This window comes from Perissodus microlepis, chromosome 10 (genome assembly GCF_051167445.1).
Source record: "Perissodus microlepis isolate ML-2025 ecotype Zambia chromosome 10, ASM5116744v1, whole genome shotgun sequence".
Taxonomy (NCBI): Eukaryota; Metazoa; Chordata; class Actinopteri; order Cichliformes; family Cichlidae; genus Perissodus; species Perissodus microlepis.
In genome coordinates, this window is record NC_140470.1 from 21,923,594 (window position 1) to 22,067,772 (window position 144,179).

General features: G+C 37.3%; 2 protein-coding genes across 2 annotated transcripts; one reads left to right on the forward strand and one right to left on the reverse strand.

Moving 5' to 3' along the window:
* Positions 1-6,003: 6,003 nt before the first annotated feature.
* gabra6b (gamma-aminobutyric acid type A receptor subunit alpha6b) lies at positions 6,004-37,410 on the reverse strand. Its single transcript, XM_084940677.1, has 10 exons — positions 36,896-37,410; positions 36,620-36,744; positions 36,165-36,232; positions 34,977-35,197; positions 33,487-33,569; positions 33,146-33,289; positions 32,708-32,860; positions 28,037-28,314; positions 20,470-20,726; positions 6,004-11,577 (listed from the first exon to the last, which is right to left on the reverse strand). Exons 1-10 carry the CDS (start codon positions 36,979-36,981, stop codon positions 11,565-11,567), a joined length of 1,428 nt encoding a protein of 475 aa, XP_084796803.1. The 5' UTR covers positions 36,982-37,410; the 3' UTR covers positions 6,004-11,564.
* A 12,041-nt stretch (positions 37,411-49,451) lies between these two features.
* Positions 49,452-119,646, forward strand: gabrb2b (gamma-aminobutyric acid type A receptor subunit beta2b). Its single transcript, XM_084940682.1, has 10 exons — positions 49,452-49,984; positions 50,122-50,213; positions 50,755-50,822; positions 88,730-88,950; positions 101,344-101,426; positions 106,927-107,064; positions 110,040-110,192; positions 113,636-113,880; positions 115,027-115,164; positions 115,292-119,646. Exons 1-10 carry the CDS (start codon positions 49,902-49,904, stop codon positions 115,637-115,639), a joined length of 1,569 nt encoding a protein of 522 aa, XP_084796808.1. The 5' UTR covers positions 49,452-49,901; the 3' UTR covers positions 115,640-119,646.
* The last annotated feature ends 24,533 nt before the right edge of the window (positions 119,647-144,179 follow it).

Consider the following 144,179-nt stretch of genomic DNA (forward strand, 5'->3'; position numbering starts at 1 on the left):
TTATCCCAATTCTCTGAGCATCCATGTTATCATTCTACTATGTACTTATCATTAAAAGAAAAAAAACCCAAAAACAATTCCCAGTTGTTTTGACTTGGTTTTAGATTAGAAAACAATGAATGTTTTTAGTGTTTACTGCTTGTACAGTAAAACACTAAAAACATGATGGTTTTGCTGATGCTGATTCAAAATCAATTCATAAACTGCAGGAAGTGGCCTTTAGATTACATTAATTTATTTCACTGTGTGATCAAACCCTATTTATGTACTCTTTTCCTTTATTGCATGAATGCTTGATGAGTTAAAATTGGTGATATCTACTCTTAGAATACAATGCATGAATGTCAAAACTACAGGCAGCAGATAAACTAAGGCTACCATCATCTTCTTCTGTACAAAAAGTGTTATGCTAACAATTCAAGAACCAAAATAACAGATGAGATGAGAATACTAAAAAAGCCTACAGTAGGCCCCTTGAGTGTCTTTGACATGGGATTGGAGTAACACCAAATACAATACAAATGTATACTCGTGAGTAATCTGGTGGAGGAGAGTTCAAACCTGATGCAGAAGTTGAGATGTAACCTCTCACCTGTCAGCGTGGGAGACCCAGCCATTGGTAACCTGCTGTTTTCTCTAAAGGCTCCCACTGACCTCCTGCATTAGGAAAAGCTCAGTTGCTATGGTATTGAGAAGAATTTTAATGATATACTTAAAGAATTTGGTATGAAGAGACTTCATAGGAACCAGCTTTAGAACGCAGATGAGGGCACTACATCTCCATGCCAATAAGGCAACAGAAGCAATAGTTAGTTGTACTGTCAAAGGTGGTTAGAACAATGTATTGTTTTAAGTGGGGCCCAGGTGGTAGTGCCCTGTTGTGTTCCATTTTATGACTATTGCACTGCATACTGTTTAGCCATCAGTGTATGCTGATAAATTTTAGTGTGCTTAGGAGAAAATATACAGCAAAACAAATGTTATTGCTTTTTCACTGACATATTTACACATGTGGAAAAGATGTAACCAGTGTCCTAATTTTTGCCAAAAACTCGATCATATAAGAGCTGGCACCTGCACACATTAACACACTGTTAGAATTAGTGTCTTTTTGGTAGAACAATGATGCTTGAAATTCATTGTAGATACACATTAAGAAACTATAGAAGATGATGTTAAGATAAAGATGTTTGTCCTGACTTTAGATGTTCTGTGAAAACTGGTTCTAGGGTTCAAGCTGAAATGCTTGAACACCATTGTTGCGTGTCTTCCCCTCTCTCTCTCCGCCTTCTTGTCTATCTTCAGTATTGCTAGCCAATAAAGACAAAATGCCACAAAAGTTTATATAACATAGCTATAATGTCTATTTTTTAAATAAATGTAATAAAAGAGATTCAAACTACGTAAATTTTCAATGACACCTGTTCACCAGAAGTAAATGTGCATGGGACAGAATCTACTGTCATGTGGGATTTGAAGATCTTCTTACGCCAATACATTTATGTGCTATTGAGTTCAAAGAGAACCGTAAATGAACTACAAACTCTTCGAAGCTCCTCATCTGCCTAATGGGATGTTTCAGTTTCAAATGTGCGGGGGGCACTGGAGTGTATTGAAGGAGGTCATTTGTCACCGATTCTGTGGTTATTTTTAACCGTTCCCCACGTGCAGGTCTAATCAGAACAGGATGTTCATCAGATTAACCAGGAAGTATATTTTCATGAAATGAGACTGTGTCTATGTATGCCTTACATTGATTTAGCAGACCCACATCAGTTGAGCAGGAAATTTAATGTTGTTTAGTGCAGATTCCGGTTGAGTTTTTTAATTCCTCCACAAAAAATATTTGTTTTTTGTGTTTGTCTGTGCATGTGTGTGTGTGTGAGCGAGAGAGAGAGAAAGAGAGAGCAGTTGGTTTTGGGGAGGAAGCTAAACCAAAAGCAAAGTCATATTTTACATAATAATCATCTCTGTAGTTTCCAATCTTGCTTCTGTGTCAGTAAAGTATTTCAGGATGGTGTAGAAACTACAGCTAAAAGTACTTTCGACTGCTCCCTTATTTCCCAAGGAACACTGCAGTGGATGAATCTGCATATTTGATTTGGTACAGATTTCCACACCGGATGCCCTTCTTGACACAACCCTCCCATTTATCCAGGCTTGGGCCCAGCAGTAGGAGTAGACATGCTTGTGAATATGCAATCAATCAGATAAATCAGCAATAATCTGTCACACAGATGAACAGAGCTGCCATCATATCATGAAGCATAAAAGAACTGAAAACAAAAAAATAATTGTTTTACAGCCACCTGCATAATCAAATTTAAAATACATTCTTCCTGCTGTTGTATTGTTTATGTAGTGTTTTCATTGTAGAGTATTCCAAGTTCGGTTAAAATTTCCATATGTAAGAAATGAGCAGGTAATAAAAGCTGTAATTTAGGTGTATATCATTATCACCATACAGCACACTCTCTCCCTGTTCAAAATTATTTTGAAACAAGTGACAGTTAAAAAGTCACTCCAGCTGTAATGTGCCACTTTAGATCTCATTTACATTTTACACAGTGACACATTGCATAATATCATGAAACACTGAGGATTTTCTCTTTAGGTTGATGAAAAGGTACGCTGGAAAGAGCCACAAAGCATTGTTAAATAAGTGCTCTTAAATACTTCACGTCTATATATTTCCATATATTCAACAGCTGAACTGTGATACGTCTGGTTTTAGCTTCATTCAAAATACTCCACATCAAGTGAAGCCTCCAAACCTTCATGTGCTGTGTTGCTACTGAGCAGCAAATGGAATTGGAGATCTGTGTGCATCAAACTATATTAATGCTTCAGAAGAAAACAACATGGAACAAAATGAAATGAGATTCAGGAAGCACCTCCACACAAAATGCTACAGTTAGTGTGTCAGTGGCTCTGTCACAGAAGGAGAGACAAGAAGAGAGAGCCTGAGACTGTTTCCCATCTGTGTGACACTCAGAGTTCCCGGGTTAGTGGCTGGTTTGTGCCGCTACGTTTCTTATTGAGCACCAACTTGCCTCGTCAGGCACGAGAGGGCTTGAGTTCTGCTTGTGTGCTGCTTCTATTTATTCATCTTTTATCTGAATCCACTCTCCCCCTCCCTATTCCTGCTTATTTTCTTTCACTCCTCCTGGTTTGTCATATTATCCACTTCCACTATCCAGTTTTCTCTCACCTCTGCATGTTTGGATCTTTTCCCTCACCTTTCTGTTTCTGCTTCCCCTCGCTCACTCCCTCCTTCTGTTTCTCTGTCTTCATTTTCTCCTGTGTTGACAGTGTGGAAAGATGATGAATCAGACTGCATGTGACAGTCTGGCATTTGAGTGAATCTGATGTGGTTAATATGGTGCCTGCTGACAGTGCTGTGGAAATTGCCATGAGCACTCATAGACAGCTACATTTTGGCCCAACTTTGCACACTCTATTTGCGGCTAGCATGTCTGCATGGAGGGTGCACTTGTTTACTTGCATGTGTGCACTTGTGGGTGTAAATAAACATTTTTTTTCACAGTGGTCAAAGGTCGGCAGAATAAGCTGCCTTCAATTTACTCTACCTACACGAGTCATCCTTGTTCTTGCAGCTCTACCTTCAAGAGTTCAAACTCCAGTGACCGTGGAAGCCAAACAGGCTTACTGGATGAATTAAAATGATACTCTATGTGTACACTTTTACATAAAGGAAACGAAGCATGTGCAAACAAAACCTATTTTACACAATAGTTTGGCTATGATAACTTCCTGCCAATAAATAAATAAATAAAATACTGACATAATTTATTCTGAAATAATCATGAAATCTCAGAAAAAAGTCACCCCAAATTACATACATATAAAGTCACACTATTAAGCATTAGCAAGGTATTAGGAAGTGCTTAATTAATCATTTATGTATCATTGTCCTCCTTACTTAGGTGTGTTACTGTTACACAATGTACAGCTATCACTGCTACTACATTACTGCTATTAAAAATCATAATCACAGTCATAATTATATTTATGTATTTATAAATGACATACTAAGGAGGAGTATTGCCATTAAATGAAATAACCACTTGCTAATAGCTTACTAATACCTTAATATAGCTTAATAGTGTGATGTAGTAGTGTTTAATATTATTCATTTTTTATTTTTATGATATTTTATTTAATTTTTTTTAACTTTCTGTAGAAATTATTGCTGATTTGTATTTATTAGTATTAATAAATGTATGAATCTGTGTGTCCTAGCAACTGTGTGGGTAAAAAAACCCGGAACGTTTCCACGTGTCAGTCTTTGTGTGTGCGGGGTTACAGTGTGTGCTCAAACTGTGTTTCCTTTTGCGTGTGTAAAAACATATGGTGAGTCAGTGTGTCGGAGCCGTGTGCCTGTGTGTCTGTGGGGGGAGGAAAGTGGATAGGTGGGGATGGAGAAAATTGAGAATTCAGGTTATACGCCAATAGATGGCACTCTACCCTTTTTTGATTGGCTGCTGTGACCAAGTCTAAGACAGGCCTCACAAGCACCATCCAAACGGAAGAGGAAGTTGGGTGATAAAATGTACTTTTTCCCTCTGTGGTCTGGGTTATTTCTGCCTGCCAGCTGCTCTTAATGCAGAGAAGCTGAAATGCAGAGGGAGTAGAGAGTGTGATAGAGGTTTAAAGCAATATTTCACCTACACCTGGCCATGTGTTGCCTGTTCATGCTTGTATATTAGCTGTCTAAACATGATTGCTTGTGTACCTGTTTGCAGTGCACTCTGTGTTTGCAGTGTGATCAGCTGTAGTTTATTGTAGCATACCCCCACTCATGGAGCAGATAATACTCAGAGCTAATTACATAAATGCTTGAATGAGTCACCATAAATCATTCCTCTACCTTTTTTGTCATGACATGCTCCAATTAGTGGAAACTTGATTAGGTACACCTTATACACCTTATAGTCCTAAGTTGAACCCTGTTTTGCCTCCCAAACTGCCATAATTCTTTATGGCTTGAATTCAACAAGGTAGTGGAAACATTCCTCAGAGATCCGGTTCATACTGACACAATAGCATCGCACACTTGCTGCATATCTATTGACTGAACATCCATGATGCTAATCTTCTGATCTATCAAATTGCTTTGACACTCTGTTGGACTGAGATCTTGTGACTGTTTCATGTTCAAGAAACCAGTTCAAGATGATTTGTACCTAATAATATGGCTTGTTTCTGATGGATTGAAGCAGATCAGAAGATGGGTACACTACAGTCATAAACAGATGGGCATGGTCAGCAACAAAATGATGCTAGTATGCACTTAAAGGGCCCAAAATGTGCCAAAAAATATCCCCCCCAGTTTTACACCAATACCACCAGATGTCTTGTGCTTTCACAGATGCTCTTGTGATTTACTTGGTTGTTACAAGTGGCTATTTGAGTTACTGTTGCATACCTTTGCTCAAAGCAGTCTCACCATTCTCCTTTGACCTCTGAAAAGGGATTTTCATTCAGACAACTGGTACTCAATGGATATTTTCACCTTTTCGGACCATTCTCTGTAACCTCTAGAGATGATTCTGTGGAAAAATCCAATTAGATTAGCAGTTTTTTAAATCCTCAGACATCCAGTCTACCAGCAACAATCATGCTGTATTTAAAGTAACTTAAGTCACCTTTCTTCCCCATTCTAATGCTCAGTTTGAATGTGCCTAAACCCACTGAGTTACAGGCATGTGATTTTCTGATTTGATATTTGTGTTAATTACAGTTACTGTGCAGCACCTTAACTGCAAGATATGGTCTTCATATAATGTAGTTAAAGGAAACAAATTAAGCTATATTAAACCGTATTGAGTTTCTATTTTGTCAATAATAAGGAAATGTGTCCTATTGAGAAGAACTACATAAATTGCATATTGAAAGTTTTACAAACAACAGATTGTGTCTTACAAATCTCACAAGAGCTTCAAAGATTTTCTGACTAAACTAATAACACACAAACAAAGGTAATTTTGCCGTGTCTTTATTAAACACACAGAGTAATCATTCACGGTGCAGGCTAAAACAAAAAAGTAGATGAACCTATTTTAATGACTTCTTCAGAGGCTACTTGAAGTCAGGTGTTCCAATTAAGTTAATGCCATCTTATATGAGGTTTGTAAAGATTTCTCTCCTTATAAATAAAAACATGCTAAGTTTGGGAGCTGGTCTAAACCATCCCTGAATTGAAACAACTTTCATAGGACCATAAGTGATGTATTACATAGATGTATGAACCTGATATAAAGCTAGAAAGGCATTTATACAGAGAAGTGTTCACCAGTCCAAAACTGTCTACAAACAGGAAATTCAGGCGCTTCCCTCAAAAGAGCACACTGGGAGTATAACATGCATCATAAAAGACGTGAAAAATAGAAGAAATCTAGATAACTTGCACAGCATTTTGTTAGAGGGAATAGGCACCGCACGCCAATACCAAAATAGAGCATCGCAGTTTGAGACTCTTTTCCTATTTTTAAGCCCGGGTTATTCCGTAATCACTGACGGAACAGTGAATTTGAAACTCTTAAAAGAAATGTTACAGGAAAAAAATCAGAGCAATAGTGTATGATCTAAAGGTTGGGTGTTGCAATATTAAAATTACCTGATGCAAATTAAAGCAGAATGTTTGGAAAACAAGAAAAAAGGCTTGAAATGAGTCCTCAACCCAACTGAGATGCTGTAGCGTGAGCTCAGAGTTTGATAAGGTTTTATAAGGAGAAATAGTGCAAATATGTACTCTCATCTCATTGTTGTTCTGATTTCTTTTTTCAGTCTGCACTTTGAGTGATGACTCAATGTATATATAAATGCATATATATATATATATATATATATATATATATATATATATATATATATGTGGGAAAATGAGCAGGGGTCATTTATTGACAAAACATGGACATATGCACATATTATCTTTTGAAAATAAATTAATAAATAAACACAAACAAAAAACAAGCCTTACTTGGTAACAGTGTATAAAGGAGCAAAAAGGGATCAACTAAATTCATAAAATGTAAAAAGCTGTAGTCATTCAAACAGGTACAAATGGCTAATATTGTGAAGATGTGGAGATGATCATCAAGCAGAGCCATACAATAGGAGTACATACATAAATATCTCATTATATTCACAAAATATACACATAATATAACAGTATATGGCATTCACTGTCTTCTAAGGTGTGGTAAAAACTTCTAGGCAAATAAGAAAAACAGAACAAATATTATTCGATAAAGAATCAATAAGCCATGTCTGTGGAATGACCAAAAAAATAAAAATAAAAATAAAAACTGCAAAGGCCAATTTGTGGCCAAAGTCACCAGAACAATAGAATTCTATTTTATATAGAGTCCGTTATCTTCTACATTCAACAACCCTAACATACACATAAAGGGTCAGAGTTCATGCATATGTGATTCTTGCAACTAGGCTTTGGGTAAATGCATACAAGTTCAGTCGTATAGAAAAAAAGTTTCTCAGCACTGTTTAAACTGATTATTTGACTGAATATTGTTCTGCAGAGAAAATGCCCAGTCACTGCTGGAGGTGGAACAAAGTCAGTGCTCTGAGGCTCCATTGGGGTTGCACCAATAGTTCTCTGGCAGTCTGATTTCACTGGCAGTTCCACAACACAGCCTGACATACAGGGCATTAAGGGTTGAAACGTCCCATCTCTTCAGCCTCTGCCTCATAGACAGAGGGGAAGAGGGTGATGAATAAAGTAGGGAAAGAAGGAAGATACAAGGACAGTTTATAGAGACTGCCATTATTGTTACTTTAGTCTTCTAATTTACATGTGAAAAAAATGCACAACAGGTTTTAAAATGAGCAAATCTTTGAAAATCAGTTTACAAAGATCATAGATCACAATACACTTTATTTCAGTGTCAACTGAACAAGGATCTCAAACACAATTTACCTAGAACATCAGATTTTTCATGTAGGATACAAGACATTCTATCTTTCACAGATCTACAAACTTATTAAAACAGAACAAGCTGAACACGTCTTTGCTTAACCCTAATAAAGTGGCTAACCTAATGGCAACTGTGATCATACCATGCAGTGATGGCATTCAAAACAGCTATGTATAATCCTTGGCAATATTCAAAGACCCTTCTATTAATGTATTATTATTATTATTATGATTATTATTATTATTATTAACAGATTTGAAATGCTAATTTAGAAAAAAAGAAAACATTTGCATCCTACCAACATTTTCTATGAAATTGATCTGAACCTTAGAGTTCAAACTGATTTATTATTGCATTTTTTGTTGCATTGCATATTGTCTTCATTTGACCTTTGCATTACTGATTATATCTGCGTTCTCACAAATGTTCATATAAGATACAATAATTACATAAAATGATTGAATACTACTAAACATGATGTTATTTCTTGTTTCGAACTGAATATTCAAAACTGAACAAGAAGATGGGGAAAAACTTCTCCACCATAAAGTTTGTTTATGTTTCATCAATATCAAACAGCCACTCAACAGACACAGACTTCAGACTTCATACAATCTTTTGGTGCTGTAGTCAGGTGTTTTTTTAATTTAATATGAATAATAATTATTAATACTATCAAATATTAAATAATATTATTTTTTGTGTCTTTGTCAATAAAAGCGCTTTAAATCAAAACACCCTTCGTGCATGATGCATGCAATGAGGCAGTAAACACACTGGTTTAGATGTAGACACCACATATCTTGAACATGTTACCCTTTTTACTTAATTGGAAACACTGCATAATCTTATGCTAATCCACATAAGTGGATTATTAATGAATATGTCTTGGCAATTTGTATAATTGGTGATGATAGGTTTAATTTTCTATTTCTGCTGCTTTTTAATGAAAAACTAGAGCAATGGCTGTCATCTTGACAAATTATTGGGAACCAATGCAGGAATCATTTAACTTCAATTAAAATTATGAAAAAAAGGAGAAAAAATAAGTATTGAATAATAAAATGCTTACATTAGCATATAAAGGTTTAAATATTTTCTGTGAAAAGGGGGTTATTGCCATGCCTCGCTGTATTAAATGGTTGCAAGTAATGTCAATATTTTAGTCCAAAAATGTGGCTCAAACAAAGTGTAATTTTCTCATTTTATATATATATATATATATATATATATATATATATATATATATATATATATATATATATATACTTCTAGGATATATAATTTGACCCCAAATTGTAACAAACATAAAGTGTAAATAAGTGGTATGCGTGGATGTTTTTAACGCTCTAGTAACTGTATGCACACGTTTTTTCCATCTGCATCTGCATGTGACACTAAATATTCAGTGCAGCCAATGAATCTGTGTAACACACCATCTAAACCCTTTGAAGATTTTTCTTCACATCCTCTATACTCCAGCAGAGGGAAATTAAGCCAATGAACCAAAAAATAGAGTGTTGGAAGGGAAAAAAATGAATAGTGGAAAGTAGAGCTGGCAGTGAGAGAGTTCCTGCAATTCAGTCACTCAGTCACAATGGATGCAGTATCAGGACAAGTACACTTATTCCCTTACGTGTGTTCTAAATATTGAAGCAGGAAATGCGTCATTTCAACCACAGACGCAATATCATTCTGATGTCTGGAACTGCATGTGAAATGCATGCACACAGAAAATCAATACATACAACAAAGTGGATCTGTGTGGATGCTTTAGCTCTCGCTCTCCCAAAGTTGGTCCTACCCCAGCTATTACTAATGGGTAATTTTTTTTATATCTCAGAGATTTGAAATGAATGAAAAAGAGTGGCAGAGAGATGTAGTTTCTGTTTTAAATTATACCAGAGCATGGGGCTCTGGAGCTCATATGGCTTTGAGTTGCCTGGTCAAGTTGGCAAAAGGATCAGGTACATCTGCTCTCAAAGCACTTGCTTTCCATGCAACAAGATAAAATGAAATACAATGCACTGAGGTGGCAAAAAGAGAGCTTGGCAAGTATTTTTTTTTCTTTGTGTGAAAATCCAGTTTATTAAGTGATCATATTGCTCTATGTGGTGAATCTCCCCATAAATGTTCTATCTTCTCCAGCACTAGAATCCGGCAACCTGCTTTTTTTGTTTGTTTGTTTTTTTAAAATATATTTTTGCTTTTGTCGTGTAACTTATAGACGAAGTTTAGTGGCAAACTTATTCTATATTATATTTTTAGATTGTATCTGCTTTCCTGTTAGGAAGGGTTCAGTGGGTTAATGTTAGGGATTGTGATTTGTAACATAAAGAATAAATTCTACAGGTAGCCTTGAAGCCTTTATCTGGAGTCTTTCTATACTATGTTTACTTGTATTTGCAGCCATATAAAAGTCAGTGAGCTGATATTAAATCAGAAAATATTTTATCTGAATAAATAGATAAGCATAATATTTTTGGCAGTTCAAAAATAACTTTTATAACTTATAGATGTGTGGCTGCCCTAGTTCTGCAGCCAGGTAAACATATCCTACAATTAATATCTGAATCTCCTGTGGTATTCTTTCTGGATTAAGGAACTAGATCTCTTCAAAATGTAAATAACAATGATTAGAGATGGGTCAGATAGAGCCACGTGACTGAGCAGCAGTCAGTAGTAGAAGGGAAGATAATGTCCAAATAGGTGGTACATCAGGTCAGGAGCATGACCAGAGTCATGGTTATCTTTTGTTTCATGTACTGTGTAACTCCAGGTTCAGACTTTTCGCTTACATCCTGAAGTGTTTAAGGGGAAGCATTTGGCACAAATAATCTAGCTTGTGTTGCAATGTGTACATAGCAGTTTTTAGTCATAACAATCCAACTGTCACTTACCACCATTATTACTTACCTACATGAGTTGGCTACTTGATATGATAAATGGAGTAGGAGCATTGTAAGTAGTGCAAGACATCAAAAGAACTTAATAACTTACTTAACTGGGTTTTGCTTTTTTATGGAGAAGTGGAACTTTTTGTTTGTGCCTAAAAAATATATATCAGATTAGCCATAACAATAAATCTAATTGCCTAGCACTGGGTTCCACTTGATCTGCAAAAGCAACTCTAACCTGTCCAGATATGGACATGGGGTGTCTGAGGCTGGGTGTCCTCTGGTGTCTGGCTTCTGTAGAGTGTATCTCCTGTGAATTTGTGGCTCATTCTGGAGAATTCCACTGATTCATCATCAGATAAGTATCTGGGAACTTTTGTCTTTGTTGTGTTCTTCACCCATTCCTGAGGAGTTTTTATATCACGGGGGTAAATTATACTGCTTGGGAAGGTTGCAGTTGTTGGGGAATGTTGTTGCAATGGTGTGGTGTGCTTAGTCGGGAACAAAGGTTAGGTAAGCAGTTCAAGTCAAAGTAATATCCATATGAATGTCAGAGCCCAAGGTTTCCCAGAAGAGTGCTGCATTTAAATGAACTGATCAATGTTGTTCACTTCAACGGTCGCTGGTTTTAAGGTTGTGGCTGATACATATAAATGTAAATGTATGCATGTAAGTGTGTGTGTGCCATCCAGAAGAACAAACACTAGGCCTAGATGGTATCCCTGTAAGACAAAAAGCAGAGAAGAAAATGTTGAATTAGTAAAAATTATTTAAAATAAAATAGAAAGAATTGATCATGAAGAATGGATTTTAACACATTCAACTAAACTAATATATGCTTACAGAAACCTACACATGCATACCTATTCAAAACTGCATCTGTCCATATCTGCCTGAATACCATTCCAGACTGAATTTAAAGGTAAAATAAATCTGAAATTATTCAGTGTCTCACTGCCACTGTTCTCCTGAAAGACTTCGTGAAACCCATGTGGGAAACTCAGCTAGGTAGTTTACATCTTTACCATCTCTGCCTTATGTGTTGAAGCAGGTGACACTTTTGACAGCACTGGGAGCCATTTTTAGCCAGAGAACTTTACATGCCTGCTGGCAAAAGTTGGAGGTTTTCTGTGTGTTTTTAGTTAGAGTTCACTGCAATACAAAAATGAAAACAAAATCTTTAATAGTGTCAGTATGCAAATGTATTTTTTGTGTCTTTTGACTTCATCCTTTATATCATCAAGTTTTAACTGTGATATGCTGTGACAGATTAAAAATAAGCATTTAGCATTTGTAAATCCAGTAGACATAAGCGTTTAACCATAGTGTCATGACATTCCAGTCAAAAGTAAAACACAGTGGAGTATGACAACAAATGTACCATTGTATACTGATTTGTTATAATTTATTGTCACTGCCTTGTATTATTGGTACACTCTGGGCTGGAATGATCCAGAATAGCATTACAGAATCTTCGATCAATGACTAAATAAATCTGATAGGTAGTATTTGGTATGAAACTGCCTAACTTACTAACTCCATCTTTCCAGCTGATGCTACAGTTAATTCACCACTTGACCCTACCCTACCTACTGCAACCCCCCTTCTCCACCATTGATTCATTCCTGTTATGCATTCAATTGAATTCAACAGTCGCCTCAAGGCGTTTTATATTGTAAGGTAGACCCTACAATAATACAAACAGAGAGGAACCCAACAATGAAATGACCCGCTATGGGCAAGCACTTTGGCGACAGTGAGAAGGAAAAACTCCCTTTTAACAGGAAGAAACCTCCAACAGAACCAGGCTCAGGGAGGGGCGGCCATCTGCCACGACCGGTTGGGGTAAGAGAAGGAAGACAGTATAAAAGACATGCTGGTGAAGACAGCCAGAGATTAATAACAAGTATGCAGATATCAATAATGTTGCACCAGCAGTACTTCAGCATCTAGCTAGCACTACATTAACAAAATAGCTTTTTTATGGGTAATCTCAAATGAAACCTTTCTAGCAGTTCAACAAACATCACCACTGACAAACAGGTTCTCTGTGCAGTTTGGCACAGAATCTGTGTGCTAGCTAGATGTGCACAGTTCACGTATTTTCCAGGAAGAACAAAGATGTTTGAAAACGTCCCACTTTAGGTGGAGAAAAATGCAACAAAGAGAGGACACTGAGAGATTAATTTCAAATGTAAGTGCTGCTCAGCATGTGACATTTGGTAAGCTGGAAATTTAAGGCTTAGGACTAATTCATATTAGCTTTCAGTGGATCTCTATATGATTTATGGCTAAAGTTGGCAATTAATATGATGAAATCTCTTTGACAACAAATTAAATGATTATTGAAATTCATCTTATTTAAAGTCATGGAGGACAGCTGGTGCTGGCCAAACTGGGCAGTGTGCAATAGACTTATTGGGCACGTTGTACAGTAGGCAGACTGTGGTCTTTGCTACACAACTGTTGGGTTGAGGTAGCAGCAGTAGCATCATAAGAAAGATAGACATGAAACTCAAACAATTTCTAAAAATGAAATTCATGGGAGATTTTATAACAGCAAATATGCTGGAAAAAGTGAAAAAAAAAGTCTTATTTATGGGCAAAGTCAACAAATGTTTAAGTATATTTGATTGGATTTGGATATTTTGTACATGCAGTTTTTATGGTCCCCTGACCATTGAAATGAAGAGTAATTTTGATAATGTTTCAAAATAATTACTAAAATAACTGCTCAAATGATTAATTATCGTTGCTAAGTAACAGGACTTGTTTCAAGATGAAGTCGAGTTGAATTTGAATTTCTTTAGCAACTCTTCTCAATTTCCATGTTTATAAAGGCTAGGTTTTGGAAAGCAGCCATAATACAATATCTCACGTAACTCCTGCATATACTATGTAGCATGTACGACAAAGAGCAAAGGAAAACCTAAAGAAGGAGCAACGTTTATATGAATACACCCTACAAAATTATTGTAAGACTTAGTTGTAAATGAGTCTTTTTCCCCTTTTGCCCCCTTACCTACACTACCTCCACTTGGCAAAACCCACTTGGCGACCCCTGGGAACACTGCATAGATTAAACAAAACAATTTGCAATATGCATGTGTCCAGGTGACAGAAATTATATATGTGACATTTGCTACGACATTTGTCATTCCATTCTCACAATATTTTACTGTCAAAACAATTCATATGTCTTTAAGAAAAAGATTCTAAGAGCCTGACTTAAAATGAATCATCAGTCTTGTTCTAGGGTGCACTGACAGGTCAAAGAACTGCAGACAGGCTCTTAAAGGAAGTGAACTTGTGACCTTTTGGTAACAGCACCATTTATCTTAAAACAGGGCTGCCTTTCCTTATTAACTGCATTTGTTCAGCTAACCAAATGACAAATTTGCATCTGTACAGTTGCTAAAGAGGACTGATCAGCAAAGCACTGGGAGAGTCCCACAGAGACAAGTCTCTTCTTTGCAGTTGAAAGCCTTGGTGATTAATGCTGAGAAAATGAGGTAGAGGGACAGCACTCTGCTTAGCCTGTCAGGCTGTCCCGTTTTATCAAGGAAGATTCAGACTGCAGACTGTGCACCGTGGCAGAGTGGAAGATGTGGTAATATAGTGGAGAGATGGTGACTGAGAAAGGAAGCGTTTAAAAGAGTGACACTAGATAGAGTAAGAAATAGAAAAAGCAAATGGGAGCAAGGGGTGATAGACGATGCGAAAAAAAAGAAAAAAGAGAACAGATTTCTTGTTTGATAACAAATTATCCTATTAAGATTTGTAAATGCCTGTGTTTTTTTTCTGCGTGAGTGTGCACACAGGCTTCCATGCAAACAAAGGTAGATGTGTGATAAACGCCTGACAGACAAAGGCAGATGTAAACAGTTCTCACGAGACCCAGGAGAGAAAAATGATAGATAGGGGATCATTGTTTATATCGGTCTTCTCTACTCCCTGTATGAGTGGCCTGTAATTGAATGATCATTATACCAAAGCTATGGCTATGGCCCTGCAGTCGAAAATAGGAATTGAGTTTGAAAGAGCATTTAGTGGTTTTGATTTATGAGCAACAATAGGGAAGTTGTTTTTTCAAGCCTGGAACTCTGATGGCCAATAAAGAGGAGCAAGGCTTATCGCCTGCTGTACCCACTCTGACACACATACACCATTTAGCCTGCTAGGCAGCCAGCAACCAGTCAACCAACCAGCTGGGGCCCTTCACGGAAGGAAGTGTTTTCAGCAAATTTGTTTCCTTCATGTCTCGCCCTGAATGGTGCTATTCATTAAAATAGCCTGCAGTCGGTAGGCACTGCTGCCATGGCACATTTATACACTTGTATGCCTGTATCCTCACTGAAGTAGACACACACTCGCACACAAATCCACCTGCATATACACTCACACCAGACGAAAATCTTTTCTTTTGGTTCAGCTCATCTTTGCAGGAGGCCCTTCAATAATAAAAGCAAAGACACAAAGAGAGAAAAAGGGTCTGTTGCTTGCACAGCTATCTTCTTTCAGTTAGGGCTGCTGGAGTTGTATATTTTTTTCTCTGAAATGAAAAGAGCTGCTCACTTTCATTTAATGGATACGATATTTGGATTCATGTGGGTCTTACTGAGAATCAAGAGGTCACTAGTGTAGGTGGTGCTGCACACAAGAGCAAAGAAATGTAAAGTGTTAACTGTGAAAGTATTGTGCAGTGGACCGTGTTTCAGTCATAATCTATAGCGCTCCCGCTATTTTAACTGTAATTTAACTTATAATCATAGGCAGTGTTTGCACCACTTTAGCCACAACTCAAAATATCAGCCAAATATATCTCAATTATCCCACGCAACAAGCAAATTAGGTAAAAATGCAATTCACCATTCAGGTACTCACCCACGTTGATATGTTTCCCTTCATCCATGCTGATAATCAGCATGTTTAATTGAGAAAAGGGTGAACTTTACAATACAAAACAGTTTATTTATGGAGAAAAGTCAACTGTTGGCAGCTTTATAACCTCTTTATTCATGTTTACCTCCATGTGGCATAAAGATTGCCAGCAAATTTCAGTGTGATTTTACTTGTAAAGGTTATCATTTGGGTGAGTCTGTTGGCAAGACGCCAAAAGTGAATTATCAAGCAACTATATATATTTCATAATAACAAAATGCATGCCAAGAAATGTTTTATGACTGTTTTTAGTGTTTTAGAAATCGTCATTATGTCAACAAAAGCGTTGTGAGTTTTTCTCTGCACTTGTCTATTTTCATGGAATGGATTGAGGTGCAGTACTGTTACTTTTTAAAGTCATCTCAGCAGATAACTGCCCAGCTCCTGACATGATGAGCACACCAAAAACCTCTGATCATCCTGCCAGGAACTCTATTCCCTTGCCAAGCCCGATAGTAACTTATTGCTGCCTCTGAGACCCACTATGATTTGAAAAGAAGTAATTTTGTTCCAAAGATGTAATATCTACTGCTGAAAAAATGGATAACATTTTAACAGGTGCATCTCTTCGCAGCATATCACTGTCAATAAGATTATTTTCCCCAAACAGGGTTGCGGTTGTTGTCGTCTGCTGACTTGCCAAGTTCGCAAGTAGGATTTCAGACATGAGATGTTCTGTATTGGAGAAGACCTTCTAATCTTTCTTAGGATGAATATAAGAACCATCTCTACAACACCACCTGCAGCAAGCGTGTTCAGTGGCAGTTTTTGTCGATGTTAGACGATTCAACTCTTACAGCCATGTAGCCGTTATTGATCAGAATGACAACCTGTGGTTATACTTGTTCCTTGCACTAGCTGCTTCTAAGACCACTGGGGGTTTCAGTTATTAGCCCTGGGGCTCTTTGTATTGTATCACCTCCTTCTTTCCTTTCATCAATCCTCCCCACTCACTGCACTTTCTCAGTCACACTTAAATGCACTGTATGTGAAGAAATTCCTCTGTGACATATGCACATGAATTCCAAAAGAAACACATGCATACTTTATTATATGCCATTTTCTTATTTTTAATTGCTCCTGATTCCCAGAGCTGAAATGCTGTCACTCTGCAATTTTTCTACAGGACGTTTGTCAGGATCTCCTTTAGAGCTTGCAGTTCCTATCAATTAACAGAAACAGTTAGGAGAGTGTCACTAAGCGGGTTTGTCACACACAGCTATCCCGATGCCTTCCAACACTGTCATGTCATCTGACTTGTCTCAGCTCATGCCAGGGGGCTTTTCTCTTTTTAGAGAAAGAGCAAGAAAGGAGAATAAAAGGAGCTGAACCCACACAGTTGAAAAGCCCCAGAGTCAGAAGTGTTGATGCACATTGATAGTGTGCATATCGCTAGTGTGAACATAAACGCACAACCAGGCAGACACATTTGTTTAGAGCATATGGCCGGGACAAATCAAGCACACTAAGTTGCACACATACACAATAAAGTGAGCCTTTTTATCTCTAACTAGTATAAATCTCAACATCCTGTCAAAGTGTCATACGGGAGCTATAGATGTAATATAGGAGAGCACAATGCATCTCTTGATGTCATCAAAAGAACCGTAGCGCTATTTGTGCTTTAGCAATAACAAAGCCAAGAAGCAGCACGACTGCTGTGTATATCAGCAATAACTGTAAGTTATGTGCAGTATAGAATTTAAAAGACAGCACCTGAAAAAACAGAAAAATAGATTCAGATTTAGTTTACTATGTTGTACTATAAGTATTCATAATATAGTCTGTTTTGAGTATTAGCCTCTCAAGTTGCTTTTTCAAGTCACATCCTATATAGGATTTGATGCTGTTTACTAAACTGATTTAGTGTAAGCTTAAGGTGTATTGTTTGAAAGCTGTCTCCTTCGCTGAATTCAATATGTAGAAATCCTGATGTTTGGCAAAAAGCTAAAGGATTTCTTTGAGATCATATTTTGTATGAAAATTTGAACGAAAATTTAGAAAAACTAAATATTAGTGGGAGCTTAGTTAGCAAACAGCAAAGAAAAGATCATCATACAGAGTGTGTGTCTGATCAATGACTATTTAACCTCCTAGGACCTGGTGTCCACATATGTGGACATCACATTTTGGGTTATTTAGACCAAAATACTGAATTTTGCTCTACAAGGTCCTGATATCTACTTACGAGGACATTATACTGCTACTGTTCTATCAAAATTTTAAACGAATATGCTCATATGTGGCTTTCATTTTTCTTAAAAACAAAAATAAGGCAAAAAACAAAAATCTGGTAAATCTTTGTTTTTACATTCATCGGGCCCCAATATGTCCAAATATCAAAGAGAAATTAAAAATCCATGCAGTGGAAGAGTTCGGGTCTTAGGAGGTTAAAAAGTGGATTGATTAAAAAAGTTAGGATGATGTGTTATTCAATAACAAACTTTAAATTTTCATTAGACTATAAATTAAAGTTTTAATAAGACATTAAATTAGCAGTTGAGATAATAAACCTATCAGGAAAGTTACTGAGGTCACAGATCAAGTGAGTAGAAGGGTTGTTTTCTGGTAGATTAATGAAGTTGCCAATTATAAAGAGAGCAAGCGGTCCCTTTTTACCATATATTTCACTTAATGTGACTGCAGATTCAACATAAAGTTAATTTTGCATGCAATATGACTTGAAATTCCCAAATGAGACCATTAAGTCATTAGTGAAATGTTGACTGAGACAATAAATTATACGTGAATTAGGCTAATTTTATCCTAGTCTTCTCTACACTTTGACTTGTTTTAAGATAGGAGAGCCAACCCCTGCTGGCCATAACAGATATTGCACAATTTTGTACCACATTAGCCCAAATATAAGAGAATTATGACTTTATAAAGAGGTCAAGCAATTATACATTAATTATTTTTTCTTTATTTTCTCTGGCTTGGACAGGCATGGCTCATTAAAGCTTTGCACACAGCTATTATGCCTGTTTACAAGTGCAATCTATGCATGGCAAATGATGGCTAGGAGATATATTTTTAGTAATGTTGCTAAGAGAAACAGAAGATAATTGCATGTTCATCCTATTTGGGCAAGAGTTCATTATGTATTGAAAGTACATACTCATAAAACCTGTAAATAATGCAGTCCATTCAGTATCAACCCCGTGACCAGTCTCTAACACGTTTGGAAAAAGTCATATTGGAAAAATTCTCTGTAAGTTGAAAGATCTTTGTGTATTTGATGAATAATACATGCCCTTCCAGAATAGCAAATGCACAATGAAGAAAGAAAAAAATGTAAAACAATATATATAATGAATACTTCACATTCCCATATTCTGTTTTCTCTCTCTGTCTCTAACTTCCTTTATCTCTTACACACAGAGACCCATTGATATACAAACACACAAGTACACACACACACAGCAGACAAACTTTAGAACACAGATGGGTATATTTTCAGTTATATTTTGCTCAATAGCCTAAGGTCCCTAAGCGCAACAAAATCCACCAATAAGGAAGACAATATAAGCTATTTCTCACACACTTGGAGACTTAGCAAAATGTAAACTTCCAGAACCACCTGCCCACATAATCAGCATACTGCCTTTCTTTTCATCCAAAACTCTCACATTTTTCTTGATTGTGAGAAATGTGTATGCATGTATGTGTATTGTATTATTGTTGTGGGGACATAAACCAGATTGCACAGTCATATTGTGGAACCTTATGAGCCTTTTTTGAGCAAAAAGCATGTTTTGCGTCTTTTAAAATTTACCACATATTGTTTATTATGAAGATCTGGAATCAAAGTAGGTAATTGTAACTGATGAAAAGAGCAATACCAACTGTGTGTGAGAACCTCAGCATGCAAACTTGACAGAGAAAAGAAAAGACTTTCTATTACAGTTTGGTAATAATGTGGTAGTGTGGTATTAATATGAAAGTAGCAAAATAACTAAACCTGCAGTTTCCCATCCAATGTCCTCACTGCTCCTTCAGACTCCACCTTCTCACCCAATATTATTATTACTCAGCTATTACTATTACTCTATTACTCAGCTAAAGCCACTGATTATGCATGATATTACTTAGTTATTACTTTGATATTAATTTGTATTTAAGTCATAGTAAACTCCTATTTCCATATTATTACCTTGTCATTTCCACCTTATTACTCTATTATTACCACACTGTTACCAAGCAGTAATGTAAAGTGCAAATAATTTTCTTGTTCATATGTCAATAATTTGATGAACATTCCATATATCATTATATCTTATATAAGTACAGAAGCTGTACATATGTTTCGCAGTAGTCAGGTTAATGCTTGACCGCTGACCTTGACCTTGAGGCTGAGATCTGTGAGATTCAAACTTGTGTGAGATTTTAGAAGATGTACCAATGGTGCTAATTTGATACTGCTATGTCGCGTTGTTCTCAAGTTATTGCATTCACAAATTTGGGTGTCGACGCCGCCTGCCCGCCCACCCAGCCACCCACCCAGCAGGTTGCCAACAATATCCCATCGGGCTTTCATGGCCGAGTGGGGGGAAAAAAACCCATTCAGTTATATTCAGTAAGGCAGTAGTCATCCTAAAATCTGTCTGTTGTCTCTCTACAAACACATAAAAACAAATGCTGGAATCATTTGTAACAACATGCCATCTGTTCACCTGGACATCTCCATTGTGTCCTTGGTAAGATAGACAATCCAGTAGACCAGGTTGAAGGCGCCAAACGAAAGGGGGAAAAGGATGCGTGAGTATTTGTCGATGATGCTGGTGCCAGTCAGAACATTGTTGGCCGGTACAGCCGAACCTTGCTGGAGGAATGCTTGGGCATTGACCGGTGGGTTGGGAAATGTCTTGGCAGGACGCTCAAACATCGGGGTGGAGTTCATCCTCTTCTTAAGCACACTACTGGCATCCACCTTGGAGAGGAAAATAAGAACGATACAAAGTAAAGACCAGGGAAAAACAAAATGTTATAATGTCAGTATCTTATAACATCAATGCTAGTTAGTGTTAAGGGAGGAAATAAGGAAAAAAGGAAAAATCCATTCTGATGATAGTGGTGTGTTTAAACTACTGTAAGTAGATAAGTCCATATGTGTTTTTTTTTTCCAGATCTATATCTAAAATGAGTATGAGTATCACAGTAATTACACCCAGCAAAGAAAATCAATGATGTTTTGATTTTGATTGAAACTTCAGCCCATTCTGTCAAGGCTGGTGTAGTTGTGGGAGGCAAACAAACCATATTAAACAAAAGAAGCTCAATATATTGACGCATGGGTTTCTCACGCCTCATCAACTTTCAGTAAACTAGCGTGATCGCAACACATGCTCCCTGCTCCAATAGTTGTAAATCATATACAGTATGTGTACAGAAAGTAAGGGGAGTGTACATCTGGAAAATGGGCCAAGTAACAATGTATTGCCTCCAGGTAGCGTAAGAGAGAAAGAACACGACTGAAGAGCACGTTCCCTTTTAAAGGAACACATTTCAGCATAAAAAAACATACAGTCATTCCACGATGGCCTTTTATTGATCAGCAGCTTCACTGAGTAAGCACTGAACTTTATAATAATATAATTTTATATTTATTATATATATGCTGTTTTGTGCCATATTTATGCTTTATAGGACACTTTTTGTTTACATGGAAATTTCAAATATATTCCTTGTTAAGTTTGCAAGTTTCTAGAACAATATTTATTGCAGAGCAGAGTTTGAACAGTTCTTTACATTTTATTTTTGGGGAAAAACTCCTAGTAGTTTACTAAAGCATTCAGTGTTTCTGACTTCAGTGTGGATATTTTTTGGCAGTCTTGGAACAAAAACTGAACTTGTGAGATTTAGGCAGGATTTGTGAGGCTACGGGATTACATGCTCCTCTACAGGTTAAGAAACTATTAAACTGTTAAAATCCTGAGGCTTAGGGGAAACATTCCAAAAAAGAAAAACCCATCTAAAAAAACCAAGTCTAAAAATACATTAGCATGTTATTAACAACATTAATACTGAATCAAATTAAATATAAAATATTTGTCAGTCATTCCATGGCATCTATGCTGAGTAGTGCAATCATGCTGTAAAATCCTAATATATTATACATCTGGGGGTTTAAATGTGTTTATCATTTGAGGCAGTTCACAGGAGTGCAAGTCACAAACATTTGATATGGAGGTGTTGGACAAAGATAAAAAAGCTAATGTTTGAGCAGCATTTTAAACCTTTCTATTCTCTTTAAGCTGTATTATTATGGGCTTGATGAATATATCAAGCTCTGTAAAATTCTATAGCAACACTGGGGAAGGGCTGTGAGAGAGAGAGCAGGTCCAGATGATCTAACCACCATTACCACCAGTCATTTTCGAGGTTAAGTTCACTCTTCAGTGAATAATAGTGTATCCTCTTATCTGTGAGTGGTGTACTGTATGCTTCACAACACCAGGCTGTAGCTTCAAATGTCAGCTACCTGTTTCTGTTTCCCTTTTAGGTAAGACCATGCAGTGAGTACACACACCGCATGCATTACTTCTGCATGGTGTACTGCACATGTCTGCAGTTGAGCCAAATGACAAGCTATTGCTCATGATGGCAACAGGATCTCTTGGCTTCCTCTTAAATCTCATGGGAGATCAAGTCCTTGTCCCTTATTCACTGCTCTAGTTTTCAACAGACTCACAGAAAGGTTGGGTGCTGACTAACGGATATATGGATCATGTTTGGATGTGGGTCTCCATGAGTAGAGCAGGTTAAGAGCTACACATGAGTGTGTTTATGTTTCATAGTGTGCGAAGGGGTTAATAGACAGCAAGATTTCACTTTCTGTCCACTAAGGAGCCTCATCTCTGTGGGTGTTTGGATGTAAGTGGGTGAATATATGTAAATAATTATTACAAATTAAAAGCCATGGATATTACACACACAGTCACACACAACAGTTATGATCCAATAAGATAAATGAATGAAAAGACAAAAACTTCCTGATCATTGTCATTTTTCACATTTAGACCATATTAATCCCACAAAGGGTTCATGAAAATGTTTTGTTTTTGTTTGTTTTTTTTACTTTTATGTACAGTACCAAGAGATTACTGGCAGAGAAATAAGGATAAGAAACAAATTGTTCACACATATATCAAAGCCTTCAAAAACACTGGTGACAACATAACTCTTTTAACCTCGCAAATTCAGTAACACAGTTGCCCTAGGCGAAGTGAATTCAGATGACTTCTTTGAATCATAGCATGGTTGCTCAAGGTGATTGCACAGTTTAAGGCACAGTTGCACATTTTAGATGACTAAATTAACTTACATGACTAAATTACATTGCAAAACTGCCACTAGTATGACTTCTGAAAATTTCAATAAAGAGTTGTTGGGAAACAGTGGGAGGCATGCAGTTCTACATACAGTGTGGGAAAGTTACTTAACTTTCCTACACTACTGCCATTATGGGAAGTGAAAGTAGGCTAATGACATACATTAGCTGGCTTAATGGTTGTAGCTTGTTTCTAAAAAGTTCTTAAAAATACAAAATTTCCCAATGATTAAGCCTGGCAGGCAGTCATTTTAGGCTTCGAAACTTTAACTGTGCTGACTAAAAAATGAATAGGCTAGAGATGTAAGCTTCATGTAGCGCTGGTCCCTGATGCTTTGATTATTTCCTTTCTCATGTTGTCTGAAAGATAACAGTTGTTCAGTGTTTTTCACAGCAGAATTTTCTCCAAAAACTGGATGTCCATCGAATTACCATGACTAAATTATCATTTAATAAAACCGTTGATAAAGGTGGATATTTATGGTCATGTTTCACATACTGAATTATTATAGAGTTAGCTATAAACAGTAAAAATAGGGGGTGGGGGGTGGAAGACTGCTAGATGATGTAGAAATAGAAGTTTCTAAATAAATACCTGTAATCAGTGCATTCAACAGGTGTTACTTCATTACAATATACTTACTAAACAAATTTTTTTATTAGTCCTTTATTTATTCAGGTAAAAAAAAATCTCATTGAGATTAAAAATCTCATTTCCAAGAGAGACCTGACATCTTGGCAACAAAAGTCAAAATGTTATGCACCATCCATGACGCTACTTTTTAGTTTAGATTTTCAGGTTGATCCCTGAACCTGAAAATCCTCTCTTTCAGTCTAGTTATTAAGCCGACAGGACAGCAAAAGAATTTCCTTAAAAATGTCCTGATTTAATCAGTGTCTCATCGCAATCTTTTCAAATTCTGTGATTGCAAGTACCCGTGGCTCAACCTCTGCATAAAGATCACATCTTTCTATCTCTCACCTTATTTTTTTCTCTTAATATGAAAAAAATATTTTCTTTATTTCCAGCACTAAATACTGCACCACCTACTCACCACTGGAAATGCATTAAGCACCCGTTACTCACACTGACAAACACTCCGATCCCCATTATGTTTACAGTTGTATATTTGATTCATTAACTGAACAAATTTGCTTTTGTAAGGTTTCCATGCCTGCTGTGTTTTACATGACAGTCATAACAGGTCATGGTCTTTTAAATCGTGACTGGTAGATGGCTATTTCTATTCCCAGTGATACACCATTGTTGTGTTTTTTTTTCTATGTAATAAAGAGTCTTTCCTCCTACATATTTGGTGAAAGCAGTCATTTTCCATGATGCATCCCTCCCACTCCATTTCTCCTCTCAGTGTAACTTTAATGCATACACACACACACACACACACACACACGAATGCACACTCACACAAAACACAAAAAACAAACCACACTGGCCCATCATCCATCTCTTCATCTTGTTCCATATAAAAAAAAATATTTATTTATTTATTTTTTTAAATGGACTGTGCTTGCTTTCTCAGCCCCCTCTCTGCTTTATTGTGGTGGTGGTTGCCCTCCTTCTTGTGAGCGTGCAGTGATATGCTGGATATTCCCTTAATCTATGGCTCTTACATAATCGGCAGCAACATCATTCACTGAGCCACTGGCTGTCTCCCCGTGTCACTCACTGTGGTTATCACACAGTTACAGGGATGAATAAAGGACTGGGAGAAAGGGCTGGATGGATGATATACTGTAGCTAGATGGATAGATAAGGCATTGTTGAAAGCGATGAGTGAACTATATGGATGCAGGGGACATAGTTTGTTGCAGATGATGTATATACACGGGTTGGTTAGGTGTGTGTTGCAGATTATATCTGCATGTGAGTTATGTGAGTGCAAAACTGGAAAAAGTGAAGGTTGTTATGTTTCACTGTTTATGTGTGGACAGCACATTCAAGCAAAAGTAGCAGGAGAGACGCAGAAGGGAGATCTGTGTGTGTGCGTGTGTGTGTGTGTGTGTGTGTGTGTGTGTGTGTGTGTGTGTGTGAAGTAGAGAATAGAGGCCTTACAATAGTAGCATAGAACAGAGAGAGGAAGCAGGGAAAAGCAATATTGTAACATTTAAATGATCAAAAGGGCGAGACAGAAGCATTGGATAAATTGCAAAGAACAGCATGATTTTCTGATTTTTCATGTATTGTGTTCTGTTTACATTATAGATGTGGCAAATGTCGTATTTGTTCTGTCAGCAACAAATAAGACAGAAAGAATTTAGGGGAAAAGGTTAAGAGTAGAATCAAATCTATTCTTGTCAAGCAGGACCAACATGCTAAAGCAGGGGTAAGGTCTCCCATTGCTCACAGAACAACCTTTAATTTTCTTTGCAGAATTTCACAATATATCACAAACACTGCATTGATATGATTGCTTCATGTATGCAGCAGGGACTTGGCATGGTCTACACTTGTTAAAGCCTGCCTTTCTCATTTACATACAAACAAAAATTAAAGATGTTTTTCAGGTAATTTGGTATTTCTCTTATGTTTCTGTTTATTATATTTGTTACATGTCTTTCCTGAAAGGCTTTGCTGTTAAACATTTTTCAAAATATTGTTATTGTTCTTTTTATTAGATATTCGACTGAAGACAACACTCATGTATCGAAACAAAGTTCTTTAAATTAAAAGGCTGTTTAAAATAAAGGGGACAAAAACACGAACATCTGCCGTAACACTAAAATGGGAACATTTCTAATATTAATAAATTGGAATGCAAACTTAATCTTCACTAAACAGAGGATAAACAACAAATATGAAAATGAAAGTGGTTGGTGAATGGACTACCATTATGGACTATATACCGCTTTTCTTAAAGTGCTTTATACACCTTGCCTAATTCACCCCCATTCATTCAAGTACATTTTCCTATGATTTCTTTCTTTTTGGTAAGTGTTTTTATCTAAAATTCATAAAAGTTCTTACTCTTATGGATGCATTGGAGAGCAACTCAGGGTCAGTATCTTGACCAAGGATATTTGGCATGCAGACTGGAGCAACCAGAGCTCATACAACCAATTTTACCTGCTCTTTCTCCTTCAAAGCAGCCTTTAAGATTTAATAAAGCAGTTTTCGGACACAAGCACAATTGTGTGATCCATCACATTGCTCTGTAGAAAGTCTGATGCTTTCAAATTGCTGTAATTGTATCCCTCCAAGAAATACTGGCCCATGTAGGAGTCTTCTGCTATATGATGGATACAGACTCAAAACTCCAGCTAACTCTTTTTGCATTTGTGTGTCCATGGAGCATTCTCTAAAAAATGGCACAAATAACAGGAGTTGTAGAAGTAGTCAAAAAAGACATCAAAGTGTGTGGCTCCGGTAGTGACATGGCTTTTGATGCACACTGTGTTGACACAATAAGTACAGACTAAGCTTTAAACATTGATCAATGAACAATCATTTGTCATGGAGATATCGGTCACAGTGATTAAATATTCTTGTCATCGCTGGCATGAAGGTGAAACAACTATACGATCATAAAACTGAAGTAATGAATTGAATATGTGTTTTCTCCCCACGTGGGTTTTCATAGGGAGTACTACCTATATTTTTCCTACAGTATGGCTTTATTTAAAGTGTAGAGTGCTCTAAGATAACTCCTATTGTAAATATCAGAAATGAATTGAACTAAATTTGAATAATTACATTTCAAGTTGTGTGATTCATTGCTGTTTTTCAAGTTAGATGTAGGAATAAATCAATTGCTCAAAGTTCCTTGGAATAAAATGACAGCTCTGCTCTTTATATCACTGCCATCATGAATCATTGTATCAGAGCTCAGTTAACAATGGCTTTTTTTATTATACATACAACTTCGTCAGACACTTGTCTATAGTCAGAGTTAGCTAAAAAAAAATTCAGGTGTTCAGGTAATTCAGGTCTTTTTCAGCAAACTCTTTTCTAACTCAGGATTAGACAATTCAGAATTCAAGAATTAGACTCAACGTAGGTTAAACAAAAGGTTGCATATTGTAGTACTCGCCTTTTTTTAACACAATTACTATTTTTTTATCTACTGCTCTCTGTTTGCCACACAGATGTGCTTATGTCATGCTGACAGAGCCAACATAAACTGTGAAAACAATGAAACGCTGAAATTGTTATATAACAGCACAGAGCAAAGAATGGATTTCGTCAGCTAAAGAGAGACAAACACAAGCTAGACAGGATGAATAAAAATACAGAAGCTTAGCAAGATACTGAAAGTCAAGTCAAACCTCAGATCTAAATAAACACAATGATTAGGGAGAAGAACCTGATATACAATATATAGAGATGATGTCATAATGCGCATGTTATATACCTCAACCTTAGAACCACAAGCACTTTTGGCCACCTCATTTTTGCGTTTTTAGCCCTTCCCAAACAAATGACTCATACTTCACAAAAAAACTGCTTCCCACCTTCCTTGAGTTATAATTCAGAAAAACCAAAACTAATAAGTAAATTTCTAGAATTTGTGTAATTCAAATAGGGGCATATATCAATATGTGCAAGCCATTTCACAGAGCAATTAGTGCAAAAAAAATACATAAATTCACTTTGCTTAGTATTAGCCAGATGTGACTGAGCCACATTTTTTAAATGCCATGCTTCATTCATTTGCTGGGATTAACCAATTTCTAATGTTTAAAGCTGGAGCTAATACTATACCATCACTTTCTGCATGTCCTGCCTACGTAAAGAAAAGCAAAAAAGTAAAGGTGGTATTTCTCTACTTTTTTGATATTAAGATGTTTTATCTGAAAGCAACAACAGCAGGCTGGTCATCTTCAACTTGCTAATTATCAGAATATTTGTTGATACATGTAAACAGAAGTTTGAAAAGGTGAGCTAGACTTACTGAGGACACCTCTACGTCATTCCCTGCGGCCACAGCGGGAGCTGCGGCCGCAGCGGCTGCCTCCTGAGCTGCTGCCTTCATGGCCGCTGCTTTCCGGTGCTCCCTGTTGGCCTGTAAGGTGGAGAAGTAGTTGACGGCTGCAAACTCAATCAGGGCGGAGAAGACAAAGGCAAAGCAAACAGCAATGAACCAATCCATGGCTGTGGCATAGGAGACTTTAGGGAGTGAGTGGCGGGCACTGATGCTGAGTGTTGTCATCGTCAAGACAGTGGTGATACCTGCATATGGGAAGGAGACAGCAGTAGATATATTGTTAAATAAGGATGCTGAGCCTGCCTGTTTAAATTGAGCCTTTTTTTTCCCTCAAAATCTGTAGATCAAATCTTAGAAATCATTTATCATTTTACCCAAATCTTCACACCACTTATCACAATGGTGTTTAACACCAAAAAAGAGAAAAAAAATATTTTACGCATGTCAGGATTTTAAAGAGAAAGCACTGCTGTTCAAACAGATCATCACTGTAAACCTGCAGTTTGCTCAAGATTACCAGCCAAAGGATTGTCTGAACACATTTTATTGGATGTATATGAGTCAAAAATCGAGCCTTCTGGTTGAAATGAGAAGTTTATGTTTGGAGAAAGGAGAACACTGCATTCCAGCAAAGGAGCCTTATCCCATCTGTGAAACATGGTGGTGGGAGTATTGTAGTTTGGGCATGTTTTGGTGCATCTGGTCCAGGGCAGCTTGCCATTAGTGATGAAACAATAAATTCTTAATTTTACCAGAGAAAACGTGAAAGAAAAAGACAACCAGTAAACAAACACTGATCGGTCGTTCTACCAAAAAGTTTTTGTAGTAAAAGAAAGATTATTTTTTGGAATCATCAAGGTTCTGATATACACCCAGCAGAAATGATGTGGAAGGATCTGGACAAGCAGTTCACGAGGAAACCCACTAACAATGCAAAGTTGAAGCTCTTCTGTAAAGACGGATTTGAGAAAACTGGTTGTTTAGGTGTTCATTGCTTCTCAAAAAGTAAAAAAATAAAAGACACTGACAGTAACAATCCACACACAAATATGCAATACTGGGACATTTGTTCCTAAAGAACAAAAAAGTTAACAATTTAGGTTAACAATGATTGTTAACCTAAATATTGAGAAAAATCTTACAGTTTCTTCATGCAGTTGCTAAATTTGAGATTTCAAATTTATACTTTCATCAAAATATCAATAGTATCAGCAATATCCATGATGAAACTGCAAACAAACCATCATGATGGACTCGTACTTGTTACTGATAAATATCATAATAAGCTAACTTGACATTAACATTTATACATCGTCTTCTTCAGCTGCTTCCTTTAGGGGTTGCTAATGGATCATCTGCTTCAATTTCACCTCATCACTTATATCCAATTCTATCATCCCTACTCTCTGCATATCCTCGTTTGCTACATATATATGAACCATCTCTGCGGTCTTCCTTTTTTCCTTTTGCTTTGCAGCTCCATCTTTAAGATCTTTTCTCCAATATACCCCGTGTCCCTCCTCTTCACATATTCATACCATCTCATCCTTTTCTCTTACTTTCCCTCCAAATTACTGAACCTGAGCTGTTCATTTCAGCTGTTCATTTCTAATCCTGCACCTCCAGGTCCCAATCGAAATCGTAGCATCGTGTCATTAATATTTATAGAGAAAGATGTACTTTTTAAAAAAGGCACAGTGCACATCATACAACAAAAGATACTGTGTAACACTAGTTAAGATGTTGATGTCATAAATCTTTGATAAAAATATATGTGTATATGATGTAACAAGAAAATAACAGAGCCAAGCAGAGCATATTTTTCCCATGGAATATTTTTAACATGTGGAAGCAGTCCTGTTTTAGGGCATATAACTAGAATGTGGCATTTCAAATCAGAAAGTGTTGCCAAAAAGTCACTTGAGGGAATGCTAATCTGTCCATAAGCAGACTAACCCCTGCCCCCACATTGGCACGTCGGTAAAAAGAGACCGAATATCTATAAACATTCTGGAGAAAGACATCCAGGCTGTATGGTATTTGCTAATATTTGTTTGCTTGTCTAATATGAGGTCCAGACAAGATGATGGAGAGAGATGATCAGAAGAAAGAATGAACATGTCGGAATTTGAAGCTTAGACTAAGACTAACCGATTTCCTTTGAGTAGGAAATCAATATACATATATATATATATATATAATTATTATTATTATTTATTTTATTTTTTCTAAGTAATTTTCATTTGGGAGAAGAGTAGTTTATCACACAAAAGGTCCATTACATGTGCATTTTAGATATAACATTTAAGACATAGCCCCTAATACTACTTAATTCATAAATAGAAATGATCCGTAGTTGTTAATCATTAGATAAGAATTTCCCTTTTCCCCACCCAGATTCCTTCCTTATTAAGTCAGATAAAGATGCTGACAATGAACATCTCTTTTAATAGCCCATTACCAAAGTACATATCTAATTCACTTTCATCAAGCTAAAGCAAGCAGGGATAAAGGGCCATTGAACACTGTTCCCATGGTTTACCAAATGTGCACTGTAGCTGTGCACTTTTCATTAGCATTGTAGGAACTTATGGGGGTTTTAATGCACCTAATAATGTCTCAAAAACATTTTCTACACAGCACTTTGATGGTAAAACCTAACAACCCTCAGATGCAACCTCCTCCAACAGTCAACCAGTCTGACTGTTTCAATCTGAAGCACCAGTTAAATGACTGGAAAAGGGAGGAGGAACATGGAAAGAAAGCCTGTCAGGGTAGGAGGGAGAGGCAAAAGAAAAAGAAAGAAAGAGTGTGGGAGGGAGAGGGATGAAGTATAAAGACAGGATAGAAATGAAATGCTTGGGGCATTTATGGGCTTTTATAGGAAAAAAAGCAAGGTACAAATTAGGCCACACTCAATTAAGTCTGTAAGACTTGTGCTCAAGGGACTTTCAGCTCTTAGGTTGTTGACAATTCAGCACGCAACATGGTATGGTTTAATGCACTGTCAGTGTCAGGCCTGTCTCCAGAACAAAACAACCTAGGATGCGTCTGAAGAAAATGAGAGTGCACTAGCTCTGGTTACCTTCCAAATAATGATTATTGGATTAATACACACAACTATTCACTGTTTTCTGTTGTTGTAGCAAATGTATGTCTTGTGAAGTCAAAGAAGTGTTTAAAATTCACAAATGAATTATGACTTCATAGACACAATAATTGTTTGTTTTGAACTCCCTTAATACATGTTTTGTATGTTTAATATTCTTACACCTATAGGTCACCTATAACTTATCTGTTCTTCTCAAACTTAACTAAACTGTCTATCTTTTAGTCACAACCCAAAACTTGTGTGTTAATTCAATTTATTCAAGCAGTGGCTTTTTGGCCATCACTTGCAATGCAACTTGTTTTGTACGTAATCTCTTGTGTCCTCTGTCCTCGATTGAGAATGAGCAGGCTTTTGGGTTTGTTTCGTTTTTTTTGCTTGTCTGTATCTTTTCATTCCAGCCAGTACTGAGTGAATTGAGAACAGCAGGATGAGTGAGGCTAATGAGTTGCCACAGATGTGCTTTCTACATGAGGCTTCAACTTCCATGCAAACATTAATGACGGGGATCTATTCTCTGAAGGAGAATGCAGACTTGTTGGAGCGCTGGCTCGTTTCCAAAGACAAGGGCTAGCACTGCTTCTGTGCACAGCTGCATCTTGAGTTTTACAAATAATGGAAATTCAGTTAAAAATGATAACAAAATCTGTGCACTTTTGCACATTATCCTCACTTTTTGCATCTGTGCTTTTTCTGTCTTTCTGTTGCTGTCATTCCTCTTAGTCTATCTCTGTTTTTGTTCAGTGTATCTCACCCTTGCTGCTCCTGAGGCTAGAGCTTGGTAGCAACTGTAGCGTAATGTAATGTGAGCAAGCGGAACCTGTGAGTGCTCGGAAAAGGGCCAAGTAAACATCCTCCCCCTCTCAGCCCTTGCATGACCAATTTCAAAAAGGACATCTATTCCCAATTAATTCAGCTCCACCATAGTGGAGGAGGAATAGAGATAATGAAGGTAAAACCTGACTGTGATGACTGTGGTGGTCTTTGTTCTATTGCAGGAGGTTTCATTTTAAAGACAGCTCATTGCAGTTTAATTTAGGGTGCAACAGACAGAGAAAATATACTTGCTTAAAGTTTGTAAAGTGAGAGTCAGGAGTTGTGGGGTCAACCAGTGGGCGGCAAGTCAATAAATCCAGACAGTTTATTATTTGGCTTTTTGATACTTTGATACTTTACTAAAAAGAAGTAAGCCACAACAAAATAACGGATAATGTATCCTTGGCTATTTTGTTCAGCTAATTAATGGGCACTCAAGTTGTGTCATAATCTGAAGCTAACTGCAATGGTGCAAAATTAGAACTGAGAAAACCTGAATATTTACAAAAATTTGCCAGAGTTATTTTTGGAAGACAAACTGAAAATGTTCTTCAGCGTTCCAAATATTTCAATCCAAGTAGTCAATGGCTGTGTGAAATGTGTTAGCTCTGGAGTCTACATCAAAATCCCTTTTTCTGATATTTTTTTCAAATCTTGAAACTGACATTGAAATTTATACACTAAATGAGTATGAGAATTTAAGGAGCTCTTACCGAACACAGTCCGAGCTGGAACTGATTCCTTATTAATCCAGAATGAGACTTGGGCCAGGATGACAGTCATGATACAGGGAATGTAAGTCTGAATCAAGAAGAAGCCCATTTTCCTTTGCAGGTGAAAATGAACGGTCATAATGACATATTCACCTGGAAGAGTAAATACCAAAAAGATTTGTCAATGCTGAGAATTTATTTGACACGGTTGCCATCTGATGAATACACCAGTCTTTTAATACTGACTGGTGAAAAGTATTGTTCTATTTATGATGAAATTTTTTAAAAAGAATGCAAGTTCATGCATGACATAACATTCCACAAACATGTAATGGTAAAGAGTTCACTGATTCACTGAAGTGTCCTTAGCAGGTTTTAGTTTTAACACAGTGACCACTGGACACTCTTTATGACAGGTGATGTTAAACATCTGCTCACCTGTATTGGATTTTAGTCTCTCACTGGAAACTGTCTGACCAATAAGGTCATACTGCAGCAAACTGGATGATTCTTGTGGCACTTCAACAGATGACAGAGGACCTTTCTTCCATGTGTACACAATTTCACTGATGGGGTAAGCATCTAGACAGCATGGATAAAAAGGGAGATTAAAAATGAAAACTTTCAAAAATTCACACACACATACACACATATGTATGGCATTTCAAATTAAGATCTTTGACGATATCTTGTCAGTCATCTGCTCAGTGACAGAGTAATCAGTGATTGAAAGTGACACCATCTGTCGGGTGAGTAAGGCTGAAAAAAAACTAACTCACAACTCCCAAACTTAAGTGGGCAGGCATGGCCGTCCATGGGGAAGTTCATCAGACGCATGGGGCACTCTGCATTTATAGTTAATCTGTAGGAATAGAGAACAGTTTAATTAAGTGTATGATTTATATTTCATACTAGCTTTCTAAACACTGCTCTTTCAAGCTGGGTCTGGTGTGGTGCCATTCAGCATTATAGCAAAAAAACAAGTACAGAATATAGGATTATACAATATTTTTGGTAACATAGATGACCTAAAACCTGCAAGACCATTTCACTGCGGTGAACACACAACTTGGCGAAGGACAACCGTGGATAACACATTTCACAAAGGATGTTTTTATTTATTTATTTATTTTTAATGGCAGAGGAAGAATCCCATGTTTGTTGTCTGCTCATAAGTAAAACATATACTTACATATTTTCATAACTTTGTTATTTTTAATAACAACTTAATGTTATTTTCTGTTTGTATTTATTTTATTTTATTTATTTGTTTATTTACTTGTAAAACACATTTGAGTCTTTGGAATTATTCAAGTTATAAAATTCATAGAACACAGCATCTTAATAATATCCTTAGTTGTTAAAACATTTCCAGTGATATTATGTTGGTTTTATTGTTAATGTAATAAATGACTTAGGTTATTCAGTTCTACAATGTTGTTATAATATTCTTGTTTACCAGAGTGACAGTTTATACAAGAACTCACAGCTAATAAGCAGCTCAGAGCTTTGAGGAAATTTCTCAGGCTCACAGACGAAGGGGGGAAACTGATCCCAAATGAAATGATTCAAGTTAAACTACTTTTTAAAAAAAAACTTTAAGATGAAGTAATTCAGAAAAAGTTTAGATCTTTTATCCAAAGCTAACACAAGGACAAAATTCAAGCTGAGACTGTAGAAACTGCATCATTAGCTTATCTGTTATTTAAACATCTATTGCCTTCGAATGTATCTTCTTTTCAGCCAGTGAACCAATAAATGTAGCACTACTTCATATATGTAAAAAAAAAAAAACAATAAAAAAACAAAGAAGTTGGTTTGTGTCTGCCATCTTGTCTATAGCCCCCCACCCCACCCTCATAAAATCTGTAATGTAGATATAAAGGTGGCATCCCTTTATTGTAATATAGTTTACAAATTTTCTTAGATAAAGCCTTTTTTATTTACTTTTAAATGTTTTAGAGTTCATCCACTTAGATAATCTAATTAAAAACAAAAAAATCTGTTTTTGTGCCATTATTGACTCTAGGGGCTTTTTTTTTCATTCCGTATATCTCCTTTTGGAACAAAGCTGGAGTCATGTTTGTTTGAATCACTTTCCAGGGCTGTTTTCAGTATCAGATGGCACATATCTTGTTTTTGGAATGGCACGCTGTTTCTTTTCATGTCTGTGCATATTCTTGGATGCCTGTTCATCTAATTTGTTTTCCAGGTCTGTGCTCTATTCCGGTCTTGGCTAGGTTTGAATCTCACTGTCCAGCACTGTTACCTCATGGTGTAGAGGATAGTTCCGTTCTGCATGATGCGGAACAGCTTGTTGGGGGTAGTCATGTTGTGAGAGATCGACCTCTTGCCATTGCGGAAAAATGTGTCCGGTGTCCAGATCTTGCTGACCATCAAGTTGTTGAGCCGCAGGATCTCAATGGGGCCCTCAAATTTTAGTCGTTCGTCAATCCACGTCTGACGAAAGAACACATCCATGGTGTATTCCTGGATGGAGGTGAGAGCGTGGGTTACGAATGTATTTACTACTACTATGACCACTCCTACTGCTGGTGCTGCATCTACTCTCTCCTGCCATTATTATCTGCTTCCCCCGGAGATAATGGCAGATGGGTTTGTGAGCCATGGTTTCGAAGGAACCTGCTGGATAGAGTATTAGAGTATTGGCAATGTGATGAATTGTTTTCGCTTTCTCAGTCTCTTTTTCTTTCTGGAGGATTATGTTATTAATGCCAATACTGCCAAAACTAAAACCTTGTTTATGATGAAAACCCTCAAGACATAGCATATTGTACACTTTGGTCACCTTTACACACACACACACACACACACACATATATATATATATATATATATGAAAGTTAAGTGAATTGATTGAGTAATTCATTATTAATACACAGTTAAAATAGACACAGTTTATTTCATCTGTAGAGTCAGCAGTAAGTCAGTATTATGAGTCTATCCAGCTTTTAGATCACATGGATGGCCTTGCTTCCCTTAAAAGCTTTACATACCCCTCTATAGAACTGCCCCTAGCATATCGCATGGCAGTTCTAGTAGGCTTTAGAGGCTGTGAAGCAGTATCTAAAGCTTAAGACCAAAGATAGTAGAGTACAACAGACATACATCACTCAGCCTATCCCGTGGCAGAAGTAGCCCGCCTATTCCATCCTAACACAGCCACATCGCTATGGCGGAGGGTGGGGGGGTAGGGGGGATTGTCAACCAGATTAAAATCCTAAGCTGCACTAATGACATCCTGCCCAAATGTTGGAATAATGAATGCTGGGAGTAACATGAGTTGAGGTTGAAAGACCATATACATTGCAGTGAAATCTTGTTTTCACATGTTCTTTGTTTACAATCAACCAAACACATGTATGTGAATAACATCCACACATTTTTCCTTGTGTATCCTGTATCAGTACTTCAGTGGTCGGCATAGTTGACATACCATCTCAACATCTGAAACAGGTCCAAAGCTGGTGACAAAGATGTCTGTTTTGACCTCTGTAACTGGACCTACAGCAGAAAGATAAGTGGTTGCTTTGATGCAGACAAAAATTTTGGACTAGCTTATTTGTTAATTTCTTAAAATATAAAGAGGTTAAGGAATAAAGTTATATGTATAAAAGGTGCCATTTACAGACTTAAAATAACCACATCAGATGAAACGAACACACAACAAAACAGTATGCTTTAGATATGATAATTTTATGAACAGTTTCTAATAGTAAACTTGTGATTTTATTATAATGTAAGAGGGGAAAAACGGCTAAGAGATAACGTAAACTAGATGAGATACACACAACTAGTTGAGTAAAACTTTATCCTTTAAGGAAGGATAAGGATCTAATCATCATGAAGCAATATTATACAAAATACAATATAATACGTCCATTAGCATACCTCCAAATCCAGGTCGCAGTCTGTTGTCATAGCCATCCAGTAATCTATCCAATATACGCGTGATGTTATCCAAATATATACTGGTCTCACTGTGCTGATTTCCCCAAACACTGCTAGCACTGTAACTAAAGTACATATGCACTGCTCAAAGCTCATTTCAACAGATAGAAAATCAGTTGAATATACTGAGTTTCTCAAAGGCACAAGCATCCACAGTCTGTGATTAAGATGCGTAAAAGTCCGAGAACATGCAGAGAAAAGAGTTGCCATACTCACCAAGACAAAAATAAGCAAGTTACAAGGAAAGCCATGCCTCGACACCTGACAACTAGAAATCCCAGGTCAACTTTTAAAATCAGCATATTCCATCATTTTCAAAGCTTGATAAAATGCGAGTCCGCTCTTGCTTTACTTGTAAACCGTGAGAGGATACCGCGCCAGTCCAGCACGACTTGACTTTCCCTCTAGTGCGGTTGCGCCCGCCTCAGCCTGAATCGCTCAGCTGGAAAAACCTGAAGAGTTTTTAAGAGAGTGAAGAGGAAGAACGACGCGAGCTTTAACGTTAACGGGACAAAGCAGTTTGCAGGGAATACATCGGTCTCGACGGCAACTTTGCTATTTAGATCGTTTTGAAGGTTAAATAACGAAGAATGTCGTCCTTTATTTATTTATTTATTTGTGTTTTTAAAGACGATGGAAAAGAAAAGCGCGGAGAGAGATACAGAAGGGGAGGAGGGAGAAGTAGAGAAAGAGAGCTTGCACAAATACAATACTGTTATATCAATGGACAGTATAGCAAGGGACCTTTTTGAGTACAGATTGATTTCAAATTCATTTTTCTGTCTGTATGTGTGTGTGTGTGTGTGTGTGTGTGTGTGTGTGTGTGTGTAATCGCGGGACTTTGTTCATGCAAAACCCGAAAACTGCAAGTAGAGCGAAAGCATGATTCATATAGTAGTTAGGTGGTTGAGTGGAGTGGGCGGTAGGTACATTTAGTGCACCTTCAAACTCCACAGACCCAGAACAAGGGGGGAAAACACCATACTGTAAAAGTCAGAACTGAGTTCACATGAATTTATTCCTGTTGCAAAAGCGCAGTTCAAGAAATTGCACCCTGCTGAGTGAGTTTCCAGTAGCACATTTTGTGCAAGGTGTATGGAAGAAAGAAAAATATCGGAAAAGTAAACCCTGCAAATGAAGTGCAAAAGCGAAATTTATCACTTTATTTATTTATTTATTTATTTATTATTCATCTAGGTTGGTGCAAAAAAAGTCAAAGACAGTATTGTGTGGGAGGAATAGTTACTGTACCACCACTATGTGGAAAAACGCTAATTATAACTCATGCAATAATCATAAACTGATTTTTTCTCTTGAAAACAGAACAACTTTAAGAGAAAAAAAAGTGAAAGCCAATATTCACTGATGAATGCCAGCAAGCCTCTGTAAGGTTATATGCTCAATGATCAATGAACTACAATACTTTCTTCCAGTGCACCATTACTTTTTCATTAGAGGTATCACATCATAAGTGATATCATAGTGATTCCATCAATAATTCATATGAGGGATACAAATATAGGAAATTCTTCTAAAGGCATTAAATTGTGAAGACTGATTATGCAACTGTGGTCTCTTTGTACTCAAAGCTGAAGTTATATAATGATCTCAAAATATTGTTTAAATCATATGGAAACAATCACTTTCAGTTCAAGCATATTCAGATTTAATTCTTTTAAAAGAAAACTGGATATTGCTGTAATTTGTCTGATAAATTGATGTTATTCTCTTGGTTTTCTCTTTAAACCCCAATCTTGTATTGTTAGACATATCATCAAAGTAAAAATCGAAAGTTTAAGAAAGAGTTTGGTGAACATTTATAATTCTTTAAAGAAATATCCTGTATGCTGCATTATTAGAAGTACATGCAGGGCATAATTTCACTTTGCATACTGGATGATAAAACTAAGATTTGATATTTCAAAATAGAACACAGCATTTGTTACAGGTATGGGAGCAGAACTGAAAGCTTTGACACTATTTTATACAACATGAGTATTGTGGTGAGAGCAGTGGCCATCCTAGAAGTGGTGGGTACAATTGCAACAGTGGCAATAGCAGGAAATACAGACCAGGCATATACTGAGGTAGTACTGTATTAGAAGCAATTGCAGAGGCAGTTTCAGTTTCTCTGTTGACTTGCTGGTACATAATGTTATCTGACCCTAATGCCGCGATCAACTTGATCTTTTAAAGCATGAGGTCAACTCATCTGACCAACCACAGTGCACTGACCATGAAAGGCTTCTGACCTGATTTGCATTGCTGGCACTAGCTGAGATTTTGGATGAGCCACAGCAAAAGCGAACATATTCTATTCCTCCCTGCTGTGAATGTGCTAAACATGCTTTGTAAAGCTTCTGATATCTCAGAAAAGCAGTCACAAGTGTACGCACATAAATACTTGTGATACAGACAAGGGCCATCACTATTTAAGCCACCTCTGCAATTTGGTTGCTTTAAGTAGTACTGAATGCACCACACATTTAGTAGATCACTGTTTTTTTTAAGCATGCCACCACTTATAAGAATATTTAACATTTACAAAAATTAGCACTTCTGAAAAGAGAAGGATCTGAAGCTACATGATGTTGTTTGTGTGGGAGAAGATTGGCTTGACCCAAATCAGAGACTGACATGCACTTTTGAATATATCTGTAACTTGTCTGCCTGTTTGATCACCTAATTTCCTTCCATCATAGCTTTTTTTTCCTAGACAGACAAGTTGCTGCCTGGATAATTACCTGACTGGATAGCTGATTGATAGAACGACGCGCTTGCTAGTTCGACGTTTTGCCTAAATAGCATAATGACTGACTTATAGACAGATATTAAAATGCTGACTGGATCATTGCCTGCCTGGAGACTACATCTAGAAGTGCACTCTGTCAGTCCTCCAACCAAACATCCACAATCAGTGGTGCAGCGAGTAGAGAAACAGATGGTTAGGCTGGCTAAATTGGGAGCCGTCTAAATCCATATTGTTATATGAACAGCCTGAAAGTCAGCAGAGATAAAATTCAGCTATGGCAACTCCTTACATCAGTTTTATTGATTGTCCTGCCATGGTGATCGTGATCTGACATGTTAGTCGCAATTCTGTCTTCCCAATTTATAATTTCTTTGTAACCGGTCACTACATTCTAAAGCCCACGTCAAGAGAACAATTGCAATTAATGAGAGGTTATTATATCTAACAGAGCATATTTCCATAAAATATAATCACTAAACCATTCATTAGTCTTAAGTTCTGAACTGAGATGAAAAAGGCACAGTGATTTTGATGGATTGCAATTAGGTATGCTTCGTTCCATGAGAACAATACACCTCGTATGCCAGGATGAATAGCAATTCAATTATGTCAATTTAGGAAGTACAATTACTTCGGGAAGATAACGGGACATACTTGAAAATCCAATGTGTTTTGATGAAGGAGGAAAAAGCCTTCAGAAGGAGTTTGTTAATTAGTTCATTATTCAACAAAACAGGATTTAATTAAACATGTCATGATATGCACTCTGTACTTGAACACATATAGCAGCCTCTCAAGGAGCAAGATGCAGAGCTAGGAGATTATTGCAAGAAACTTTTCACAACTTGCTGACCTTTTTGAGGGAGGAGGAACTTTCAGATGGTAGAACTGGAGTGTGTATGTGTGTGTTAAGCTGTGTGTTCAATAAAATTATTTTTAAAGAGACTGAAAGTGGTGTGAGGAAGCACGCTACACTGTAGATAAACAGAAAGAAAAACAGATGAGAGAAGATTTGAAGATATCCGCTCTTGTGCATCTGTCCTTCAGCACCATGGACAGCTCTGACATGCGACTTGGTTCTATTTTGCCAAAGAAAAACACAATAAGAATTCAAAGTCACTGCTGACAAACTTGCACACCATACTCCACAGCCCTTCTTGCGGTGCCTGTGATTAGTCAAAAAAAAAGTGCATTGTCTAAACTCGTTTCTGGCCGCATCACAGTGCTTCTATAAATAAATGATTTTTCCCACGTGAGATGGACCCACTGTACTTCATGTGCCTCACAATGCAGTATCTATGGTAACCACTTACAGTAGAAGAAACTCAGCATGTGTGGTGTAATGTGGATGCGTGTTTGGAGATGGCATGAACTAAATGTGCTCAAGAACGGTGAACAATTTTAGGTCAGTGCTTCTAAAAGTAATTTTTGGATGACTTTAGGGTTAACGTCATGATCAAGTTTTATTAAGTGACTGATATGTTTCAGTACGTGGTGGTATAAAGGAGTTGGAATTTGTATTTCAAAGTGCTATTTAGAGTTTAGTATTAGGTTGTTGTAGGGGGACTAGTGGTAGAGGTTATAAAATCATTTTGTGTATCTGAATTTTGTTTTTCCGCTCGTCTGTAGGTTAATGGCTAGAAATATACAGATAGTGCTTGCGAGTGTTCCTCCATCAATAATGGCGTTGCATAACACCTACATTAAACTCAGTCTTTGAAATCTTTGGGACTTGGCCTGGTTATATCTTTTTTTTCCCCGTCAGCCCCCGTACCGTAGTCACACATCCATAACAGCGCACACAAAGCAGTAGTTCTTTAAAATCGCTGTTCCTTACACATGATGTGCTGCACCAGTTTCCGTGGTTTTCAACATTAGGAAGAAATTTCCATTGCAGTTTCCATGGAGACCAAACCATATCATAGTACGATAAAATGTTGATTTGGAGAAAACAGTTGTCCTCGCTGCCTCAGTTGACCTCTTGCCTGACTACAGCCAAAAGCTTCACAATGAACTGTGCTGGATAGCTGCCAACGTCCTGCTGTAAGGAGAGTGGAAATAAAAGTGGTGCAACAAAACAGAAAGCCACAGAATACATAATAGAAAATAATAATATTTATATATATGATGTGAAAGTTAAATGTTTTGCTCTGTAGATGCTGGTTTAATTATGAAACAGAAATTATTTGATTGCTGACATTGTGAAATCTTGTCATGCGTATGGTATTCCTTCTTTTGCATATGCAAGAATAAAGAGTTGATATTCAGTCTCCATGGGAAGAAAAAAAGTCAATGTCAAGTTAAAGTCAGTGTGCCTGCAGAGGCAGTGCCTTCCTAAATCTGCGACCTGAGTTGATTAAACTTGATTGAATCAAATTATTTGAAGAAAAGATGCAGAAAAAATACAAATGATGGCATTTTGATTATATATTGAGAATCTTTCTCATACTTTTTATCACTGGACTGCTTGTTAAGTTTGTCCTTGAAATTGAAAAAAAAAATGAGTTCAACTTTTTTATTTATATATATAAATATATATATATATACATATATATTAAAAAGATTTGTGATTAGATTTAGTTTTGTGCTGTCAACATATAATTTGCTATACAAAAGTAAGGCTCCCTTAATTTTGTAGCTGAGATCACATGTTAAAAATAAAGTGCCCCTTTAAAGTGCATCAAGTATAAGCCTCACTGTGTAACTGTAGCTCTTGATCTTTGAAATCTGCAGGTGGCATGGTGGAACGGCGACACAAGAAGCCAACTACATCGCTGTCATCTTGTGTCGCAGTCTAAATCATCGCTTTTGATGCCAAGACACCAAACGTGAGGTTTCTGGCAGAGGCCTCCAAATAATCCTCCCACCCTTCCCTCCTTCCATCACTCCCTTCATCTTTCCACCCATCCAACTGTGGCTAAAGCTGACACTCACCCTGGACTCCTGTCTGCAGTTCTGGCAGCAATGACCGACGTCTGTTGGGGCCAGAGTGAAATACTGAGACAGAAATGAAGAGAAAGAAAATGTGGAGGTGAAAATGGAGTTGGCCAACTATCTGCTGTTTTGGTGTTAGCTGGGCAGGTAAGGACACCATAACCTTGAAAAGCTAGCAGGTGGTGCTTCCTCTGGTAGTGAAGCTAGTTAAGGCAAGCTAATGAAGCATAAAACTTGGGTTATGGACTTCTTTTATTCATTTATTTTTTTTAATCTACATGGTAAGGTCGATACCACTATCCTCACAATTTGTTTGGTGTAAGCGCATTGTCAGTATTAACCCTGTTCAGGACGCATTCACGGAGAGCTCAAAGCAGTGCTGATGGGTAGTTTTTAACTGTAATGGATGGAGTGCAGCCAATATAGGATTTTGAATCTATTAGGTCTGGTGAAACATTCATGAACATAAATGTTGGTGAAGTGCAAGAGAGGACCGTCATATTTTTATGTATTCATTATTCAGAGGACCGATAAGTGTGTTTCTATTTAATTCATTCCTGATGCAAAATCCTCAATATGCCATTTAAAGAATATGCAATTTAAAGAAATTAAAAAATGTGTAGTACATTAGAGCATGAATTGTTTCTTTTCTTTTTCTTTAGTCTTCAAATCATGGGATCCTAAATGAAGGAAGTTAAAAAGCTTTGATCAGATATATGTATTAAAAAGCACTCATCACTCTAGTCTATCCACTATCCTTCCTTCGCACAAGTCCAAATGATCTCAGTCTTGTCTCTCTTAACATTGTCTCTAAACCACTCAACCTCTATAGCCCTCCTTCTGGTCAGTCCCACTGAAAATAAGCGCATCTTTAATTTTGCTTCTTGCTTTCCTTCTGTCACCAGTCACCGCTGACAGTCGTCTCCATCTACTTCCTGCTGGTACTCTCTCCTTCACCTTTCTTGTGCACTGTCCATTGCTTTGAATGGATGCAATAATGTGCTTTATATTACACAAGCATGACTGATGATCAGTAAACAAAACATTTTTCTAACTTGGAAGTAACCATTTACAAAAGTTTGATTACACATTAATTGACCCTTTATTATTATTATTGATTGTTTTAAAGTAGTACCTTTCTTCCTCTGTTTAGGATGTGTTTGGGACATTGTCAGTTGTTGGTTGTAAATGGTCTCTCCTTCTTTATCTTTAACTAGTATATATTGACTTTTTAGGATTCACCTGGGAGTTTCATTGTGTGGGAACTCATTTCAGAACCTTTAAGTGTGAAGAGGTTGTTAATAGAGGCAGATTTAAGTACTGCACTGCTACTTTATGCTAATTTGTACCTTTGGTTTTCATTTTAAAGGCCACTATATAACACTTTGCAGCCTGGAGGTGAATGTCTTCTCTACAAAACTTAAACTTGCGAGAGAGAATTTTTACCTCGTAAGATTAGTTATGCCTGAGAAGCAACTGTTGAAAGCTTCTTTTTTTTCCATGTCTAGCTATCAATAACTTTATCTGGGTCTACTATGCTTACACTACACACTGGTGATTGTCTTTTTGTGAAGTTCTTTTTTTAAATTTTAATTATTTTATTTTAAATTGAACTTAAGTTAACAAGTCAGATCAACACAACAGATTCAAGTTACACACAACACACAATAAGTGAAACATAACTTAAATAAACTTAAATATTTAAATAACTTCTATAATTTCAAGATGATGGAAAAATACACCACTGTCACCAAAGCAGAAAGCTGATTGAGAATATTTTAAAATATTGCATTACCTCAAGTACATCTCAAATACCCTTTTTACAATTTAATTGACCCAAACACTAAAATAAATGAAAAAATACAAGTAATATTTTCAAAAGCCCTCTACGTAAACAATCAATGGTTGTTTGCACCATTCCTCAAAAAATGAAACAAAATAAAATAAAATAATTACTGAAATAGTAAAGAAGGGTTTCTGGGTACTTAGCAACATGCACGACTTTCAACTGAGAGGCTGAGCTTTAGAGTCATTTTTTGAGTCATTTTTTTTACATTTAGAGTCAATCGATGTTTACTTTCATTTTCATTCGCTGTTTGCCCAGATTTTGGCATTAAAACTAGGCTACTTGCCAGGATTAGGACCAGATTATAGTTTGGGATAAAACAGAACCTTTTACAAGGATAAACACATGTTAGAAAGCTCCATTTTCTAGGTTACCAGGGTGATGAGTTCTGCCCCATATAACAGCGACACCGCCAGCGCATATTTTACATGCATTTACCACTAGAGGTCGTTCAATTTTAAAAACACAAGGATAAGTCATATTAGCTGCTTGCACAAACAACCTATTGGGTCGTACTTTACGCGAGGACAGTCTCGCATTGGCATAATTTAAAAGTGCCTTCCCAAGTCCTCTAATGGAGCTCTCCTGCTGAGTTAAGGACCTCTAATCAGCGGTGTCAATGCTGTAATTGCAGTTCGCATAAAAGAGAAATACAGAGAGGTGTTTTAATTACAGGGAAAGGCAGAGTGCAATTTCCTTCCCTGCCTGACAAATTGTGTTTGATTATATTATAAATGTGATGTACGTTAACTGTTGGATTCTATGTTGTTTTGTAATTTTAGATCTGACAGTCAATCCAACTTTATGACACAGGGACATGGTGAGAGAGAGAGAGAGAGAGAGAGAGAGAGAGAGAGAGAGAATGAAATGACGGCACTTTATTTTGGCCATGAGCTTTGGCATGCTGCTGGTCCATCTCTGTCCATCTGGATGGATATCAGACAGTCAATCCATGGGAAGCCTTACCTGCTGAGAACATACCAGGTGCAAACTCCACAGTAAGACAACAACCAGTAGAGGTTTATTAAGTACTGCACAGTAATCAATCTTCTTCCCTTCCCACCTTCCCACAGCATATGCGTGATAAATAAATAAATACAAGTAAACTGCTTTGGTCTGATTGTTTTGCTAATATTTGTTTAGGTTTTATAAAAGCTTTGACAAGATTTTAATGTGTAACAATTCATTAATAAGATAAATGGTGAGTTGAGATGACATTATAGGTACAACGGTTAACACAGACAAGCTCCGCATCATGATGAATTTGCTATGAAATTAAAAGTATCAATGAATGACCATTTTTTAAAAAAAAGATCCAGTATCTTTGAACGTTACATTTACGTATCAGTGACATATGGGGAAAAATATATTGCCTATCTATAGTCACAATGTGTCACTTTCAATTTGTGGCCAAAAAGCTGATCGCCCTTCAGTGAAATATGTTTGTATATGTGTGAAGATCAAACTATTAGAATACTGAATGTAGTGCCCATCCAAACAGTCAATGTTTGACATCCTCTGCCATTATTTGAGTTTTCCATCATGTTCAAAACCTAAGTCAACGTTATGGCAGATGATTAACCGAGATCTGCTATCTGTGTGCTCAGGCACAGAATGCTATCTATCTCTCTCTCTCTCTCTCTCTCCCTCTCTCTCTCTCTCTCACACACACACACACACAGAGTGAGATCACAAGCCTCTTCCCTGAATACTTCCATCATATTGCCAAGATCCCAGCAAACAAACCCATGTTTACTGACATGAAACAACACAAATGCTTCTTTGAAAACATTGCGGACATCCTTTTTTCATTCCTCAGCACAGGGCAGCCTGAGTATAGCTTTGGAAGAAGTGTTTTACTGGGACGCTCAGAAAGGCAGTCATTACATTCCTCTTAGTGCAAAGATGCAGAAAGACAGAGAGAGGAAATGGAAGCATGGGAGCCCATTTGAGGATGTTTAACAATTGGCCAATCCAGGCATTAAGAACAGCAGAGCTGGTCAAAATATTTAATTGCTTTCTTCAGTGGCAGATTCAAGGTAATGTCTGAATCTACACACTGAGATTTGAGATTTTTTTATACACACAGTATTATAACTTGTGTAGAATTGTATAATTCCTCCATCTGTTTATCTTCGAATCAGTATTGGTGAGTCAAAGATATGTCATAGTCTTCAAACCAACATACTTTTATAAACTGTTTTGTTTATACAACCATGTCTGATTAATTATGTGAGCTACTTTCATATAAGACATGCTGGCAGGATTAAATTAAATAAATAGACACAAGCACACAATATTCACGTTAAAGCCCAACTAAATTTGGAAATACATCATGATTTACAGGAAATTGTGTAGGAGAATGAGGAAGAAAAGTGATTTAAGTGACACTGATGGCTGTTAATGCCAAATGGACTTGGCCAGGCCTGTAATTCAGAAACTGCTGCTATACCATCTGTAGGATCTGCAGAGAATAGCCTGAAAAAAGGCAAAACATTCAGTAAGTGCCAGTTCTCTTTATAAAATTGCTTTGTTAATGCCCGAGATCAGAAGAGAATGGTCCGACTGCTTTGAGCTAATAGGAAGGCAACAGTAACTCAAGGAACCATTTGTTACACCCAACATATGCAGAAGCCCATTTCTGAATGCACAAACATACCAACTAATAAAATCAACAGAAAGCATATGATTTATGCTCTTGTTCATTTGGATTTCTATCAGCAAGTGACCAAGTACAACATTTCACAAAAGTCTTGACCCATTTCTTTAGATTTTGCTTCCACGGAGACAGACTTTCTGATTCTGCAATTCAACAAGTAGTCTTGGGGATCTTGATTAATGTATTTATGAATGCAGAAAAGTACATTTGACCTGTCATGCAACACCATCTGGAATGCATCCAATTGGTAATGACTTTATTTTTCAGCATAACAATGATTCCAAACACTCTGCCAATGCAGTAAAAGCATACCTGGATGGCGAAACAAAACACACACACAATGGAACACTATCAGTCATCGAATGAGCACCACAGAGTCTAGACATCAAAATTATTGAAGAACTATGGGATCATCTTGAGAGAGAAATGAAGAAAAGGTACCCTACATCTAAAGAAATTATTTGAGTCTTCTTCAGGAAGTCTGGAGAACTATTCCTGAAAACTAGATGAGGAAATGACAATAAAGGTTGCCTAAGAGATAAAAAGTTCAGATTGCCATACCAAACACTGACTTTCAAGCTTGTTAAATGCTTAAAAACGCTTTGCTTTATATACTCTTTTTCCATGTATGGCTGCATGTTTTGATAAATTGCTTCACCTATTTCCTAATTTCCCAACAAAATATAAAGAAATGTGGCGTGGTGGAATACTTTTGCATATCATGGTATTGAAAGGATAGCTCATTAAACTAAAACTGTATTTCCATGTGTTCATCTTGAGTTTCCAAGTCCCTAAATTTCGTCCTTTTTTGTCTATAGTTATAGCTGGGCTTTGTGCCAGAAATAATTTTAGCAAGACCAAATAAATACCTTACAACTATAGCAGATTTGAAGCACAATTAAACTTATCTATGGTGGCTTCCAGTTGGCAAAAATGGGGACAAAGTCATTAAAGCACCATAAAAATAATTTGAGTTTGAATGAATTCAGCCAAAAATAATGGTGGTAAACATTCTTACGGGTGATCATGTAAAGTGGAATGCCAACTGTTAACTACCCAAGAGGAGCACAGTGATATATGAGTTTTCAAGGCTTTATGAGGACCAAAGCATCTGTGCATGTGTTTCAGTGTAAAACCGTACAAAGACTTATTAGTAAAACAGGCCAAAAGCCCATAATGCTGATGTGCAAAACTTCAAACTTGTTCAGGTTTTTTCTTTTTTTTAGGTAGGATTTGTGCATTTGTGTGCAAAAGATGATTTGCGAATGGCCAGTGTTCATTAAAGACTATTGAAATGATTGTACCTCCCTGTAGTGAAATGCAAGCTACTTCATAACTTACAGCAATAAAAAATGTTTGGTTTTGATGTATGGGGTTGTATAGAATTAACGAAAAATAAATAATAAATCTGGCAACCTAATGTTTGTCTCTTAACGTGTCATATCAGCCCCCTGCAGATAAAGTTTCAATGTGTGCAATGGGGCTTCAAATATACCCTGATTATTTAACTTTAAGTTAAATTTACTTTGGTTTTTGTTTTCAGATTTTTGCACAATTTTTAGTTCCAGAAACGCCATCAGGTCGAATAAGGTGCAAAAATTGCACTTGTTGTCTTGATAATACAGGGATCCCATTGATTTATGTGAATAAATCACAGTAATGAATAGAAGTCTCAATATGAAAAGAGTTGTGCTTTGAATTGAAGAGAAAATTCTGCAGCTTCCTGGCAGGATCCCCCCCACCACCACCACCACACACACACACACAGAGCTGTGAATCGCTACTGGACTCCTACACGGGGCTCACTGCCTTTTGCATCCGCCTCTGATCCCACCATATTCATGACGCTTCGTGTCCGAGTTTACACAGCGGCGCACATCCTGCTTACCGGTGCGTGGAGCCACCAGCGTGCACGGCTGTGTGAGACGCGCAGAGTGCAAGCTTCAGCGCATAGTGCTCTCCTCCATGAAACCCGCTTCCAACCTCGAGGCACTGCGCTGGCAAGGCGCTTCCCAGAATGTAAAGCCAAGCTGCTCTTTTTGTCAGAGGCCTCAATGCGTTGAGGTCGATGTGTGAGCAACTGCTGGTTTAGACACGATATACAGGAGAGAGAGAGAGGGAGAGAGAGAGAGAGAGAGCTCCATGGACAATGTCAAGGGGAGCGGCTGACTGAATTCACTGGTTTAAGCATCATGGACAGAAAGGCTTTTTTTTCTCTTTCTCTGGGCGTTGAGCAAACTGCGGACCTGTTGTGTATCCCAGCTGTAGGAAAAGTTTTGTCTCCTGGTTTGGACAAACAATGTCACTGATGTATACTCATATCTGATAATATTTGCACATATCCTATGTCGATTAGATCTTTGGTTTAACGTATCATACATATCCTTTCCTCTTCACCGGGCCAACGCTTAGGTCTGTGACCAATTCCAGAATCTATAAAACTAGATTTTAGTTAAATGCTTCACCACAGTGCTGCTGTTTCACAAACAAAGATGCTAAATTTAGAATATGAACTGTGTCGTGCAGACTTCAACTGAGAGCTGCCGAGTTGCTCTGCAGGAGCAAAGAGATTTAGTGCCTTCAGTGGTTTGCTCGGGGACTGACGAGTTGGCTAACTGATGTCCAGAAAAAAAGCTAGTGGAAAGACACAACCACACCCACAATTTTCAGTAATCTCACGAGTGTCGAACTATCGCTTTTTCTATCACAGTTGTCGCTTTTTAAACAACCGCTCAACGTGTAAAAAATCAAAACACACGCCCACGCATTCTCTCTCTCTCACGCATATCCAAAACAAAACAAAAAAAAAAGGAAAGAAACGGGGAGACCCCCATATGCCCCTGAGCAACCTAAAGTCTTGATTCTCCTTTAAATTTTCTCCTAGATTTGCCAGTACCATCAGCGGCAGCGGTGCTGCCTCTCGGTGTTGTGGTCGGGAGTACGCATGCGCCCGGCATTGGAATTACTGCGCTGGCAAGAATAAGTTAGACCTCGTCTTTCCTAAAAGAGCGAAAAAACACAGAGTTTAAATATGGTAGTGTTCAGAAGACGAAGAATGATGTGTTTTATCGTCTGCTTGCTCCCCGTCATTGTGGCCATGGTGTGCGCTCAAAGGTAAGTGACGGTGGATGCTCCACTCGTTTTACTAAGTGTATTACAGACGGCATGGGAAATACTTAGGCACTTCTGTTTGAAGAATATATCCTGTTTGAATCTGATTTTGTCTCTTTCTGTGTTTTCTTCGTCCATAGTGCCAGTGACCCTAGCAATATGTCTTTGGTCAAAGAAACGGTGGACAGACTGTTAAAAGGTTATGATATACGATTGAGGCCAGATTTCGGAGGTAAATGTACTTCTATTTTCCGATACTATGTTAAAGGCAGCGCGTTGTCAGCCTGTGAAATATTACAGTTAATGTGTTAACTGGGCAGTTTTAAGCAAGTAAGGAGGGGGGGATATATCAGCTTTAGAATGACAGTGTAGATAAAATACGACTAACGCCAGAACACATGTGGATGATAAATTGCACCAGCACATTTATTTGAATGACGAGTCTCCAGAGTTGGGGAAAAACAGTACCTGCCCATTTTTCTTAATATTAACGTCCAACTCAGGCGTTTATTGTCACGGAAATACGTTAGAACTATCTGAGCTAAAGTCAGCAACTTTTAGAGGTAATACCAATACTTTCACTGCTGGCCAACGCATCTAATCCCACCCGAAATGAACACTGTAAACTATTATTCAGCTGACAAGAGCTAAATTCACAACTGTGTGCTTCCTAGTCACGTACTCATTATTAACCGATATGTCAGCAAATCACTCGGGCTACATCTGATGTGCAGTGTCTTCTTTTTTGTGTGTGCTTGTTTTCATCTGCCCAGGTCCTCCGGTTGGAGTGGGAATGAATATAGATATAGCCAGCATAGACATGGTATCAGAAGTCAATATGGTAAGTAGGCCATTATCACCTCTACTTTTGGGACAGTGTGTGACTATAGTGATAACTGTTATGCTTAAGCCTATGGTGGGAGATGCCCACCATAGGCTGTGTGAACGTGCCAGGTCAAATCAGTGGGTGTGAGTTTGAGACTTCAAAGCCACTGATCATTGTGTGTCATGACACGAATTAAACCTCTTTGGAGCTTTTAAATTGACTGGAATAGATGGACGATTGGTTTTTGGTCTTTTAAGCTGATTGCAGCCTCATTTTCTGAGCAAAGAGGCTGCACAGCCAAGCATCACTAACCTAACACAATCAATTGTTTTAGGGAATAAAGTTCACTCTGCATACATGGCACGCACCTGCAGTGTACTTCCATCTATCTTGAGGGAAGTTTTGATATTAACAAAAGTCTCAACGCTGACAAGATTTTCTGAAACATCGTTTTTGACGAGTCTGTCAAAGCTGGGATTTTGCTAGTAATAGTGACAGTGGAGGAACTTCAGCAGCTGTAGCTATGAGAAGTGATTAAGTTTCATACAAGTGCGCCTCCTAGTGACGATATTATAGAACATCACCTTGGTTTTGAGAGAAACAGAGACGTGTATTTTATCACACTGGAAGGTCAGCTTGACACTTATAATACACCAAGCAAAGGGGAGCAAAAATGATATTTATGATATTATGCATTAGCTTTTGATAGGTGCATTGTCACTCCTACATTTTTTTAAAACTTCTTTTCTTTTAATGTTTTACTTCAACAGTAGGAGCTGGCACATTAGTATTTACAACTTTTACATGAAATGTCTAGCTGTGTCCTGCTGCAGCAGTTGTTTTGGTGTTGCTATCTGTGATATGTTGCATATGTTTCACTCTAGGAAATTGTGGGCTGCAGCACCCAAACACTGTCGCTTGTGTTGTTGTCTTCGTGCCTCTGTTGATTCGCAAGAGTGAGAAAACAGATGATAATATGTCTATTTGCATGTATTTGAGGACTTGCACAATCAGTCACACACACACACCCACATACACACACATACACAGGTACGCACACACGTGCATACACAATGCAAGTCTTCGGAGCCTAGCACTGTGGCTTTGAATTCTTAATTAAAGCCATGTTTTCTCCGTGTGAAGGATGTTGAAAGCTGCCTTACATAGAGGTTGTTCATGTATATGTACTTGTTAAAAAGAGTGTAGGTTCCGTACTGTACTGTAAGTGCTAAAATAAGATGTTTTTTCAAGTATCAAATGCATTCATGATGTTCTTTCCATCCCCATCCAGATTAATTATAGAATAACTAAGCATGTGAACATGTTTATGCAATTTATAGATGCAGGCTGGTTAGGAAAAAAGGACAGCATACCATGTGTTACGTTACTAGTGATTTACATTATTTTCAAACTCATTAAACCACATTGGGACCCTTATGCCCTACGGATGGGGAAATTGTCATCCAGGATGACACGATAGAAGTGTTTCATCGTAGCAAAAAGTTATTATTAGAACAACCTTATACTTTTCTCCTATTTTGATCAAGTCTACCCAAATGGCAGGGTTCAGGTTCCCACAGCATAACAAGTCATTACATCACCTCACTGTACAGTGGGGGTCGAGCATCATGGTTTTTCATTTAATTTGTGTCCTCTCTGTATATTTTCTCAGAAAATGCACAACAGCAGGAACTTATTATTAAATGACAATAGTGCTAGAAATTAAATAATGATATTTATGTTATTTAGATTACATGGAGCAGTGCGGGAAGCAAATCAGGAAACTGTAATAGATTATGAGCTAGATACCATGGTGTGCCAAAACTATTTTTGCTAATACTTTCAACTCCCAACAACATTCAGAAAAAAAACTGACCTAACCTAACATCATTATTCTTGCCTACAAGCACACCACAGCTGGGATTTATATTCATGCACCCCCACACGGACAAACAACAAAAAAAAAAATCCCACTCTCCATCTAAAAACAAAAAAGCTGCTTCTTTTGATCATGTGAAGCCTTTGTTAGGTTTGGCCTACTAAACACCCTCTAATGTGAAAGCAGAGTCATTACCACCTGACCTACTGGAGTCTCATAAAAAGAAGAGGCCACATGTGTGTGTAATGGTCTCAGCATCTTTGATCTCTTGTCTTCCTCTAAATGTAGCCACTTTTCAGGATAGCAGCTGGTGTAGAAGCACTTTCCTTTCTTCCATTTCCTCTACCCCATCTGGCTCTCTGTCTGCCACTTATTTCAGTGCAGGGATAGAACCTCCCTGTGTACTTTCTTTATTGAACGGAAAAGGGTTGAGGGTCGAGGATAATGGAGAGATGTCACAGAGGAATGCATCCAGCAGAGCTGCATTTATCTTCATGGTAGAACAGAACATCCATGTTTTGGTATGTATATATCAATTGAATCTGCTAGTCTGGCATTACTCTATGTTGGAGGCCTCACATCTGAAGCAGAGACACCAGGTGATGACATATGTATTTGTTGACATTTTGCAAAAGACCTTTTAAAATAAATACATCTTTTGCAGCATTTGTCCTCAGTGTCATAGATCCATTTGCATCAAACTCACTTTAGATGAGTTCTCAACCTAAAAGAGCCTTTAAGCATGGGTGGCCGTCTCTGGTATTCATCACATAACCCCTCATAATATTTATGAGGGGTTTTAATATTAAAACTGTACATGCATATCTTCACTGATGATTGTGCCATGTAGAAAACTATATTACATGTTTGTTTGTTTTTTTAAGGATTGCGGCTTGACAATGAAGAGGATGTGGCCAGTGAAAGGTCACTTGTTCCTGTGTTTTGGACCCAGTGTCACAATCTTTGGCTTGGGACTTTGGATATGATTGTCTAAGACCTAGGGGTCACATTTTTCACTTTTCAGTATGTGACATAAAGAGACAGAGAGAGAGACAGAGACAGATAGGAGAAAGAGCTCTGACATTAACAAGTTACCATGTGGAGAGCCAGCAGCGGTGCTGGTGTTGGAGGGAAGGTCATGTACCTAGTGCTGCAGAGGGTTCATTCTGCGTGACTCAGAGGTGGACATACAGAGAGGGACGCACACTCGGAATACCAATGACATGTTAGACATTCAACCTAAGGCAAGTGGCTTGCAAGCCTTGATTCATGTCGCGGTCAAAATAAAAAATAGAAAAAATAGTGGAAATTAAGTGGGAATATAGAGGCATTAGTAGATCTCCCTTCAATCCTCTCAGTAATTGTCTTCTGCTTCTCTGCTGCTCAAGTCTCAATATTTACTTTTGGTTTAGCTCCTGAGCAGTTGAAGTTTAAGCCAGCAGTTTTCACAGGAGAGAAATATTCCTGTCTGAGGATGAAGAAAAGTTCTTATCCCCTTCCAAAAGGCAGAAATACCATTATTGATGCACATAAAGGTCGAAAGGAGCTTACTGATTGTTGGAGAGGGACTGCAAACTTCAGACCCCCTTCAATTTTGGTACCACCTCTCAGCACGTCTGGTGTAAATGCATGAAGACTGTACGGAAAACTCTACCGCTTATACTATATATCATAAAGATACATTATAATGGATGTTGGCTGAAAGGCAGGAGATTATTGCTTACCACATGATATTAAAAAGGAAGAAAGATTGTGATAGCACTTATGTGGTATTGCACAATATCTCATCCCAGACCTAAGAGCTTTAAAATGATATTAAGCCTGCTTCTATAGATATGTCTAAATCTATGTCACAGCCACCTTCAGTAATCTGGATAGAGCTGTATACCAATGAGGAGATGACGTATGGAGGAATGTTCAACCGTGTCAGTATTAGTTTAAATAGGTTTCCATGACATGGGTTTGAACACTGAAGAACACTTAGTATAAAATGTCAGTGGGGAAGAAAACATCTGCTTAATCAGATCATAATAAGGTTAAACCAATTGATGGGTGTCATGTAATCTTAGAAAATAATGAGCACCACTAAATCTATTTTCATTAAAGAATACATCAGCTCTATTGTCTTTTTTTTGTCAAAGCCCACACACTTTGGCAGGGTTTCACCAAAGCTATACACAGGTTGATTGCTGCAGGCTTTGCCAGTACTCCAATTATCCCCATACTCCTGCTCCATGGTTGTTGCATGGTAACTAATGGAAGCGAAGAAGCAATGTGTGAAGATTCACAAACTGAAACACCTTTCATTTGTGGAAGGAAATAAAAGAAATGTGCTAAAACTCAGTCAAAATGTGTGAATTTGTGAAGACACACCAATGTTTTTTGGTGTGTAAAGTGTCAAATTAAATGTGAAACTATTAAATCGTCTTTGCTCAGATATAAATTTGAAACAAGCAATTTAGAAAATATTGGTAATATTTATTTGAGTTGGAAATTTTGCAACTTGATGGCATACTTTGATTAAAATGACTAAAAAAATCTTTTTTCAGTGTAAAAGTTATAACCATGCCTCTAACTTTGGGAAGGCTATAACTAGTCAAAACTTCTTCATTAAAAGTTACACTTGCTAAAAGCTCATTGAAGTGCCTCGTGTAGTGAAGTGGCTTCTTATCCTCAGTCTGTGAACAGACATGGACATACTTAAAATTTAGAGTGTCTTTAATGAGAAGTACAGTGTCTCTGTGTTTCTCCCATGCACATGCATACATTCGCAAATCCAAAGCCCTCGCTGGTCTATAGTCATGTCTCATCTCATAAACTGGTATGTTAACAGATCCTCAGTGAAGTTGTTGGAATAATGCAAGAGACCAGAGTCCAGACAAATGCACCCATGGTCACATTCAGGGCTTTTATTTATTTATTTAAGAAACCAAGCTGAACACAATAATTGTACAGTTGCGGGCCATAAAACTACTTTATAAGCTAAAAGAGACTATGGACAGATGCATAGCAGGTTTGCATTGTGCGTTGCAGTCTGCCACAGTAACTTTTGCTTCCAAAACCTACAACATCTGAAGCATCCTTAATTTGTAGTATTTAATCAGCTGATTATGAAAGCACTGGAAAATGTTATGTAAGAATTGTGAACAACCTTGATATATGAATAGAAGAACACATTTGGAAATAAAAGACCTCCTTCATTGTATATTGATGCTACCATGTTATTTGGTAGGAAAAGCTTATAATTTATTTGTGAATACTTTCAGGTTTGTTTACTCTTATTGTAGCAAAAGTGTGAAAGGGGAAAAAAGGCTGATATGGAGGTCAGTCCAAATAAAAATATTTATCACAGTGAGTATTTTAGTGAAACGTGTTTATTCATACATTTATATTCACAGGGAATATTTACAACTCCCTCATTATTAAGCTGTGATGCATTTTGAACTGTACTTGTCTAATAAGTTCCTGTCCTTGGCATTCACTTGTCTCTCCCACTGCTTCCAGGTGTAACCTGTTTCCTTGGTATAGTTTGTTCTTCAGACGGAAACCCTTGTGTCACACAATATTCTCCACCCTCTCACTCTCTTAATATTTTTCTTTCATGGCAGTTTTCATTGTGATATCTCTTTCCACCTGTAAATCTGGCCATGACTTTCCTCTGTCTAATCAGTATAAAGAGGAAAAACATAAAACGGAAATGGAAATTCTTCACCTTGCATAGAAAACAACAAGTAAATATGACATTGTGCAGAGGATGTTGGAGATGAAATTGTGTTTTAGTGATGACATGGTTAGACCCTGTTCCTCACTGGAGAACAATTCTAGGTTCTGAGGCATTTCTGTGTGTTAGTACATTCTCCCTCTGCATGTGTGGGTTCCCTCCTAGTGCACCCACCTTTTTCACAAGTCCAAAGACGTGTATATTAGGGTAATGAGTGATTCTATTTTGGCTGTATAGTTGTGACTGCTCACATTCACACCTATACCCATGTCGCTGTCTCTCTGTGGTAGACTGCCAACCTGTCATGGGTGTCCCCCACCTCTTTTCTATGTGTGATAGGCTCCAGCTTTGCCTATGATCCTGAATTGGATACATGGTTATGAAAACAGATGGATGGATGCCAGCCTATAGAGTTTTAGTAATCTATTTACAGTTAAGTCATGGGCCACTTGAATCTTGTTAAAAAAAAAGGCATAATTTATGTGGGTGTTTGTGTACACAACATAGGATTACTTTTTTATGTCAACGATAAGAACACATAACCTACAGGTAGGTGTTAGCAGAAGCTATTAGCAGAATTTAAATGAGGCTGAAACTAGTAATTGTGTTTCTGCAATAAGACCATGATATAATAAAGCAGGTAAACAGAAATAAGGTTCTAAATGATCCTCTTCATTAGGGAGATTAAGAAAATGAATGTAAAACTTGAACAGAATAAACATAAATGAGGAATTTCCTCCTTTGATGAGCACTGTACACGATAAAGTGATCACCGAGGATGTGCCTCACCAATAAAATACCAATAAGTTTAGGGTAAAAAAAACCACGTGTCAGAGCCTTAAGACTCTGTTTGTTGGCTTTATGAATATAGTATGTAAAGTAAATTTAAATTCTTTAACACATACAAAGCAAGTAATACATGTTGCATCAGTGTTCACATATTTTGGAAACTAGTTGGAATTATTCATTACTAAACTTCTTTATTTTAAGTATTGATTGTTTTAGAGACAGGACATGGACATCAAAAAGCACTTGTAATGCAATTTTATTAAATGTTATCCTAAAATGTTTTACAGTAATAAAAACAAAGATTTCCACTCGTGTTATCTTTTAAAAAACAATTGCAAATTTAACAAATTAACATATTTCTTAACTAGACCACTTACCATTCACACTGTGTTTAATAGCAATTAAAAGCAACTAAAGTAGTACCAAACTGAGCGCCATGACACAACTGCCTAGCAACAACTGTTATAAAGAGAGTGCTGAAGGATCCCCAATCTGGATTGCTGAGTGTAGCCTGAAACTGTAGAGAAGATTGAGTATTTAGTTGCTCAATAAGCAAGCTAACAGTTGGAACCAAAGTCAATCAGATGTAGCAAACACATTTAAAATGCCGTGGGTAGGCAGTAAATCAAAAAGGAGGCTGATGATCATATAAGCAGGTACAGACAAGTGGAACACAGTGAAGGCTGCAGCAACACGGGAATAAGACAACTTAGGCAACCTCGAAAATGCTTTCTATGTGCTATTAATTTCAGATAAGGTAGAAAGAGAGGTCATTGTGATCAGTGTCAAGAAGCAACAGGAAAATTCAAAAACAGTGGCTGGTGGGCATGAAGAAAGAATGACACAGCTGAAAGTGATATTATATTACTGAGAGCACAGGAAATAGTCAGAGGCAGAGGAGGGAGGAGAGAAAGATGGAGCAGCTGTCCCCATGACAAGATTACCACAGGTTTTTGTGCAGTCGAAATCTCTTAAGCCATGTGTAGAAAGATGTCTGACTAAATAGTGACTAAGGAGTTAGCTTGCCATTATTTCTCATCTCACTGCAGGTATCTTTTTTAAATCACACAACTCGTCTTTACAAAACCTGTCCTCAGCCCTGAGTTATGATTCAAAAGTAGTTTTTCGATCACTGTATTTAATTAGGCGTAGCCAAGTGTTGAAAAGCTTTCACTTGGGCAGTCTCACAATCCCTTTTTGCAGATGATGTGGTTCTGTTGGCTTCATTAGGTGGTGGCCTCCAAGTCTAAGGCCATGGTCCTCAGCTGGAAATAGGTGGAGTGCCCACTCCAGGTCAAGGATGAGTTACTGAAAGAAGGAGTTTAAGTATCTCGGGGTCTTGTTCACGAGTGAAAAGAGTGGGAGATCAACCGACAGATTGTTGCAGTGACTGCAATAATGCCGGTATGTCCATCAGTTCGTCATTCTAAAGAGAGAGCTGAATGTAAAAGCCAAGCCCTCGATTTAACGGTCAATCTATGTCCCTACCCTCACCAATGGTCACAAGCTTTGTGTAGCGACTGAAAGGAAAAAGTCGAAAGGAGCCAGTTGAGGTGATTCGGGCATCTGATGAGGATACCTCATGGGCGCCTACTCGGTGAGGTGTTCCGGGCATGTCCCACCAGCAGGAGGCCATGGGGCAGACCCCGGACACGCTGGAGAGATTATATCTCTCGGCTGGCCTGAGTACACCTTCTTGTTCCCACAGACAAACTGGAGGTGGTGGTTATCCACTTAGGCTCCTGCCCCGTGACCCAGCCCCAGATAGGTGGAAGAAAATGTATGTATGGATGGATGGATGGTATTTAATTAGGTTCAAAGTTTAGGCACAGTTCACAGCCTTGCTATACTTAGCCTCTCACTTTTCATCCTGTTCCATCATAAGGTTAAAAGTGTTGAACCTTAAGCTGTTAAAAAGTTTCTGTGCTGGGTTGAATGCAAGCTAAACAGCAAATATGGATATATTTACTGCCATAATACCATTGTCTTACTGCACTTTGCCTCTCTGCACTCTTTCGTGTTAAGGAAACTGGATAGGCAGAACAAAGAAAGGAACATATGGAGATCAACACAAATGCAAAAAAACAAACTCACTAAAACTTTTCAAAATATTAAAAGCTGGGTGTCCCATGGGTACGCTAAATTGTACATGGAGGAATCCTTTAAGTGTTTGGCCACTGCATTTTCACGTCTTGATATAACTCAAATCTGGTTATCTTTGAAATATAATCAGCTGAGTTTCACACACCCATCACCGTATCCACACATGCACCAGAAATGTACTTCTTAGATTGCTATTAATATTACAGACATTGCATATTGTACAATTAGTACCATAGCTCTAAATGTCAAGGGAAGGAAGGCATGTAATCAATTCCCTCAGGTTAAACAAGCTCACTAGTTAAGCATCTGATTCACTGCTGCCTGTGACAGAGAATGATGGGCTGGATGTTCAGACAACAGCACATTCCCTGCAGCAGTAGGTCTAACATCATCTTGTTTTCGTGTCGGTGGGCAGAGCAGGGCGATTTAACAGCATATTGCCACTGTTCTATTGAGTATTGCAACGTAATAATTTCTACCCCTATATTATGTTGCTCTGTTATATTTTCCCGTCTGTCTCTCTCTTTCTCTCTCTCCCTCCAAAGTGTATCTCTCATTTTCATTTTTTCTATGCTTATTTGATAATGACACAAGGCTGAGGCCCTGCTGCAGGGGGGATTAGACAGAGTTACAAATCAAAGTGGGTTAATCGGCTAGCCTACCATTTTTGCAGGCATCTCTCAGTTCAGTGTTCCCACTACTCTATTTGTTTGTGTGTTACTGTAGTGTTTGCGCACACCTGCTCAACGTTTTTTTTGTTTGTTAGTTTATTCGTTAAAACAAAAACGAGCAAAAAATATCACAACATATTTCTTTTGAACTTTTTATGGACTCACCTTTGGAGAGACAAATTAGGAGTGACAGTACAATCAACCATCTGCTTTCAGGAAATAAATCCAAGATGGCTTGTGTGATTGCATACAAAGTCAGTTGATGAGCATGGTTCTGGTGATTCTCCTGCCTTCAGGTTTGGACGTTGTGGACTCTTTTTTTGGAGACTGCTGTTTGATTTTTTGTGTGCAGCAGAAAACTCTCCACGCCAGGCATTATCCTGCACATGAAGATTGGGTCACATTCAGAGCTCTTTGCACAAGTTTGAAGTCCATGTTTAAATCACAAATGAGGATTTGCAAATTTAGTCCTAGACTTCCAAGAAGAAAATGTAGCATGAACTATGTGCTGAGCTTTAGAACCTTTTTATTCAACCCCACATACTGATGAATATTCTTAAAATCCTGTTAGTTGCTGAAAGTAAGACAGTCAGCACAGTGTGGAATGGACTGGACTAGGACACAAACAGGTCTAATCTCAGATTCCTCAAAGCTAGTGTTATTTTTTTGCCAAAGACGCTGTGCCTATATAATCACTTAATTCCCAGTGTTAATCAGTGATAAATGTTTAGTGGCAGCTATTTTCCTTTGATTGAAACAGTTTTTTAGCCATATGCTGTCATGGCTGGATGCCAGGTGACTATTTATGCATTAAAGATGGTATGATATGTCTCTGACACTCACAGTTTACTGTGCACACATTTATCTTCAAAGCTGAGAGCTGCACAGTATGTTGTGTCACTGAAGTTGTGTTACAGAAAAGCAAAGACAGCTGCATATAATACTCATAGTCACAGCCACATTTGAGTGCACTTTCCATTTTGCCTGCTCTTTTTCTTAATAGGAAGGGCACGAGTTGAATCACGATCGACTCTGTGTGTTCAAAATATGAGTGTTAGTGTGTAAGCATTGCTGTTGAGTGTTGTGTACCAGGGATAACACTCATCACTGCGTGGGATCTATTTTTAGATTGTTAATCAAGTAACATGTTCTGACTGACACACTCAGTATGATATCCCATGAAGTGTGAGTGCAGGGAGATTGCTTCATTTTGGCTCATCTCACCGCAGTGACCTACCAGAGGTCAAAATGATGTGTGTGAGAGTGCAGATGCAAGTCTTTGCTTTAGTGCCTGTTGTCAAACAACAAAGTAGCTCTGTACAGTGTGTTCCAGATGCAAAGGGTGCCAGACACATTTACAGAGATTTGCTTCTCTTTATTTGTATGTGTTTGTTCTGTTTAAATGCATCCCAAAAATCGGACAAGAGGGAAGGGTAAAAATATGTTTTTTTCTAAAGCGTCTATTATAAAACAAGAACGGTCATGACACAGAAAGATGCCGTAATTATCCAGGGAACAATACGACACAGCGTAGCCACTCACATTTAGTACAACTTTTTGAACAAAGTTAAACATGTCAGTAGGGCAAAATTTTAGAGTGACATGAAGGTTACAGGTTATAAAAGTCAGATGACATTTATAGTCATCAGAACTAAGCAAATAAGACACTAATAATATGTAATATACAATTGTTTGTTTGTTTTTGTTTTTCATAATTCTATAATGACTGATGAATTAAAGCCAGTTAAGCACCTGCACTACAGCAGGTAATGTTTGAGATAAAGGATTAGCAGTCACCCTCTACTGACCAATCAGTACTCAGGAAAATAACATAACCATACACGGAAGACCCCTTATCTCCCAGTGATAGGACAGTAATAGGGACTAAGGTTTTTTTAAGTGTTAAAGGTGTTGTTCTTGTTTTTCTTTCTGATTAGCAATATATAATGATTTGTAAGATGGACATTGTAAACACCTTGACCAAAACACAATTGAAAAGTGTTAATTATAACACATAGACATGGACTTCACACCTGACATTTGAGGTAAACAATGATTTGACAGGCTACCCTTACCACAGCAGTCAAAACATTTGAGTTGAATCACATAAAGACAAGGAAAATAACACAAGTCTTTTCTTTTCTTACTCTCAGTTTATTGTTAGTGTAGATGTTATTCACATACATTAAAATACAGTGTGTACAAAAGCGTGCGCTAAGAGATACAGTGGTTTAATCCTAAAACAGGATAACTATTTGCATTTGCTGACTTTTAATCCAAATTTATAGGCAAGCTGAGTCTACATTTGATAACCACCATAGTGTGACCACATTGCTGAATTGCTAGTATTAAGATAACTGAGCCCAGATAAGAAAAGTTATCCTGAGTATGCTAAACTTGCTTTGTAGTACAGCCGCCGCAAAAATTCTTAACAACGCTGTTTTTTTTTCTCCTATTATCAGAGAATAATGATCCAATCAGTGATACCTGTTTAAATACAACAGTAATACTTACCGGGGTGCTACATTAGGAGTCTAAATCAAATCACTATTTCATTAAAATTATTTCATTTTACCAACCAACTGAGAATGCTGTCAGTTGCAATAACTGTAATGCATAAAAAACCAAATGAGAAAGTTATTTGGAAGATTCTTGACGCTAATCTTTTAATAAACCTTACATGAGGCCAGCAATTACAAAGTTACAATATTTTTTTTCCTTGTGTATATTCTTGTGTGTATATATTTTCTTCCTTCTCTGATTAAACAGATTTATTAACATGTTTGTGACTGTTTATCTTTGCTATAAATTTGACTGTTGGTCACATGATTTGCTTCATGTCTGGCAATAACATAGATTTTACAGTGTGTGAAAACTCATGATACTAGCTGTCAATGGAGCACAGGACTATATTCTACTTTATCGCAGCTTGTCAAAATACGAGAAGTTGATAATGGCTTGGCAGGAGAACCAGGGGGTGTGGATTGGTTTTCACAGCAGTTGAACGTGGCACAGAGTTGATAATGGGATAGCGTTGAGCAGTGTAATGCAGCAGTAGCACTTGGCCTAAAGGATATGTTTGCTCTCACTTCTGTCTTATGGGAAAGCATTTTAGCATTGTTACTTTTATGCAAGTTACAAGTTTAGTTTAAATTTAGATGGCCATTTTTCGGTCCAAAAAAACCCAAAACACAAACATTACAAGCTTATTGATCATAGTCTCAGGTATGGGCTTGTTTGATTTTCCCTCTCATATTTGTTTCCAACAAGATAGAACAAGTTCTGTGGTTGCTTGTTGTGCCATTAAAGGGAGTTTAATGTCCAGCACCCGTGTTGAATATGAATTTCTATCTTATTCAACCTTGTATGGACAGCTGTGATAAAGTATGAAATGAGTCTTTTGAAGGGCTTTACCTTTTGCTGTTGCAGATTCTCCCTCTCGTACTTCTCTCTCTAACTGTGATTTGTGTTTATGTATGTATAATATAATAAGTACATTTCCTAAGTTCAATTCCATTAACAACAACATGTAATTTATATTACATGGCAAAGAAACTATTATAGGGAAAACCCCCAACAATCAGTTGAGCAAACACCTATGAGCAAGCACTTGGTGACAATGAGAAGGAAAAGAAGAAACTTCTGGAAGAACCGCTATCAGGGAGGATTCTGCCATGACCATTTGGGAGATCATGAGAAAGAGGGGAAAAAAGAAAAGCTTAGAGAGAACGGACAAAACAAATACATTTTATATTGCAATACTAACAGTTTGTTGATTGATAAATGGTGGTACAACTTGATAGCCAGAAGAAAGTACTGTACTTTTTGTCACTCCCATATATGAAATACGGTTTGTTTTCTGCACATTGCAATGGCTTAAAATGTTCATCAGACCTTTGGAAATTTGTGAGATCCCTGTTGAAGTTACAATTGTAGATAAACAAAAGAATTCTCTTCAAACAGTTGTATAAGGATCGAATGGCTCCTAGCAGCGGGACAGATACCACATGCTCCCAAAGCACCTCTCACAGAACACGCAAGTGAAACAGTCGAATGCCTTCTCCAAGTCCACAAAACACATGTAGACCACTTGGGCAAACTGTCATGTACTCTAAAGTATCATTGAGGGGGTAAGGAGGTGTTCCAGTGTTCCATGACCATGGACATGACCAGTTCTTTTCCAGCACCCTGGCATAGAGGCTGAGGAGTGTGATCCACCTCTAGTTGGAGCATATCCTTCGGTCCCCTTCTTCAAAAATGGGAAGCACTACCCTAATCTGCCAATCTAGAGGTACTGCACCTGATCTCCACTAAACATCGTGGAGGTGTGTCAACCAAGACAGCCCTACAACATCTAGAGTTTTCAGGAGCTCAGGGCAAATCTCATCCACCCCAGGGGGCCTGCCACTAAGGAGTTGTTTAACTGGCTCAGTGACCTTGCCCCCGGTGATGGACGAGTCATCCCCCTTGTCCCCAAACTCTGCTTCCTCTATGGAAAACTTGTCGATGGGAATAAGGAAGTCCTTGAAGTATTCCTTCCACTGTCCAAATATATCCTCAGTTGAAATCAGCAGCACTTCACCCACACTCTTCCACCATACACAGTGCAAAAAGAGAACCTCCTCAGTCGCCTGACAGTTTGCCAGAATCTCTTTCAGGCAATCCAAAAGTATTTTTCCGTGGCCTCTCCAAACTCCTCCCACAGCCGAGATTTTTCTTCAGCCACCACCAAAGCCACTTTCTGCTTGGTATCTATCGGCTGCCTCCAAATTCCAAAGGCTAACCAAGATGGATAGGTCTCCTTCATCAGCCTGATGGCTCTGTTCATCTCCAGTGTGGACCATCTGGTTTGGGGGTTACAACCATAACATGCACCAACCACCTTGCGGCCACAGGTCAGTTCAGCAGCTTCAGCATTGGAAGTGCTAAACATGGTTCATTAGGACTCAATGTCCCCACTTGCTCTTGGAACACTGTTGAACATCTGCCAGAGGTTGGACTTGTAGATCTCATGGATGGGGGCTTCTGTCAGGTGTTCCCAGTTTACCCTCGCTATACGTTTAGTGACCCCAGGTCTGTCCAGCATCCTCCCCTGCAACCTGATCTAACTCATGGCCAGGTGGTGATCAGTTGACAGCTCAGCACCTTTCTTCACGTGAGTGTGCGGAATATATGGTAGCTCTTATGATGCGATTACAAAATCGATCATCAACCTGCGACCTAGGGTATCCTGGTGTACATGCACTCATGGACACCCTTATTTTCGAACATGGTGTTTGTTATGGACAGACTGTGGTTTGCACAGTATCAAAACACCCCTTGGGTTCAGATCTGGCAGATCGTTCTTCCTAATCACTTGTCCCCCAGGTCTCACTGTCATTGCCCACATGAGCATTGAAGTCTCCCAGTTAGACTACAGAATCCCACAGGTTGGTTCCACATTAGACAGATCAAACCACACAAAGATATTCAGCCTTTTGGAGTTGCCATGTAAGACCTCAAACCTTAACCAAACAGACATGATCTCAAGGGACTTATTCACATTGGACATTCAAAGAATATGGCTTCACTAACACAGCTGTGTGAAAACGGATTGCCCTATAGTCATCTTGAATAGTATGCATGACTAAAGTTTCAGATTAAAAGTTAATGTTTAAGTAACTGTGGCCAAAGGAGATTTTATTATTAATTAAATATCAAAGTTCAATGTTTTTTGAATGCCTAATTGGTGTGTTAGTAAATGCACACAAATCTTAGAAACTTACCTGTTACTGTCTTCTATGTACTTTTTGAAGCAGATACTTAAATATTTTTAAATGGAAGGCGAAATATGAAAAAATGTTGAATTGTATTTTTGTTTGTAGAGCACTTTGAGCGTTAAGGCTTCTTGATGCTCATCTGAGATTATTAATGGTATACATTCATGATGGCAAATATAGTTCTCAAAACAATTCAAACTGATCTATTTGCTTAGGATCTCTCCCGCACTATCATATATGGACTTGCACCTTCCTAAAAAGTGATACATTTGCAACCTATTACATTTAGTTTCAGTGAAAGCAATGCAAGTTCAAGTATGTAGGTCATCTGTTTCAAATCATCATTTGTTCGTACTTAAAATGGCTTTGCAGTTATCATTCCACTTTATGCCCTTCCAATCACTGATATTTTATATGTTTTTGGTAGTGTTGTCAAGATGGATAGAATTATGGTCCACAATAACACATTTCTAGTGTTATCCTTCTATGTCATTGCCCCACATACACATACATACATTTTGGCACTGACACCCCTAAAGCACCCCTGTGTGTATTGTAGGTCAATCCAGCTGTGAGGAAATATTGCTTCTTCAAGGGTATCCTAGCTCAAGGAGATACTGTATTCAGACCATCAAATCTGAAGTCACAAAACTATGTGCATGAAAAAAGAAAGAGACATTTGCTCCTAGCTACATAGGTAAACTGGAATAAACTGTATTTGTGGGTCATAGATATCTTTATAGCCAATTTTTTTATGCTCACTGTGGTTGTATATTTTCCTTCGATCTGGAGATGTCTATATACTGCATTAGCTCACTGTTGACAATGTGTATGTGTGCTGTGTACTTCTTGTTACACAACTTGAATAACAAACAGGTTCTTCCTCAGTTCCCCAAACGTCCATAATGCATGAGATACTGGAGTCCAGTAGATCAGCGTATTTCTATGTGCATTGTATATGTGCTGTAGTAAAAGGATAGTTGTAGAGAGCCTCAGCAGCATCAGAAAGGTAGATATTTGACAAGTTTTCAAATGAGTATATGCATGCAGTGTGCACCACACATTTAGCTTCATGAGACATGCAGGTCACACACATATACCTGTCCACACACACATACCCCCACCCAAAACCCACACATGCAATCTTTGAAAGCAGGAGCGGTAAATGGAACAAATAACATGCACTGAGACAGACTAATTTTTTTCCCCCTTCATCTCTTTGGCTAGCTAGCCTTCTGATGTGAATGAGATTGAAAGCTCCATCAGCTACACCCTGTCTTTCAGTGAAATTCAAAAGCACCCTAATAATCTGCGTCCTACTCTGTCCTCTCTTCTCTTCCCCATCACCCCCCACTGACCCCCTCTCTGAATTGCCACTCCACTCTACTACTCTCCGGGGATGCAAAAGGGCCTGCAGATGCTCCAATCGTCTCTAATAAATTGTATGTAGTCAGTTACGCTACACAGCTGCCAACTGGCAAAGATTTTAACCTCTGCTTTGGGAGAACTCTGGGAAATAAAGGTTCCTCTAAATTCAATTCACCTTCAGCGATCGCTTTTGAAAGGTATGTCCAGGCCAAAGTAAATGATGAAAAGTATAGAGGGGGAAAATGGGTGACACACAGAAAGAGACAAAATAGAGAGACAGGAGCTACATGATGGAAAGAAAGATTAAGCAAAGTAAACAAACAAGAATCTGGCAGTTATTAAAATACATCGTCTGGATTTTGACCAGATGATGTATTTTTTATATAAAAAGAGTATAAACAGTTTTGGTCAGATAAATATCCTCATGGAAATTAAATCTCAAGACCTGAGCAACAAACAAAATTGATCATACTCTGTCTAATAGACTCACATTTACTACTCTTATCACTCCAATTTCATGTATTAATCAAGAGAACACTAATAATACTGGTCCTAATAATTTGGGAAAATTTTACAAGAATCCCTTAAATTTGCTTACACTTGTGATTATGAGGTTTAATCACTGAAAAATATGATTTAAAACAACTAATTTATTTTTTTTTTGCATCTGTTTGATATATTTTTACATTATATGTATATTCTCTCAGCTTGACCACCTATAAACAAATACTAGTGTTATTAATTCTGGAGCAAACAGGCCAAACAAAACCCCCGCAGCAGCCCTTGTGTGGTTTCCTGTTGCCTATTTACTCCATGCAGTGTGCAAGCTGTTGTAGATACAGCTCTGAATCATAAGGACTCCATAGACAGATCACCCCAGACTGGGAAATATATGTCACTCTGCTCTGGAGGGATGGATGTTTATTATTAGACTTCTTTAGAAATGCTGTGCCCTATTCCAGGTTTCCCGTACCCTGTCGATGATGGGGTGAGGGCCATGTGAGACAGGAAATTGAAAGCCACTTGTTGGGCTTTTTGGAGGAACTGAAGTACTGGTGTACTACAGTATGGGCATATGGGTGAGTGGTGAAGTGATCACTTCTCGTCCTCACTAAAGATGTTGCAAAGTAGAGGAAGAAGAAAGAAAGTGTACTTTATTGATCCCCGTGGGGAAATTCCTCTCTGCATTTAACCCATTAACTCAGTGGGCAGCCACTGGGCGCCCGGGGAGCAGTGTGTGGGGACGGTACCTTGCTCAGGGGTACCTCAGGATTCAGGGGAATCGAACCCCCGACCTTCCGATCATGGGGCCACCACTCTACCTACAGGCCTTACAGTCAGGATGCTTTAGTATTCAACCCCAGTATTCAAGGTTACTGCACTTCAGAAATAAATTTAAACAAAATTAGGTGGATGTGTTAAATATGAAAATCATTGTTTTGTGTTTTTTTCAGTCAAAATTTGGTTGATTTTACCTGAATGCAGGATATACAGTTTGGGGGAATAAACTGGAGAGGAGATATTTAAATCAGAATCCTTAATGGAATTGAACAGCTACAGAACTCATATAGCACCTTAGAGGCTGATACACCACCTGTCATAAGATAAGATAAGATAGATAAGATACCTTTATTAGTCCCACAAGGGGAAATTTCATGTTCTCAAGATGGCTTCCATCTGCTTAGTGATCATGATACCAGCTATTAAAATTCCCTGTTGATGAATTCCCACCTATTTATTTCCCAAACCACATGCAGTAAATGCAACAAGAAGTCCTCTGAGATTAAGAAAGATGGAGAGAAGAATCTAGGGAGAGAGGAAAAGCTCCAGGGGAAATAGATGGAAGGATATTCATCAAAGGAGTGGGGAAAATCTGAGCTCAAATGGGAAAAAATAGCATGAAATAAGAAAAAAATAAATAGTTGGAGGAGATGAGGAAATAAAAATGGAGGGGAGACAATGTTTCAGAGGGAGGTCATAGCTGGTGCTGACTGGGAATGAAGAGCAGTGAGAATAAAAGCAATTTGCATTACCGTTCCACTGAGCTTTCCAGTGCCTTTTATTTGCCCCCATACCTCTCCACCCCACCCTATACACACACACACACACACACACACACACACACACACACACACACACACACTTTCCTTTCTGCAAACTAACCACACTGTTCCACATCTCTCAATAGGAAAACTTTCTTCAAGGTTAGTTAGAAGAAGGAGATATATAGTATTTAGTAATCCTTATTCTGGACCTTACCTTTTCTCTTTTGATGTAGACTTTGTATTCCCACTCTAGTCCAGCCTTGTCCACTTACAATCAAAACAAATCACTTTCCATGACTTCAGCTATTTATTTTTCTGCTTTGTGTATTTGGTTCACAGTTTTTGTTAATTTCTTTACCATATCAAAGTTACATTATGCCTTAGAATATATAGCTATATATACTCCTTAAGCTTTAAAATTGTTTATATACTATAAACACTAAATAGAGTGTGAGCTGAGCAATCAGCTGAACACAACTTGGTAGTAACCTGGATCAGGTGGTGTACCGTCCTAGTGTACCATTCAATAAGGTGGCAGTGTACCATGTTCCACACCTGCATTGCTAAAGTGTCTGTATGGAGCTGTGGCTTTAACACAGTTGGGGCCTATACTTGTGGTGGCAACCCATAAACTGAATGTGAACAGAGGGCCATCAAGCTAAAAAGACCTTTTCAAGGGTGGTTGGCTTGTGGGACTCTGAAAGCCAAGTGGAATGCAGCTTTGGCAGCCATGTTGGTCTTAAACTGATTTTTCCAAACTGTTGGGGTGTTTGTGTCTCAGAAGGTGGAGTAGGTTGTAGTTTGAAGGTTAGTGGTTTGATCACTGGCTGCTCCAGTCTGCCAAAGTATTTTTGGGCAAGATACTGAATTCTGAGTTCCTCCCAATGCATTAATCAGAGTGTGAATGTGTTTGTGAAGTTTAGATAGAAAGCATGTAGACACTAGAAAAAATATGCTTGTATGAATGTGTGTGAATGAGTGAATAAGCCTGCTGAGAAGGGGAAAGCGCTGCTCTGCTCACACAGTATACAGTGATAATGGGATGCTACTGCATTTCCTCGATCCAATTCGCATATTGGGAGAAGTCTGCGGACTAGGCAAATAATGTGCCAATCACTGGAGTAGATAATTAAACAACCCTGCCACTAAGAAGTTGGGTCAAATGAAGTTCACATTGAGTTCCTTAATGCCCCGGATATTGTAGGCCTGACCTAGGTTAGCTGACACACACCTCTGCAACATTACATGGACTGGTACCTCAAGATTGGCTGGAGGGTGTATTCCAATACTCTTAAGCCTCCCTGGGAAGGTCTGTTCCAGGGTACTGAAGAAGAGCGTCCCTCCATTCGTCAAACCCCATATTCAATAGCAACAATTTGGTTTGCATCCTGGTTGCAAAATACTGGACCAGTTCATTATCCTCCCAAGGACATTTAAAGGTCAGTGGGAGTTTGCCCAATCAATATGTTTTGTGGACTTAGTCAAGGTATCCAATCACATCCTTCAGGGTGTCCTTAGAGTTCTTCAGAGTGTCGGATATCAGTCCAGTTGTTGCAAGCGTCCAGTCCGTGTGCTACCATAGTGTGAGCTTGTTTTGCATTGGTAGCAATAACTCAGACTTAGAGTCAACCACTCAGCCAGGTCACAGCCAAGAGGTTGGGGTTATCAGGTTTGGTGATTTCAGGATGTTGTCTCTGCCTTTTGCTGATGTTGTGCTTTTGACTTTACCAAGCCATGAACTCCAGCTTACACTAGAGTGGTTTGTAGTTGAGTGGGAAGTGCTTGGGATGAGAAATAGCACCTCCAAGTCTGAAACTATGAGAGGGTCGTGGCTTCAGACTGGAAAAAGATGGACACTCCAGGTTGGAGAGAACTTGCTGCCCCAAGTTCTAATGTGGCATTCTAATGTTACTGTTTTGTTTAGAAGCGAGGGGAAAGGGAGAAAAGTGTAGTGAGTTAATTTGACATCGAACTAGGATGTCTCTTTGGAGCCACCTAAGTCAGGTGTTTTGGTCATGTCCTGCTGGAAGCTCCGAGGGAGTCCTAGGACATGCTAAAGGCAATATACTGGAAAAGTTACCTATGGAGAAGGATGTCTGGGTGCCTCTGCTTAGACTGAGGCCCCTGTGACCCAGACTTGATACTGGATAATTGGTTGAAGTTGAATGCAAAAACATACCATCTTTTTTGTCTCCCCTAAATATGAAGAAAATATTTTATCATTCACTAGGATAAATTGAGATAATTGTATCAGGAAGAGCATTTGATGTAAAACCTGTACTCAAAAACAAATATGTAGATCACAAATGGATGATTGTATATATTTTTGTGTCGTCTTGGTAAGATGCTGATAAAAAAAAAAGTATGCTACTATATAGTTTGTTTTTTGTTGTTTTTGTTTTGTTTTGTTTTACTTATTTTTCCAAAAACAAGAAGAAAAAATAATTGTCAGATACACAAAGCAGAGTTTATACAAGGGCTTACAACACAAGACAAAAAAGAATAAGACAGAAAGACCTGAAGAAAAAGCTTTAATGCCGTGCAGCGATGAGGATGAGATGTGAAGGGTTAGTAGACAGGGCGGCTTGAAGGATGAGTGGGGTTGACGAGGTCAGACTGGGTAGCTGAAGCACCTTTATTTTGGGGTTTTCAGTAGTTTTTCTTCTTCGTGAGTTCACAAAACTGGTCTTCAACAATGTATTTGAAAAAGATGTAGAAGAAGCTATAGTTTTATTTTTTTCTAGTGTACTGGAGAAAAGATATTCAAGGACAATTTATGACAGAAATAATGGTTTGAGCATTTTGGGAACAAACCATCTGCATGGCCTTTCAGAATATGTTTAAGTTTGTTGCAGATTACCTGCTCACTTAAGATACATATACACACATGGGCATGGAGTAGTTTATACTATATAGAGCTACTGATTATCACTTAATTTACTGCGTGACTGTGAGTATCTTTTTTGTCACTCTTTCAACATAATGACCTGACCTAAACTGTCTGGAATTGAATCACTTTCCTAAGTGGATGTAGGGGCTTTCCATGTGTTCTTCTGTGTTGTTTATGACTCATAACTCTCCCGTGTACTGTTTTTAGATAAGATACGTGCTTGGATTAAACACAGATTTGTTTTATTTTAGAAGAAATCCTGGTCATTACGACTAATTGAGGGTCATCATCCATAGCTAGTAAGATAGCTCAAGATTATAAGCAGTTTAAAGGACTTACTTGAATATACTCTGGGAAATAATTGTTGCCTTTCCCATTTGCATTTCACTGAGATAGCTGCAACGTAAGACTTATAATGACAGTACCTCTATAGCGATGAATGCTGATGGCAAGCTTAATGAGCAGAATAAGCATATAGAAACAATCTTACAGCAGGATATAGAGTGCACCCATGACATGATTGACTTTACTGCTTTTTCAGAAGAGTACTATATATTTCCAGTGTCTATATATGGAGTTGTAATTTCTATAAAATAAAATTTCTACAGTATTTTAACAGACTTACTTACTAAAAACATGTTATAGAGAAGCAATCAAAAGCAGTTTGACCAACTGTCTTATAGATTATAGAATTTCTTTTTTTAGTTGTTCCAAAAAACTCTAATAATATATTTAACCTTCCAAAAAGAAACATTTATTGCAGAGTGTAAAGCATCCTGCTGAATTGGATATTGGTTATTAGATATAATGGATCATGTCATAGGGTTGTGTGTGAAAATTTAATGATCACTTCGCATTGTCCCCTCTTTGACAGTGTGGGAGCACAGCACATTCTGCACACATAAATTCAATATCATTCTTCCTGCTTCACTCTGTCTCCTTCTTCATTTCTCTCCATCTTTCTATCTCTCTCCAGCATAGTTTATATACCGATGCTCATTATGACTGTTGTTATGACAGCCTCCCTTGCACTTACATGCACACACCCGCTGCAGTTATTCTGGTGATTTACAACCTCTTTCCTCCACAAGAGAGATGCACTATAACTGTTTTTGAGGGGAGCTTTATGTTCACTGTAAACTAGCCACAGTGGCACCTCCACAGGGCCTGTCCTGCTCAGCAAACCACAGCCTCCTCAAGCAGATCGGTGTGCAATAATAGGCTCTCAGGGATGACAACTGAAACATTCACTCAGTTTAATAACCAAACCGCAGGCCATTTAACACCCTTCTTTTTCCACCAAGGCTGTCCTTTATTTATTTATTTTTTTTACACAATTTCTAAAGAGTATTTCAGATTCAGAAAGTGGAATTTGCCTTGTGGGAATTGTGGCTTTAAATGAAGTTTTTGGGCAGTGGCACAGTTTTGTTTTGTTTTGTTTTTTGTAATGTTGCCTCTGTGCACCATTGGAGTGGATATTTAATCAAAAAGATACAATTTTAACCTTTAAATAAAAAGCATTGAATTAACTGTTTACAAATTCTAATCAAATTTACACATAATCCCAACAGTTCAGAGTCTCAAACCTAAATGATCAGACTATGCAGATGAAACATCTGTTCATTGGAGCTCTGAATTTGAGCGTGAAAGAAATCACGATGCAAGTATCATCAGTCTGTGTGTCGGCCACAATATTGTCATTGTGCAAATAGATATGGACCTAACTGTGAGTGCAACATAAGATCGAAAAAGTTATTATGTAGTGCAAAGAATTCTTTAAGAATGGAAAACTTGTAGAGAGTTGTTGGTAAAAATCACTGTTCTTTTCTTGTATTCCTTTATTAGTCAAGACTGTAATGCCACAAGAAGAGCATACACATTTACAACACATTAACAGACCCTTGTGTACAAACTGCAGTTCTACAAGGAACATTTGTAAAATGGTGCAACACATAACTGAAATGTCATTTTCAGTGTCCAGACAAAAACATCTGTGTGTTTGTGAGGAAGAGGTACAAAAGCATTCCTAATGTTTCATGTATCACACGAATGCTTTTGTGTGATGCTGTGTCTAATGAGGGCATCGGAGATAGTATAGGAGGGGAACATTTCAACAAGCATCTCTTCAGCCACACGTGCTGTGGTGCATAGCATGGCAGAAAGAGCAGAGTGTGAGCTGTTACGTAACCTCCAATCCGGGACAGAAATGTTGCAAAGGCAGCACGTGCAGTAAAGGATCTGTTGGCGCAAGACTGAGGCTACCCAGAAATTAGATCACTATAGTTATTTACTGAAAAGACACAATAAAACATTTGCTTTAATTTTAATGTCTCTTTAACGTTGGGTTTTAGCATCTTTTGTTTCCAAAAGTCTTCCAACATGTTATTAAGCCTCCTGATGAACTTTTAAATGGAGATGCAGAAGTAAGGTTTCCCATTATTTTTATCATAAATTAAGTAAATAATGTACATTCTTGATTTATTGCCAGTAAGGTATTATGTGGATGAATCCATGTAAATGGCACAAAGACTATAATGAAATTATATGAAATGGGTGTTTACACAATCCCAAACTATGTGTGACCCTAAATTTACCAGTGTCACTCTGTTCCTATTCCAAGTCTAATTATAGTATTGGATGCTAGTATTGCCACTCTGCTGTTTATGTCTTGAAAAACCCAGTTCCCAAACTCATGGTTGTCAGCACCCAAGCCAAATAAGGTACAAACAACAACAACATGACAAAACCGATTTAAGTCAGACAGCGGTTTTACTCTGAAAGCTGCTCCCATTTTCCTGACTCCATACAGTCGATATCCAAGCCTCTAGTTCCCAAGGTGCTGTTGGATGTCAGATCTGTAGCCAACAGGCATACTCAAAAATGCATGTTCAGCCTCTTTGCCAGGAAGTGGATGTGCCAGTCATGACAAAAAGTTCCCTGAGACAGCAAGTTTGTTTAACTTAGTTTTTCATGGATGATTGGTAGGCTTCTTACTGCAGTAAGCTACATGAGCATCTGACTGCTGGCTTGACTATTTTTAACGTGCCCCAGATTTACCAACAGGGAATTTTCTTGCAATTTATCACACTTCTTGTATTTTTTTAAAATAAATTATTAAGCTGCTCTATGAGTTTCAGGTGATGTGTGCACTGTAGATCGGATTTCCTTGTACATTTATTCATATATTCATTGTCGGTTACTGGCAGCATAGTTTCTACCACAAAAGTACTGTACTACTGCTCTATGCTGTAAAGTACAATATAGAATGATACTGTATTATTACAATGGTGTTTTTCACATCTACCGCTATGACTTATGGGTTTATTTTGACAAAACCAGTTTTTTACTGACAAATCCTCATGTTCAGTTTTGCAAGTGTACAGAGTTTGATCATTTATTCAAATTTATTAACAATTGCATTCATAAATAAACAAATTGAGCAAACTGTGCTTCCATAACTGCAGCTCATATCACCACTTCTCTTTTTTTTCAGCAACATCCTACAAGTTGCATGTTCTGTGTGATGTAATGTTGGTGTCAGTATTTACTGTAATGTTGTATTATCGTCATGACATTTTACAGACAGAGCAAGGTGATAGCAAGCCTAAATTAGCTGTGACAGAAATCACAGTCAGTGCTTACTGTTCTTTGCTAAGATCACAGTCAACATGCTGGCTCACATAGTAGATTTGAGGGATTTATTTGATCATCTTTTTTTTTTTTAAGGTTTGCTAATGTAGTTGTTTTTGCAGTGGTACATTTCCTGGCACATTACCCCACTAATTGCAAAAGTGAAATAAACAGTCAGCAGTAATTTGCATTGCACTCCATGCACCCTCAACCTTGAATGCTTGTAACAGGAACTCTCTTATCAAAACATTGCTTCACAGCAGAACTACTGTCCAAATCCAAAAGCCAGTGGCAGAAAAAAAAAAAGAATACCATTCAGCTTAATTCAGGTCACACATAGAACTACAATGATCAAAATTTGTAGAATTTATTAAGGGTTTTAACAAATTTTGAACTAAAGAAGAGCTCGGCTTTCCTTTGATAAGCTGAGCCCTTAGTTGTGTGGTAGGCAGGTAAGCTCTCTGTCTCATTACTAACAGATACTGTTGTTTCTAGATTTCCACGTCTTAGGAGAACATTAAGCAAAAGCCAAAATCCTTTCCTGTTAGTGATTTCTGCAATTCGAATACATTCAGTCTGGTTTTAAACCTCGCCACAGCACAGAGACAGCCTTACTTAGAGTTTTTAATGATCTTCTTTTAACTGTTGATTCTGGATATTCTGTGGTCTTAGTTTTACTTGACTTGTCTGCTGCTTTTGACACGGTTAACCACAACATTCTTCTATCAAGACTGGAACATGTTGTTGGTCTCAAAGGTACGGTTTTATCTTGGTTTAAATCCTATCTCTCAGAGAGGTCGTTCTCTGTTGCTATGGGGCAACACTCCTCGGCTTCTGTCCCTATTTATTGTGGTGTGCCTCAAGGGTCCGTGCTCGGTCCTGCTCTTTTCTCTTTGTACATGTTGCCCTTGGGATTAATTTTTAGTAAATACAACATCTCCTTTCACTGTTATGCCGATGATATCCAGATTTATTTACCTTTGAAATCCGATGTGACTGCTTCTTTGCAACCTCTTTTCAACTGTTTGCATGAAGTTAAAATTTGGTTATCACATAATTTTCTTACATTGAACGAGAATAAGACCGAAATCATACACTCTAATAAATAAAACATTGGTTCAAATAAAAAAAACATGTTAATGTTTTCCACTAGAATTTTTGAGTTAAGCCAACTTCTGGCAGAATAACATTAATTCAAAGCAATATTTTTGAGTATGGTGAAGTAGCTTTTTTGGCCACAATTAAACACATTCTTAAGTAAAATTAACTTAATAATTTTCGACTAGAACACAAAAATTTAAGTTCATCCAACGTGAATTTTATGTATAGTGAAGTTACTTTTTGGCCACAATTAAACACATTCCTAAGTAAAATTAACTTAATAATTTTCGACTAGAACACAAAAATTTAAGTTGATCCAACGTGAATTTTATGTATAGTGAAGTTACTTTTTGGCCACAAAAAAAAAACACATTCTGAGTAACATGAACTTAATAATTGTCAACAAATACACAGGAATTTAAGTTGATCCAAGATTATATTTATGTATGGTGAAGTAACTTTTTGATCAAAATAAAACACATTTATAATTAAAATGAACTTAACTGTCGGCATAAATAGTATTTATGTTGGTCAAATATGATATTTTGGTTACAGTGTAGTAATTTTTTTGGTCCTACAGGAGATTCTATAAGGGCATTTACCTGTTTCCCAGCAGGCTAAGTTGCTCCAAAATACAACCTTGATCATTTGGCTGTGTCTTATAACCATAACTACCGCGTGGGCAGGCTCATGCATGGTGGTGCCTGCCCACAAAGAAGTCAAGGTTCTAAGACCTTAGAAACTTGTCGATCACTTTTTTCCCCAAACGAAGGTCAGCCTTAACATGCGCTGTGTGTGCTCTTGTGTCATGACCTTCAGAAAAAGAAATGGATGTTGTGTGTATTTGTTTGAATGCGGCAGATGTGATGCCAAATACCTGGACATCAGCTAAGGGACTCGTACCTGGTGCTCAGAAAGAATAGAAATTCAGACAGATGTATTCAAATGAGTTAGACCCATTTAATTACAATAACAAACATCACAATTCTTTAACGTGCGTGCGAAGTGCAAGATTTGTGGGCTTCAGTTACCTAGAACACAAATTGCCCGCTGAAACTTAAGTAACTGTGTATTAAAATTGTAATACAACCTACTACTTGAATCCTCTTTTTTTTACTTTAACATGTGAGAGTGAATCAAAACAAAAGATGACAGGCTGCTATACATTAAATGCACTAATTTAAACATAAAATGAGCAAAGCTTCTTTCATTCAACTTTGTCAGCACTCTTACAAAGTATTCTTGATTCTCTTCTATATTTGACTTTTCACCCTCAAGATTAAGGCCAGCTAAAGAGGGCATTACACAAACTTTAAAACACACCAGTACCCTCAGAACACAGGTCATGGGAGAAATTAAACGCATTCCTTAAAAATGTGCAAATAACAGCATTTAAGACACGGCAAAACATTAACTCAGAAGACTTAAGAACAGCGCTTTAAAATTTAGTAAAACACAATGAAGTAGTGCCAGAAATGCAGGAATAAGGTTTTTGTGAAACTCACTCACGAATGGTCTATCAAGTCTGCTCTAGAAAATACCAAACTTAAGATTCATTACTTTAGAGCTGGCTTTTTGTCCATCAAGCTCAAGGCATAGCTTTTGAAATACCTCAAAGGTAAATTTCAGCTGCTTGGGATAGGTAAGGTTCAGAGCGTAGATTACTCCCATCATCAAAGCACAGGATCTGGCAACATCAATCCTCTCCAGGATCTTGGATCCCTCAACGATGATGGTTGCAGGCCCATCACCAATGATAGCAATCTTCATGATTTGCATTGCAAGGTCTGCGTTGAGCTCCTCCTCATCCTTGTAGGAGAAATTAAATGTTAGGATGTATAAAATACATAGCTCAAGCACTTCAGGATGACGTGCATAAGGGAATGAACTACTACAGGTAGGAAAATAAGCTAAAACAGGTTGTCTTTTGTGTTTTTCAGTGATTTTACTTTGTCATTCTGTAATTTTTAAAAGCTAAATTAAACCATAATCCAACGTTTAAAATAAAAAAATGTCTTGTTTTTCACAGTTTTGTTTTTCCACTTTGAAAAGAAAATCTAATAAATAATTTTTAAGGGTTATTCCACTTCTAAGTGAAATTTTATCTATTGCCATATTGCCACAGTTAGAAAGTGAGAAACAAGCCTTTTGTAAACAGCACACTAATTCTCCTGATCCGGAAGCAATCCATTTGCTTTAGCAGAGCATAAACAATGGAAGTGAATAGCAGGTGCTAGCATGTTGTGTGCAAAAGTGATTAAAATGACTCAGTAATGAAAACAAATATTTCTTGGGAGCTCAGTAATCATGTTCACGGCAAATGAAAAGTGCAAAAGTAACACGGAAGATTTGCAGAAGCTGATTTAGACTTGAGACTACATTGCAGTTACGACAAACACCGCTGTAAACATCCACTGCATGGTGCATGGATATAACGCAACAGTTGAAAAAGCCTCCAGCTTCCATAAACAAACACACACAGCCACTACTATACAAGCATAGTAAGCTGCAGTAACAATGGATGGGTCTTTGATTTGTTGAAGAAATATTGCACAAATAGCATGTTGGTTTATAGACACTGGTCGGCAGTGGCTTCAACTGCTGTGTTATAACCATGTGGAGGCTTACAGCAGTGCTTTGTCGTAATGTAGTCCCAAGTCTAAATCGGCTCCTGAAAATCCTTCATGTCAATTCATACTTTTCATTTGCAGTCAGCATGATTGTTGAGCTCCCCAGGAATACTTGGTATCATTATTGAGTGATTTTAATCACTTTTGCACACAAAATGCTAGTACCTGCCATTCACTTCCATTGTTTATGCTCTGCTAAAGCTGCTGCCAGATCAGGAAAATGACTGCGCTGGCTACAAAATTTTTTATCCTGTGTGTTTATGTTGCACCGACTGTCACGCTGGTGGGATTTTATCCATGTAATCAACTCCACCACCTTCTCAATTCAATAAAAAGCTCAAGAGGCGTCTATGGCACTGAGCGTTCGGATTCATTTTGACGTCTAAAGACGTCTATGGCACTGAATGACTTAAATACTCAACCCTGAACAGAAAATCCAATGAACAAAACACAAAGACCCTACAGAGACATGCATTCAAAACTAAACAAAAAATTAAAAACCAACTCAAGTACTTACGCTGTATTGTTTGAAAAGATCCTCCTCCTTCTCTCCAAGATAGACTATGAGGCAGCGAATAGCAATTTCTCTGCGCTTTTCAACTGTGTTGTCCTGATTGATAGAAAAAAAAATAGATGTGTTAAAAAAAATCAGATGTAAGTAGCTTACTTCATATACTGAAAATGATATCCATAATGATATAGCATTTTTTAAATTAAATAATAAAAAAGTTCATTTGGAATAAGGTGGAAAAGGTGATCTGGCTATTCTCCTGAGTTTCTTATTGTTTGGGACCTGCTTACTCCGCACACAGTGGGGGGCATGGCTGTCTCACTCTGCGGAGATCTGACAAACGCTGCGCTTGTCACCTGGACATTCCTTCTTCATAAGTAAAAACACTAAAATAAAGATACATTTTGTTGTACTTGTGCTCTGAACTTGTATAATAACAATAAATATCCATTCAATTACAATGTAACTGGCACAGATACAGTCTTCCTCCATGTTATGTGTTGTTAACGTGCTTGCGCGTGTGAAACACTTTATGTAAATCATAGAGCTTTATTTAAAAATAATAAACAGTGTATATTGTACAGACGACATATTTTCTTCTTTTGCCCTGCCCTAAGATGCAAGTGTAACCAAAATATGAACAATTTTGGAAAAAAATAGTGTTAGTATACAATGGACCTTGTTCAAAGCAGCCATATCAACATTTGACATGAAAAAAGTAAGGCAGATGCAAATAAAGGTCTATTCATAAAGTTATTCATTATACCTGCAGAAGCATGTCCTTAATCTGCCTCATCCTCAGACCTGCAGCTCCTCCTTTTGACAGGGTCAAGGCCATCAGTTTTGGGGTGCATTGGTCAAGCCTGGCCAGAAAGGTTGATTCAAGGCTGACTGTTGTTATCCTCTTAAATTCTTCACATATCTGCAGGGCACACCAGAATAAAATACAACAAGAGACATAAGTATAAATAATTCATAAATGAAAATCCAAATGTGCATTTGTAAACATTTAAACGTATTAGGTGTAAATATATGCATTTCTAAATTTTTTATTTATCTGACTTCAATTTGTAATTTCATCAATCCACAACACAAAAACACTGGTTTAATAAACATTTTATCTCACCTGTACCCTGCTAAAAAGAGCAGGCCAGCGCTTCATGAAGTCACTGATGGCAGGGGCCTCTTTCACTATTTCCTCCCGACAAAGGCTGAACGTCTTGTCCATTTTCTGAGCTACCACTCTGGAGTTGTCCCTTTTCATCACTTCACTCAGTAGCTCGATTCTCTCTTTTTCCAAACTTTCACTAGTTTCACCTTGAGCATGAGGGGGTAGGTAGTTCACCTCAGCCTTCTTTGGTTTTTTGACATTCTTTGCCGGGTATTGGTCACATGTCATTTTCCTCTTAAGTGAGTTTACTTCAACTTCAGGGCAGCCGAGACCTCTAAGCTTGCTTCTGAAATTGTTCATCTTGTACTTTAGACGCTGCGCCCACCCATAGCATCCATTGAAGGACCCTGGTTCTTTCAGGCAGGGATGCTTTAGAGTCAGGGCCTCTGCAACCTCACTGATCTGCAGACTGGATGGATAAGCAGTATACTTATAAATAGCTTCTGCTAGTTTTCTAAGGATGTCAGGAAGCAGTGGAATTAAATCTTTTGTAGGGAGAAGAGTCCCATCTTTTTGGAAGCGCTCGTTGGCTGACCGAATTTGGATCTCTGTGAGGTCAGAAAAGCTGGGAATCTGAAACTGAACAGGCCAGCGCTGGTAACGGTGCCCTGGACTATCTTCAGATGCGGAAAGAATCAGAGTGTCATTAGTTGACACAGATGAGGTGTCAACAGAGTCCTCCTCAGATGGATTATCAGTCACGTTGGTCACATCACTTAAGGTCAAGGTTATTGTAGGCTCCTGGTCCTGGAGAAACACAATCTTGATTGTGTCCTTGTCCTTAAGGTCAGTTGTCGAAACAAGGGTAAAAAACTCATCACCAAAATCAGCATCTTTATAGTGAAGACAGAAGTCTCTTGTAATGGAAAAGGTATCACGGATGGCCGAATAAAGGTCATCCACCGTTTCTGGGATTCCAGATGGTAGTACAACTTTACGGACATCATGATCTGCAAGGATCACTCGAAGTTGAGGCGGTTGTGACATTAGGTAACCTGTAGACCAAATTTTTGACATGTTTCTGTAATTCTTAGTAACAGCTAAATAGTGCATAATATAATAAAATTTGATCTCCATGTATGGAAACTAGGAGCCAATTAACTATATGCCATCTCTGAAAATAGTAGAAAGACTGAGATTTGGGTTTGTCTTTTTTCAGCTGAAAATCTCCACACAAAGTATGGAAATCATTTATGGAACATAAATGCTGCACTTAAGAGTCATAATGGTTGTTCCGCCACAAATGTAAGAAATCAAGGGGACCATGTCTGATAACTCAGCTGCCTCTATGACTTTCACTGGACCAGTTTTCTCAAGCACATAGCTCCTCAGATGTTCAATTGACCAAGCAGTTACACCTTTCACTATGAATCCCACATTGCCTTTCAAAACCACAATCTGGATCAACTCCCCAAAATCTGGTAGACCACCAGTGGAACCATAAGCCAGGATCATTCCACTAGTGTACTTGGTGCCTCTGTAACACACACTTTTGGCTATCTGGACACATGTCTCACCAGGAAACTTAGCCTGCAGTGCTTCTTGGATATCCTCTCGCAGCACACTAACATCCATTGTAGACAGTGTTGTAGCCTGTAGTAATGGTCTGACAGCTCTGGAATCATGTTGGTTATAAGCAAGCAACAACTGATGCTTCATGGCCAGTGACAGCAGAATATTTCTAAAACTACGAGTATGTCTGACAACACGCTTGAAAAAGCTGTGCTTTGCCTCAAACCGCATTGTCCACAGTGACACCAGAGGACCATAAGCCCTGATAAGTTCTGGATAATGTTCTAGGAAATGGTGTTTTGGAATGAGGCGTTGCTCTGGAAAAACCATGAGAAACCTGTGTTTATGCTCAGATATCTTACTGTCCAGGAAGCAAATGGTCTCCTCTGTGTGCACTTGATTCACAACAAGCTCAACAATGTCTCGAAGCACAAGAAGCAATTCCCATGCTGGGTCAGCCTCAGGGATTTTTGATCCAACCATGAGTGGCAAGAGACGAAGCAAAGCCCAGTTCTCGTGGGCATTGCCCCCCACACTTTTCCGTTGGGCAAAGTTCACAGGAACAAGCTGTGGTGCATTGGTTTTGTCCGACCATTTATAGGGGAACTCTTTGATGCATTTGTTCAGCTCTTCAAGAGTGAAGTATTTGTTGTGAATGAATAGTCTTAGGCACAGTGCTATTTCTAGGGGCACTACACCTTCAAAGAGATCATGCAACACATCAGGTGGATATCCAGACAAAACATGAAAATATTTAAGTTTTGCCGTCAGTGCACACTGTCTCTTCACTCCATAAACATGCATCAAACTGTTATTTTCCTGTAAAGCCTGGACATGCAGTGTGTGTTGTTCCGCTGTTCTGGGTGGGAATGCCTTATTTCTCACTTCACCATCTTGAAATTGTGACTTTTCACCAAGACAAAACCTACAGACATATGAACTGGAAAAGCTCTCAACAAATCCCCCCATAGAATGGGCACCAAGGTTGTCTGCAACTACACTAAACACTGTGCCTTTGACTCTTCTACCCAGTGATGGAACATACAGTCCTTCCTCCTCTAAGACCACAAGATCTTTGAGCAGTGGCTCTAACACAGCACTGTAACCAAATCTCTTTACATCCTCAGCCTTGCAAAGAATTGCTAAGAAGATTGAGTTTAGCTGAGATCTGAGCAATGAAGGGACATCAGCTAACACCCAATATACAGATGTGATTTTGTGTTTTTTCCTGGATGTACCGAGAGGATTGCAAATCTCAAAGTCATCCACATAGAGATTTAGCGCAATTGTAAGGTCATTTTTTGAGAACAACTCGTTGGTTTTGTAAAAGGTGCCGTCATGAAATGAGTTGTACACAGTTCTCTGCGCCTCTGCTTCACTCAAGATCAGGTCTAGTATATCTTTCCTGCTAAGAACCTGAAGTAAAGACTTTAGAATGGGAACATACTGGAAGCTACTCTCTCCAGTAAGAATATACTCAATCGGCTCCACGACAGAAAAGTGTTCATTAAAATACTTTCTTCTTTTGAAGGCAGAAGAGAGAGGACCACCATCACAAAGGGCAGCGCTAACAGGGTTAGCAACACATATGTTGTTCACCATTTCAGACACAATGGCTTCATCAACTTCACAGTTGTGTCTCTTCAAGCAGGACTGTAAAATGTCTTTCATGATGGGAGCGGAAGCTGAATGACAAATAAAATGCAACGACTCTACAAGCTCATCAATGCATTGGTTGGGAACATGAAATGAACTCTCTAATTTCAACATCAAATGAGCCAAGCTTCTTTCAATCAACTTTGGCAGTACATTCACATCATCATCTCTAAACTCCTCAATGTCAGATTGTTCACCCTCCTGATTAACTACATCGCTGCACTGATCTGTTTGTAAAGGCTTTTCAAACCTCTTTAAAACGTCTTCTTTAAACTCATCTAAAGAGTGGGGAGTGTGCTTGCGATGTTTATGTGACGCAAATGTTCCATAAATGTTAGTTTTGAAACTACAATTTTTGAAAACACAGGACACAGTTTCTTGCTTTTTCAAATGTTGACGAAGGTGTTCAAAATACTCTTTTTCAGTGGAAAATGTGCCCACATTACAGAACTGGCAACAGAAACTGAGTATTTCAGAGGTTCTCACTGTTGAGTGAGTTGAGTGTTTCCTTGATATGTGTGATTTTAGGCTACCCCATGACTTAAATGAACAAAAACAATCTAGGTAAGGACATGGCAGAGGCTGTACACTGGGGATATGGCGTAACCTATAATGTTTCATCAGCTCTTCCTTAGTGGAGGTTGCAAATTTACAGATTTTGCAAGGCCAATCCATACTTCATGATTCTGAATTACTCAATTCAAGCTTACTTGTTAAAGCTTACTTCAGAAGGTCCCTTGGTATTCGATACCAGGAGAAGATGATGGTTTGAGCCTTTGTCCTGGCAAGAAACACAGCAAAGTAACTGAATATTTCGGTGAGATTCCCACTTTCTTTAGAAGGCTGACCACGTCTTAACTGGAACCCCTAGATCTGCAACGCCAGGACAGTGTATAACACCAGAAAGTCGTGCCTGCACAAAAATACAAAAGATGGTATTTTCAACTTCACCTGTGAGTCTTCAATACAGTGAATAAGTTTCACCTGTCAAAGCTGTGTGAGCTAGAACCAAACATTCAAAACTACATAGACCTGAATACACTGGGTGCTGGAAAGCCTAACGTGGCTTTCCATAGATCAAATATACATAGAGGTGACATGGACTGGGCCAGTCTGTTGGAGCGTGTATCCCCACCGACCGCAATCTTGGAGGGGTCTCCGCTCGCCCCCAGTGCATGTATTTCTACTGAGGAATGTGTTAACTCAAAAAAAAAAAAAAAATATATATATATATATATGTGTGTGTGTGTGTGTGTGTGTGTGTGTATATATACACATATATGTATATGTGTGTGTGTGTGTGTGTGTGTGTGTATATATATACACATATATGTATATGTGTGTGTGTGTGTTTTTTTTTTTGTTTTTTTTTTTATCAACAAAAGCAAACATAAGGTGTGGCATGACAGGACAGAATCATTTCTGACAGTAAATACGAAAAAAAAACCCAAACTTTTTTATACACAAGCTACAATGTCAATAATCCCACTTGATCTGTTTTCATTTCATTCTCCAAAACCAAATTGGAATCAATGCTGAGTCAGCAGCTATGGTCATTTTTGTGCACCCTAGTGTTGCAAAAACTGGCATACTACTGAAACCATATGTGGGATTATTGACCTTTCTTGCCTTATCTGTTTGGAAAAATATTTGAACATTTTCCTTATTTACCATGGGTGAATACATTCCTCAGTAGAAAAAATGCACTGGCGGCGAATGGGGACCCAACCAAGATGGCGGCCTGCTATTGATTTTTTCTTACTTTCAAACTTTATTGAGGCATATCAATGTTACAGCCAGTGCCAATGCACGTCGCCTCTACGTCTCTACAAAACACGGAAAGTCCCCAAAAATTAGGGACAGCTAACTACCCTACCATATGCGGCACAGTGCACTTAAGTCTGGTCTTTTACCTGTGAAAATAGGCCGAGCAGCCGGTGAAGAACCGCTCTTAGCGGTCAACAGACACACCGGACTAATGGCGACCGCACTTCCTGCGCAGAAGCCAATGGGGTTGAACTTCACCCCGTAACGTTACGAAAATTTAGAAGCGTTTCTTAACAATTACTAACATAAAATGCTTCCCTTCAAAAAATAAATTTCACATTTCAAAAATAAAATCACAGTGAACACAACTTAGCTTGGCTAGCTACGTTAGCATAGTAGTTTGCGCCGGGGCTAACAACGTCCGCTATCTTTTAAAAATTATAAGACAATTACAGTGGTCTGCATTAGAGTAACGTCAGTGTTAAATTTTCCAAAAAGAGCCCAACAATTTATGCTATCGCGGAATTAGCTGCTGTGTGTATATTAAAACACACAAACGCGGGGGCAAGCTAAGATGTATGTTATGTATGTTACATCGTTGTTTTAAAGTAAACTAACAAAATCCAGAGCGACTGCAAATATGTGTAATTTCGCATAAAATTACTCACCGTTCGCGACGAACACAGCTCTTGATAAACCTTGAACACGTGCTGTTGAATATGTCCGCTTGAGTAGAAGAAGGGAACTGTGAGCTGTTTACACGTCATCAAGTTGTATTTTACATCGACAGAACTTAAAATTATATTGTTTTTTGATTAAAAGAAGATTTTAAATTCAGACAAATCACGATTATATATTGAGTAAAGAGGCATAATTTATGTGTCACCCGAACTCAATAAAATAAAAATTTTAATTAGGAAGTCTAACAGTATTTATGAACTTGATTTTTCATTTCACAACAACATATATATGTAAGTAATGACTAAAGGTCCCATTAATTACTTTTTAGAGTGTAGTCTTTGGTAGTCACACTCCGCTAGACCAGTTAGCTGATGCCCTAGGCCCTCTCGCTAGCCATCTTTCGTCCACTGTAAGAAACCTCGGAGTGTTCCTGGATGGCTCTTTTAAACTCGAGAAACAGGTGTCCACTGTGGTAAAAAACAGCTTTTACCAGTTGCGTCAGATTTCCAAAGCAAAGCCGTTCCTTCCTTTAAAGGACCTTGAAAAGCTTATTCACGCATTTATTACATCCAGATTGGACTACTGTAACTCCCTCTACTCGGGCTTCCAACACTCCTCTCTTTGCCGGCTCCAGTTAATTCAAAATGCAGCTGCGCGTCTTTTAACAGGTACGAGAATTCATGAACACATAACTCCAATTTTAGCCAAATTACATTGGCTCCCTGTTAAATATCGTATAGATTTTAAAATTCTTTTGTTCACTTTTAATATTTTGAATAATTTAGCGCCCAGTTATCTTTCTGATTTACTCCATTCATACAATCCCAACAGGGCACTTAGATCGTCCAACCATAGGCTCCTAGCACAACCTAGGACTCGAATGAAGTCGAGAGGCGACCGGGCCTTTGCATCCGTGGTACCCAGACTCTGGAATAACCTCCCCGTTCATATTCACACTGCCGAGTCTATCCAGTCTTTTAAATTACGTCTTAAAACTTATTTTTTTACTTTGGCTTTTGATTCTGTCTAGTTGGCTGTTTTAGCTTGTTGCGTTGTTACCTATTGTTTGTTGTCCTCTTTTATTGTTTGTTTTAACTGTCTCATGTTTTTATTGACTGTGAAGAACTATGGTCAACACTGTTGTTTTAATATGTGCTATATAAATAAATTTTGATTTGATTTGATTTGATTTGATTCTGTGAGAGAGTGCGCTTTCTATACATTTCTTCATTTGACTTGACTGAGATATCTAGCGTTCCACTTTTGGGCTGAGCAAACAGTAGATGGGTGAATATGTTATGCAAGCACAACACAGCAAACCCATAACCCAAACAGTTCTTAATCCCAGAAAGACAGCCACTGTCAAAGCAAATAGAGCATGTAGGAAATACTCGGTAAAACTTATTTTTTGAGGTTGCTTGGAGGTTATTTAGATTTTTCTCAAATATGCGGTCTCTCTTGCTTTGTCTTTCTCTCTCTCTTCTATGTATGAGTCACATGAGTCAAAAACACACAAGCACTCGCATTAAACCAACTGGACATGCCACCGACATGTGCTATACTCCAGAGCCATACTGACAAAAACATACACACACTTACACACCAAACCCGAGCCATCTTTCTCCCTCGCTCGCTTCCTCTCTCTGACACATACACACTCTTTCACACTATCTGTCTTAACCTCATGTTTCTATGAACAGAAGGAATTCCCAGTTGCTTTGTACTGAGGGTTTTTTGGCCTGTAGTGCTACTATTCCATTTGCTTTAAAGTGAACTTCATCCAATATTGAAGCCTGTCTAGTCTGGTCTAATCTAGGAGTTTGCATAAGAAAAGTCTTACAGACCAGTAAGACCAGTGTAAAATGCTTGTTTTTTGGGGGAAGTAACCACCTCTTCTTTTGTTTTTCTCCATCTCTCTGTTTTATTCTTCTTTCCTCCATGCTTCCCCAACTCCTTTCCTACCATTTTATCTTTACCCTCTATTTTCTTGCTCTTTTCTTTTCTCTGTCCTCCTTTGCCCCTCTTTGTGCACTTGCAGGACTACACATTGACAATGTACTTCCAGCAGGCATGGCGAGACAAGCGGCTGTCCTACTCTGACATCCCCCTCAACCTGACCTTAGATAACCGGGTCGCTGACCAGCTCTGGGTGCCTGACACCTATTTCCTCAACGACAAGAAATCGTTTGTCCATGGTGTCACAGTAAAAAACAGAATGATCCGACTGCACCCAGATGGTACCGTATTATATGGTCTAAGGTGAGATTTTAATCTCTTAAAATAACATTTTTGTCAACACAACAAGAACAAGAACTAAAAATGTTATATGCACAAATGCTGCATGACCTTGGTAACAAATAATGACAAACATGTTGCACAAGAATTGTGTTCTCTTTTACTTCATGTTGTCAAACAATTCACACTTAATCCTTGTCAGCATACTTTCTATTTTAAACATCTTGAAAACATCCTGGAAAAAAGAAAATCTTGCAGGTGAGGTAACAGTGAGACAACCATTGCTGCACTGGACCAAGTCAGTAATTAGCTCATTAGAGCCAGATGAAGAAAACTACTGATGGGAGGTGCAACATTCCCCCTAAGCAAAAATGATAATGTTGAGGAAGTGACCTACTTGTGTCCTCATTTAAAAGACGTCTGCACATCACCAAGCCAAGCCTCACTAAAGGCTTGTGTAACACTAAATTCAAGTCTTTTGCATGCTCTCTGCATAATTTACCTCACCACCAAGTATAAAAAGCAGATGTACTTAGAATAGCTGTAGGTGTAAAGCCTTGAAAGTTCATCTGAAATTAAATTACTTTTTTGTTTCTTTCGAGATCCACCAGGGACGTTCAGTACTAACATTGCTCATTTGAAGGCTGATTTGAAAGCTGCAGCACACTGAACTCTGTAAATGTCATTTCAGTTAGTTTAGATCTTGTTCTTCAGTACCACTGCTAATAAAACCGTTTCTGTTGTTGCCTTGCCAGCTACACCTTTCTGAGCACATTGGTGTTTTTTTCCTGTTACCCCAGTGTTACTACATGTCAACTAGATTTGCACAAATGATGTTAGATTAGTTTTTCTTCCTAACAATAGTTAAACATTTTCATGATCAAAGTAATTTTGATGGGGTTGACTAACACAGTGAGATGATTAAATATTTAAGCCATTAAATTTATTTAACCTACTGAAAATCAAAGAGCATTAGGTGACAAATTATGAAGTATGATTGGTAATCTTTGCTGACAACGATGCTGTACGCATTCAGCAGGATACTTCTCTACCTAAAAAACACAACTTTTACAACGTTTTTTAAAACAAACTTTTACGAGGGCAACTACTTTAAATATCTCAATGGTTTTTCTCCATGCAAGTATTTGATATGATAATATGACATAACCTAGCTCTTTCCCAGAGACCTGAAGCAGAAATCCTAGTTGCACTATATAAATTGATTGATCATTCCACTGAGTTTCAGCCTCTCGAAGTTAACATGATGACCATGCGTTTCTTACTCCTCACTGATGTCTCATCATTTCATTTTGTAAATAGGCCTCTTATGCCCAAAGTCTATAAAATGTTATTGAAAATCATAACACTTTAATGGCTACCATGACGATGAACCGGATCTGCTCTGGGACGGTGAAATTTAATAGAGATTGAGAGAGCACAAGACAAAGGATGAGAGATGTGTTAAGAAGAGGATTAAAATGGAATCTTGCTATTATATTTTTCTGTGATACTCTTCATTGCTGTTGTTGGATAAAGTGGATGGAGAAGGAAGAATAAGACATTTTTTCTGAGATGAAGAAATGGAAGAAGAAAGCACTTTGTGGAAAATTCTAAATAATACATTGTCTTGTGCTAAAATCAGAATAATCAACAGTCAATTTTCATGGAAGAAATCCAAAGCTCTTATGCAAAAAAAGGGAACATGAAAGAAAATGGGATAAAAAAACAACATACAAAGCTTTAGAGATGTATTGTTATATTTGTGAATTTGTCTATAAATACTCTAAATTTTAAGATTTTTTCAAATGTTATGCCACATTGCATTATAGAGGACCTCCACTTTAACAATCCAATCATGTGGCCAATCATGAAAGAAAATCAACAAAGTCATTTGTTCTTTTCATAAGGAGATAGCTCAAAAAGGTTGTCTAGAGATGTTTGGGGTCAGGATGACTTTACCTGTATGTTCCCTGACCCTGAAGGTGCACAAAGGCTGGAGAGAATTCTCCTTTTCAAATTTTTTGAAGCATGGTTGAAGAACTAAATAGCAAATTGATCAAAGAGCCAAGAATAAACTCAATATAATTTTAAAATGCTTTGAGTTTCTGCTGGTAGGGTTTTTCTTATTTTTTTAATTATTTATTCAATAATTTTTGTGTGCTTGAGTGGTCAGTACGGATTGCAGCCCAGTGTCTCCAAGCATGTTTAACTGCTTGTTAGAGCTGCACCATCAGATAATCCACTTCTCCTCCTTGTTTTGGCAGATGAAGTGATAATTATGAGCACTTTATCGTCAGCAAATTTCAAGGGCCTAATAGTAGGGTTCACTTAGCTACACTTCTTAGGTTATTGTTGTTTTGTTTGCCCATCACATACTATCAATTGCTTGATTAATTATGCAGAGCAAGCTATATTTGCAAAATATATCACTAGTAATCTTTTAAAAGTGTAGTGTAAGAAAAATAAAAATATTTTAATTGACAAACCTTTCCTTTATAATTGGGAGGAAATGTTTTCCTTTGTTTGTTTTTTAATTCATTTGTATTTAACAGTTTTGGACTGATATATTTCTCATTTATACTGTCTTATCTTGCACACAGTTCAATAAACTTTTCATATAAAGGACACCTACCAGATTTAAACTTTGATGGATCGAGCAGCAGCCAAAAAGTCTCTGTTGCCAAAGTGCTTCATGTCTAGAATGTCTAAAGTGAACAAAACCCAACAGAAGAAAGCTCGAGGCAGTAGCAGATTGTGAAGGTCAGATTATACTGAAATAGAACTCAAATAGTACAAATCATTCTTGTGTCAGGTCATCCAAGTTAAATGTAAAATGAACAGCTATCAACACACTGATGCAATATCCAAATGAAAAAAAAAAATCCATAATCACACGAAATATGGGTTTGAACGTTTCCCATCCACTGAAGAACTTGACACAAAGTGCAAATATTACTTTGGATGGAGTAGGATTAGACTGAAATTGGGGGAAGAAATCCATCACCTTTGACACTCAATATCATGTAAGTAGGATGACCAGATTTTTGCAAATCCTAAATTGGGTCATGGAATCTTGTGCAGGTCAGTGAGTGCTCATAAATCCACACAGCACATGCAGATACAGCATATTAATGCCCACTGAAGACCTACTAAAGCTGTGCAGTTATTTAATTTATTATGTTAATAAATTCAATTAGACTACAAATAATGTGTAGACACAAGCATGCATTAAAATGAAATTCATGCAAGTGGAAATTCTTGTAGTCTGACATCAATTAAAAATATTTGAATGAAAAAATGTAACAATAATGCATAATAAAATCAGTACAAAAACATAGTGACATGATAGACTATCAGCTTCTCTAGAACGTGCCCTCTATCTCTACAGCTCTACTTGGATAAATGGTTTAGAACAATGGATAGGTGGATGCAATTCAAAAGATTAGATTTAGGTTAGACTGGAAGCAGTCTGAACTAAGTCCATCATATATCTAACAAAACCCGTGACAGATTAATAAATTTTGGCTATTTTGTTATTATAGGCGCATAAAGATAAAACAGCAATTTCAAGCTTTAGAAAGGCTTTTAAAAGATTTATTTCTAGATGAAAACAAGCCAGGTGCAGGGACTTTTTGGCATATGAAGTTACAGGATGACCAAAATAAATATCCCTACAACCATGTTCAGTGACCTGTGGTGTTTCAGGAAGATGTACTGTCACAAAGAAAAATGTTTTGAAAATATAATTAAATGTAGCATCTGCAGATGTTTTAGAAATAAACCCACAATTGTTGCAGCTTTCAAGAAAAGCAAAAAGCTAAAATTGACTCCAGGGCAAATATTAGCTGTGCAAAAGCAAATATAAAATAATAAGACTGCAAGCATTTTTGGGCTGAGAAACCAAAACAAGAGTTGGTGCTTTGTCTTTGTTATATATAGGGAGTATTTGTTGGTAGATAGGGTGTTTATCACTGAAAAATACCCACCTTTAAACCCAGCTTTAGGAGAGCTCTTAGCATACACAACTAATGCCTGATTGAGAATTAACAAAAAAAATGTCTTTGAATATTAAGATTAAATGTTAATGTTTTACCTAGAGCATCCTACTTACTATATTTTCATGGACATCAGTGGGTGGGAAGCAGCTGGCTATGGGGGATGATGACTCTCTAAATGCTGTCATTATCTTAAATATCAAATAATGCAGCTCTGGTGCACAGCACATTCACTGTTTCAATGAGCTCTGAGCTCTGCGAGCAATCAGAGTGGAGTATTTTGTTTATAATCACAGAAAATGGCTAGACTACAATTATGCAGGGGTACTCCTTTCCAAGTACAGTGCAAGGAATGTTTACGATATTTTTCACTGAAAACCCCAAATAAAAGGGACCTACTTCTCTGAGTGCTACTATTTTTTTTATGTATTTATAATTTAACTGTACTAAATTATAATGTTTTTGTACAATTAATTATTTGTTATGTTTTTGACTGTAAAAGTTAAAATGTTTCTTTTGCTACTACTATAAACTAAGACCAGCATAAATTGAGTACAAATAAGTGACTGAGAATATTTAAGTAAAATACAAAAGTAAATCATTGCAACACATTAATCACTCATAATTATCACCCTGAATACCTTTATTGTGATTGTGACCAACAGCCCGCACATTTCTTTGGCCTGAAATCCAGTCTCTTCCCTTAAAGCTACTTGGCCCTGATTTGACCTCACAAGTTAGATCAATCCAGCAAGCCAATCTCTGAGCACAGCTTGAAAAATATGGAGGGTCACTGCAGGTGATGCAACATATGGGACTTAGTGTGGTTGGCAGCTTTTTCAGGGAATGTTGTTTTTTTGTTTTTTTTTTAGCAACCAGGGAGCGTAAGCAGACTGAAAAATGTGGCTTTGCATCATTTAATGGATGGAACAACTGGGGGAAATGAGAGGGTAAATGGAGAGCAAGACAGCAGTAAACATAGGCAATCTGATGCACACTTCTACAGTGTAACAGCTACGTAACATGCTCACACATTACCTCATACAAACATGCATAACCTTTATCTTTTCTAAAAGCCCTGCCAGACGCTTGTGCTCTGAGTTCTACACCGGTGACTCTGACTTGACACAGAGATCAGAAAGTTGCCGAAAAGTAACCGGCAATTTACTCCTTGGTTAAACACATGGAAGCCACAGAGCCCCATCACCAGCAGTAAATCCATCAGTGTGAAATAAATGCTGACAAAGACAGGGGACAAGAAAGAAAGAAAAGGAGAATCTATCTAAACCTCTTAGGCTCAAACAACCTTACCGTCACACTCTGTGGGGTGGTAATCCCTGAGGTGTGTAATATGAAACAGCATGTTAATGTTAGAACTCTTCCCTTTGAACTTCTTTACTGGCATTAGAAGGAAATGTTATGATAGACTGCTCACTGTCTCTCTTCACATCCTCTGTCCTAAAATATTCTTTCTATGGCTTTCTTTTTATTATTTTACCTCCATTTTTTTGAATAGCTAAGTAAATTACAACATTTCTTTTTCTTAGCAAAAATATTTAAAAATTAATACTTAAGTTTATCATAAGAGCTGTCTGACCTTATTTTACTATACCTGTAAAGTAATAGTAATGTGTAATATTAATATTGAAACTATAAGTAACATTAAGTAATCTCCTAATAAAATAGTTTTGTTTTTTGTATTTGCTTTAAACGGGAAAAAGATGGGGAAAAGATGGGAAAAGCCTGAGACTGTAATTGTCGTTGTGTGGCTGTGAAAATTAGGTGAACGAATGACTCCATGATTTCAAGATTTAAGTGACACTTTCTATTGGCAGAGACTTTTTTTTTCTTTGTGTATATTCTGGCTAACAATGATAGGAAATTATAATATTATGTAATCTGAGCAACAGGGAACATGCATACTGTACGTTAAATGGTGGAGGTCCAAGAATGGAGCCTTGAGGAACTCCACATTTAAGTGTTGTTTGTTCAGATTCAGTACTGTTCAATTCAATTTAATTTTACGTAGGGCTGTGCGATATGACCAAAATCTCATATCCCGTTATAAGACATTTATCGTGCCGACAACGATATATATATAACAAAAATTTTACATTTTCTGTAAATTCTGGGAATCTTGGCAACTCTACTGGCGTGAAGTGTTTCCAGCTGGGCGTCGTGTACCTGGAGTCGAGTGTTACATAAGTTGAAACGGCTGCAGTTTTCTCTGAGTATTTTTTTACACGGCGTGCAGCAGGGAAAAGCCTGTTCTAAGGTTTATTTTTTAGCACCTGATGGCTCTTTTTAGCTTCTCGTCTGTAAACACTGTGCATACTATTTCACGTGATTCGGTTTATTTTGAAAAATCTCAACAGGATCTTCAGCTTTATTGTGAAAGGTTTATGTGGAAAATGAACAAGCGGACAGCAGAGTCACGCGATGGTTTTACCATCGTTGTTGCTAACGACAACCAGAGATGGGCAGTAACGTGTTACTGTAATCCGATTACTTTTTTCAAGTAACGAGTAAAGTAAGGGATTACTATTGCAAAAAAGGTAATTAGATTACCGTTACTTTCCCGCAGGAACGCTGCGTTACTGCGTTACTAAAACCGTGATTTTTTTGCGAGAATGTCTCATGACAGTGACGTAAGCAAGTGCGACGTTCGTGACAACAGCTGTGTGCAGATCAACAGTGGATCATATATCGAGTGCGGGAGAGAGTATGAGCGTGCAGCGTTTAAAGCGTGGAAGTACTGACCTTACTTTGAGTTTGATTCCATAAAAAGTGACAAAAACATCAGTGTCCATTGTGCGTGGGAAGAAAACTTATTTTTACAGCGAAAAAAAAACCCTAAACTTCCAAGCAAGCACCGAGTGCGCAACGACGTAATGGGAAACTCACAGAGAAACTCGCGGATTCTTCCACTGACCGCCGCGGCACACCTGCACCAGGGTAAACCTCCGCCTACCCTACTCCTGCTTTACAGGTCAAAATAGAGCAAAAGGACCGCTAGTCTTTGACTTTATTTATTTTCTGCTGTGTTTTACTTGCATCTATTTGAAAGAGTGAGTGTAAACACACACACAAAAAAAATATGTGCTGGAATGTGCAGAAAAACTAATAAAACAAGTTTTAAAAAGAGACTTTTCCATTTGATTACATTTTGTATGATGGATTATGCAGAAAAAGTAGAATAGGGCTGAAAGATCTATCGCTTTATCACCTATTCAGGTTGTAAATCGTGTTTTTAAAAAGTAACTAAGTAACTAAGTAATTAATTACTTTTGAAAATAAGTAATCAGTAAAGTAACGGGATTACTTTTTTGGGGAAGTAATCAGTAATTAGTTACTGATTACTTTTTTCAAGTAACTTGACCAACAGTGACGACAACGCATAAAAACAGTTGCTTGTCCGTCCGTAGGGTGGTTATATTAAATATAAGAGAAAGAGAGAATTTTAAGAAATTCTACAGTGACCATCAAAACGATGAAAAATATTGCCGTAAACAGTTTATTTTGCGACACCACGAAACAAACAATAGCGTAATATGAAACGATAGACGTTTTCATATCGCCATCTGATATCGTTATATTGAACAGCCCTAATTTTACGTATACGTTACCATAAACACAAAAGCAGTCACCTCAAGATTCTTTATATTGTAAGGTAAAAACCCTGCAATATCAGAAAGACAAGCAATCACACAATCCCTATGAACAAGCACTTGGGGACACTGGGAAGGAAAAACTTCCTTTTGATAGGAAAAAAAAACTCTGGAAGAACCCGGCTCAGAAAGGGCAGCCATTCACCACAATCTGTTGGTGGTGAGGGAAGAGAGAGAGAGGAGAAAAGAAGGGAGTGGAAGAGAGCCAGAGTTTAATAATAACTAATGATTAAATACAAACACAGATTTGTAAACACAGAGAGTGAAGAAGAAGTGCTCAGTGCAGCATGGAAAGCCCCAGCAGACTAGTCCCACTGCTGCATAATGGAAGGATGGTTCAGGCTCATCTGATCCAGCTCTAACTATAAGTTTTAAGCCAGATCTTTAAAACAGTCTCCTGACTCTGAACTTGGAGCTGGTTCTACTGAACAGGGGCGTGAAAGCTGAAGGTTCTGCCTCACATTTTACATTTAAATACCCTAGGAGTCACAAGTAGGCCTGCAGTCTGATAAAAAAATATCTATTGGGATGATAGGGTACTCTGATATGAGGACCATGTCACAATATAGGTCATATATGGTCTTTATAGTCCCTGACAGTACTGCAGCATTCTGGAGTAACTTAAGCATTGCAGGGAGCTTTTAGAACAACATGATAATAATAAATGAATTACAATAGATATCCTAGAAGCAATAAATGGATGAACTAGTTTTTCAGCATCACTTTGAGACAGGATGTTTTTGTAATTTGAGAGATCCTGCACGAAAGGAGAGCAACAAGTATCTGGTTAGACACTTACACTGGTAGGCATCACCTTGTTTTCTACCACTGTTTTTTTGTACAAATACCTCAGTTTTACCTGATTTTAGAAGCAGGAAAGCTTCTAAATTCATCTTCTTTATGAAAGCTGCTTGTCACTGGCATTGTATACAATGCCCATTCGCACTCCTTTTTTTGCCTTTTATAGTCGAAACTATGAAATGGAAACTCAGAGGAGATTTTTGAAAAGTAATCATAGCACTGTTGTGTTCGTTTAACCAGGCTTGGGTTAAAAACATAAAATCAAGATCATTTTTTGTAATATATTACTTTATAAATTAAATGCATTAGCTGTGCACTCTGAGTACACTTGGTTAATGCTTTTGATCTTGCCACATAGGATGACTGTTTAGACAAGTGGCATGGAGTCTGTCTCATCTATGATAAGCATCTGATTGGTGATGTGTGTGACCACTGCTGCGTAATATATCTTCAATTTGGCTCAGCTTCAGTGTGGAACGTTGACCAGTGAGTGAGTTCAGGCCAAGCCACCTGTCACAGCCAGGTGGCTTGGCTGCAGGTTGTTACAGGGACATCCTCTGGAAGCTTTGGATAATAGGGTGGATGGAGTTAGTTAAGGAGGAAGGAGCATATTCTGTCTGACTATGTATGGTGTCCTGCCTATGTATTCTGTCCTTGTTGTGCCTTGAGGCGACTGTTGTTGTGATTTGGCGCTATATAAATAAAATTGAATTGAATTATTCACAGAGTTTAATTAGTATTATCAGAATCAGAATACTTTATTAATCCCGAAGGAAATTAGGGTTACAGCAGGCAGCACGCTAATGGCGCGTGCGCACTTACAAAGGAACTTTCTGACCAACTTTACACAAACATCACATTGGGGAGACATGTCAGAAAAGTAGGCTGATAGGAAAAAAAAAAACAACGAAAGTACATAACATGAGGTAAGAGGAGGAGAAAAAAACTCCACTCAGACTGAGCTCCTAGTGGGAGAACAGTTTGATAACAGAAAAAAGATGTTCCAAGAGCAGGACATAGATTGGCAGCAAGTATCTTGGAGTGATCTTTACAGTTCCAGAATAAACTGAAATTGTCAATAAACTTCATCCAATAGGTGAGACATGCTGAAGTTAACAAGGTGTTTGAACTAAGTAGTCTCCTAAAAGATCCTATTCTCCTCTCCATGGTAGGAAGTGGGCCACAGAAGAATAACTGATGTGATGGATGTTCAGTTTAAGTGAGGCAGGGATAAGTTATTTAATAATAAAAAATAATCTTTCAGGTCTTCCTTTTTAAAACATCCCATAATCCAGCAAGTGGAGCATAAAAGGAGAATATTGTTTCCAATTCCGCTGTTAGCTTCTTTGCAGACATGTTGTCAGTTGTAGGATTTTTTTTAATATATTTGCCATAGACACAGACTATGGGATGCCTCTTAGGTGTTAGTAAAATCTTGTAACGCTGGTGCATAATTGTTTCCAAATCTTTGCTTACAAATAATATCATGTAATGTTGATTATATCCTTAATTTGACCATTAAGTCCATTAATCTTTCTGTGTTTTGTATAGTAGGTGTTTGTAATTTATGAATATAAATGTATTGGCATTATAGCGGCTGTTTGAATAATGGCATAGTAAAAGAGAGATAGAACAAAGAAAGCGAAAGAGGCACAGAGGCACACAAGCATGGTTATCTCTGCTGTGTAACAGAGGATTGGACTCAAGATGAGCCTCTCCTCTGGCACAAATTTATCTATGTTGTCAGGTGTGCCTAGACGATTACCCACCATGCTGTGCTGCTCTGTGGCAACTCCCTCAGTGGGAGTGAAGTTCTCACACAAGACCAGAGTCAAGGAAAGAATGGCAGCCTATTACTCACAGCCTCATCCTTATGTTCCTTTCACAAAGTCTGATGGACAACATAACCTTATCTATTGACTCATGGTTGCCTTCTGTTATTATCCCTTATTATCCCTTTCTGCCTATTTGTTTTGATATTGACTGAAAGGCTGAATGCCTTTATGGTGATAGATATCCACAAAATATGATAGGATAGAAGTAGTAAAACAGTAAGCTCTGGTTCTTTGACCAGGGTTGTTTACACATATAAGCACATTTACCACAGCAGTACATTTCTTTGGTTAATTTCTCATAATCCATGACAACAAATTAAGATAGAAACTGCTTTAGGTTGCTCTGTTATTCACAAAGGGTTAACACAGTGGTTGTTTTAACATGCTCGATTTAGCTAACTCTACTTTTTCTTTTCCTTTTTCTTTTTTTACACTAAATGCCTCTCCTGATGCAACCCCAAATAAATTTGTTTCTCCTCCTGGTCTCAAAGCTTTCATGTGTTAGGTGAATGCGACACTGTGGAGTAACTACATCAAACTAAAGCATTAAATAGTATTAATAGCAATAAAAAACAGCAAGTCAGAAATCAGAATAGTATGTGTAGTAGAACTATAAAGATTATGCTCCTGATTGTGGTTCACATCAAAAGAGTCAGAGTTATGTGGTCAAAGAGGGTCTTGACATATTGCTGAGATCAATTCCTCGAGTGTCTTTTTAGTAAAACATGAAACATAAGAATACCATCTAATAAAAAATGTTAAACAAAACAAACAAAGAAAAAAAACACCAAGATTCTATTTAGATTGCCTCTCATCCCTCACTTGAAATCATGACATATTTTCACATTTGAATTATTATGCTAAAGGGAAAGGGTAAGTTAAGCCTTGGGGGGCAGTAATCTAACATTTCTCTTTTCCCTCCAAGCTGTTTTATCTGTCTTTACCATTTCCCATGAAGATAATAATCTATCATTTTATTGATGTTCGCATGCTCCATGGAGTCATGAAGTGTTCATTTGTGGCACATCAGGTGCTATATTTGAAAGCCAAGTCCTTGGAAACAGGAAATTATGTGAAAATGTCATTTAAAGTACTTTTTTAATGGAACGTATTAACTGAACAACAACAGATATTTGAGGTTTTTATATAGCTGTATGTTAGGAGTTTTAACCCATCAGTACCATGCTGTAATAATGCTATAATAAAGCTATTTCCTTGTTTAATATTCAAAGGAACTTAGATTCTTCTTTTAATTATTAAAAGAATAGCTTTGTACAATTTATGTCATTTTTGTTTGTCTGTGCAGCATCTCACAATAAACAGTAATGTTCATGAAAAAGGTGATGTCTGACAAGATGGGTGCACACTTAAATAAAACTCTGACACTAACGTAACATCATACTTATTTAAGTTATATGACATTTTTTGTAACTGCTATAAGTAAACAAATGAAATTATAATATTGATCTTTCAGTCTGAAATTTTTCATTTATTGTGCTGATTCCAGTTACACTAACATCATCATTTTATTCACACAATAATACTGACCTACAAAGTCAAAGTTTTCAATAAGGTTAATTTTATCCCATACATTTTATGGCATTATTACATTCAATTGACTTTTACAGTATATCTCTCTCTTCTGTTGCTGTCACCACTGTCCCACAGAGTATAAACCCCACAGTGATTCATATCCCAGGTGAAACCTAACAGAGAACCCACAGGATTATCCAAACAAAGCTAGAATTGGGACATAAGGATTAGCTATTCACCTATAATGCCCAGTGGAGTTCCCACCACTACCACCGTTCCAGTCTTTAAAAAATATATATAAAATAATTTGGGGTTATTTATTTATGTATTATTTTATTTTTGCAAGATTTGGATTTTGTTCAGTTACTCAGTGCCATGCAGCTATCAAATGGTCATCAAAATTATTTAGAAAATAAATTAAAAGTAAATAAAATGAGGCAATTAAAAGAAAAAAACAAAACAAAACAAAAAGTTGATTCTCACAACTAACAGCATCTATATTATATATCTTTGTCTCGTCCCTGCTGTAGTTACCCTGTTGAAAAATAGAGTTTGCTCTCTCATTTTGCTGTGATTTCTTTTCAGGATAACTACCACTGCTGCTTGTATGATGGACCTGAGAAGGTATCCACTGGATGAGCAAAACTGCACACTTGAGATAGAAAGTTGTAAGTAATTGATTCATTAATGACCATAATGTGTTCTTTTTTGATTAATGTGTTTTCTTATCAGAGCTGAATTATTATGTCGACTCAGTTTAACATTTTAAAATTCTAAGTTTATGTCTAGCAATTTAAATTTGTCCCTTTTAGCCCGTGTTCTTCCTTTGTACTTTAATAGTAAAGTAAAATGAGTGACTGTGCCACTCATTCACAAAGAAATTTAATTTACCTCCAAACAAAAGTGGTTGAAATTTAGCTTTAATAAGAACTAATGGTGAATAATGATAAATACATCTGAATGCCTGCAATGCAGCTAAAGTGCATTACACACTGAAAGGCGTAAATCTGGTGTTAATGTATGAAGGGAATTATAGCATGAAGGTTTAAAGGACATCAGGATCACACAATACATGGATTTCAACACAAAACAGTAATGCAAATATGCTTGTTGTAACAGTTATCTGTTATTAAGATTATCATAGTTTTACGATGACTGTCATGTCTGATGATTTTATTTTGACTGGAAGTTTACTTTCTGTACTCATGGCTAAGGGTTCATGCAACTTCACAGCTGCTTTACAAACTGTTCAAATGAAACACGCTATTTGTAATCTAGCAGCCTGCTACAAAAGTGTCTGTGAGAGTATTGTTGTAGTAATCCATGATTATTATACACATAAATAAATACATACACACATTTGTAAGTAAATAAATAAATGGGGTGATTTATTTGAGGAAAGGGGTAATAAAGGGAAGTAGAATGGAAGAAAACATTTTAAATGTATCATGCATGTTTTGTCAGTTTTTGTCATTATTGTCATTTAGTTATTGCTTAGAAAGTAAACTGATTGCTGCATTTATTATTATTATTGTTATTATTATTATTATTATTATTATTATCTCCTCTGGTAGAACCCTACCTTTATGGATCTAATGTTAAGGGCCTGCTCTCAAGCTGTTCTTCAGGACTGCCTTCTGTGGCCAATGATAGGATTTCTTGATCTCAGTCACTTCCTTTATCTGCTGATGATGCATACATTGCATGGAGGGGCTTGTATCCCATAGATTTTACTCCTCCTCTTCATTACTATATATCTTCTGCTGCCTAAGGCACTCTCATAGTAGTTCATCCCCAATACCCATCTTCCTAATGTATTCAGAAATGTTCTGAATACATCAGGAATATGTATTGGCTCTCACAACTGGATCTTGGCACTGACACTCACTAATCCTCACCATCCTTCTTTTCATGGCTGGTGGAGTCTCATGGTGCTGGACTTTAGATGGAACCATCAGTGCCCTCAGAAGTTTGTTTGTATTGATTTTACTGGCACACCAACTCTTGTGGCCATTTTATTATTTAAGCCAATATCTATTTTGATATTGAAAGCGTTGATGGTATGGGTCTTATTCCTACAATGGAAAGGGCTCATCAGCACTTTTTCATTTCAGTTGAGCTTTATTTATATAGCACCAAATTACAATAACAGTTGCTTCAAGGTGCTCTATATTGTTAAGAGGCTTCATATTGTACATTGTCTCACTGTCTATTATCTATTTGCTGCTTTACCCGCCAGTTCCTGGTCCTTTGACATTTTGTTGTTCCAATACCCTTTTGAGCTTTGCTCATATGTGTGGAGCTTCCATGTTATGTAGAAGAAGTTTATCTACCAGTTTGTTACCTGGTATTTATACGAATTACACCTTTGTGGGTATAGCCAGTCTGAGTATTGTTAGTCACTCATGTGATCTTCGAATAGAAGTGGATCATGGCAGGTCCTTGTTGCTGTTTGCATACACAAATGCACACAACTGCCACATATCATCTATATATAGTTTGCCATGCCAAGGGGACAGACAAGAAAAAATGCTATAATAAAATCTAAATGGGAACTTCATGTATATTTTTACTGCAAATGTAACCCCCCTGCTTTGTAGTGTCCAGTTGAACAAATTGTCTGAGTTCAGAGAATGATGGTAAACAACGGAGGGGAAGATGGAGAGGAGTGGAGCATTAGTGGTGTACATATGAGCTCACCTCACAATGTGGTTGGAGTGTTTTTGTTCTCTTAAGAAACTAGCTGGATATTACTAACTGTGGCTGTGAGCATCCATCATATAGATATGGTTGTGTATGTGTAATTATCATAGCCACTAAAACATACCCAATAGACAAAACTTCTGAAAACACACACACATGCACACTTATAAGGTTTAAAGGACTCCCAGTGCTAATATAAAAGGGTAGACTACTGGTTTCCATCCATCTATCTCCTTTATAAATTCTTCAGTGTTTTTTTCCTTCCTCAAAGTTCTTTCTTACTCTGTATGTATCGTTCCATTAGCCATTCTATTTTCAAATCGAACTTTATGTGACTTAGAGGCAAATGTAAAACCGCTGATTTACCAGCTTTTATTCATGCTATGGCAAAAGTGTTCCATAACAAGTAAATAAGGTTTTGGAACAGTGGACACTTTATCAGCATAGCGAGATGTAAAACTGTTAAAGTTAATTAATCTGTTACCGTGCACACAAATCTCAAAGTATTAATCATGCTTCAATTCAGATCAACTCAGATCCTATGGTACAAAAGTTTGTATTAGTATACAAAATTTCACACCTAGACTATTACTGAAGGATTTTCTTGCATTTGAAAATGTCATTCCTACATTATTTATAATGCTCAGTGTTGCTGTTACAGTAATATACAGTCTTTATGCTGCATATAGCCCTACCTTCAAAGGAAACTGATTTGATCAAAAGATACAACACTGACTTCATAACAACAGTAGCTGTGAACCTTTTCAATAAATCATACCAAGATTAGGATCAGTCAGCCGTTAAACATTGAACACTAGCCAAGAAGCATTTTTTTGGCCCTCGTGTAGCAGCTTTGACTTTACAAAATGTATGGCTCTACACAAGACGACAAAATTGGTCATTTTAACAAAGCTGTTTTAAAAGCCATAAAATGAAACAAACTAATTAAGACAGCTATGTACGTATTAGATAACTTTTACATATACTGAGGGGAAAGTAAAAGGCACATTACATTTGATGTTTCAGTCGATGTGTGCTCACAATGAAACCATCATTTCATTACAGCATCTCTGTCAAGTTATAGTTATATTTTCTGCACCAGCGATCCCCATCATATGGACAGCCACTTCCACTCGCTGTTGCCATCACTGCTTATCAGAGCCCATTTTAGAAACTGCAGACATTCTCTGGGGTGTGAATGGTTTCTACACGTGGGCTTGCATGGCTTATTTATTTATCTTATCTTTAGATGTTCCGCCCCTGTCCAGGCATCCAAGTGAGCTGCAGCTTGCTGTATACTGCAAAACTTTAAAGATATTTTTTAATTACTAGGAATAACATTAAAGTCACTTTGAACTTTGTAAAATCAAAGTTAGTTGCAGACATATTTAGAGTGGAGTATCCTTCTCAGCTTCACTGGGCTATGCGTGAAGCAGGCATTTGTCGGGGGGGTGGATTTCAAGTGTCAATTTTTGTGTGAGAGTGATGGTGATGTTTGTGAATGTGTATGTGGACACATGTGTTTACGCATAACAGAATGTCTATTAATATGTATTAAGTTGATATGCATTTCATCTGATAAACTGTGGGAAAAAATAATCCAAAGGACTTGCTTGGTGACTTTAATTCATATAATTTTCAATAAACAGTCAAAATTTAGGGAGTCACAGCATCTTTCAAAGTATTCTTATTTCAAATGTTTGCAAATGCCAAATGTGTTTCCAAGTTTTATTTACAATATATTTAGAAAAAAAGTATAGATGTGAAGAATAACATGATTGTTTTGATTCTTAATGCTTTATCATGACCTTGCATGCAAGTGGTATTTAATATATGTATTAGAACTTGGTATTCTTTTATAATAAGTATATAAAAAAATACTTTTTTTTATTATCCCTGATTATCTTCTGCCCATAGCAATATCAAAGCCAGTGTTTTATCTCCTTCCAAAATCCTTCTTTGCCCATTAAAACAAATCAACTGAGACATTATTTCATAAGCTTGATAAAAATGCCTGGAGTCAGATTTGGTCAGGGAGATATGCCAGAGTCCCAGTTAAATAGCTTTAGTATTGTATTGCTATCTCCTCTGATGTTATCGTGAACAATTTCATTTATTTTTGGTCTGGCGGTGCTCTCTGACATTGAAATCCATAAGCGAAGGTTTTGTGCTAGTGTAAAATAGATATCGTCACCCCGTGTTTTTATTATTTAAAACTTATTGGTTTTTTTTTATCTAAGTTCTGTAATCTTGTGCCAGTTAATAGTTACAAAGCCAAGTTTCTTATTTCACCATTTTGTAATTAATAGATATACTCTCAACTAATTATTTATTTTGTGTCTCTTACTATATTCCTTGCAGTTAATTTCATATGGGATGGGAATCAAGATGATCTGAATGTGCTAAACACTTTGACACAATAACTTCAGTATGAAAGTAAAATAAAATTGCAAAGTCAGTCTAAGGGTTAAAGTTTTTAGGTAACTAAAAACTAAGTTATAAGAGCACTGGGTCAAACTTCTACTCATCTATGCTATTACAGTGCAGAGGTGTGTGTAGTCCTTGTTTGTTGACAGTTTTTCCTAACATGCCCCCATTCAGTCATCCACTTCAGTCATGCAGTAGCTCTGTTCCCCCCTGAGTGTGTCCACAACACAGATTGATAATTACTGCTATAACCTCATATTGTCAATTCACCATAAGCACATGGCTCAGAAAGTTGTATCTGCACAGACTCTTGTTGTCTAGGTAACCCTCTCATGTATTTACTACCAGGTCTTCTACAAGTCAAAGATATCCTTTGCTCTCATTGGCTGTCATCAGTGTTGGTCAAGTTACTTGAAAATAGTAATTAGTAAATAATTACTGATTATTTCTCCAAGAAAGTAATCCAGTTACTTTACAGATTACTTATTTTCAAAAATAATTAGTTACTTTTTAAAAACATGATACACAACCTGAATACGTAATAAAGCAATAGACCTTTCAGCCCAATTCAATTTTTTCTGCATAATCAATCATATAAAATGTAATCAAATGAAAAAGTCTTGTTTTAAGTAGTCTTGTACTGCCTTTTGCTGTGTTGTCGCAGTAGCAATTGTCCATCTTCTAGTAGACCTTAAGAAGGTACTTCACGTGGTCTTGGTAATCGGCCACAGAAGGTCTAGGTTTTCATTTTAGCTATGATCCTAGGAAGCATATTTAAAATGCACATGCTTTTACAAAAAAAAAAAAAAATTCAAATGAATAAAAGAGTTTTTCCTTGTGGACTGCCATGAATTTTTCATCAGTAAACCAAAGCCCAGTGACTGCATCTAAAGTCAAAAGACTGTAAACTGGTAACAAATGCAAACCTAATCATTGCTAATTAAATATACAAGAACGACATGCGATAGATTGTGAACAGATATAGTGTGTAGACCTTATTGTCAATCAGTGATTCTTGTTCCTTGTACTGTCTCGCAGATGGTTACACTACAGATGACATTGAATTCTACTGGCGAGGAGGAGATAATGCTGTGACAGGAGTAGACAAGATCGAACTTCCCCAGTTCTCCATTGTGGATCATAAGCTCATTTCCAAGAATGTTGTCTTCTCCACAGGTAACGCATCATAAAAATCATGATTCATTATCACTGTTACTATTATTACTAGTAATTTTACTTCATTATTATATCTCTCAATGTCTCTGTATATTCATAAAATAGTTTCGATGTTTCATACTTTATCACTTTTTTCACTGTTTCAACTTATATATATGAAAAAATAATTTCCAGAAATCCTAAACATCATGAAAACAAACAGGCATACAGATCTTTGAATGAATCATTGTCTTCGGAGGCAGATGATACCATGACATTTTAACAACAAACAAAAGAGAACACTGCCTGATATAATGAAATATTCATATGTTCAAGTTTTTCATATTCATGATTTTGTCATGCAAACAAGCATTTGTAAGTAGGACATTGATTTTTTTGGTAATTAGTTAAAGCCGCTGCACTGAATGATAGCATAACGTAAATTCAATATGAATGTTGCAGCTGCACCAATGAAAGCTTGTTTTGTCTGCACACACTGCTTGTGCGTGTATGTATGTGTGTTGTTGTGTATTGGTATACTATTAGTATGCAAGAAACTTTACCCAAATGTCTACCTGAAGTGTGCTGGATTTTATTACCCAGTACAGAAATGGGGGAATTCCCCTGGTGTCAAACATTGGCCTGCATTTGTATAGCGCTTTTCTAGTCCTTAAGGACCCCAAAGCGCTTTACACTACATTCAGTCATTCACCCATTCACACACACATTCACACACTGGCGATAGCAAGCTACATTGTAGCCACAGCTGCCCTGGGGCGCACTGACAGAGGCGAGGCTGCCAGACACAGGCGCCACCGGGCCCTCTGACCATCACCAGTAGGCAAACATGGGGTTAGTATCTTGCCCAAGGATATTTGGCATGCAGCCAGGAGGCAGCCTGGGATCGAACCACCAACCTTCTGATTAGTGGCTGACCTGCTCTGCCACCTGAGCTACAGCCACCCCACATTCACTGGCTACAGCTTGGTTATAAAACTGTCATAATTATAGTGCTAATTTGAAAAACTCTGTCATTGAAAAAAAAAAACCTCAAAGAAATGTGTTGTAGTTGGACAATTATAGTAAGACTTTATTGTATACCAAATTTGTATTTGTTTCTATCACATATATGCTGACATTTCAAATAACAGGCTATACAGGAATAACCTGGATTTGTCCTCATTCATCTTCATAGAACAAAAGTCACAAGATCACGAAAGTTAGACTTTATCCTCTGGATACCACAAAACAAATTTTAGTCAAGAGTTGCAGAGATTTTTCCTCTGGCCTGAAAGAACAACACTGTCATTGACAGAACCACATGATCAACATGGTCACAAACCCCTGTTTTCCTAATGAAGCATGTTTCAGCCTTCAGATTTTTAAGCTTTATTTTGAGTGTCTGCTTTGACCTTTTTTAAGGAAGGTAGTAAAAAACAGTTGCTCATCAGTCAGTGATATTGGAAAGAACAAATTTAAATTACTTGGTTCAAACTGATCCTGATTACTGATGATTGTGTTCATATTTTTTGCCACACACCTGATATCTTTGGCATTTCACATCTTTTCTGTCATGGTCCTGGGTCGTGCGACCCAGTGTTGAGTTTTATGTATCTTTTGTATTCATTTATGCTCTAGCTTAGTTTGTCGAGTTAATTTCTAGGGTGCTGTTTAGCCCTTTGTTTCTTAGTTGTTTATGTCATCTCCTCCTGTACTCAGTCTCCCTGGTTTGTGCATCCACCTGTCATGCGTCATGTCTGTGTGGTTAAGTTCAGGTCACGTCTAATCTCCATGTTTCCTGTTTTACTTTGAAAGTCTGTGTCTAATGTCAGTGTATGTAGTTTCGCTTTCCCTGTCCTGTCATTAGGTTCATGTGTATCAGCTGTTCCCCCTTATGTGTTTCCACTTCCCTTGATCATCCCTTATGTGTATTTAGTCTCTGGCTGTATCCCAATTCAGGGTCTGCAGCCTTAAAGTACGCATTTCAAGGCCGATTACGTCACAGCGGCGCGCCGAAGGCTGTCCCAATTCAAAGGCTGCTTGAAATGCGGCCCTGAAATGCGTCCTTCATTTCCCTGAATTTTAAGGCTGTGGCAGTGTAGACTTCATGGCCCAACATATCCCAGAATGCATAGCGCGGCAGTGGGTGTGGATAATTTTGCCTAAAAAAAACGGAGGATGAGGGGCGCCCGAAGAGTAAACTTTAAGTACTGAATATTATGTCACTTATTTATGTGCAAATGTTTAATAACGAAGAACATTAAAACATTACTGTTGGCCACATGTCGGCAAAGTTAGGTGACAATAGTGACGTTTGTACTAACTTGGTTTTAAAGCCTTTACTTTAAAATATACGCCGTTCAATAGCTGACCTTAATCTTACAGAGAATGATCAAAGCTCATGTAGAAAGAAACAAACAAATGAACAAAAGATTTTCTCCTTCATTTCTGTCAAACAAAGCTGTATGACACGTTTCCAGCTGTTAGTATCATGGTTGCTAGGCAACCTGGGCAGCGCAACGGAGGCTAGACCGTCCCATTTCACAAGCCTCGCACTTCCGGCCTTAGCGGTCTTTGAGTACGCGGCCCTTGAGGATCATTGAGGCTGCGTACTTTAAGGCTGCAGACCCTGAATTGGGATACAGCCCCTGTGTTTCATTCAGTCTGTGTCGCGTCATCTGTGTTCCCACCCTCCATGTTTTCACGGCCAGTCTTTGCAGTCATCGTCATAGTTTTCTGAGTCTTTATAGTTTATCACAGTATCAGTTTCCCAGTTTAGTTATAGTTTAGTTTAGTCACGGTATTTCTGCTTTGTTTGAACTCTATGTCATCAGCCATAATAAAGGCTCGCTTTCAGTTTAAGTTCACTCCCGTCTACTCACTTGCGTTCGCACCTGGGTCCACCACACACACCACCGCACGGTCTGTCTCCACAGACCGTGACATTTTCTCCTTTTTAAACATTATTTTTAATTATTATTCTCCTTTCTCCAAAGGTTCTTACCCTCGTCTGTCTCTGAGTTTTAAGCTGAAGAGAAACATTGGTTACTTCATCCTACAGACATACATGCCTTCTATTCTCATCACCATCCTTTCCTGGGTCTCCTTCTGGATCAACTACGATGCCTCTGCTGCCAGAGTGGCTCTAGGTAAGGTTCATAAAACAATAAATAGGCCAATAAAAGGGGAATATGTAGTTGAAAGCTTGCCCAACCTGTATGCTGGCTGTACTAAATACAAAAATGAAGAGCATGCATCTTACATTCTCTTGTTCGTCTTTTCTCATTTTATCTCTAGTTGCTTATTTCCTCGATTTTGTGAACATTTTGAACTTTACACATAAACCACACTGTTACTGTATCTTTTGGAAGTATTGTGGGTGTTAGTGGGTCAAATATTAATCAAGTATAGGGTTAAATCATAGAACTATAATGATGGTTGACTAGGCTGATTTGTTTCTACTTTTAAACCAGAAACCGTCTGTTCTTTTTTGGGGAGCCGCAATTTCCTCCAGTCATCCTTGATTATGTAAATCCCATGTTGCCTGGGAGATTTGTAACGAGCTACTCTGTGTTTATCAGTGGTTCACTGTCTTCTTTTTACCGAATTCCATTCATTCAGCTTCATCTATATTTCTACCCAACCCCTCCCTTTTGTCAACAAGGCTATTTTGCTGATTGACAACTGGGCTATATGTAGTGGTCCAGGGGAAGGCATGCATGGGATTTAATGAAAAAAGTTAATGTTTTATAATAGAGGCAGGTCAGAGTTGGGAAATGTTTGGCCACCTCCTTCGCCATACTAGATTCAGGATTACTTTATCCTGACCTCCTTTCAGGCATTAAAATGGACCTCTAAGGGCTATATCACATGATCACTATGTGCAAAAATCTGTTGTTATTGTTAAGCTCTTATCACAACAGCTTGGGAAAATTGTCTGAATCCTATTTTGACCAGTATTAATTTATATTAATTGACTACAACTCTGTTGGGATGCTCTGCAAAATGTTTCTTAAATGTTTCTTAAAGCCTGGATGCAATGACTAGCACAATTTAAATGCTATAAAAATCAAATTGATAATGTTGCTCATTTTGAATGTAAAGCATTAATAATAATAATAATAATAATGGATTGCATTTATATAGCGCTTTTCGAGACCCTCAAAGTGCTTTACAATTCCAATATTGATTCACTCTCACATTCACACACTGGTGGAGGCAAGCTACAGTTGTAGCCACAGCTGCCCTGGGGCAGACTGACAGAAGTGAGGCTGCCATATCGCACCATCAGCCCCTCTGGCCAACACCAGTAGTCAGTAGGTGAAGTGTCTTGCCCAAGGACACAACGACCAAAATAGACAGAGCTGGGGATCGAATCGGTAACCTTCCGGCTACAAGATGAGCGTCCCAACCCCCTGAACCACGGTCACCCCAAATAATATATACAGTGAATATACAGTGGGTGGAATGATTATTTGATTTTCTGCTGAATTTCTGGGTTTGCTCACTTACCAAAATACAAACAGTGTCTAATTTTCATGGTATTTTCATTTGAGAGACAGGATATCATGTCCCTACAGAATATTGTAAGGTCATGCCATTTGACCTCTGATCTCAGTTTTACATTTCACATCTTCCTGTCTTTCAGGTTTACCCCAAAATGTGTTTAATCTTTAAAGAAAGTATTGGCGAGAGAAAGAAAATGAACTGCATAGTTAGTTAGAAATATACTGTAGTGTAATATATAATAAAGTTACTCATGACCACTTGTTTATTACCTACTAACTACTACATAATGTTTGTGTAATCAAAGTAAACACACGTCGTGCTGCCCTTAACCAATTTTTACTGTACAACAAGTACGTTAAAAAAACAACAAAATTAACTAAATAAATATACACTGAATATACAGTGTTTGTGTGCACAAACTTGGCCAAACAAAGATAATTCTGATATACAAAACACAATACTACTCCATTAAAATGAAATGAGTGAGCTGCCTCAGCAGAGTTTGCACTTTTGTAGTACTTGATGTTATTTTTGTTGTTGTTCTTATTGTCACTTAATTTAAATGCAGCATTTTAATGGTTGTTAAATTAATGTATTCTAATTTATTTATATGTTACTCGCTACTTAAGAAATTTTGTTCCAATTGTTCACTAGAATTTAAATAGTACTGCTGTTTTTTCAATGAATGAGGCATATGTAGGAAGATACGTAAGCACTGTAATTTAACCATTTTAGTAAGTTCTCATATAAGCATTAGAATCTGGCTTCTCTTACCATTTCTCGTTTCCTTTATATGAATAGAACAGTGCTAATGTAAGCCCAACACACGTACATCCAAGAGTGAACATTGTGTTAAAAATTACAAAAAAAGGGAAAAATTGCCATGTAATAACTCTTGCAGGGGTTTGTGTGCCGTGCATAATAACCAAATTCTCAACACATTGATATGCATAGTCTGACAGTTTGCTTGGGAAGGCTTTGGAAAAACTGTCTTTCTCAATAGGAGTTCTCCGCTAATGAACAAGATCAAGGTTGACATTTGAATTTCAAAATACTCCACTTCAGGTTCTTCCTCTAAAGCATATTTTTAAAATCATGGGGCAAACCCTTTACTTTCACTGATCAAGGTCACCTAATCAGTCGAATCAGCAGCCAGCATTTGGAGGCATTTCAGCCAATGGTGCACAGCAAGTCACTGAACAAACCGTTGTCTGTCTTGGACAACCCATCACACCAGCTGCATTCCACATAAAACCAGCAGTGCACATTCTCCCACAGACTTATCCAACCCTGCTGAAACAAAGGACGCTTCTGGAAATCATTCTTTGTTTTCTCTAAAACTCTACAACAGCTTTCCCTTTTTCTGATAGGTGAACACAACTGTCAGAACATAAGCTTCCTCACACATTTCTATATTTGTCCCTCTTACTGACATTTTTTAAAAAATTATAGAGTACATATTATTGATTTGCTCTGCTATTTGCAAGAAATCTATTTTCCACAATCTCAGTCTTTTTTCAATTTTATTTCCTTTTATTTGGTCACTATTATTAAGAAAATTTTACACTTCCCAATATTATACAGTAAGGCCTTCACATATGGTGAAGGCCTTACTGTATAATATTGGGAAGTGTAATAAGTGTTACTTTCACAACGTTATTAATATTCCTTCCTTCTTGAATTATTGTAGTCATGAGGTTTTTAGAAAAATTGACTTCTTACTTTGTCATTGAGGTTCAAGGTCACTTAGATTTGAGCTCATTTGACATTATTAGTTGATGCACCTATGGCATCAATTTGAAAATCCTACATCGCCACGTTCATGAGTTATTGCATTGATAAGATTTTCAGAGAAGTATACCTCTGACCTTGACCTTAGACTCACAGGCACCGGGACTCAAACTTGTCCAAGATTTGTCGTAGATTTCTCTATGGTATGACTTCTTTCTTGAGTTATCAGATTGACAAGATTTTCTGAAAACTGGACCTCTGACCTTGATCTTGAGGTCAAAGGGCAAAATTGCAGTTTTAAATCTGACTATTGAATTTCTCAATATCTTTTTTTGTGTTTTTTGTGGTTAAGGTATTACCACTGTGCTGACCATGACTACCATTAACACTCACCTGAGAGAAACGCTCCCCAAAATCCCATATGTCAAGGCCATAGATATGTACCTGATGGGCTGCTTCGTCTTTGTTTTCCTGGCTTTGCTGGAGTATGCCCTAGTAAACTACATCTTCTTTGGCCGGGGCCCTCAGCGTCAGAAAAAGGCAGCGGAGAAGACAGCTATGGCCAACAATGAAAAGATGAGAATGGATCCAAACAAGGTAACTATCTAATAGCTTAGCTTGTCCCTGTAGTTTGGTCATCTACCTGCCTACCAGTATTTAGAAAGGACTTGTTGAGTCCAGTATACTCACTGCATTGGTCACTTTGCACAACATAGTTGACATCTTCACACAGCCACATCCATTTATGCTCGCCTGAGGTAAGGTACCCACTGCAGTATTCTCCTGAACGATAGGTGTTGGCACTTAGATAATAAGAAGCCAAAACTGGAAGTCAAAAAATTGCTAAGTTTTTTTTTCCCCCACAAAGTCTCATCTTTTCAAACTGCTGCAACATCTCACTTTGTATAGTCTGCAAATCTCTGGCCTTCATCAGTAAAATGGTGATAAGAACCAATGTGATCCTTGTGTCTTCAACCCAGCATTGGCAGCAGTAGTACAATGTCCCGGGTTACACAATTGGCAAAAGGGTGGCTTGCAACAGAATTATTGCAACTTGGTGTCAAATTGACATCAACTTTGTTGTATAATGCTGCTCTGCCACCACAAGAGGACAGGTATAATGGGGCCCTTATTGAGAATTAGTATGGTTTTCAGAAAAATGTTTTCATAAACAATTAAAAACTAGAAACATATATTTGAATACATAGGCAAACCACATCTGATGTTTTACTTCTACATGCATGAAAATGCATGAAATCGCATTTACAGTGAAAATGGATTATTCAGATTGTCTAAAGAGTCCAGAATAATAATTAACAACATTCACTGTTAAAGCAGCTTAGTAGGATTGTTGTAGCCCGTGTTTGGAAGCCAAAATAACTCGTGAAAAAGAGAAGGAGGGTCTCGGAGACAGATGGCTCTTTGCCTTGACAAAATGCAAATGGTCACCATAACATGGCTGCACCTGGACTGCTGAAATACTCAAGGCAAAATGCCAAAGAAAACCAAATAGAAAAATAACTGCATTTATATCCTGTGACCTATTTCAAAGAGTGCACAGTCTATATAGCAATTTAGGAATTCTGTTCTGTTAACCATTTAGGTTATGTCTACATGGAATTTGAAATGGAAACACTAGAAGATAATTATTTCATAAACTGCAAAATGTAACAGTAACAATTTTTTTAATCCAGTTCATCAACTGAACCACAGCAATATTGTTTTGTTTGAATGTGCTTGCAGTGGCTGGTGGGGAATGTTGTTGGCAGAGATGACACGCTGTATGCAAGAATGAAACAACGTGATATGGATGGCCATGAGTCATTGTGGGAACCAATCTTTGTGGATGATGCAGCAATTGGACTTGATCAAAAAAATAAGGTATCTGAAAATGATGTGCAGGTGATTTCAAATGAGTTTTGTGCTAATGTCAATGCCAATGTCTCAAAAATAAACCCAACACTACATAAACCTGAATCTAACAAACTTTACTCTTTTTCTTGGGCAGATGGACCCACATGAAAACATCCTTTTGGGCACCCTGGATATTAAGAACGATATGGGTGTTTCAGAGCTGGCTCTGGGTCTCAATGACCCACGGAATACCATGTTGACATATGACAGCTCAGCTCTACAGTATCGCAAAGCAGGGCTGGCCAGGCACAATTTTGGCCGAAATGCATTGGAGCGTCACATGACTCAAAAGAAAAGCAGACTACGGAGGCGTGCTTCACAGCTAAAAATCACCATCCCTGACTTGTCTGATGTAAACTCTATTGACAAATGGTCACGGATGATCTTTCCAACTGTTTTTTCTTTCTTTAATGTTGTTTACTGGCTTTATTACGTTAATTAGGATAAAAAAAAATGTTTTAAAAAAAAAAGGACATTCATGAGGGCAAGACCAAACAGCAAATATGTTGCTAATTTTGTCTTTGTGTCTTGTTTGTTTTCTATCCATGTGATCTTGTAATTGCTAGACTGAATCGGTAAATTAAAGACTGGATCTGTCATAACTTGGAAAAGAACATTTGGTGGCTTACACGTGAAAACCTTACACTAGAGATTACAAACATAAGGTGCCTGTTCCTGAGTATTTGTTTAACATTGTATGTATTATGGGATGTGTGCATCTTTCCGTTATTTATAATGTTTGCATTTCTTATGTTTTTATTACTTTAGATTTAAACTAAACAGTAATTGCCAAACTGTTATAAAAATGAGATATGAATGGATAAGATGACACTTTATAATGACCATTTACTTTTACCGATACTAATTCAAAGTGCTTGAAGCAAGTTTCAGGTTAATAGGGCTTTCTGTCTCAATTATATCAAAATGTGATGTTTATATGGGACACGGGGGCCTGAAATATACTTTTTTAGGATTTTGTTATTTGAAAAATCATTTTAAAATGGGGAAATTACCAAAACATTCCAGATTGATTGAGTAAGAGTTGCATGTTAAAAGGAAATACAGTGAGTTTATTATGATTGTTGGGTGCTATCCACTGTGTCAGACAGCTAAGGGAACAAACAATATTATTCCTGTTATTCACATAAATGAGATTTATTTTAACAGATGCATGACAAATTAAAGGATAATCCAACATATAATCTATTAAGATGGTGCTGGGCCACCATGTATCACAAAAATCAATTCAGTACATTTTCACATTCATTCCCCAATTTTGTGGAACTCTGCTGAAGAGATGGAAAATTAATCCAAAACATATTCTCTTAGTTGTATTCTAATCTAATAACCAAAATCTCTGTTTGGTTTATTGGTTGGTAGGTTTTTGGACCACCTTCCCACAAAATGCCACTATCAGCAAAACAAATCCACCGGTTCTCCCCACTTGATCACTTCAGTGATCAACGACGTCATTGTTTTTCCTTTAATTTGTTTCTTATCTGTTTATTGTTGTTACATGGGTTTGCTTTAAATTGCTTGATGATATATTGATTGTTTCTTTGTCTCTTGTTTTGTACAAAAAAAAAAACAGTCAGTGAAATTAAATGGGTGCCTGTGTTCGATGGAAAGAATAGAATTCATAAATATACAAGCATTATGTCATTATAGTAGCAACTGACACCACGATTTGAATATTTATTTTGACTTTTCTGTTTCTCTGTTTCTTTGACTCAAATGTGTTTATTTATTCATCTTAATCCCAAGCCAGACTTGTATACTATATATGGGTGTAAAATGATCATGTATTGTTTTTACATTGAAAAATATGTTGACAATCACAAAATATACAGCTGTCAATACACAATGAATTTAGAACAATGACAAAATACTTGCTAACAGTACTGCCCAGTAGGTGGAATTTATGTGGAACAACTGATTATGCACAAAAGTTGTTATAAGCCATAGAGGCTCAATAGTTCTTCTAACATCTGGTGCTCATGGGAGTGGTTTTAAGAGAAACCTTATTGATCTTTTTACATTATATATTTCAATTTCAATTTAAAACAAACCTAGGGCAGCGATACACCAGTTTCAAAGTCCCTTTCCTGTAGCTCTATACTATTTAGATCATCAAATTGCTCTGTTAAAAAACAAAAACAAAACTAGAGGTAAAAAAAGAGTAGCAAAGCCTCACATGTGAAATTGTACCTACATAAACATTGTTAAATATAGTGGAAGAGGGGAAAGCTAACTTCAGATATTTACCTAAAACACAATCTTGCGCATATTGCTGAAGTCCTCTGGAGTGATATTCATTTTGAGTCTTAAGGCATGAGTGAATACTCTAAGCATTAATATGTTAATGTTTAATCAAAGTGTGGCCAAGAACAGTTATGACCCACTGCATGCTCTGTGTAGAAGTAAATCCTTTTTTTTTCTAATTACCCAAATGTTCACTCAGTTTTTGTGTTTAATTCATTTCACAAATACATATACATAATGTTTACAGGTTTATTAAAAAAAATGTCTTAATAGTTACTTGTGGTGTTATTAAAAATACAATTTTCTTTTCTAGAAAAAATTTACTTAACCATTATAGTCACTCTCCAACAGCTCACAAACAAGTTAGACACACTTTTAATTATCAATAAAGTGCAGATTCAAGTGAGCTTTCAGCTCTGGTATTTATATGTTAATTATCAAAATAGTCAATTTCACACTGCTTTCTTAAGATTGAAAACTGTGCATTGTAAGTGAAATATTGTATTTTTGTTCGATGGTTATGGTGATTATGTCACAAAATTTGTCGTCTTTGTTGTTTTAATATATCTTTCTATCTCTCTCTCTCTCTCTTGCTCTCTTTTTGGGTCACTTTTAGAGAGATCTACTAGAAAATGATTGTTGGTGTAAATCTCTGAGGAGTTCAACAAAAAATTTGGGAACATGTTCCAAAAGCATATTTATATATGTATATAGCAAACATATATATTGTTAATCAGAAATTGAAACATATTAATACATATTAATAAATACTTAAGAACTTTCTACACAACGAAAAAAAACACAAAAAAGATTTTCAATAGCATTTATATTGTAACATGGAAAGAGAGAATGCAAAAGCAGATGTAATGTAAATAATCTATTCAACAATGTCACTTGATCACTTTGATCTTATGCTATTAATCGGAGAATAAGTATTTGTTTTTGCCAAAATGTAAACATGTCTTGATGAATGTAGTTGATGTTCCTTTGCAGGGTGTTTTTGCTATAATGTTTCAGCAAATGTATACGAGATTTTTGTACCAATAATTAGCTAAATACAGCTTAGTCCACACCGCCACTAACACAAAAACACACAAATACAAAAGGTCATGTGATTAAGAGGCTAATAATGCCTTGTATCAGACCAAAAGTCAAACATCTCAGGTCAGCACAGTTCACACTATTAACAACACCGACTACAATATACTTGTACTTGAAAAGAAAAAAAAAAAAAGCAGCTTGGTGCATTTGTTTTATCTGTTCTCCCTGTAATTTATTTCCCTTCTCCTGTTTAATATAATGCTCATGATACAGTACAGTACACAGTAACTATATTAAAAGTATGGTACAGTATTTGACCATAACCACCTAGACATGGCTAATATTTTTTTTAAAAAATACAATAATAAACAAAGTTATTCTATCCACATCAGCTGTAGACATATAAAGATAACTCAGATTTTAAAAACAAATCTTAATAATAGTGCTGTAACACATGATGTATCTGAGTATGAGTGTGGGAAGTGGGTGCATGTTGGCCAGATAGCAATGCATTTCCAAAGCACAGTTTGGATGTGTGTTTGTACTTCACAGCACTTTTTTGTTTCATATATTTTTATACTTCTATATTCCAATGTAAAAATGGCAAAACCCATTTTTCTCTAAACCTTGTAAAACAAGTTTGAGCATTTTTCATATTTATACAATGCTTATTGGTTGCATTGCCCCTTAGGGATAGTGAAAATGTAATGATTTGTATGATAATGAAATCCTGTCAAGATACCTTGTTTAAAATTTAATTAATATAAAATACATGGTTGTAAATGGTTTGAAAATGTTTTTTTTTTCTTAATTCCTGGAAAGTTAAGGTTTTTGGAAATTCTAGATTCTATTTAGGAGAATCTGGAACGAATGACATCTTAAAAGCCTAAATGACACATCTTTCTGGCTGAGTATGTCTGCACACAGTCACAGAAGAAGCCTTAGCCTCCTGCTGCCCTGGACCTCTTTCCAAGCAGCATCAATCCTACTCACTCTCAACACCCTCCACCTTGGAAAACCCTTGTATATGGCACTCATAAGAACATAGCTGCACATTTTTGAAAGACAAGCTCTGTAAAAATTATGTCTTTACTTGGGAAGTGAAATTATTTCCCTGATAATAAATATTATATACAGTTCAGAGAATGCCTGTTTTGCACTTATTTCAAATGAGGGGAAAAAAGCAGAGTGATCTCAATGCATGGCAAGTATTCCCAGTTGTGTAAAATTAACAAAATGTAGACAAATGCACTTGAATTATGACCGACTGCAACATATAATGCAGTTGATGCTTATGCAGTACAAAAAAGCTAAAACTGGTCATTTTCTGACATGATGGCTTCTTTTTGTGATTCATCTTCTGGAAAGCACATACCAACACTTCAGAAGGTTAATGAGTCATTCACATATGTATGAACTTTGGAATATTGTACACAAATCTGTAAAATTAGTAAAACTGCCATAAGAAGACTCTGCACCTGTACATTTCCCACTGAAGAATTTTGTTGAATGAAAAATTGAAAGAGCCCATTTTCACTGGAGCAGAGTTTTCTCTAAACACTCTTCCCATTATAATGAAACACACACACACACACACCTATGTTTTAACATGACTGTAGTCCAGCCTAAGCCAGATAAATCAAAAGAACTTGCATGTGATAGCAACAAAATTGTATGTAACTATGCATAACCTTTTCCATTCCACACAAGCAGAGTGTTATGCTGAGATTTGAAATGGAGCCACCGTGGTGTAGAAATAGAGCTCTTGTGGCTCTGAATAGGAGTACATGAGTCATGACATAGAGCGGTAGGCAAGCTTGGCATCGCAACAAAGACATTAGAACGAGTGTGAAATGTGTCTTTTTATCTTTCACCCACAACACCTTTTTTGGTCATCACCCACAGTCTTCAGTTTGAGATTAAACTTACAAAGGGAAGCAGTGACTGTTCAGCCAATATATCAAACCAGCATTTTTTTAATGGTGACTCAGTGTTGAAGGATAATTGCAATACAAAAGTATGACTTTGTGTTAGAGCATCTGGATAAATATAGACACCGGAAGTATATGTGCGCGTGTTTGTGTGTGTTTCAGTGTATTCTAATATAAAAGCCCACCTTCCATTTTTATATAAATGCTTATGTGATTAAATTTTTGATAATCCAAGACTCAACTCTAGCAATCAGCTACAGAATCTGTTCCAGTTCTTTTTCTGCTTAGCCCAGGTAAGATTATTCTGACATTGGTTTAGTTAATTGCTTGATATTAGGAATGCAATAGTTGCAGCCCATTTCCTGTACAAATCTGTGCATAGTGGCACTTGATGCACCTACCCATGAAATGATGATTCTTGACAATCTTCTGAAGCCTGTCGTCATCTGTGTTCCTCGTACCCCTGTTCCTAACACATCTTTCTCTTCCACTCAGCTTTCCTTTTATATACTTTATGTATTAAATCTGTTTATTCAGATGTTGTCTGACACTAACCTATGAGATAACTGACCAATTACTTTCACCTTCCTTTTCATTATCTAGAGTAAAGTAATGGTTAAATGTGTTTGTTGACTTTGCTTGAAAAGCTCTTTTCCCACCGTATCTGTTGAGATGACCTTTTCCTATGAGAAAGGCAGAATAAGGTTGGTGGATTCAAGCTTTACTTTTGTTATTTTACTTTGTTAATTTATTTTCTCATATTATGTAACTTCATGAAACATCTTTAGTTTCTCTGCCTCTGCTTCTGCATGTGTGTGTCCCCAGTTAATTAGGAGGAATATATGTTAATGGGACGCTGCTAGCAGACTAATTAAGATTCTGATTAGACTTAAGATACTGTCAGCCAGTCCCACTGTGTGTGCCCTTGTGATTATGTGTGCTTATATGTGTGTCTTGCCTCTGGTTTACTTGTTGAGGAAATCACCCAAACTCTAACATGCATTTTGTCTATGGTTAGAAAATGAAACTAATTCTTAGCTCTTATGGTGACTCATACTTCATGAAAATATCCCATTTGATTATTTCTCTCAGACATAACATTAGCGGTGGATTTTTAAATAAGAGGGTACAAACTTCTAGTTTGGATTGCAGAATAGGCAGAATTTAAATCAGGAAGATACTGGACTTATTGTCAAGTCTGTGTGAAACATATTGATAAGAGACCAAAAAGTAATATGAAATATTAAATAAACCTGTATTGAAAAGTACTTATTTCAGGGTTTTTTTTCCACTTTCACTTTATTGTCTACAAGTCATCAGTATCAGTTATGATATCGGTTTGGATATCTGGTGAGAGGGAAACATGAAGATGAAACCAGGAGATGTCCTTACTGAGTCATCAGAGCTGAACAGGTGATGGAGAAACAGGTTTACCTTTTAGGTGACATGAATGAGTTGAACCGAAGGTTATGAACTGTTTCTGAGAGACAAATAACACCAGGATCCTTTGTAGCTGACGGCTGGTAACTGTGCAGGGGTGGGTCTCATTAACAGGGAAAGGGGGGCACAAAGAAATACTTTTCTTTCTTATTCTCATTTAAAATGTCTAGCTTTTAATAAATAGTTATCTGAATCTTACAACCGAAGTTTTTATCTGATATAAAATGTATATAAATCATACATATACCAACAACTTGTATCAAACCAGAAATTTAATGAGTAGCTGAATTTGTCTCGCATTAACTGGCTGGACACAGAGGACATCAAAATTCAGCTGATTGAACTGAAAAGCTCGACTCTGTGGGGGTCAAGGTTTGCAGAACTACGAATGCAGCTGGAATCCATAGCTGTGCGTGTTCATGAAACTTGCATTTTCACCTGCTGGACATCACTACCTGACAAGTTTAACTGTCTTCAGAACATTGCAGAGGCCTTATTGACAGTATTTTGCTCTATATATCAGTGTGAGCAGATTTTCTCTCACACGAAGAGTGTCCTCAGGTAGCTTCCTGAATGCAGGACACTCAGAGACCTGTGTCTCTGAGTGGGAGACCAGAGATCACATTAACATGAGTATCCCTGTATTAACAAACATGCCATATTGTTCCAGTTTATTTATTTTTTATCATTGTTGTGAGGAGACCATAAATAGCACTTGCATTTTCTGTTGTATGGTTCATTTGCTGTTATGGAGTTCTTGTTATGGATAAAATGTGTCATTTTTTTTGTTTCAAAATAGCTGAAAACTATTTGCTGATAGCTGCCAACATCTGCGAACAAATATAATTCTATAAAGTTGTTCTATATGGTGTGTAACTGTTAATATAAAGCGTTATTAAATTTATTGCTAGTGCAATTCTATGGCACATTGACTTCTGAGGAAATTTTAGATGGCACTCATCATCAGAAAGGTTGCCGACCCCTGGTCTAAATAATCTAGAAAAATATTAGCAATACCTTAAGGGACAGCAGTGACCCAAAAAGGTCTGATCTTAATCCTTTATTGATACAGTACATGCATTAGAGGACTTTGATGTGTACTAATGTGAGAAACACATTGGTTGAATTAAAAGAATTACACATCAGATAATAAGGTGGTGTCATTAGGTATCATCATGAAAGCACACTCTTTTCTCCTTATGTACAAACAGGTTGTTGGATGAAGAAAAACAAATGTATAGATCTGCTACAACCACTGATGTCCATTTGTGGGACGTTTAGAACTGCAATAATTTGTCTACTTTGGGAGTAGAAAACACATTTTCTTAATGCATTGCTTTGGTCTTAGAATGAGCGTAATCTATTGTAAGAAACCGTTTTAAAATTCTGGGCTAAAAGCCAGATTTTCCCACAAATTGAAAAAAATGTTCTAGCTATAGTTATCATTCCATTCAACAGTGATTTTAAAAAAAATGTACTGGCAGCTAATCAACAAAATGCATATATTCCAACTTTGTGTAGTAATGTCTTTTGTTTTCTTAGATGAATACATTAAGCTCTTTAATTAATTATTCTCTTTTGTGCAGTCTATTCAGAAATATGTTTAATATAGGTTGGATAAACACATATATAGTAAAAGCAATTTTGCTATGCATCTACATCAGGAATCTGTAGATAATTAAAGAAATCTTCATAAAGCATTCATTAAGTGAGCAAAATACAAAGTGAGTGTAGATAAAAATGTCACATTGCTGTCACAAAGCCCAAGATTCAAAAAGCAAATCTGCTGAATACGAGTGTGCACAGTTTTTCAAGATTTTCAACAATAAAACAATTTTCAGACATTCCCAGTGTAAATTCTGTAATCATTTTACATCTTCTAACGAGGCCATGTGTTCACATAGCATAGACACAAACAACTGCAGTTCGGTTTCTTTTTAACACTACTCAGGATATGGAGTTAAGGTCATACTGACTGTCACTAGGTGGCTACCGTCTTGTGCTTTTTAAGAGCGTCACTTCTCACTTCACGCTCACAGAAAAATCACCAGTGAGGAAAACTGCTTTTTCTACACCTTAATATCAATAGCAGTTCTCATCTGGTATATTTTCCTGTTTCAAATGTCATATAAAGCCAACTGATGAATGTAGGCATTTAGTATATTCTATTATGAATGAATATCACATACCAGCAAAGACCCAGAAGGATTAAATAGATACAGTACATAGAAATATGCATCCACATACAAACACATTTACAAACCAAATATACATGACTCTTTATTGTCTTGGTCATCCATATTTGGTTATGAATATTATTTATGTTCTCACTTTTGTTTGATGTTAGACATTTTTAATGCTTTTAAAAAACAGAATGTCTCATTTAGTCTCTTTTGACAGTGACTTGGTTGATCAACATACATCAAGATATAGCAAAGGTTCTTACAAATGTGTTGCTACATGTGCAATGTTGGGTGCTTGAAAAAGACGACGACTGGACTTCTTTAAACATGGTCCTTAATGTTGTTATAAACTCTCTGAGATAAAAGTCAATTTTGAGGCTGCTTAAGTTTAAGTCTTTTTCAAGCTCCAAAGACTACAGTGATCTGCATGCCTGAAAAACTACAGATGAAATTTACCTATGGAGTATATGGATGGCTGATTGAAATGTGCATTGAATAAGGCTGCAAGAAAAGAAAAAACTAACAGCAAGAAAATCATGAGGAAGATGGAGCTCCCTAGAGGGAGAGAAAATGGACCAAAAGAGCAGGCTTTATACCCTTGGCTACTTCTACCTCTCTGCTATTTTTCTGACAATACCAGCTTCCCTCAGAGGTATAGCAAAGGGGGTAGCAGGAAGTAAGAAGGGTACGAGCAATATGCAGGACAAATGGGATAGTGTAGTAACACAAATACTGTAAATATTTTGATGTGTTTCACAATTTCCTTTTTGTGTATGTATTTTACGTTTCCGTGCCCAGACATTTACAGGGGTATTCAGCACATCATGTACGGTCTATATGACAACGTAAATTAGACAATGATGGCCCCCAGGAAATGTTTCTTGGTAAAGATCCAAAGGTGACCAAAAATAGACCAGATGGAAAATGATATATCAACCAGACTCTCCTCCCTCCACTCCTGTCCTGCCATTTTCTAAAGTCAAGATTAGTGATGTCATAACTTGTGTACAGTATAAAAGCCCACTGAAGTAGTAATATACCTGTACTTTTTTTTAAGTTAAGTTAAAACGATATACCTTGCGGCAGTTGTGAAGTGCTGAGGAAAATACTGTGTGTCTGATGGGGTGTTTTTATATAGGTGGGGCTACTTTCAGTTGACCTCTGACATGATAACTGTTTGTGAAGAAACACCTTTGGGCTGGGATGCTCTTGATAAGGGAGCTTCTTTTGTTGCTTCATACCCTTTTTACAGACTGTTGGGCGCCTAAACCCCCTCTGTCTAACTGTTACAGAGTGTGACTAGGTGTGAATATGTGTTTTTTAGAAGTATCACAGTTTATTTCTAAAAGAATACATGTTGTTTGTGGTGCTCTATTTAAAACTATTGGTCTGTGAAACTTTTAGAAAAGTGAAATACCCCTAAAATAGTTAAATCATCTATGTGTGATCATCGAGTCTAACTGTTGCAGACTAGTAGATAATTATAAGACTAGTTGCATTAAAGCCGCATTGGGGTTGATACAGCGCTAGTGTGAATATGTACTTTTAGAAGTATCACCGTTTATTTCTAAAGGGATACATGTTGTTTGTGGTGGTCTATTTAAAAACTATTAGCCTGTGAAACTATTAGAAAAAGCAAAATGCTCCTAACTAGTTAAATTAAATGCTGTGTGGGAATACACTGCTTTTAGAAGTATCACAGTTTATTTCTAAAGGGATACCTGTTATTTGATCTTCCTAAACTAGCTAAATTAAATGCTGTGTGGGAATACACGGTTTTTAGAAGTATCACTGTTTATTTCTAAAGGGATACCTGTTATTTGCGGCCCTCTGTTTGAAAACTATTTGCTCCTAAATAGCACTAAAGAAAAAGCAAAATACTCCTAACTAGTTAAAATACCCCTAAAGTAGTTAAATTAAATCATCTATGTCTAAATAACAGAACTCTGAGACCTATACAATCCTTTAAAAAGAGTTTAATTAAAACACATAATGGTTTCATTAAATAATACGCTACACATGTAAACTCATATGACCCCAGGACCCACATGCACGTGCAAAAAGTCCGTTCTCGCGCACGTGCACACGCACATGGACGCGGAGGGGGATAGGGGAGGGGGGAAAATGCCCGCGGGGGTGGGGGGAGAGGGGTGGGGGGGGCAAAAAAAAGTACAGGTATATTACTACTCACTGAACACTTAGAAAATGACTTATTTCTTTTAACATGGCCTCTACTTCCTGGGAGTAGCGTGAGAAGAGGAAGAGAGGCTCTTTGAATACCACACCATGAGATGCTTACACCAGGTGGAACCCACAGGATGCCCTAGCTTTGCAGAAATGTTGTACAATTATGTGTTAATTTGCCCATGTGGATAGGAAAGACGAGTGAAGGAAGACTGGACTGTCTGTCAGTGCCAAGAAAATGGTACATTAGCTACATTAGCCCTAAATTACATGGCTGAATATATCTGAAATAGCTCCACTTCCACTTAAAAGCACTAACATCCTTTCTGTTACACAACATTAGTAGCATTAAATAAGGCCAGTTTAGCAACATTATTTAAATTTTAAAAGAAATTCAGACAGAAGTTTCTCTGTGCCACCCTTGAACAAAAATGTTTTTGATTCCTTGTGGTTAGCGAGTTTAATGAACAAATCCACTTGAACAGGATAATCTGTAAATGAAGACATAATGCATGAATCCTTGTTTGTCCCTAATCTTCCAAAGCACTTGATGCTATTAAAAGGACTGGAAATTGTATTTATAAAATCCCTTTTCTCTGCCAGGAATATTATTTCAATACATTATTCCCTGTGTCTTTAATTAATTTCATTGTGAAAAGATCCAGAGGAATAAAAAAAAGCTATGGAACAGAAATGGTTGCGTGGGAGAACAGACCCGCAATCTCTTTACATTAGCAGGGATTAAGAACGTGAAAGCATAATACATAAAGTATATTGCTTTCATGGGCAAATTATTTTCAATATAATTTCCAGTTTCATGTGTTGCATTCATTTTTATTGGCTATGTCTATGAAAAATTTCTGAAGCCAAAAAAATCTATTCCAATAAATGAAGTACTGAATAAGCTCAGAATTTATACTAATATGATGGTGAGAAATTGAAAAAATAGTACTCGTGTTTTCTTAAGAACTGAAAAATGTCCAAGTGTATTTCCATAAGGCTTTTGACACCATTCTACTAATCCATATGCAAATACATAGAGCTTACCCATTTTATCTTTAACAATGAAGAAATTCTAAATGGCAAAACAGATTAATTGCATAACACTGAATAAACAATTTGTCCACCCAACCTGTGTTACAAGATAAATCCCAGTATCAGTTGCATTAGGATGGGCTGCATATAATCCATGTTTGCATCAATGACCTTAATTTATATAATGGGAGAAAAGGGATAAATATCGAATAAAAGTCAGAAAAAGTGAAGGACAAAAATGGAACTGAAAACAACAAATAAGAACTAGAGTAGGACATATAGAGAAATTAAAACTGACAGATGTGTCATTTTAATTTGCAATGCACTACATTACCCTGCTTCACTCTCTCTTCCATCATAGTTTTATTGTAATAAAGTAAATTGTACACTACCTGCATACTAATATTACTGCTAATAATAATAACAATAAACTGCTACCACAGAATGAACTGGATAAAATTTTACACTACAGTAAACACACTATATACTAATTGTGTTTGGGATTTGTTCACAACATAAGGGTGATCCATCCTCGCCAGACCCCAAACAGCCACATCACACAATTGGTAAAGTTTGATAATGGTTTATTTAAAATATGTTGATTCATTAGGTTATTCAACACAAAAGTAGGAGCTGACGCCAAAACAACAAACAAGGAGCCTATCTCGAGGATTTAACAAATTTACCTTCTCAAAAGAAACAGACCAAATGACAGCAACATGCCTCCCTAACTAAGAAAAACATGAGAAAACTACAATCAACAAAAAGGCAGTCCACCCCTACTTACTCCTGTATATAAGCGAGCAGCGCTGGGCAAGTAACAAAAGGTCTGCTGGTTGGGATGAGCCGAGGATAAATGACTGGCCGTCCATGGCGGTGTCATCATATAAGCTGTCTACAGGTAGCTAGCCAATCCGTATGAGCCGCCCTCTGGAGCCACCAATCACGGAAAGGCACCTACACACTGAGATTTGCATATTACACAACATTACAACAGCAGTCCTAACACAAAGTTTAAACATTTTAACACTTAAATTAAAGAATTAGCTCTCAGTTTTCTTAGTGAAAAAAACCTAAACAAATAAACAAAGACCTGAACAAGGTGGCTAACATTAGGAATTTAAGGGATTTTATAAGTTTTGGTTTCAAAAACATGTTACCCTGCTACCATAGGGTTACTTGTACTATATGTCCTTGCACAAGGGATTAAATATCTTCTTAGCATTAAAATGCACTGGACTGTTTTAGTTATTCTCAACAGACCCATTCAGTGCCTACATTGAGCAGTTGAGTGCATTTTGATTTTCGAACTTCATGCAGAATATTATTTGGAAGCTATGCTACTTGTTAGCATAATTGTGGACCCATGAATAAATAATAAAAATATAAGACCACAGTTTTTTTTTATTTGAAGAATAATGTGTACTTAATAGACCACCAACATTAATGTGCTCTCTGCCACACTGGCTTGCAAAGAAGGGGAACTGAGTTACCTGTCCAGAGTGTACCCTGCCTCTCACCCTATAGTAGCTGGGAAGAGAATGGATGGATGGATTTCTAACAGCTGATATAACATACCCCCTATTAATTCTAAAAAGTTCCCATTTTGTTGCTAAATAGAAGTTTAAAAGTAATTAATTGAAGTGTTGCATATAAATCATAGATATTAGAGGTAGGAAAATTGAACAATTTCAAAATAAAGCATAACCTTTACTGATGACCCCAAACTGTAAAATTATGTTGCCAATTCTTACACCATAGTTTTCATACAGTTACCAAGCTTCAGTATTGTTAAGTTGTATCTGTTCTAGGAGTCTGGATGCATGTGATACTGTATGTGAATGCTAATGTGCTTCACCTAAAGCAGCGGTCCCCAACCCCCGGGCCTCGGACCGGTACCGGTCCGTGAGTCGTTTGGTACCGGGCTGCGAGAGTTGAGGCTCAGGTGTGAAATGTATAGTTTTCAGGGTTTTTATCAGTTTTCAGCGTTATTTTGTTATCGTTTTTATCCTTTACTCGGTTTTCCTGGGTCTTTTCACGTGTGTTATGAATAAATCTTCTTTCTTCCGGTACCGGTACTAGTTTTATTTTGTTGTATTTATCCGCGACACCTTAAAGGCCGGTCCGTGAAAATATTGTCGGGCATAAACCGGTCCGTGGCGCAAAAAAGGTTGGAGACCGCTGACCTAAAGCATCTAGCCTTATTTTTGTGTGTTGTTTTACTGAAACCATGTGGCTGTGCACGATGAGTCATTCATTAGCTCAGTTAGCCAGCCCCTCTTGGCTCCTCCTGAAGGCCATTTGGTTAGTAGATGTGTGGCCATTTAAACTGGCCAGTGCTGAAATGGCACCACAGCACAGACGGTGCCTGGTGAGTACCTGCTCTTAGCTCATTATTGGCAGCAGTCTCATGTTGGCATTGCTTCTTTGCTGATTCTCAGCATGTCTGCAAGCAATAACCAAGCATTACTGGCTATTGCCCATCTATATGGAGAAAAGGGCCTCAGCTGGAGAGGTTGCAAAGTTTACATGTGTTTGTACCTGCATCGAAGTCAAATAAATTAGTTTATTAATTAAACTATGGTAATATTATGTTTCTCAAGACCTTATAACTAATACCACACAACTAGTTTTGTTTATTCTTTACAAGCTAACAAGGAGTGTGTTAATGAATTTTGCTGGGAGTTTTTTTCCCTGTAGCTTCAATCAAGCTTTCTGCTCCTGTGTCAATATTACAATCCCCAAATCAATTTTGAACAGTAGATGTAGGGTGCTGACACTGGCCTGTTGTGTTAATTGATGTGCTAACAAATGGCAACACACCAGAGTTGATTTAATAAGGCTATCTCTATTTGCAGCATTATAGAAAAACACAGGGGAAAAAATTAGGGCTGCAAAAGAACAGAGACCAAAGATATGATTAAAACTCATATTTTTTTGCAATAGAAAACAGTCCTTTTTCCCTGGTTATGAAGCCACAGATTCCATAAAACATAATTTTCTTTGCATATTTACGTTATTATTTTGTTTATTTTAAAAAAAGAAAGTCTATATAGGTATATGTCTACATACATCTCAGGTTTTCCACCATGAAATAGGTGCTGTGAAGAGAAATTAACTAAATGTAAACTGTGATGAGGCTCATTTGGTCCCAATGTACACAAAAGGTTTTAAAACTAAAACCTCAAAAATGTCTACTTCACAAAAGACATTTGAGGTAAACTAAAGAGTTGGAGACTAAAGGGCACAACAAGGGGTAAGTTGCAACACAATACAAAAAGCATGCAAAATAAGAGGCTGTTTTAAGAACTGTAAATTCTAGAGCTTCTTGGTAAACACTTAAGCCCCATTGTCCACAAACACCTACATTCATCATTCCATCAGTTCATGCAGAGATTGGAATAAGGCATTCTCCTTTTCTGCCCCATCTTCATGGAACATGTTGCAGAAGGATTTGAAGCTTTCTCAATTGATTTCACGTGCAGACTTCAAAATACATACAAATGTTTTTGTGAAATCGTCTCTGGGAAGTTGTTTTTGTTTTTAATATGACTATGTACATTAGTTTTTGTTTTGCTTTTTTTGTTTTTAAATTAATAATTATTTAATTTTAATATGACATTTTAATATTTTTGTCTGGAACAGGTTTCTCTTGCAAATGAGACATTGGGTTTCAATGGGACTACCTGTATAAATAAAGGGTAAATTAAAAAAAAAAAACCCACCAGTTTTTACTTTGGAAGTGTCAATTTTCAATAATTTTCAGTTTCAGTTTCAAACAATCTCTGGTCCTCATTCAGTGCTCTTCAGACAATATTGTTTCAGTTTCTTCAGTTGGACTTTCTCCTGCTTTTTTGCCTCAGCAATGCAGGATCCTGTCTTATAACACAAATGCTTTCTCAACTTCACCTTACATAGAGATATGGGGGTCTGGCAGTATGCAGATAGTATACAGATTGTACAGGTCTGTTGGGTTAGATTGATTCTGACTGACACATGCACAATAGTAAGAGTAAAATACGGTAATTCATGAACCCAGTGGTATTTTCATGCACATGTATTTTCTAGTTAATGGGTAAATACAAATGAATGAAGCCCGCTCTCATAAAAGCAAATTTAGCCACTAGCATATTTCCATCTGAATTCATTGGATAGGTACACACAGTAAATAAGCTATAAAATGCAAACACTCCAATAAGCAAAATGCAAAGAGGAAGACAATGAAAAGGTACCATCTGAAATTGAACAATGTTGACAAGTTTTTCTTTTTGCAAAAGGAAAAAACATTAAAATATACTGATGATTTCAACTTGGTAGGGAGCTAATTTCATACGTTAATACCTCAAAGCCCTGCAAGAAATATGTTAAACAGTAAACACTAAAACACAAAGTTGTCAGTGAAGCTCTGTTCAGAGGAAACAAAAGAGCAAAATCAGGCTCTCACAGCAATGATTCCAGCAATGGTTTCGTAGTACTTTGTAAGTAAGTAAAGTAAATGAAATCAAATCTGTCTATATTCTAATATTTATAGATCAGTGTATTGTTTTTTGTGTATTCTCTGTTTAAATGTTATGAAACAGTACAGCAGCAGGAGCTGTAAACTATCAATACTCAAAGCTTTAATTTCTGTAACAGGACTGCTGTTACTTTATTCACAATAACAGCTTAACATTTTCGAGAGAAGCTTACACAGCATGTGCTGTGACAAATGCAGATGGATAAACAATAAAGGAAATTGAAGAACTACCGTGAATTCTTTCATGTGTCCCAAAACATAAGGAATAATGAAAAAAAAAACAACAAAAAAAAACCAATCCCTCTGTCCTTGACTCATTCTCCAATTTTAGCGTCTTGCTTGAATTGTAACACTGTGTTGGCAATATTCTATTTGTTCCTTGGGGTGTCATGGGAATCTGAAACGAGATGTCGGGAGAAAGTCTTTCAACAAGGAGTCTTACATGGAGTAAACCCCTTGTGTGGATTGTCAGAAAATTGAATCAGAGCCCAAATTGATGTGTTAGCATTACTGAAAAATTTCTAAAGCGCTGTGCATTTCTAGTAGGATTTAAAATGCAAAAGGGACATTGCTGCAGTTCTCAGAGGGCCGAGGTAGAGAACTACTTAAGGGATTTTTGGTTTTTAATGGGATCTGTCAACATACATCCCAGATTGGCTAGTATGTAAGCAATATCAGCCTTATTCACTTCTGTGCTTCCTGTAAGTATCTGTTGTTTATTGTACCATGTCAGTTTTACTCCAAAGCTGTAAAATGTTGATGGGGTATTGTCGTTGCCCCATTGGCCGGGCGGGAAGCGTGGACAATTGAGTTGTGTAAGTGAATACAATAAATGAGTCGACATAAGACTTTCAAGTTAATACAATAGATGCATCTACTAAAACTCTGAGCTGAGTTCAAATCCTGGTGACCTGAACGAATATCATAGGTGCATCTACTCGGAGCCTGATGGGTAGCACTGCCAGCTTCCAGTATTTTTTTACAAAAGAATGATGCTTTGATGTTGATGTTTTAGCAATGAAAATAGGCTTTTTTATTAAAAAAAAAAAAACTATGATTAATAAGAGCTTATTAACTCCAGTTAATAGCAGATAATAAAATAACATGCTTGACATCACAGCTTTATATTGTATCAATCCATTTCATTCATACAACGTTCATTTAATGCTTTTTCAGAGTTACATGATGCTATTATTCTCACCCTCTCAAGAACTGACTTTGAAAGAAAGGCACAAGATGTCATAACGTTTGTGAAGTAATTGACTAATTCCTGCTTTTGGCTCTTTGGTTCCTTAGTATGAAACAAATCTCTTTACTGTTGAGACTTTTACAACAGTTAGATGTAATGTTATTCCCAGTAGATGAGCAAAAACCTCTAAAAAAAATAACATTGAAATGAATTATTTATAATGTGAAGAAACCGCTTACCTCATGGGACTTTGTGTGACTCTTTCTCAACATAAATGAGAAGGAAATGGCTTTAGATTTAAATAACCTCAGGTCTTTTTTGTGGTCTAATTGCCAGAAGCCTTGATGAAACAAAAAGGAGATGTAGCTCCCCACAGTTTAATTGTGTAAACTTCTCCAACTGATCATTGGATGGCCACAGAGCATCAATTCCAAAAAACAGACATAGTCCTTTCAGTCAAATAAAAGACTGAAAATAAGATACAGAGCAACCTTAATTATTTGTGGAGTCACAGAGGTCACCAAAGTAATCTGAAACAAATTAAAGTCACTGTTGTTGTCCTTGCATCTCAAAAGAAGGTGAATTTAAAATATTCTAGCCCTAATGAGACTTGCCCTGCAGTCCTTCCTCTTCATTGGCATGTTTTATATGATTTCTTGTAGTTGAGAAATCCAATTTGAGATGAAATTTTGCAACTGTTCTCTTGAGAGATAGTAACATTGTTGATGAACAATTGTACTGCTGTTAAAGCCATGTTTTTTTATGGACTATATTTAAAGACGGAATGTCTTGGTGTGACTTTGTAGCCCTTTTGTTTTTTTAAATTTGATTTAACCATCTTGCTGAAGAGAGGGTGATGATATATTACTAGTTAGTACAGCAAAATAAAAAAATAAAAAAACATTCATCTATTTTCTTTGGCGCTTATCCAGCAAAAACTTGAAGTGTTTACGTTGTTCCATAACATAAATCTACTTATTTTTATGTATGCATATTTCAAAGGACCATGGACTGGCAAGGCTTGAATTCATCATTGGGGGACAAATTAGCCAATAAGTAAAAAGCTAGTCTGGAAGGTAATTATAACATGTAACCCACTATTTTATGCTGAGTGTTGAAGGAGTATCCAATAGACAATGCAACCTCAAGGAAAAAAAGAGTGTGGGAAACATGTCCTAGGCACGGTTTAATTAAGGTACATGTGATGGGAAATTCGTCAATCTCTTACAGAAACCCAAACATGTTACTATGATTAATTAGTGAGGTTTTGCCTTTTAGAGTAATTGGATTGTTAGCCTTTTCCAATAGGGAAATGTTTACTACATTACTTAGAAGTAGGCACACTCTAACAAACTGCTGTGGTGCATTGGGATGTTTTCAATAATATAAACCACCATAATAATATGCTATACTGTGGAACCTTGGGCATTCTAAAAATAGTAAACAGTGTCTAAAATTTCATCTTTTATTTCCACCAGACTGAGTATAGTGATGGAAGTGAAACAAGGATCAATGCTGTATTTATTAACACCAATTTTAAAAAAAACAAAAAACAAAACTAATCTAACGCATCCACTGAGAATACTGATACTGATAATGCTGATATATGACATTATGCAAGTGTACGCAAACATATTTGTGTACAGTAAGTTATATTTTGTAATTATTAAATACATACATACAAAAAAATGTATGTAAATTAACAATGTGCTTTATTTTGAAAAAACTGAACAAAACAAAACATTAGGACACATTTAAACTGCTCGTCTGTGGTCCCTAAATATCATTTAATTACTTCTTTCCCAGTTGTCATGACACTAGTTCGTTTTACCAGGAGGCTGTAATCAATAACACTCCCCAAACAATAAATTTGCTTTCAGATGGTGAATGCCAGCAACAACTCACTATCAGTCCTATGAAAATGTAACCCCCCTTCCTGATTTGCATATTTGTCACATTTAAATGTCTCAAATCATCACAAGTATAATATTAGACAAAGATAACCTGAGTAAACAGAAAATACTTTTTTTCTTGATGATTTCATCTATTAAGGGGGAAAAAAAAAAGCTTTCCAAACCTACCTTGCCTTATGTGAAAAATTGATTCCATCACTTGATAGAGCCTGTCTTACAAAGTGAATTAGGCTGAAATACCTCAAAAACCAGTACATAATGCTCTAATCTAAAGAGAAACATGAAACATGATCTAAGGAAACAGGTGAGAAACAAGACATCTATCAGTCTGGAAAGGCCATAATACAATTTCTAAGGCTTTTGGATGAGATGAGCGCCATTATCCACAGTTGGAAAAAAGATACCTGGAAGTATGGTGAACCTGGTGAACCAAGAGTGATTGAGAGCTTATTCAGAAGGCCGTGAAAAAAAAACCTAGATCATCTAAAAAACTGCAAGGCTTACTTGTCTCCATTAAAGTTAGTGTTCATGATTCAGCAATAATCTTTATTTATTCCAGACTTAAAGTCCACAATTCAAAACAAAAACGAAACAAATCACATAACAAAAAAAAAACCCCAACAAAAAAATCAAATAAAAGCTACACCAAAATCACCTTCCCACAAAGACATAACAACACCAGTGTTTCCACAATGAACCGATAACTTGTGGTCCTAAACCTTTTATCTGTCTCGTTCTCAAAGTGTTCAGCCTGAAAACTAATTTATATAAGAGGATACTCAGTTGTAAATATGTTATCCTACACTGGCTATAAATGTCACCATTGTCTTACATTTGATCTGCAATACGATATCCATGGTATTTGAACTTGTTACTGGCAGTAAGATTGTTTAGCAATTTAAACTTTGATCTGAAACACACTGGCAAGTCATTGTCTGAATTGCTCAAGAAAAATGAAATGACAATTGTAGAGTTGCCTAGTCAAAGTCTGTGTCCAAAATGCTTTGATATAACCTTAAACAAATAAGTAAATAACATTCCTCCACAATAAAACATAAATTATTCATTACAGTTATAACAAAAGTTTGATGGCAGTACATGATGGCAAGGGTGGTAAAGCCAAAGAGGTTTGGATAGCTCTTTTCCCTTAATAAATGAGATAATCATTTAAAACTGAATTTTGTATTTAAGCAGGCTATCTTTATCTAAAATTTAAATTTGTTTGATTTTTGATCTTAAAAAAAGCTGAGAAATCAGAAAGAAGTTAAAACTTTTTCGTGGCACTGGACGTTGCTGCTCTAAACCTGTCAGGGTGCTGGGTTGTTGATGCAGCATTTTGAACATCTTTCGTTTTTTGACTCCTTTTTGCTGTTTGGGGAAATGTTTAAGTTCTATTGTTTACAGTTGGTATGGAGGTTAGTCTTGGTTAGGTTCTAAGTTTAGTTAGTCTTATGATCTGTGTTTTCTTGTCAATGTGTCATTCCCTGTTTCCTGCACGAGTCTGTCATGTCCTCTGTGTTTGTCTCTTAAGTTACACTTGTGTTTCCCTCTGTCTTGTCTCCCTTTCTGGTTTACATATTCCCCTCATGATATCATTCCATGTCTCCCCTGTCTGCGTCTTAGTGTTTCCTGTTTTACTTTGACAGTGTCGCATCCTGTGTTCAGTGTGTTTAGTTTTGCTTCCTCTGTGTTGTTAGGTCAACTCCTTCCAGTTGTTCCCTAATTTCAGTTTCCCTAATTCCCCTCTTCTGATTATATTGTGACTGTTTTCCTGTCCTTTGACTGGCTCTCTGTGTTTCTTGCATCATGGTCCAGTTCCCTCGTTCATGTGTCATGTTCTGGTTTCCTTGTGTTTTAGCTTAGCTTCAGTTTGCCCGGTTTAGTTAGTCAAGTCTCAGTCTCTCATTTTGCCTTTTATTTGTAGTATCTTCCAGCCTTCAATAAACAGCTCGCTTTCTGTTCAACTTCACTCGCTTGTAAATGTCTGCATTTGGGACCTCCTCCTCTCTTCACATTCTCTGCCATTGCACTTCATTGTCAACCTTTCTGAGTTACTGGTACTTGAGGAGGTATTAGTGGTTTAGTGTGCACTTGCATCACTACATTTCTTTACACTTACATACTTAATACAAATAAACAACTGTACAGGAGTTGTTGTTGACTGTTCTGACCTAACCTAAACAGCATACTGTATGTAAGTGAGTTTGAGACACATGCGCTGCTCTTTCATGCCACCACAGCTACACTTGAAAGAAACACTTAAGCAGAGCTTAGTGTTGAGTTAAGTACCCTTGGAGCAAAATTAGTATTTCCATCACAACGCTACCTAGAAAATAAAAGCATAAAAAAGACAGGGAAATGTATCTAGCAAGTGAAGAAGTCATGGATTATTAAAGAGGTTAGACATGAGAGGGAATGCTTTAAAGGAAAATGTTAGAAGAAGGAAGTGGTGAAGATGCAAGCTGTGAGGACATTTGTTTATGGAATGGGTGAGTATGTTTGGAGGACCAGCTGGAAGTAGAGATGGGACTTGCTTCTCTCAAGCATTGCCAGCTGGTGCACCTGTTTCAACTCAGGACTGGTGGAGACTCATTCACTTACTGACATGTATTAATGTCAAGTGAACTTGTCTTCTGGCAGGAAAATTGACACACACGTGGAATAGTAGTTAAGACAGTCAAAACCAGTGTGTGTGTTTGTGTGTGTGCAAATAAAATTGTCACTCATCGCTTACTCATCACTCATTTGTTTGAGAGTGAATCATTAGCCTGGACTACAAGGCAATCACAGCATAATTCTGTTTTCCTAGCATGTTCTCTGAAGAAGAAAACAAGTTGGAAAAGTGATTTTAATGATTTGACAGTTATAATTACATGCCATGCTTGGCTGCGGTAATAGCAGGTTGTTGTAAATATTTTGTTGCCATATTGGTTTTCATTGTGTATAATGTTGATTTTGTAAGATTACAGACTTAACAAAGATGCCAAGCTTATTACTGTTTTTGCCTTTAATTATTATATGCATGAATTAGTTAAACCATAAAGGAGTATAATGCTGCATAGGCATGCATTCATTTGTGCCTTTGTGCCCAGCTTTATAGATTTTAAATGCATAACTAGTGTGTAGGGGTTTTTCATGTATGTCCTAGTGGTGAAGATAGTTATTATGTTGCTTAACATGTGAAATCACACTGTACTGTATGATATTACTTTTACCTATGAGACATTTTTATTGAATATAACCCTATCATCATTCTGGAGTCAAACAGGATAGCATATGAGCTATCCTGTTTATTTCGAAAAAACCCAGACATAATCCTTTTAGACCTTGTTTCATTACCTGTGATATCAAGAAAGTTCTATCTAAATTACTTTGATAAGCCACATCTAGGTAATATCTTAATGGAGTGAAGGAGAAAGTGATAGTCTGATGATGGTGAGACTGTTCCCTGTCCATTCAATTTATCATTCCTGGCAATCTGTGATGTAAGTCTAGCCTATGCAAATTGTTGTGTAGAGACGAATGTTCTTCGCTGTCTCTGTGTCTGTCTCTCTCACTTTATCTCTGTCACTCACTCGCTAACGTACACATACACACACACACACACACACACACGCACACACACAGGGACATATAATTTAACTTGACCAAACACCGTCACCCTTTTTATCCAATAAAGGGCTATGACAGCAATTTTATCTCAGCCTGCTGGTTCCTCACTGATGGTTTTCTTTTTTTGACAGCTTTAATGAGATTAGAAAGAATCCAGAACCACAGAGAGATGTAACGCCTTTAATGAGATGGAATGAAACTCAGCTAAACTATTCATCAACTGGGATTGTGTTAGGTGTACCCATGCAACCAGCCATGCGCACACACACACACACACACACACACGTACAAACATGTACAAAATCTAAGAGTGCTTCCTAGCCTCCCTTGACTCAACACGACAGCCCTCCAAATTAAAGCAGTCGCGACTTGGTGTTGTACGCATTACCGGAAAACACTAGATTCCACTGCCTTGACTTCCTGAGATGAGTCATACCCTAGGGGGATTTATCTTACTGGCTAGATAGAAGACAGAAGGTATAATCTATTTAGATATCTCAGCATTTATCTTCCCTTCCCCATTGCTTCCATTTTATCATTATGGTATGTACGGTACAGTTTCCATCAAAAAACAAAACAAAACATAAAAAAAGACGCTGTCAAAATTGCGTTAAATGATCCCTGCAATAGCAATTGTTTTGGATAAGAATGAATTCTCTTGCTGACTAAATGATCTATTTAGGTGTAGTCATTTCCATCTTTCACATTTGAAAGAGACTTACGAATTGTGATTATCATTAGTATCATCACTATTATTATCTTAAAGTTTGTCTGGCATGAAGATTGTATTATATCTGTAGTATGCAGTAGCTATCATAAATGAGTTCGAGGAAGAGATATATTTAAATCCTTACTGTGACTATTCCTACTTGTAGTGCTACTTATCCTTACAGACCAGGCAAGTACAGACACTTAACTGGCATTTCAGTGTATCTTAAGCAAAATATTTAACCAACCAAATCAATCCTGTTATGATATCTTTGACTATAGGTCCTCCTGAAAGTTTTCCTTGTAATACGAATCATGATTTCTTTACACTCACTTTCCGTCAAATTAATTTCACAATAGAGTTGTTAAAATAAAATGTGTGGGTTAGCAGCCCTGACTGCTATGTATGTCATCTCTATGATAGGCCCCTGGGCAGGCATTTTTTTAGATTCTTGCCGCCACATTGTACCTGAGCAAACACACTGTCTCACATTCTCTCACTCTCTGTCGGTCTCTTTCTCTCACACATACTGAAAGTGCAAAAATAAAATCATATGGCAATAATCATATCAATAACATCCTTCTAGTTTGTGATCAGTACCATAGACAGCAAATGCAGCATTTGGGAATGGACACTGTTATTTCAGCTTATGCTATAAGCCAGTGTTTCCCAACCACTATGTGCTGTGCGAAATGATCAGGTGTGCCATGGAAGATTATCTGGTTCCACCTGATTGGTACTCTAAGCGACTGGCGTAATGGGCAGAACAATTATATTCTCTTCTACTAGAGGGCAGTACAACTACCTGCTCTAATTAAATGGGTTACCAACTGCCAGTAAAACAGAAGAAGACAGAAGAAATTACATAATAGTCATGCTGTGAGAAGAGGCAGCACTTAATAGCAATAGATAAATAACGCGTTACTGTAATCTGATTACTTTTTTCAAGTAACGAGTAAAGTAAGTGATTACTATTACAAAAAAGGTAATTACATTACCGTTACTTTTCCGTAAGCATGCTGCGTTACTGCGTTACTAAAACTGTGATTCTTTTGTGAGTGTCTCATGACAATGACGTAAGCGAGTGCGACGTTTGTGGCAACAGCTGTGTGCAGATCAACAATGGATAATGTATCGAGTGCGGGAGAGAGTATGAGCGTGCAGCATTTAAAGCGTGGAAGTACTGACCTTACTTTGAGTTTGATTCTGTAAAAAGTGACAAAAACATTAGCGTCCGCTGTTCACTGCGTGGGAAGAAAACTTATTTTTACAGTGAAAAAAACCCTTAACTTCCGAGCAAGCACCGAGTGCGCTACCACGGAATGTGAAAGTCACAGACAAACTCGCGGATTCTTCCACTGACAGCTGCGGCACACCTGCACCAGGGCAAACCTCCACCTACCCCACTCCCGCTATACAGGTGAAAATAGAGCGACAGGACCGCTGAGTCTTTGATTTTATTTATTTTCTGCTGTGTTTCACTTGTATTTATTTGAAAGAGTGAGTGTAAACACAAAAAAATATTTTATTTTTTTTGTGCTGGAATGTGCAGAAAATAGGTTTAAATGTTAAACAAATTTCTTCCGGTGAGTGAATGTTGCATATAATTTAATGTTTGCTTGATGTTAAAAGATTAAAACTAATAAAACAAGTTTTAAAAAGAGATGTCTCCATTTAATTCCATTTTATATGATGAATTAGGCAGAAAGTAGAATTGGGCTGAAAGATCTATCGCTTTATCACCTATTCGGGTTGTAAATCATGTTTTTAAAAAGTAACTAAGTACCGAATTACTTTTGAAAATAAGTAATCAGTAAAGTAACAGGATTACTTTTTGGGGGAAGTAATCAGTAATTAGTTACTGATTACTTTTTTCAAGTAACTTGACCAACACTGGGGTTTGGGGACAAACCGAGCCAATTCCGGTATACCTGGTGCTTTTTGTGACATTTTTGTTTGGTGGTGTGCCGTGTGATTCTTCTAATGTGAAATATGTGACATGGCTCGAAAAGGTTGGGAAACACTGCTATAAACCTACTCCGTCTTCTTCAACTAGGTTACCACAAGACTAAAGTAAATTTAGCCTAGCTAAAGTAACCGAAATATAATAATGTTTGTAACCATGGTCGGACAGAAGTCATCCTGTTCGCTTCTCTCCACCCTGTGTTAAGCACCACTTTTTTTTGCTTTGGCATGTTAAGCTTTATTTATGGTCACTGTGCTAATGAACTGCTCTATAAGACACTTGTTTGCATAGATGAGGTCAACAGGTTGGTGGACAAATTTTGTATTTATATATTTATAGGCTTTGGTTTAAAACCATGGCTTAAATATATGAAATATATAGCTGAGTCCATCCTTCCTTCTAAGCCCCGTTTCAGTGATCCAGCTGCCCTCTCAAAAGATACATATTTGTGTATATATTATGTTTATATACAACTCTGCAAAGCAGCCAAAGTGCTTTTGTTGCCTGATAATCAGACACAGTGTGATGAATTTCATTGAAACATTTCTTTTACCATTTAGCACATGATATATAGAGTCAAATGCTTTAAATGTAGAATCTGTGTACACAGTTTTCATTGTTTCTCTTTATATATTTGAATCCGTTTTCTCCAGCTGCAAATAAGCAATTTTCTGAAGCTGTAAGCACTGGCATTCTCCACGTGTGGGCAACTGTGAGTAAGAAGCTAATGAGCAAAATGGTCAATGAGACTTGAAAGGGACAGATGGAGTGACTGAGTGAGAGAATGGCAGATGGAATGACTGAGAGTGGGAGAATGATGGCAATGAAGCCAAGGATTTGTGAGAGGAGTTGAATGATTTGTATGGGTGCATACATAGACATGTGGGTTTGATGTGTCAGAGGTGGGGGTGGGTTGTCCTATCAATGTCTAATTGTCTTTGTCTTAAATTGCAATTCCACTGGTCTGCCAGTGGCCCCATTAAGATGACCTTCAGTTGCTAATGGAAGGGGAATGGGAAAAATGTTGCCCATGATGAGGGCACAGAGTGTGTGTGTGTGTGTGTGTGTGTGTGAGAAAGAGAGTGTGAGTGTGTGAGAGAGAGATCAAGGTAATTTTGTTTATTTTGAGAGAAGATAAAATATGAATAATAGCAAAATTGGTATGTAAAGTCAAGAGAAAGGATAAAACACCTCCAACTGTCCATAGTTTGATATTTGAAGCTGTTGGTAACTGAGGAAAATGAAAAGGCCTTTCATTGATGGGATAGATGGGGCTGGTGGTGGTGGTGGTGGTATAAGAGTAAGGCTCCTGAGGCCTGAGATAATATGATGATAAACAGTCCCGAAGGAAAAACCCTTTCCGCCCAGTCCTTTCTGGATGTAAAAAAATACAATTAAACCTACATTGAAATGAAAAAGCATACATAATGCACTCTGTATCCTGCCTAACCTCTCTAGATAGCGGTCACATGTTTGCTTGTTTTCTCAACAAGTACACAAAGAACAAGATGTGACTCCCATGTGCGTCAGTACCATTCATTGAACACACGCACTATTCTCTTCATCCCTTTGAAACACAAATCCATTTCTGATTATATGTCCACCAATTTAATGAGTCATGTTTCTGAAGAGCACATAAAGTTGACTAATTTTCATCCTCCAATCAGAGGAGATGGGCTATGCTTTTGATCGTTTTTGAGTATGGCTGATACACGAGAATTACGGACCTGAGCAAACTAGGACAAAATCAAATCTAGGTAACTGCAGCACAGGCAAAAGTGCACACACACATATACACAAACACACACACCTTTTCTCAGAGATACAAACGTGGCTTTATTTTTACAGTCAATTGGCTGGCATTGTCCTTAGTAAAGAGTTATATTTCTTAAACAGAATCAATCATGCTACGAGACAATTAGAAGCCCAGACAAAAACGCACTTTTCTTGTTTGTTACTCTGTCCCTCTTTGTCACTGTGCTTCTATGCCATTGCCTTTCTATTCAGGGAACATTTTAGAGGCAAAACACCCTGCAAGTCATACTCCAAAGTCAAAGATCTATAAACAGAGAACAGTGTCACCTGGTGGTTTACTCTCAATTTATTAAAAACAGTGCATGGTGACTAATTGATACACGACAATACCCATTGCTGGACTGACTCACTTTGGTCATTTTACAGCCACATTTATGACCCGGGATCATGATCCGGAAATAGTGGAAGTGTCACATTAAAGCCTTGACATTTCTATTTTGTCATGAACAAATTCTGATTATTTAGATAGGTGTTAATATAATGGTCATTTGGATAGTTTGTGTATTTTCATAACTGTATTTCTAAAAAGGTTTTATAAAACACTTAAGTGTTTTTTTTCTACAACATTCACAGAAAATCCCATCATGCATTAATCCTTACTTGGATTCACAAGGTTGTAAATGCAGAACACATTTGAATGTTTGAACCAATCAACTCAGGAACAATTTCAAGTATTGAGACTTGGACAATCTTTTCTTCTTTTGTGTTATCATGTGGTTGCCATGGTGTTTGTCTTTTGGAGCAGACCAACAGATTCATTTTAGTATCTCAGTCACATCCTTATTTTATTTTATTTTTTAAGTTCTCCTCTTCCCTTTCCTTATCGCTCACCTCTTCAGAAGCACATGCAGTATGAACACCAACTGCTGTTTGCATGACAAGGCTGATAAGGAAAGATACTGTTCAGAGTTTCAGACCATGATATTAAATTGCCCTTTTCAGTGGTTTGCCATTTTTCACAGTTGTGTGACTCTGTCAGACAGTGTACGTGATTTCTGAAGTTAAGCCCACCATGGACCTGATAATTACGTAAATTCGTGTTTTTATTTATTTTTTCAGCATGTCTCAAGTACATGGATGCACACTTAAACCCACACACGTGTACGCCTGTGGTGTCAAGGTTTTATGAAGCATCAAGTGCCTTGCTTCATTGGGCAGATTGTCCCCAGAAAACTGTAAGACTGAA

Excerpts from the sequence above, each read along its gene's own strand:
- gabra6b (XM_084940677.1), bottom strand. The coding sequence starts at position 36,981 with ATGCTGATTTTAAAAGTTGACCTGGGATTTCTAGTTGTCAGGTGTCGA. Across the intron at positions 36,745-36,895 it reads ACTTGCTTATTTTTGTCTTG|TTACAGTGCTAGCAGTGTTT; the intron begins GTGAGTATGGCA and ends TATGTACTTTAG. Across the intron at positions 20,727-28,036 it reads ATGACGTAGAGGTGTCCTCA|GTGGATGCCAGTAGTGTGCT; the intron begins GTAAGTCTAGCT and ends TTCCTCTCCAAG.
- gabrb2b (XM_084940682.1), top strand. The coding sequence starts at position 49,902 with ATGGTAGTGTTCAGAAGACGAAGAATGATGTGTTTTATCGTCTGCTTG. Across the intron at positions 110,193-113,635 it reads TGCTGCCAGAGTGGCTCTAG|GTATTACCACTGTGCTGACC; the intron begins GTAAGGTTCATA and ends TTTGTGGTTAAG. Across the intron at positions 113,881-115,026 it reads TGAGAATGGATCCAAACAAG|TGGCTGGTGGGGAATGTTGT; the intron begins GTAACTATCTAA and ends ATGTGCTTGCAG.